Raw genomic sequence first — 144,179 nt, forward strand, 5'->3', positions numbered from 1 at the left:
GGGGTATAATAATTTATTTCATTATCTCTTTTTTCAAAAACATATCTGAAAACTAAAAGGGAAATGTTTCTGTGTGAACATGGTATGAAGGGAAGTCTCACATAATGGTTAAAAAAGATAATCCAAGCCCACTCACCTAAGAAATGCAGTGGTGCAATTTTTGCTATCATGAGAGGATCTCCATTTACCTTAACTAAAAAACAGGCAATAAATTACATCTTTTTACTCTGTGGAGAGTAAAAACAGGAAGAGAATTTCACAGTAAGAGAATAAAGTATTTGCAGAAAGATTGCTGCACAGCTTAAACATTACACGCCAGCCTTTTTGAATTCATATGATGCTTACAACCATACAGACCTGTTGGTAGTTTTAAGTTTAGCTCAGAAAAATATCCCAACGTAAAAGAAATAAGAATTTGGAGAAAAGAGCAAGTTCTGCAATACTGAGAAAAAAATACATCCATCACACAAAACGAAAAGTTTTGCCACAGTCACATCCTTTATGACACATTCAGTTTGACTCCTACGCCTTATTTACCTGCAGTAACATTAAAATCCTATCAGTAGCTGCAACTTTTACTGCAAGGCATCAAAGTACCACAGCTTACATTATTGTAATTCAGAGGCATTTCTTGGTTTTGGGCTAATGTCTCAACAAAAAAGTTTGACATTCATGCGCTTGGCAGAACTCACCCAGCAGGCCAGTCCATGCAAAACTAGAAAGTAAGAATCCACAGCTTCTGCAGGAAGTAAGAAATGCAGTCACAGGAAGGGAGACCTCAACCATGTGTTCAACCATGGGCATAGATTCAAGCAGTGACACAGAAACCCAAGGGCTGAGCACTTGAGAAAAATGTATTATTTTCATATTGCTGCAAAACATGGTGACGTCAAGAAAAACAGTAAGCTCGGGTACTCAGGAAACAGGGGAGGGCTTGTGCTTCAAGTCTTTGAAGTTCCATGAGGTAGAATATCATCAAGTTTCTTCTTTTCCAGAATATATTAAGCAGGACAAATCCAATTTAGTTTTTAATGCTGTTGAAAACTCTTTTGATAGTAGTTCATGAAGGGATACTCTATCATGAGAATACACCCAATTCCGTCCAGTCCAGTCATAGCGCTTGGGCCCACTAGAAAGCAAAACACATGGTGTAAGTACAGATTGAAATTTATGGGGAGCTGCTGGAAGCACGTATTTATATGTAACCCAGAAAGTGCCCAGGACAAGGAAAGAGAGTAGAGAAGGATTTGTGTGGGAAAGCGGAACAGCAAAGGCCAGACCTTCCTGAGCCATCTAACAGATGCATCTGAAAGGTGACAAGATGTCTCAGTTCTGACAAGCAGATACACGCTCCTTTCCTTCTTGCTTTTGGCACTCATCTCCCCATTTTCATGCCTTACCCCCCTTCTTCCCTCACCCACATAATCTTCTTGCACACAACTACTACAAAGCATATTTGTGTGAGGCTGAATTCATGCTGTTGATTAGCTGATACAGCAGAGTTACGTGAAGATATTCTAAATGCAGCAGAACACATACCACCAATCTCACTTTCTTTTTGAATGCAATAAACGAATTTACCATCTGAAAGCACATATATTGCCATGTGGGAGATTTACATGAAAATTCTGTTTTCCTCTGTGCTATCGTATAGTTTTGGGCTTGATTCTTCAGCCTTACATTAAACATCAGGAAATAACTTGAACACTTGGGTTGCATTACGGACCTTTGTATCCACCTAATTCTCCACATCTGAAACAGGAGCAATGACTGAAAGGTGCTCACTACTGTTAACATCAGCTACAGAAGCTAAGAAAAGAGAAAGGAATGAAATGTTCAGCAGGGATAAACAGGGATAAACATCACTCTTATCCTTGAACTTAAACTGATAGGACAAAATGCCTTGGAACTCAGATGACTGCATACAAGGTCTGCCAAGAAGACAGACTACATATACATGAGGACAATCTGCAGATTCTCTACAAACATAAACACTAACCTGAACGTCAAATACCCTGAATTGTTCACCATATTTAAATGACGAACTTTCAGACCACTAACCAAATTACGAGAAGTCACAGATGCAAACAGAAATAAGAGTGACTTCCACTGACGTCTCACTTGCTGTATGTGAACTGGGAACTATTCTCCAATGCTCCAGTCACTTTGCCATGCATTTCTCACTTGTCTTTGCAGATCAAGTATATGTTTATACTGCCCTACAGCCAGAGAGCAACAGAATGGGACACAGCCATTCATGAAAACCAAGCTAAGACAAACCATTCAATCAACAAAGGCAAAAAAAATAAATTGGTCATCTGAACTATTTTTAAATGTTACTTAGGAAGTATCAGTGATAAGGTTGACATATGAAATACCTCCACAGTTCTCTGACTCTTCAAAATTCTGTAGAAATATGATTTTTTCATTTACATTTAGCATTTAAGGATCTTTTGAGCACTAATAAATGCCTTCAAAGGCTAAGTATTAATTTATCTCTCAAGGGAAGTCTGCATACATTCTCCATTCACTGCACAAATTTCACTGTACATTCACTGTACAAATTTCGCAAATATAGTATCAACTGCAAAGTGATCACTAAGAGTAACACTTGCTTCTTTCCCCTCCTAGTACATTGCACTTCAGCAGTATGTCACTCCAGATCATACAGTATTTGCTGGAGTTGCAACATGTATTTTCAGAGGTTAGGAAATAAGTGAACGTGTGATCGTATTTCAGGAAACACTACTGTTTACTATATTACCAGTTAAGCAAGCACAAAATGGAATGCTTGTTGGTGAGTCATTTTTCACAATAGATGCCAAAAAACATCATCGGAGAATTTTCAAGTTTCTTGCATATATTTTTATTCACCACTTCAACACATAATCATTCACAGAATTCCCTATTCTGGTGTTTGTGTATCTTTACTCACAGAACTCTCTGAATTTTGGTTTTCAGAAATGGTTGAAAACTTCGTGTGGGACCTAAAAAACCCTACTGTCCTCTTAAGCAGAATCCAGATTCAGGAACTGTTTGTTGCAAAATATATGAAATGAATGAATGACACACAGCCTGCATTTGTCTGAATGATAAGCTTACTAGGCCAGTGCCTTAAAAAGTCACATACCTGTTAAATAAATTATTTTTAACAAAAAGCGATTCTGGGACTGGGGAGGAGGCTAGTAGTAGAGAAAAAATGACTAATAAAATGTGCACCAATCAGTACTTAATTAGCCTAAAGTGAAGTTAAAATTTTATTTAGGTGTTTTTTTTATCTATTAAAATTGATCCTCTTGAAATCTTAAATTCCCTTGAACTTCTCTTTTTTTTTTTTCTTTTTTCTTTTTTTTTGTTTCCATGCAAACCCTAATATGACATTCTATTACTGCAAAACCATTCCCGGTTTTGCAATTACTACATTCTTTATGAGCAACCTTCAAGAAGTATGCCTGCGTAATTACTGGGTGTGCTCATATTTTCCAGCTAGCTGGTTCCTTCACAGTGACTTGACTCCCTCAGTTCTCTCTTTGGGACAGTGGCAGGGGACACATTCTTCTGAAGGGGGAATCAGCCTCAATATTTCCCTTATTATCTGGCTGCCCCTACAGGTGAAACCAACCAGAAAGCCTACAATGGATCAAAACACAGCATTAGAGAAGGCAGAGGGCACACCCAGCCAAGGCTTCCATGAAGTGCAGGAGCTTGACAAAAACAACTAGTGGGTGAGCACATAAACATATAAAGCAGGAAATCCCACAAGCTTGAAGGGGAAGGAGCCACCCTGTTTAAATACAAAGAGTAGTTTAGATTATAACATCATCATTTCTTTTTCCAACAGAAGTTTTTGTTTTCCTTTTTAATCATGGCTGTGTTGTTTTTTTTTTTTATTATTATATATTTTTTCTGAGTAGCCTATATTCCTGTAGATAGTGGCTTTGGACTGGAACAGAGTATGAAAATTCTGTTAAGCATTTCCTGGATTTGGGCATATCAGTATATTATGCCATGCCACACAGCTCAGTAACAAAATCTTACTGAACATTTAGATTAAATCATGTTTTGAGTATATACTGGAGAAAAGGGCGATTTATGGCACTACATAATCCATGCAATGTTAAAAAAAAAAAAAAAAAAGTACATTTCTACTCAGTCTTCAGATGTTACGTACCTTACACATAACTTACCTAGTGGGTGAGGACAGCCAAATCTGCCGGTTTGGTGTTTGTTTATTGATTACATATGTTCCCATGTCTCCACCTAATTTAACTGTTAAAACTCCACTCTTAAATCACAAAGAAAATAGTAAAAAATTTAAGTTTGTATCCTGTTACTTGACAAGAGTTACATGATCTGCAGTTTGTAAACAGAAACTTACACATCTGTATCACATTCCCAACTATTTTCCAAACAGTAACAGCTTGGAAGAATGATTGTTATGAATCAGCAGCGAGTGACAATACCTCAGACAACCTGCACATCTTTGCGCCTGACCTAGACTTCAAAACTTCTGGTTAGTTTGATTTAGTATTTGCTCCATTCAAAACAGCACTACTTAAATAATACTCTTGAGCTTTGTCCTGTCATCTTGAAGCTCATAGTTTATTTTGCAGTGACTAAAACATCACTCAAACCCAACTTTTTCTACCCATGAACTGGTGTGGTTCCAAATCAAGAAGATTATCTGTTGAGACTACGTTCCTGATCCATCCGCTTTTACCTAACTTTTCTTCAAGTAACTGTAACAGTTTCCAAGTGAATAAACACAACTCTTTCTCCAATAATTCTGATGAAGTGCCTAGATCCTGAATCATACCTAAAAAATGTTCCACTTCTAAACTCCAGGTCTGTTTTGTTTTAGTTATGCCAGCTTCAGACCATTATCCTAGTAAGCATTTCTGTTCTCTATCTTACTCACATTTCTTAGTGACAACATGATTCATATTTCTCTGACATTTTCACAAGTGTGTTCTGAAAAGCAGCTGACAAAAATGTTTCTGTCCTAAGGAGCATAAAAGAGTAACAACATTTGGACCCGAGTTAACCTACAGATGATCTAAATTTATGCTGGTTAAAAATGGCATCCCTGCAGAACACAGTTTTATGATTCAGTTAATAGCCATATTTAATCTATAGTTCCTCAAATATATCACACCTTATAGCACAACAAAGCTTCTTTGGTGCGTCCATATTTTTCACACCTTAGAATATATTACCAGAGCTACTGTCACTGCTAAGGCTATTACCTATGTAAAAACACTTAATCGTGGGAAAAAAACATTTTCATTTGTGACTACCTACAAACTTACTTTGTAGCCCATCCAGCAGCTTAGAGCCCCCTTCTCTTACAAAGTAATTCCATGTTACTAATTTCTGACATATCTTGAGGTTCATCAGCACTGAAATAATACTCGCAAGGTTTGACTTTTCTTTACTCCAGTCTCCACGCTCTTATTTGTGCTACTAGATTATAGATTTACAGCTGTGAGCAATAAAATATAAATAAAGACATCCCTGGTTAATACTGCTGGCAGGTTGCCCTGCTGGTTATGTTAATTCAGAATTGGTTTAGAAGGGCAAGAAGAGCCTACTTCTCTGGTTGTGATCAGTTCAATCTTTTCTATGTATCTGCAGTCTTACATCTGTAGAGATAGAGCAGAGTAAGAGCACGTTGTGATGATTAGCCCTGAATATGGATATAAAGGTGTCGGTATTCTTCTGTGTGTTCCTTAGGGCCATGTTAAGTACTCAGCATTATGTTACACTGTGCTACAAAAGCACTGTAAATAAATTGGTTTCCAAAGAATTAACAAAATTTTATACCATTGCTTACATTATGTGTCAGCTGTGGCAGAGTACTATTGCTCTGTCATTGCAAATTAAGTAAAGGTTAACTTCTAGTGCTAGGTTTTTAAAACTTTTAACCCTACATTTGGCAGCACTTTTGAAATAATAGAAAAGACAACTTGAGCTGTTAGGAACTTTTTAAATGCAAGATACTTTGATCATATTTTAAGAAATTCTACTGCATATGTTTTTTACTATCATATGAATGTTTTAGAGCTCCTGGTAAAACGTATATATTCCTCAAAATAGATTTTTTTCTCCTTCTGAACACGAATATGTAAGTTGTGTGAAGAAATGAAGTTTATTAAGAACTCATAGGTATAAGACCTTCACCACGTTCGCCACCTTGTGGCTTGCTGCAGCACTAGCCTTGCTTGTCTGGAATTACCCTCGGTAAACCTGGCACTATTCAACCCTTATCTCTCAACAGAAACTTTCAAGGCAGTATTCATCGTACAGTCTGTGCAACAAAGGCGTACACGTAAAAGTTAGGATGGATGTACAAACAACTCTTTAGAGCCCCAGAGGGAGTGCATGTCAAGCGCAAAACACTCTGCAGTGCCTGGAGATAAGATTACGGCAGAAACCAATTCATAACCTTCAGATAACAAACTTTAAAATACTAAAGAGGTTAATGACAATGTTTTTGCTAATTTTTGTCTTAAGCTCTTTAATAGTTAAACAATTCATTGCTTTTCACCAGAAAAGTAATTAGACACAATGTTATTACACATTAATTAAAGCAAGGAATAATATGTGCTAAGCGCAAGAACAGAATCTAACTAACAATATGTTACTTTTTACCTTAGCTATGAAAAATAAATAATAAACATTATGATGACAGAAAGTTACACAGGAGCAGGTCTGAAAACTACAGTTGTGTTTTTGTTTGTTTGTTTGTTTCCCCCCCCACCTCTGTATAACCCAAACCATCTGGTTCAATGTCCTGAGCATAAAAACTTAACTGAGAGAGCTAGCAAAAAGCAATCTCCAAATGGTAAGATTGGAACCGGGAACAGTAGTTATGCAAAATAATAATTTAGAAAAAAATAAGCTTTATGGAAAGACCTGCGCTGCAGACAGCAGTGTAGGGAGAAATACGCTTTCCTCCTAGTCACGTATATGGTTTTAAGATACAACCCATTCCAGCAATTTTACATAAAACTAATAAACTCCTTAAAGAAACACAGTGGCCATTTCTGATCTGTCACCCTGTAAAGCAATATGAGTGGGTGACCTGCTAAAGGCTCCAACTATCAGGCTATCAGCCATGCAGTGTCTCATGTGACCAAAGCCTTCTCCCTGTGCATGCTCACTTCTCAGTTTTGCAACAACCTGTTGAGACATCCTCCGTTGCTCCTCTCCACCACAGGCTCAACCTTTATCAGAGCCAGATCAAACATAATCTGTCACAGCTGTTCAGGGCACATGCTCCCTCTCAGTACTCATGGCCATCAGTGAAACTGCTCTACCAGTAACGTGATTTACACATACTACACCACATAGGCCTGCCCTAGCATTTACCTTGAGGATTCGGGTTGCTGATGCCAGAAGTCAATGTAAATTTAGAAAGACATAGAAACTGATTTCTGATTCGACAGTGGTCTCTATCTCCTCTTAGGCTCAGTCATTATTCTATATTACGCCTTTCCCTACAGACTAAACATTTTAAATCGTCAAATCAGATAACCACATCACTTTTTACCAGAATAGTCTGTAAAAGAGGCATATTTTTAGCAGTAAAGCTGTAAAAGAAATACTTTTTAAGTTCTGTCCCTAAGGTGACTAGTTTAAAATTCTCTTTCAAAGAAAGAAATCTACAGTAATTAAAAGTGTTAACAGAATCTTTAAAACATACCCCTAAAGAGACATCGTAATCTTCTGGGGTAAAAGGCTTATCGGTTAGGTCCTCAAAGAAATCTGCTAAGGAGTCCAGTGTTTCTTCAGCCAGTTTTTCATAAGTGGTCTCATCTAAAGAGCTACAAACAACATAAAATCACATAATTAGGAGGGAAGACATGGAAGGCAGAATTTTCCATATAATGAAAAATACCAAGACCGTGGAGGGCACAGTAATCATGAAACAATCACATTAAACAAGCAGTCTTTTTTTTTTTTTTTTTTAAAGGTGATGTAGGTAGGTAACAACACACCTTATAAATGGAGGTGGAATTTTAAAATTTGTGTAGTAGAGAACTCCAATTAAAGACCATGTACTTCTTTTTTTAGATATAGTGACCTCTGAGTATTAGGAAGATAGAGTTAGGTGTTAAAATAAGGCATTTTCATAAAAGAACCTTCTGTAAGAACAAAGTAAGCCATAGTTAATGTTTGAAACTCTATGGATAGACACAAGACTCTCCCGTTTAGAAGCACAAGTAATTTGACTATATGGAACCAAACGTAGCTACAAGCAGAGATTTAGAAACATCAATGTCAAATGTCATGTCTACATGCAGCATTTGATTTCTCCCCTGGAATTACCAACTAGATATCATTTAAAATGCACACATGAAATAATGCTTTTACAATTAACTTCTTCTTCAGCTTCTCAAAGCACCCTTGTAGCCATTACATAAGGCTTACAACACTTACGAAACCGCTTCTGTTATCCTCTTTAAGTCTAGAAATGCTATCAAATCACCTAAGTTTTTCTATCTGTAGCAGTGTCAACTTTTAAAGATTGTTTTAAAGATTCTGTTAGTATCTCTACCAACAGACAATTTGGTGAAATCACTTGTTTTGCTAAGAGATACAGCAAAACAGGAGTTACTGTGATCTATGGGGACTCTGTATATTTCACCTGATGTAGAATGTACTCTTTAAAAACATTTCTTATTAGTCAATTACCAAAACACACACCACACCACTTACGTCAGGGATACCACAGAAATACCTACAGTTCCAGAGAACAGAAGGCCAGAGGATTAGGCAGGACTCACGTACTGATTCAGGATGCAATTCAGGTACCTAATGGTAAGCACCATTCTAGACATCTGCACATTATTTAACCGGGCCTCCAACTGCAGCATCATCCAGGGAGAAGTCTCTCACGGGTACCCTGTCACATCCTGCCTGTGAAAGGCATGATTTTCATGTTCCCTGACACATGTGAGATGGTGCCAGGCACCCACCTTTCGGTACAGGAGTTGTTCCCTGTGTAACCTCCCAAACTCACACAAAATGATTTTCCCTAGAACTGTACTTCTCCTGTGAATCATCGTATCAACATTATATTAATTTGATAGCTGCACCACATCTACAATTGTTTTAGAAGGCACAGGGAATATTTTCATATGAATAACATAGTCTGGGAATATTCTCAGAATAACATTTACCTTCTGTCACTCAGAGTTCCTGCGTTTCTTACACTCATAAACCGCACCGCCCTGCTCTTCAGCTCCGACGCACACTGTAACTGCTGTTGAAAATAAATGTCAGTAAAAGGGAATTAAAAGTTAAAACGCGAAGATCATGAATCATGTAGTGGTCACACAAACTGAACAGATTTGAAGACTTTGCCATCCTCAAGTAAAATATTTATATTCTGTATTACAGAGCTAATACCGGAAGAATTATGCAGCTTTAGTCCCTTGGATGACTGAGTCCATCAGTAATATCCTTGTTTTCTGTTACAAGCTAGTGAGAAAAAAAATATATATATGTATATATATATATATAGAGAGAGAGAGAGAGAGAATGGAGAGCTATTTTCTTTCGCTGTAACACAAAATTACAGAGGAGGCCCGAGCCACACTCGGGCTCCCCGGGCTCCAACCCCGCGGTGCCGGAGGAGCCCCCCCGGCTGCGGGGCAGGCCCGAGGCCGCCCCGCTCCTTCCCCGGCCCCCTCCCGGCCCCGCACTCACCGCCCGGCCGCGGACGGTGCCGGTGGCGGCGGCCGCGGCCCCGGCCCCCTCCAGCGGGGCGCCCCCGGGGCCAGCGCTCCGCCGCCGCGCCGCCGCCCGCCGAGCCGCCCGCACGGCGCCGGCCGCCCCCGGCCTCCACATGCCGCCGCCGCCGCTCGCTGAGGAAGCGGCCGGGGAGGAGCCTGCACTGCACAGCCCGGCCCGGCCCGGCCCGGCCCGGCCCGGCGGCAGCTAACGGGAGGCCGCGAGGCCGCTACCGCCCTCCGCCGGCGCCGCGGGGAGCAGCGCAGCGCGGCTCGGCCCCGGCGCCCCCAGGGGCTGCCCCGGCCCGGCGGGGCGGTGTGGAGCTAGGGAGCGGTGTGGGAAGCGTTACTTACACTAAATAAATAAATAAATAAATAAATAAAAAGTAAAAGACTCACCGTGGAGATAGATAAAAACTAACCCTGATGTGAAAGTTTATTACAAATAAATAAATCTGTGAGGACACGGAAAAATTGCACTTCGGATCCTTCCACAGGACTGTAAAACGCAACAGATTGCAAGTAAAATCATAAACACGTAAAATGTGCAAGCCCTACAGGAGCTTACTGTCTGATTACCGTGTGCTGCGTTTTTACACGTCTAAAACTCTCACTCGAGTAAACAGCGGGCACCTTGCGATGCTTCAGGAAATAGGGCGTCAGCTTTTTCAGCAAAACTCGGTGTGTTTCTTTGGTTGGTTGGTTTTTGTTTGTTTGTTAAAGCAAAACTTGGTGTGTTTTACGTTTGTTTGTTTGTTTTTCTTTCAGCCAAAAACCCAGAGAATTCAAGTAAGTTGTGCACATTTCAACTGAGACTTCTGATGTGTGTAGTTGAAAGTGGTTTTACCAAACCAGGTAACTTAGCTTCGCCACCCTGTCTCTTTCCAGCAGTGTCCTGAGTGCTGTTCAGTTGCCAGTGCCTTCTCTCGGACTGTATGCGTCCTTGTTGCAGTCTGCCACTGCAGTTTTTATATGTCATCTAGACACAAGATGCTCTCTTGTTCCTTGAAGACTGATCCCATATGCTTATCACTACTGGAAGAAACTAGTTGTGTTTTTGCAGCTACAGTGGTCTAAACGTTGAGATAAAGCTTGCAGGGAGAAATAACTTTTATCAGTTCAAAAAATATGTTAGTAAAGCAAACAGTTGTTTTTTCATACGTTAGTGAGGAGAGGGTAAAGCAGCTGGAAGAATGCTTTTGTTTGTTTGTTTTAGTTAAAAATAGTGCTTGCTTATACTTTGCCATTCCCATATAGCATCCTATCTAGTTTGCTGTTTCTATAAAACATTATATTTTCTGGTAGTTTCCAGGTAGTTTCAGTGATTTTTCTTTAATGGTCAAAGGTCACATGTAACTCTCAGTAGGAAACGTGCATCTCTTGTTTCTAAGTTAATAACAAGTCAATGAATTAGTGTAGATGGAGCATTTTCTTCATTGTTAGCATTCTTAGTCTTGAACCTCTCAAGAAATTGACAACAATGTTCACGGTAATGAATTTCACAGTGCATTACTACCAGAGATGATTGTTTCCACAACTTCGAAAGGGTACAAAGAATGTGATTTTTGCAATGATTCATTACGTTTTTTGTCATGATCCTTGTTCCTTAGATTAATGTTCATACCACAGCACGTTGCTATCCGTACCTTTTTAGGCTGGCATAAAATACCTGCCAAGCATTTCCAGACACAAAGTGGCTGCAAGCTCAGGCCTTGTGCCTTCAGTCTGTAAAGAGTCAGCATCTCTCTGTGAGCTACTGCATGCAGCGTGGCAAAAAGGGGTCAGCAAATGGCCTCTGTGTAGCACAGCTGGAGTGCATGACCTCTTTTATATGACCTTTATCACTGTCTAGCGTTCTGGGTTTGGGCAAGTAATATCGAGTTATATGAAATGAACTTACCTGCAGCATAAGCAAAGGCACCAGGAAAACAGATCTGGGGATAGGAGTTAGTGTTTTCAAACTGCTGGATTCTACTGCAAGGACACAAAGTACTCTTTTTTTTTTTTTTTTTTTTTTTTTTTTTTAAATAACTGAGGATGACTATTCAGTGCTATTAGTAAAGGCAAAGCTCAACCTCTCAATACTGTATGATTAAGTTACGGGGCCAAATACACATATCTGGAGTTATTCACAATGTATCAGTAAGCAGGCACCAACCTGTGCTTTTTCTTTCTGGGCAGTTTACAGGGCCAGAATATTCAGATACCACTGCACCACATTTGTGCCCTCATTCTTCAAATTTTGCTCCCCGTGGTGAGTTCCATCTGTTTAGACCTTGATAAATAGTCCAATATATCAATTTAATACCCCAGGGAGCTGACTATTTATGCCTATGCCTTCTGTACGTATTTTATTTTTACTTGACATGTATTGCCATATCCTCTTCGTAGATAAACATCTTTTAATTTTTATCAAAGTGCTACCAATGCAAAATGAAGAGAAACCAAATATCCAGGCATTAAACATACACGTCCTAAAAGCCCTTTATAATCTTTGGTGTTTAAAGTTTTACACTATTTCACGTGTTAGAGAAAGAAACAGATTCCAAGTTACTGATCATTAACATTGCTTAGCTGTAAACCCTCTTTCCCCTCAGTGCAACCATGGGGTTTTAAGTCTGTGTGCTTTGGAGAAGGTTTTCCCAGTAGGCTCTATAGTCTATACAGGATTTCTTTTTGCAAGTATTAAATTACTGTTTTCATTTATAAATGACTGTTAAAAGAGACTGTACACAAAGGGTAGCTCATGCTCTGAATCATTTAGTACAGGAATACAGACTTTCTGTTTTGGGTCAGAATGGTTGCATTTAAGCTGTATGTCCTTAGGAGTCTTCCAAAGGACAAGTGATTTGGACACTACAGCTTGCTAGATAATTGGGGAAAAAATGACATATATGTGCCTTCTGGAAGTTAGTCTGGTGCTTAAACTCAGCACTTCATTCTCCCTCCCCCCCCCAAATAAAACTGATCAGTACCTACTTCTGATTTCTGATTAAGTAGAATACCTACTTTTCACATGGATGCCTTTTAAATATACTATACACCGTGCATAGTTGAGCAGACACTTTATGTAGATGTACAATTTTTTTTTTTCCCATAGGGCATGCAGATTTGTCCCTTGCATTTCTAAGAGGAATGCTGCAGAATTATCTTGCTAAGATTAAGCAATCTAATTTTAAAGCCTGCAAAGGGTGTAACCATGGGACATAGGCTCTAGGTTAATCCAGAGACTCTACATATTTGGCAAAGAAAATCATTTGACCTCTAGGTTTCTGTGTTCTGTGCATGATAAAGGAGTAATACACTCCTCCCTGTTAAGGTTATGAGATAGTATGTAAAAGAAAAAAAAAAGTCCAACATCTTAAATTAAAAATTCTTCAGAGGTACAAAACATAATTCTAAGGATTGAAGTGCTGAATTCTGGTTTTGGCAATACATCAGGTTTAATAGTACTTATTCCTACAATAAATGTTATTATCAGTTACTTCCACAGTCTTTCAAAGTGACTGCTGTGTAGTTTTCTTTAAAAACACTACTCCATCAAGTCTTGGACTGATGATCGCCGGTGTTTGTGATTGTCTCTCAGCTGCTAGGGAAATTAAGGAAACCAGAACAGTGTTTATATTTATCTTGTAACAATCGCTTATACTGAAAAATATGAAAAACTGTTATGAAGCAATGCCTACTGAGTGCATTCCTTTGCTTTTTCTGCTTAATGTTAAGATTCCACTCTTCATTAAAGAGCTGGTAGGAGATAAATACAGCCGCCCTGTTACGGAGTGGTTGGTATACTTCTTGAGATCCCTCTCAAGCTGTCTCATCAAGGTAGAGACATGCCAGAACAGTAAGTCCTGTGCAGACCACGAGCATGTTGACAGTTGTGATAGTCTTGAGAACAAAATATTTTATTCATCAATTAAACTATACTTTACAGTAGTATTTACTAAATAAATTATATAATTTCTCTTTTACAAGAAATAAACTGAAGTTGAAAATATTCCAAAGACAATATATATACACAACATAAGGCCTTGTTATAAATAACATCTTTTCTTCTTTTCACCAACAGTGAAAATGTCTTTAGAGGTTCATTTTCTTCTAGTATGTGCAGAGTCTTACCCTAACCCTTGCATCAATTCCCATTTCCACTGACATGGATCTAAGTGATTACAACTGAAGGGTGAAAAACATGTGAAATTAATTATATTCACCACTGTGCTTATTTTTAAATAGGTAAAGCAGATAATATATTTTGCTTGTGCATAATTACAGAATGCATGCAAATGAAATCACTAAAGAGCTGATAAGAAAATATTACTTTCGAGTCCAAAAAAGGTGATTGGCAATACAGTAGAAAGCAGCTCGAATATGCAGGTCTTCACAGTTCAGCAAGCAACAGCAGATGATAGTGGAGTGTGGAATGTTTCACATCACTTTTGCCAAGTCCATCAATCCTTTCTATGGTTCAAAGATCCTGACATTTCTTAGAAAAAGTTCAGTTGATTATTATTCTTTGTCTATTAGGCTCAGCAAATTCCTCCTTCTTAAACAGGAGTGCAGAAAGTGCTCTTCATTAACCACGGTCACTTCTCTGTCCTGGTTTTATTCTTCATGTATTCTTTATTACTGGAAATACAGAAATAAGAAGCAAAATCAGGATCTGTGTTTATTTGCTTTCTTACAGAATTATAACTTGGTAACATTTCTATTCACCTAAAGAGCATACAGCACAGTTCAACAGTGATCCTGTATTTATGTTGCCCCCTAAAAAAAACTATTGGGTATCTTTTTTTTTGAAGACAATCCAAACTGAGGGCACTCAGCAGTTCCCAACAGCTTTTTTTACCTTGCAGAAGTGACTGGGGTTCAAAAGAAGTGTTAGGGGACAAAACTGCAGTTTTTGCGTGTCTTCTGTAAAAGTCCTGAGAGCTCCTGCTGGATAGTTTCCCAGTTGAAAAAACATACCTATCCAAAATCTGTCAAGAACAACTTACGTTCAAGATCAGAACAAACTTCTATTCACCATAAATAAATAAATAGTTAAATTAACTTGCTATTACTGTAGAAAACTAAAACACTATCTTCCACTGAAGCAGCTGTTAAATAATACAAATAGTTGATCACTTCTTAGTATCTCCATTGAGTCAGATTAATTGAGGAGAAGCTATTCTTTGATGAATGCCTTATTATTACTATTTAAGCTACGCATAAACTGACAACTGAACAAAATCTTGCAGCAAATTGAATGCATCTCAGCTAATGTATCCAACATGGAGGAGGACACAAAAGAAAACTGATGACAACTGCTGTGACCTCACTCTAAAACCTTCTAAAAACATAAAAAAGCTCTAAGTCCCCACTTACTAAGCAGATTTTCAAGGTCACCTTTATATTGTACTTTTACATACAAGGATTTAACTAACCTTCAAATAGTTCAGCAATAATCTAATCTTGTCTGGGAACAGCAACAACAAAAGCTCTGAAGGCATTTTGAAAGCTCATCTTAGAATATGAACACCAGTAGATTTAAATTAATATTTTGATATTGATATTATTTATTATCACTTCTGGCCTTAGACTTTGAACCTGGCAGAATGATACTAAAATGCTGCAAGCTTCAACCTGCCCCTGTATTGTGCACTACTGTTATGGTCAGTGTGTTCATAACCTCTGATGGTTAACAAAGTGCTATTTTCTCAAAGGGTATTCTCTATCTAGGAATTAAAGACTGTATGCTGCCATATATCTACCTAACTGCCTGCAAGTAGAAAAGTAGTCAGTCAGTCAGTAGGTACTTACTACTAGGATGCAGAGCAATTGAATATGCAAAGGGAAATTGTTGGACAAGTAAGTAAAATTAAGGTAAGAAGAGGATGATGTGAGGCTAACAAGAATTAAAAAAAATAAAATTAAGATCAGGTTGGAGAAAAAAGGTTGAGAAGCACAGGGTAAACAAAATAATCCTTTATGAAGCTGGCATAAATGACTGAAAATTTTCACTGGTTGCATCTAGTTTGTGTCTGAAAGTTCATATCTGAATGACAGCAAGTCCATTTCTGACAGATATAATGGTGATTCAGCACAACTTCAGACCCTCTGGCTTTATCACTGCTTTTTACTCTCTAAGGAGATCAGCAATATTGTTGATGCTAGCTTTTTGCTATTCCACTACTACACAGTTTTGACTATATTATTCTTGTTGCCTTACCTCTGATCCTTCCGAAGCATTTCAAAGAGATTAAGGATGCAAAAACTATCTGCAAAATTTCTATAACAGAATTGGAAAAGATTGCCCTGACAGAAACATACAGCAACTGCTAACTATGTGAGTCAGTCACAGAAACGCTGTGCATGTGGTGGGATTCAAATATTCATCTTTATGTCAAGTGCAATCCAGTTCTGTGCATATTATTGTGGCAAAACCTCTGTCTATTGCAGTGCACAGAACATGAACCTCTGAGAAACTCTTTCACCACTGCACACTGTATGGGTTACTTTAATCACTGATGTAAGAAACTGCACTTTCTGAAAGAGACAGTTTGGCCATAGCAGTTGGGTCTGAAATGATAGTTAACATACAAATGACTCTACCAGATGCATTCCTGTAATTACTGTCCGAGATGTCTTGCACTGGTTCTATAATGTATTTGCAATATTTTAGCCTTTCTCTGTTCCAATTCTCTTTTCACAGATAAGAGTAAATTGATTTCTTTATATGGTTGATTTTCTTCATTAAAATCCTCAGGGCTTGAGAACTTGTAGTATAGCAGCAATATACACTGTCATTTTAGCACTTGGAGTACTCAGGCAATGTATTAATAGTAATATGAAATGGTGTGTTTTTAATTTAATCAAGCACATAATTCCCGTATCTGATTTTCATGGAAGGGAGACTGGAGTGTTGCTTCCTGTGTAACACTGCCTCTGCAAACACCCCTGCCACACTATATTCTTGCTTGGTTGCTGTTTCACCTTACACCAGCCTTCAGTTTTATGAGAGACAGACTCTTTCCCTACTCTTGTCTAAGACAATATGTGGATGGATACAGGGATAAAATAGGTAAGATAGGAAAGGAACAGTTGCCTCACTGCATGGAACAACTAGGTTTTCCACTTTCAGCTTTAAATAAACTCTACTTTGAGGGATGACTGCTTGATTAGTTCCAGTATGTGCATGTAATATACTAAGGATTATTCTGCTCTCAGGGGATACTCCTTGTAAGTGTCTGTAAATGAGGAGGCCTAAATTCTCTTCTCACAGTCCCAGAATTAACGTTCAAGCTACCATGCTTTTTCATCAGTATCCTTAGTGGAGATGGGGAAGCAGAGAAACTGAAGGAACCAGAAAGACAGTACTAAATCTAAAATTGAGGTATGCATCACAGCGTGACTGTACACTTAGTAGCTTGTTCTTAGATATATCCTGCTTAGGAATTGCTTTAATTTTAGGCACAATTGTTACTGCTTCAAACAGCACTCTGAAGAAATCTGCAACATGATTGGAATCAAATTAAATTTTATGAAAGAGAAAATCAAAAAGTTCCTGAATGAAAAACAAATGCCTTGTTAAGAAATTATGGTAGAAGGACAATCCCATACTTGAAGTATCTGATGAGAATCATAGAAAGGCTTGGTTTGGAAGTGACCTTAAAGATCATCTAGCTCCAAACCCCCTTCACAGGACCTGGTTGCCCAAAGCCCCATGCAGCCTGACTCTGAACACCTCCAGGGATGGGGCATCCACAGTTTCTTTAGGCAACCTGTGCCAGTGTCTCACCAACCTCAGAATAAAGAATTTCTTCCTTATAGCTAATCCAAACCTACCCTCTTTAAGTGTAAAACCATTACTTCTTGTCCTATCTGTACACACCCTAAAGAAGAATCCCTCCTCATATTCCCTGTAAGCCCCTTTTAATAGCAGCAAGGCTTCTATTAAGGTCTGCCTGAGGCCTTCTCGACTCCAGGCTGAACGACCCCAGCTCCCTCAGCCTGTCTTCATAGGAGAGGTGCTCCAGCCCTCTCATCACCCTTGTGGTCTGGACTAGTTCTATCAGGTCTATGTCCCTCTTATGTCAGGGGTCTCAAAGCTGAAGGCAGTACTCCAGGTAGGAACCATCTTTCATTTCATCAGAGCCAGGTGGGAAAATTCTTCTCTACAACGAGTTTACACTAGAACAGAGCTAAGGGTGGTGAAGCAAAAACAGCTCAAGGGGTGAAAATATTTCTAAGAGACAATAATTGAGAAGATGACGAGTTAGATTGTAAACTGGCAGTTGGGAGGGTTTGAATATGAGCTAGGAAGTGCTCAACATACAAAATACATAGCTATGGGATTGAGAATAGAAGAACAGAGCACTGAGAAGTATGAAGAGGGAGACAGTTTTGCTAAGTTTCTAAACAGGTATTTTATAGACTAGTACTTGTAAATCTACTTAGTTATGCATCTACAGCAAGATTAAATATAAAATTGATGCTTAGCTATATTTTAAGACTTCAAAATCCTATAATAAAATTAGCATTTTGACATAGGTCACAACAAGAGTAATTATCAATATAATAATATTATCTATACAATTCATCTGACAAATCATAGCTACACCAGACTCCAAATATGCTGAGCTTGCTCATCACTATAGTTACTGTCTTTTTTCTCCCTTGAAGCACATATCAATTCTTTCCACTCGTATCTTCAGTGATAGTGACTTCTAAATCACACACAAATAACAGGAAGCAATGTTATGCTTCCACACAGCTATTTCAGTACTACCAAAGAAACTTTGATTATAGTTAAAAATGCAAGAATACTCTTTCAAGCAAAATAGTTCACTAATGAACTACTATAGGCAAGGCATTTATATATTTAATTATTTTCTGCATTTACCACTATTTGATTTAAGCTACACAGCACCACAACAGAGCAAACTTAAGTTTTTCGCTGTATTATTTACATGCATGTTTACATGTATGTTCTTATCCCATTATAAGTGTAAAGGAAATCAGGCCTACTTAAACTGAAACAATTATCCTAATTCTTAATCCGTACCACTCTGGTTTTACTGACACTGTAGTTTGTCAGAATAATGTCAGCTGCCTTTTTTTAATCAATAAATCATTTCAGAGGTAGGCTGAGAAAACACAGCAGAGTAGTTTATAACTGCACATTGCTGTTTCGGGGACAGAAAGCTTAAAGAAATTGGGACTTTACTGCAAGACAGAAGCCAAAAAGTGACTTTAACTTATTCCTTTCTTCCTAACTGCAATTAACACTTTCAAGGCCCCACCTAGGTACCAGACCTTAGTAACTGCACTAAGGTCTTCAGAATTGGTTGCTCTTTCTGATCTACCCTATGAAGCTTCTGCAGTACTGGATTTCTATTGTTTTAATAACAGAAGTCTACACGACACAGTAGACCTTTGTGTTCAAAAGCATTTACTCATGTTTAATGCTTTTCTGCTTTTTCAGGCTGGGAGATGAGTGGTTGGAAAGCTGCCAGGCAGAGAAGGACCTGGGAGTGATGGTTGATAGTCGGCTGAATATGAGCCAGCAGTGTGCTCAGGTGGCCAAGAAGGCCAATGGCATCCTGGCTTGTATCAGGAACAGCGTGACCAGCAGGGCTAGGGAGGTGATCGTCCCCCTGTACTCAGCTCTGGTGAGGCTGCACCTCGAGTACTGTGTTCAATTTTGGGCCCCTCGCTACAAGAAGGACGTCGAGGTGCTTGAGCGAGTCCAGAGAAGGGCGACGAAGCTGGTGAGGGGCCTGGAGCACAAGTCCTCTGAGGAGCTGCTGAGGGAGCTGGGCTTGTTCAGCCTGGAGAAGAGGAGGCTCAGGGGCGACCTTATCGCTCTCTACAGGTACCTTAAAGGAGGCTGTAGCAAGTTGGGGGTTAGTCTATTCTCCCACATGCCTGGTGACAGGACAAGGGGGAATGGGCTTAAGTTGAGCCAGGGGAGTTTTAGGTTGGATGTTAGGAAGAACTTCTTTACCGAAAGGGTTGTGAGGCATTGGAACAGGCTGCCCAGGGAAGTGGTGGAGTCACCATCCCTGGAGGTCTTTAAAAGACGTTTAGATGTAGAGCTTAGGGATATGGTTTAGTGGGGACTGTTAGTGTTAGGTCAGAGGTTGGACTCAATGATCTTGAGGTCTCTTCCAACCTAGAAATTCTGTGATTCTGTGATTTAAGTACCAGCTGAAGCTGCTTGAACTGACATAACGAATAGGGTTTCAGAGAAATTTTAAGACACCATGTATTTCTAAAGGAAGAAGGAAAAACTGTTTTAATGTTTTGCTTTGTGCATTTATATATCAAAATGCAAAGTACATGAGTGTTACCTTTCTCTGTTACTAGCATATGTACAGTGACACTTTCTATTTATTTCAGATGGCATCTTTTGCTCCTAAATATTACAGAATATCACATAATGGGGTTGGAAGGAATCTTAGAGCTAATTCCAACTGCCTTGCCATAGACCGGGATGCCACCCACTAGATCAGTTTGGCCAAGGCCTTGAACACCTCCAGGGATGGGGCATCCACAGCTTCTCTTGGCAACCTGTTCCAGTGCTTCACCACCCTCTGCGCGAAGAATTTGCTCCTAACCTCTTTTAGTTTAATACTATTTCCCCTTGTCCTATCATTACCTACCCAAGTAAACAGTCCTTCTCCATTCTTTTTACAAGACACCTTTAAGTATTGAAGAAATGTAGTAAGGTCTCCCTGGAGCCTTCTCTGCTCCAGAGAACATCCCCAGATCTCAGCCTTTCTTCATAGAAGAGGTGCTCCAGCCCACTAACCATCTTTGTATCCCTCCCAGGTGCAGCACCTTGCACTTGGACTTGTTGAACCTCATGTAGTTCACATGGGCCCACTTCTCCGGCCTGTCCAGGTCCCTTTGGATGGCATCCCTTCCTTCTGTTGTATCAACTGCACCACTCAGCTTGGTGTCATCTGCAAACTTGCTGAGGTGCAAGTCTATGTCATTGATGAAGATATTGAAAAGCACTAGTCCCAAGACAGACCCCTGAGGGACACTGCTTGTCACCAGCCTTCACCTGGACATGGAACCATTGACCTCTTTGGGTGTGGCCTTTGAGCCAATTCTTTATCCATGGGAATGGTCCACACTTCAAATCCGTATCTTTTCAATTTAGATATTAGAAGGTTGTGCGGGACTGTGTCTAAAGTCTTACAGAAGTCCAATATCTGTTCTACTACTGAATTACATATTTATCTAAGCAAGAACCCTTTATTATTTTTACTCTCTGTGGAATAAGATTTCAAATTCCTGTTTTATAAAATCTTTTCTTATCTTTCTGTAATCTTTAATTTAAAAAAAGTAACTGTTTTTATAGTGTTTTTCACTGTTTGGTATTAGAATATTTGGAAATAACTTAGACTGGCTTACACTTACTGCTCAGTGCCAATGATGTTTTAATCATATTTTATTAATAAAAACTAGAATGCTTCATTTAGGATATGGGCTATTATTGACAGCTGAGGAATTCTATGCCCAGACTTGCCTTTGAGTTGTGAACTCAAGATGTCTCTGTGTCCTAGAACAAAAATTCTTGCCACTCCCAGAAAAATTCTCAATTTTGACATCAGCTGCAGAGTGCAAGTCTGCATAGATTTCCCTTAACAATGGCTCACTGTCCAGGTGGAGATCAGTAATGAGTGGTGGTCCTCAGGGGTCAGTATTGGGACTGGAGCTGTTCAATGTCTTTGTTAGTGACATGGGCAGTGGGATCAAGTGCACCCTCAGCAAATTTGCCAATGAGAGCAAATTTTTTGCTCATGAAGCCCCACCTGGAGTGCTGCGTTCAGCTCTGAGGCCCCAAGCCCAAGAAGGACATGGACCTTATAGAGTAAGCCCAGAGGAGGTCCATGAGATTAGAGGGCTGGAGCGTCTCTCCTATGAAGACAGGCTGAGGGAGTTGGGGTTTTTCAGTCTGGAGAAGAGAAGGCTCCAGGGAGACCTCATTGTAGCCTTCCAGTACCCAAAAGGGGCCCACATGTAAGCAGGAAAGGGATTCTTTGTCAGGGGTTGCTATGATACCTCAAGGGGTAGTGACTTTAAACTAAAAAAGGGGAGATTTAGATTATATATTAGGAAGCAATTCTTCACTCAGAGGGTGGTGAGGCACTGGCACAGCTTTCCCAGACAAGCTGTGGATGCCCCATCCCCAGAGGTGTTCAAGACCAGGTTAGATGGGGCTTAGAGCAACCTGATCCAGTGGGAGGTGTCCCTGCTTGGGGGTTTGGAGCTTGATGATCTTTAATCATCTTTTCTACCCTTCCAATCCAAACCATTCTATGATAAACAAGACTGTTATAAACCAAAATCAAAAGTTTTAAACAACAAGTGGTTTCTCTGTTAAGTGGGGCCAAGAGGTTAGGCTGTACCTGATTACTTGTCCATTTCCTGAACATTTCAGCATTTATTGTCTCTCTTTACAGGCTATTCATACCAACATCATATCAACAACAGGCCCACAGGAATAGACTGGTTTAATGGTCTACTTGCTGTCAGAGTTAACTAAGTGGTTCTGTATCTAATTGGTTGCTTGTACCTGCTACTGTTGTTCCAGTGGAGGCAGGATAGACAAAAGCTTCTCCAAGCGTGTTAGGACTATTAAGCTAGTAGCTATTAAGTGGGTACTGTACATACTCAATGGTTGCTGGCTAAAATGAAAAATACATCAGAAGCACGGCCAACAGAGAGCAGAAGGGAGATCAGAAACAAACATGATTTATTTGGGATTTCATAAAAAAAAAAAAAAAGTCAGGAAATGTTAAAGACAGGACAATAAAGAATGCAGTGAACTTCATCTAGAAGGAAAGCAACTATGACTGTGTGAAATGCTTGCTAGAAGCTAGTTGAAAGTCTTTGCTTTTTTCCTTTACTCTCTAGTACTATTTTTGTCACAAAAGTCACAGACATTTTTTTTTCATGAAAATAGAAGTAAAACATGACCGAGATACCAGGATTGTTTAATTTGTGCTTGAGGAAAACAAACCTTCAGAAAAAAATGCCAAGCTTAAAACACTCGTTCTACATTTTTACTGAATTTTTCAAAAGGGCCTAAAAGAGCTAGATGCATGAAACTTCAGTCAAATATAACAGGCATGTTATATATAACAGGATGTCTAGTATCTTTATGTCTGGGGGAGAGTGAGTACACAGCTGTGTGGGGCTCAGTTGCCCACCAGGGTTAAACCACAACAGCTGCAGATAACAAAAAAGTTTAAATGCCATCACAGATGATATGAAGACAACCAAAGATTCAGACGTAAGCTTATTGCTTATCTTTCAGCAGTCAGATAGACTGCTCACTAGGAGCCAAAGCAGCAAAAAAAAAAAAAAAAAAAAAAAAAAAAAAGATCCTTTTCTAATCATATTCCAGACACTGCAACTGGAGAACCCTTCAGAACAGAAAGGGGAGCCATTATAGAATCATAGAATCATAGAATATCCTGAGTTGGAAGGGACCCTTAAGGATCATCAAGTCCAACTCTTGACACCGCACAGGTCTACCCAAAAGTTCAGACCATGTGCCTAAGTGCACAGTCCAATCTCTTCTTAAATTCAGACAGGCTCGGTGCAGTGACCACTTCCCTGGGGAGCCTGTTCCAGTGTGCAACCACCCTCTCTGTGAAGAACCCCCTCCTGACGTCCAGCCTAAATTTCCCCTGCCTCAGCTTAACCCCGTTCCCGCGGGTCCTGTCACTAGTGTTAATGGAGAAAAGGTCTCCTGCCTCTCGACACCCCCTTACGAGGAAGTTGTAGACTGACCATTAACTTACTTTATATTGAGCTCTACTTCACTGTCTTTAAATTCACTTATGTAAATATAGAACTTGTCTCCCTGGGAAAATTTACTCTCTCCATTGTGGAATATTCAATGTGAAGAAGATTTTTTTTTCCTCTTATAAGCATGAAAAACAAGTAGTATGCCATTCCCCGCGTAACATTAGAAAAAAACCCTTCATTATTAACACCATAATTAATAGGCACATAGATTCTGGAAGGATTTGCTTTGGCAAGGTACTTAAGCATGTGTCTCATTTAAGAAATACCTCAATGATCCTCTGGTTCTTTAAGTTCAGCATTTATTAAAGTCTCTTGCTGAGAGTCAGTCAGAGGAATTACAGAAAAAAGCCCACCAGAAACAGTTTGACAACTTACTAAGTAGACATCCAAAACTGAAGCATTATCATTTTCCGTCTCCAGTGTGCTCTGTTCTGAAGTCAAATAGATGGCACTGTCTTCTAAAGTATACGTTGAACTTGAAGGCAACCCTTTACTAGAAAGAGAAGGGAGACTACAGTTAACAAACAATACAAGCTGCAGACGAGCTCTGTCATGGCTGAAATTTTTAAATTTCTCTCTTAAACATACAAGCTTCAAATACTTGAAAAGAAGAAAAGTAAATCAACAAGTATAGGTACCTTGACAAAAGATAGTTAATGGGGGTCTCATAAATTACTAGCAAACAAACCACACAGTTTCTACTTCGGAATTAACTAAAATGTTATCAAGAAGTAATAGAGTTCCTAAACTCTATTGAAAGAATTAAACTATGCCACAGTCAGTGTGGGATAATTTCATTAATTTCAAAAGAAGCTACTTCCACATTTAGCAGTATTTTAAAATGGGGAGAAAAAAGAGATTCAGTAATTAAGCAAAGTAAGATTGGATTTTCTCGGGTAGGTAAGGGATCACCTGCAACCAGCAGTTCAGATATGAAAGTAGGAGATTCATGGAGCAGATACACTTCACAATCTCAATCACAGATATGATTTCTGTTCCCTACTATGGAGAAAGGATGTGAAACTAGAGATGGATCTGCACAGTAATCTTGTTTTGTTTTGTAAACACTGAGAACCACAAAGCTGAAATTGTCAAAGGTGTTTTAACAGAGTTAGGCACCCATTACCATTCATCTACAAGCTGCCAGAAAGTAATATACTCCAGGCCACCCTGAAAACCTGACTATCAGTTTTGCAGACCCATATTTCAAATGGTGTTCGTTACCTATTTACACATGAAATAAAACAAACAACTCAGCATTATAACTGCATATCAAAACATGGTTACAGCCATCAGTCCATAAATGAGGAAAGGAGAATTAGTTTTTCTCTCCCTTTGCAGTACTTCATACTTAAGATATGTTTCAGATTGAGCATAATTTCAGAAAGGATGAAGCTAGTATCCAAAGTAGAAAACAATCACAAGTGCTCAACAAAATAATGAATCATTAGTCGTCCTCACGTCATATTAGTATTCAGTGCACAGCACTACATTTACCACATCATAATGCTCCTTTTACTATATAGCATATTAAGCATCTTTTCAATAGTGAGACTATTTCATTTGTCCCAAAGGTGATCCAGCTCCCACTGACTCAGTACCAGTTTTCTAACACACTGTTTGTATTCTATTAACCAACATTTCAGTCACATTGGTCTTCTGCCAAGGCTCATTTTCCTGAAGGGGAAAGGACGGACAGGAAGGAAAAAATGGCTGTTGCCAAATGGTGACTATGTTTTATAATTTCCCACGAAATAAGTGCTATCATTAGACATACTATTCTTGGTAAAAGGAAGAAAAAAAAAAATAATCAAGAATCAGTTTTGCTTGCAGAATTTTGACACTCCATTCAGGCTTCAGGAGGTGCGAAGGCACCATATATGAAAACCACATGACAGAAGACAAATGTGCACAGAGCGACTACTACTGCTATAAATATATGCAAAGCCAATGGTCAACCATTCTTTCTGGGAAACAGTGTTCTGCATTACCAAGAACTAGTCAGGCAGGCTGCAGTGCATACCTGTCTTTCATTCCTGCATCATTTTAGGTTTAAAAGGAAAAAAACAGTTTAAATAGTTATTCACTTCATGTACATAGGCCACATCATACACATAGATCATACATCTTACATGATGTGTACATACATCATGTACATAGGCCCTCAGTAAGTTCGCAGATGACACCAAGTTAGGTGCGTGTGTCGATCTGCTTGAGGGTAGGAAAGCTCTGCAGGAGGATCTGGATAGGCTGCACCGATGGGCTGAGGTCAACTGCATGAAGTTCAACAAGGCCAAGTGCCGGGTCCTGCACCTGGGGCACAATAACCCCAAGCAGAGCTACAGACTGGGAGAGGAATGGTTGGAGAGCTGCCACGCAGAGAAGGACCTGGGAGTGATGGTGGATAGTCGGCTGAATATGAGCCAGCAGTGTGCTCAGGTGGCCAAGAAGGCCAATGGCATCCTGGCTTGTATCAGGAACAGCGTGACCAGCAGGGCTAGGGAGGTGATCGTCCCCCTGTACTCAGCTCTGGTGAGGCCGCACCTCGAGTACTGTGTTCAGTTTTGGGCCCCTCGCTACAAGAAGGACATCGAGGTGCTTGAGCGGGTCCAGAGAAGGGCGACGAAGCTGGTGAGGGGCCTGGAGAACAAGTCCTACGAGGAGTGGCTGAGGGAGCTGGGCTTGTTCAGCCTGGAGAAGAGGAGGCTCAGGGGCGACCTTATCGCTCTTTTTAGGTACCTCAAGGGAGGCTGTAGCGAGGTGGGGGTTGGCCTGTTCTCCCACGTGCCTGGTGACAGGACGAGGGGGAATGGGCTTAAGTTGAGCCAGGGGAGTTTTAGGTTAGATGTTAGGAAGAACTTCTTCACTGAAAGGGTTGTTAGACATTGGAACAGGCTGCCCAGGGAAGTGGTGGAGTCACCATCCCTGGAAGTCTTCAAAAGACATTTAGATGTAGAGCTTAGGGATATGGTTTAGTGGAGGGCTGTTAGCGTTAGGTTGGAGGTTGGACTCGATGACCTTGAGGTCTCTTCCAACCTAGAAATTCTGTGATTCTGTGATTCTGTGATCACTGCTACCTTTACTGCTGTTATACACGGAGTGGTAATTCGTGTCGAGAAAATGGTTGATACTAATAAAGAAGGGGGAGATTTGGGAATGTGGCCATGGGGGTTGGAAAGCCCCATGGTTGAAGATAACACCAGACTCTTAACGATGAGGCCATCAGGAATGTAAAAGAGTTTAGAGGGAACAAAGAAGGGTGATTCAGGGGACTCCATGCAGTCTCCTGTTGCTTGTTCTCCAGCCGTTAAGGCATGGAAGTTGCTGGGTGTTTGCTGTTGCTGTTATATGCAAAGTTGTTTGATCAATGAAAAGTTGTTTTGAAAAGAACTGCTGTGGGGAGAAGGGTATGAGAGGGGAGCCTGCCCTCAAGATAAAAAGAAAGGCAACACCATGTGATGAAGTTATGTCATCAATAAAGCAGCAGGAAAAAGGAGTGAAGAGGAACAGGCTGGTAGAATGGAGACCAGGACGGGAACAGGCACTTTGATCGCCTTATGAAGATAGGTTCGGCCAAACTCGGCAAACCGCTCAGAGAAGCTCATACAGAAAGTCGCTGGAAATAGGTGCACCAGAGCTGGGAAGCTCAAGCTGAGAGAAGCGGAGCCGCGCACACAACTGCCCCTCGCTGGTAAGCAGCTGCGCATTATGGGGAATCATGTGTCCTTAGGAACAAAGACTGTCCTGGTAACCTTACAGCTTATTCTCTTTATTAACAATCAGACAGTTTATGATCCTGACACATGGGACCAAACTGAGGTCAAGGTGTGGGACTCTGCAACTAAAACCGACAAGATTGCAGTGGGATTGCTCAGCACCTGGCGAGCAGTCTCTGAGGCCTTAAAGAGCCGTGTGGGACCACAGTCAGAAATGTGTGGTTTGCCCGACAGTGCGGGAGCTGCGGGCTCCTCTGCTGATCCGACTGCTACAGCCATTGAAGGCTTTTGCTGTTACGCCCCCTGCTGACCTGGACGTGCCTTTTGACCCAGGCCTATTGGCCTTGAAAAGGAGATGGGTATGTTTTCTTCGATCTGGGAAGAACGGGATACATAAGGCCTGAAGACCGAGTTGCTTCACAACTTAAAGCAAGACATATTGTTCAAAAGGAATGGAAAATAAAGACTGTTAAGTCATGGAACTTAAAGGATTGTTTGTTACCTTTTCTGATTGTAGAGGCATACTCGGGTTTCATATGTAAAAGCAATGTTCTGTATATTCAGAATGTTTGATTGTGTGTGTGTGTTGGTGGAGCACAGACTCTCTGCACACCCAGCGCTGTTTACTTGGCTTTTATACCTTTTATAGCTTTTATACCTTTTATAAGTATAAATATTACAAAATTCAGATTGAGTTGAGACTTCATTTATAACATGATCATCCACAAGTGTTCTCCACTCTGCTGTTGCCCTCAGAAAGAAAAAATAATGCCATCACAGCAGAATGGGGAAAGCCTTATTCTTCTTTCAACTACATATTACATGTTGCTTCAATCATAGTCAAATTTTCTTTCCCATGGGGATTCCCCCACTGTCTCAGTGCATCTGTTCATGAATTAAAGCTTTCAATTCTTTTTCCTCCACTTAGTTGCTTATTTACATTCAGTTTGCATGAATTTAATTATATTTTAATCAAACTCAAGCCATTTTTTTCTAAGCTTCAGAAGCTAAAGGTAGTGGGTGGACAGACAGAACATTTAAACATAACACAAAAATTTGCCTATATAGAAAAGCAGATGCATAAAAGGTGTGTATTTCTTACAGCAGGAAAGTTAATACTTACAAATCCCTTACAAAAACAGCAAAAGCTTTTAACTCTTGTTTTCTGAGCTGTTTTAGCAAGGATTATTTGATAAAATGTCAAGTCTTGGGATATATCAGTTCAAAGCTAGGGAGTTTCAGGAAGTTTTGATGATGTAAAAGAAAAAAAAAACAATCCCTTAAAGACTTACAAAATTTCCAGTGGTCTGCAATGAAAACAAACAAAAAAACCTGCAAAGTTGTTACTTGAAATTGAAATGCAGCAAAGTAGAGGAGAGAGAAGGCAGAGGTCCATTCTGCACCTTACATAAAGAAGGTACAGAATACATAAACAAGAATTATTATATTCTATATAGGTTATTTTCCTAGGCTTAAACACATCAGGTAATTCAGTAATCCTCCCTATATAAGCCACAGGTTCTTTGTGTAGGTGTACAGACATAGAGGCAACGTAACCCTTTATTGGGGTTTATTGCGATTTTATTCAGGTTTGTAACTGGAAGCTGTGAGACCTGCTGTAAGATAGACTGGAAGGAGAGTTTGTTGTTTTTTGAACAAAATGAAGCAAAAAAGAACTGTTTAAAACAAGTCTAGAAGCACCTGTAAAAGCATCAACCTTCTCCAGTTCTTTGCAATTATAAAAGCAATGTTAACTGAGACAACAGTCACAATGCTCAGGACATTCCTATTTATCACCTTTAATTTAATTCATCAGTAGTCACTATGAAAACTTTACCTTCAGACAAAAAAATACATCTGGTATCACTTCTGCCAGATATAATATGTAAGAAGTGCCTCTCCTAAAGTAAAGCAAATAAACTCTTTCAATTAAGGGTATTTAGACTCAAAATTGAATATATTTTCTTGTGGAAAACACATCTTTTAAATCTTTTAATTACTGAAATTGCTCCATGCCACATATAAATTTACTTGAGGTGGAGTGGAAAATCTTGAAAGCCTACATTTGCTGAATAACTTATATCACATGATGTTTGTTCACTTTCTCCTTTGTACTTCCCTATTGTAGATGAAGTTCTTTCTGTGCTGAAAAAATACAGCCATCTTCCCCCCCTCACTCCTTCTTTTGCCACTCCTTCACACTGCCAGGGTAACACCTGAAATCTCCTCTAACTCTTCAAGGACTGAGGAATAGCTTGGTGAAAAACAGTCAGCTGACAGTCTGGACAAACGCTCCTAATAAGCTATGTGTCTATGACTGCTGCTCAGTCTCCCCATTTTGCTGAAATCTCAAATCCCTAACCACTGCTCTGTATTATCTAACAACTGTGCTAGTTCTAATCCATACCAAATCAGGATTATATACATTCTCCTCACATGATAAAGCCTCAGAAGCCAACTCCAACTCGGCAAGTCACCAGTGGATAGCCACACTGGCAGCAGCTCCTCACTTAAACCACAAGTGCTAAGCACCTTCGAGGTGATAATGAGCTCCTTTCTTGGATAAAATGCCATGTGTCTCTCCTTGGAAAAAGATCAGATTCATGGCTGATAGAAACGGGGTAGTTCTGAAAAACTGAGGTTACAAATGTGTGTCTCAAGGTATTGAGATGTGTGCCTCAAGGTATTCAAAAGTATCATTGCTCTTTTTTAATGGGGCATACAACAGCATCCGTCTTCTCAATCGTATTGGCACACACTGCTTATCAGCATTAATGGCAGCCAAGGAGCCTTCCAGGCATTGTATTGTTACTACATGTGCAGGACAATTTCCTTTCACTATCATATAACAGAGATTTCTAAGTGGTTATGAGGAAATTCTTGTACTACCTACTTTGTGCTAGGACACTCTGAAGAAGGAGAAAAAACCCTGAAAAAGAAGACACCAAACTGTGATTCTATTGAAGAACTTAAAGTAGAATTTCATAGTCAATTACATATTTAAAGACAGCAGGATTACATTTGTAAACAAATCATTTATTCAGGCTTTGTTTCGAAGACTGCTACAGGCTTTATGGTTTAAACAGCAAAGTGATGAGTCCTGCAGCACAGCATTTTGTAATGCTCAGAAGAACTCTAGTGAGAAAAAACTAAGGCATCTAAAACTAGAGGCATCAATCTGGCTTTTTTTTTTGATTTATTTTCCTACCAGCTTTTCTTATTGTAGGACTGAAGTGCCTCCAATATATAATAAAAACAAACAAAACTTCAGCTGTACATATTTCTTAATATTCTAATATTTAAACTTTATTCTTAATATTTAACCTTTAAGCGTATTTCTTAAAGTTTGTGTAAAGACTTTTTGGGACAACCTATCATGTTCTGTAATTTAATAATTTTTTTAGACCCTAAACCATACCTCATTCCAATTTTTTTTTTTTTTTTTTTTTTTTAGCAAAACATCAGACCTATGGAAAATTTATTTAAGATTTATTTCAACTCAATGAAAATGGTACCTGCGAATATAATTTTGATCATACAATGCTGCAAGTCATTTTACTTCTTATACAAAAGCAATTAGTCAAGTTTTATTAGGGAAGGAAAATTCTACTGCTTCAAGATTACTTGTAAAATAACTTGATCTTTTTGAACAAAATGCAAAGTAAAGGACTACATTTCAGTACATAAGTAAGCTTACCAAATTTATATAGACACAGTGTAGTGCAGGATTCCAAATTACTACAAATAAATTCAAGATGCTTGATTTCACAGAAGATACCCTTCCTGACAAAAACAGATAAAGAAACATCTAGTCTGTGATACCACATATGGCAAATGATCTCTAATAAGCAGGCAAGACAGCACAACACAAAATTTCCTTTCAGACACACTTGGTAGATTACAGGTACACACAATCTCTGTTACTGGCATAACAACAGTATTGGGCAGACATGGCTACAAGGCATTCAAACACAACTCAGATCACCTCCAAGCTAGATCACAAGTGTCTACACTTTCCTTGAGATCTTCCTGTTTTCATCTGTCTTAAGTTAAAATTAGACAGGCTCTCATCACATCCATTGGAGAAGGTTCATAGAAATTCACTTCAGAAATGGTCACTTTGAAGGAATGTAAAGAAGATCATTCAGCACTCCACATTCAGAATAAATATCAACCTGAAAGCAATTCCCTTTTCCTAAGGCATCAAAGTTTTCCCCAGGTTTTTCAGGCTGCAGCCAAGTTACAAGTATTTCCTACCCTCATCTTAGTATACATTCATTTGTGAAACAGACTAAGGCCTAAGCAAGTTTTCAATGCCTAGTTTAGTTTTGCAACATGACAAAAAATTAAAGGTGTACTGTAATATTTATGCAGTATTTATGCATTCTATTTTGTGAGCTCAGTGCAAAATACTTAACAGGTCCTATGGCATAATGACACCCCTTCTTCACTGGTGATGGTCAATTCTGATCTAGAGATAGTCTCACATACTATGTTTTCTTTTGCAGAGCCTCCTCCCATTACATATGCTGTCAGACTTTAACCAGAACAGTGGGGAGTATTATTCCAAATATACAACCTTTACCTGCTAGAATAGAGCATAGGTTGATCACGTTGATAACGCTCATCTACATTCAATGAAGAAGAAGAAATTGTGGTTGCCAAAGAAGCTGCTTCAAACAGAGAAGGAGTGCTTGGCACTAGATCCGGTCGATGGCGCGAACTTAGTACTAAATTCACAAAAACAAAGAACAACATTAACAACTGTCATTTCAAACTGGATCCAAGAATCCTTATGCAAATGTACAGAGTCACCTGGTGCTCTCACCAGCTTCTTTAAGCTTCCTGACGTGTTTGATTTGATGAGATGATACTCATGTGCCCATACCCACACTCTCACACTACAGGGCAGATTACAGCTGCTAGCTAGTACACTCCTGCAGATGACAGAGCAAACCCATGGACTAATATTAAACACTGGTATGAATATGTGATGAGTTCATCTAAGTTCCAGAACTGGTCTCATGCTGTGAGGGCTCAATTTTCGTATGGGATTAGGTGGTTGGTTCTCCTTTGTGTCAGGCTGCAGATGCACTTTGAAAGGGGCATACTCTGTATCTCTTCAAAAAGATTCTGGGGAAAACAAACTGAGCTCTAAAACACTTCACGTGACACGTTCATTTAGAAATCACAGAAAAGAACAGTACAGGCTCTGGCCTTAATCTACTGCCTGTGTTGAACATACTGTTTTAGGATTCCCTGAAAATGAGGAAAATACTAAAATTATATTAAAACTGACTTCTGACTTCCTCTTGCTCCTGGAGGTGCATTCTGACAAACACAACTAACTGTTCTTCCCCTGTATTAACTAAATAACCCAAACCTCAAGTTTTTAAAGATCAGCCAAATTGGAGACCTTCTGGTTCAGGCCTATACTAAAATTGCTTTAAAAACACTGTTTAGGCTGTTGATTTGAAAGTCATTACCTTCCTCATCAAGGCTGGAGTAGCTTTGTCCTTCAGTAATGATGCCATGTTTCTCATCCTTCCAGTCCTGGCTAACAGCATACACTATTTCTTGCGACGTTGCCTTTAGGGCAGTGATGGAATTGCACCGTTTCTTGGAAGGTGAAGATCTTAAAGCTGCATTACCAAATGAACACAGGTGTTGAATGAAGTCATCTTAATCAACCTGCCTACCTTTAACAGCATACAGAAAGACAAGCCATCTATAAAGCTACAGTTTCTGGATAGAGACCAAGAATCCAGATAGACTGTATCCATTCAAATACAAAATCACTTATCAAATAGCTTAAACCAAGAGTCACAGGCATTGGCTATTCATCTACGATTGAAGAACGTTTGTTTTTTTTCTGAAGTTTCCTACTGACAAAAAACAGTCAAGTCAGTAAACCAATTGACATCAATAATGATACAAATCTCCTATGTAGCATCAACCTGTGTAATTAGACAGATTGACACAGAAGAAAACACAAGACAGGAAAACTGAAAAGTTTTGGAGTATTCTGAGAGGTTATGATCACTTTCTTGACCTGTGAACTACTGCTTTATAATGATGTATATGATACCGCAAAGTATCCGCTTTTTATCCACTTCAGTGACATGTTCAAATCCAATCTTCCTTGGGTAAAATAAACGCTTCCGATATATTGATGGCTTGTATACTTAGGCATGAGCATCCCTTTTATACATCTTAGAAGGAACTTTGTACTTACTTATGGGATTTTAGTGAATCTAGGATCTGACCATTATTACTGTTACTGGATCATGACCTCTGTTTGTAGTTCTCTTCCAGAAGGATACCAGCTAGTACATTTAGTGGTTTTTATTTTTTAGTTGCCAGCCACTGACCTCCATGCACTGGAGCAAAGTCGCTTCAGATGCGCTAAAACAGTTTATACTGTGCTACACTCCAAAATTCAAATTAAGAGCATCAACATCATTTGGCTAAGGACTTGCTTGGAAGAAGAGAATCAGATGCACAGCTCCAGAATATTGTAAAAAAAAAAAATAAAAAGTAGATCTGCTGAGCTGAATCTGAATCTACTTACTACATTTTAATAGTTATTTTTGGAGGCTTGGTCTCTGCACTAAAGGAAAAGCTTACATTCAGAACAAGAACTTAAACTGAAACATCTAATTCAAAGTTCAGAAGCAATGTTCCTGAAGACAAGAACACTCCTACTTTATTTTTGTGAAAGAATGATAATGTGTTTGAACTATTCATCTATATAAAAGTAGATTAATAGCCTTGAATGCAAATCAATAACAGTGGGATATTAGAACAGGTTAATAGTCTGGAAAAATGAGACAAATTAAGATCAGAGAGAAAATTAGCCATAGTGTCCTTAATTTTACATTGTAGTTTACAGAAAGGGTTGAATCTTGTGCATACATAAATCTAGAAGTAAAAAATAGAAAGAACTGAAAAAAATACTCAGATGTTCAGGAAATGTACATAGCTGCAAGATAAATTTAATTTGTTCAACAGAGAGAAGTATTGAGATCTGTACTGTTTATTCTCCATCAGTATGGAAGAATTCCAGGTAACAAGGCCTTTGGAATATATCTCAGATAACACAGCTCCCATCAGCTCTAGCAATATTATTGTATGGTTCAGGAGATCTCAGTCTCAGGAGCCTCCTTCTTCCTTTTATCTGAATTTTGCTTTGTTTTATTTCACATCAGCAAACAGTGGATTAATACCATAAAATTATCATAAAGTGGTAATTTTAAGTTAATATACTACATCATTTACCCATTCCAAAGGTTTTAGTATTTAACACCTTAAGTTGTTAGCTTGTACTACTATTTGCATTAATTCTCCTTTCACTTAAATCTCATTTAGTTCTATCCTTCGTTTGCATTTTGTTCTACTTCACTCCATGTGGGCTTCCTTCTCACCCAGACAACTATTAACGATGTTTAAAGAGACCATTCTCACACTGGTCACAAAAGTGTTTACAAAACACCTTTAATCAGTTTGACACAATGCCATAGCCTCAATACTCTTCCTGTGGCATTTGAGCCAACTGTCTGTTCCACGTATCAACGTTCATCTCCAAACCAAACACAAGATTATCATAATGCTAACCAGGATCTTTTCTTTAGTATATGCTTCTCTATCAACTCTATAGTTCTAGCCAATCAATTTGTATTTATTTGTTAGGAACTGTGCTGTGCTTTATAAAAAGCCATGAAACTTACAGAACAGTATTTCCTAGAAGATAAATGCCTTCTTTTACAAAAAACAAGTGTCAGCACCCCCACAGATTTAAAAGATAGTTTGGCAGTAAAGCAGTAAGTTAGTAATGGTTGATACCAACTGCTTTGTTTGTCTTATATATTACATTTTTTATACCACCTGCCATGATTGCTCAGATAACCAGGACAGCTTTTCCCCAAACTACAGCTTGGGACACAGTGAAACTCAAGCACTCATTTGTGCCTCGCTGGTATATTCATCATGTCTTGCCTACAACTTTCATCACTGCACAAACGCTGAGCACTTCTCAGCAGTCACCACCATTCTTCTCTGCATATTCAATACTTCAGATTGAACATCCTTCCAGTAGCATGACCTATTCTATTCACAGAAGAATTATCCATTGACTCATTAAAAAAAAGATTCTCCAAAAGTGTTATTTTCCTGAGTACTTGTTACAACGCAGCATGTATATGTAAAACCACTAGGGTTAATTCAAGTTCTCTTCTTCCTCTAAAACCCACTCACTCAAACTTTTTTTTTTTTTTTTTAAATTTAGCTTCTCTCAGCTTTCCCTTTTCTTCTTAAGTCCTTTTTCTCTTATTTAGTAATTTCACAAAGTACTTATCTACTGTTTTGATTTTTTGTTGTTCTTAGGGTCTGCAGAGGGTCACTTTCCCCTCCAACCCTAATGCTTAAGAGCATGGTCTACTTTAAGTTACATTAATAATTCATTTTATTTCTGAGAAGTTACAGTAATCAATAGTTAATTTTAATAGTAGATTGTTGCTGAAAAACTTAAACTGAAGTCTTTGGACAACTCTTGGTAGGTAGTGATGTCCTTTTGTTGTGAAGGTGGGTTTCTACTGGCATTCTCCCATTATTTTTTTTAACCCATACCTAATAACAGTAAAGTACTCTGTATAAATGTATAAAGTACTTAATAATGGTATGTAATTTACCCTTGAGAATGAATTAAAAGATTAAGGAAAGGAGAAATGGATAGAAAAAGAAGAAACAGGTAACAGTGACAAAGGTGAAAAACTATTAATAGTGAATTTCCCATTTTTTTCCTGACAAAGCACAGAAGAAATCCATATCAAAAGGAAGAATGGCTACACTCAAACATTCTAGAAATTGTATTTAATCAACTAATGCCAATTAAATTAAGTGAATGGGTCATTCCTCTGAATAGATGAAGGACTAGGCACATAATTAGCTCATGAAATTTATCTTGATATCAATACCAATATAAGGGAACCTGCTTCACCTTCAGATACCCCTGATAAGACAAAATACCTACCAAATAGTTCCCCATAATTCTATCATAGTAGGGTACGATCTCACTAGACCCAGTGAAGAAACTCAACTTCTGGTTGAGTTACCATGTGATCTTGAAGAGAGATTTATTCTATTGTCAAGACAAAAGTATTGTGAAGTAATAATCATAACAGTGTCTAGAAGAGCAAAACCAACTTTCTTACCTTGAACTTTCTTGAAAACTCTGGTACTCATAAATTTTAAAAATCTGTCTGCATAAAAACTTGGTCTGTGAACTGAAACCGTGTCCTATAAGATTGAAAAAGTTCTCAGTCACATTTTCCACATGAAAATCAAAATTAAATTGTCGAGAGAAAAGCTCTACAGCTCTGGTAAATTCTATCATATATTTCTGTCTTACTCAGAACAAGAAGACCCCAACATTTTTTTCCTTTAAGGAAACGTGGCTCAGACAAGTCTCAACTACATTAGACAATTTCATTTATTAAATTTTGCATTATGAATTATACAGCCACATTCTGCAATATCTTTCCAGAACTTGGAAATACTATTTTTTACCTTACATACTTTCTTCAGTGTCTTGCTATGTGACTATTGTCCTGAGTCAATAATAAGGGCAAGATCATATTATTTGCTTTTTGAAAGATCAACAAATAAAGTAAGAGCATTAATTGGGAAATGGATCTAAAAAATTTCAGCAACACTCTAGATGATGTTGTGGTGGCAGACTACAACTATGCCAGAGCTAGCTCTTCCCTGGTCAACAGAAGTCAGATTCCCATTACCTAAATATCAGCAATTAAAAAAATATATATTTACCCCATCATAAACAAGAGCTTTCCATGAGTGTTCCAGCTTCTTCATTAACCTAAGCACATAAAAACAAAGTCAGAATTGCTCTATAAATATTCCATACTTGTAAGCAATTTTAGAATATTTTATTCAATAAAAACATGAAATTCAACTGCCACTTACCTGTAAGACTGTAGAATATCAATAATACCCATAAATAGAAGCAGCTTTTCTCCTTTATGGCTTTTGGCTGGAATACCTCCCATTCTGACAAAAACAAAACAATGTAGTTAGATTATCTTTTAAGAGATCTCTGATTTTGTTGCTTAGCAGGTTAACTGTACCTACTTAAAAATCCAAAGAAATAACGCACAACTTTAAAGCCAGATGTCACAATGCAAAGTCAGTCAGATGTGGGTCCCTTAGCAAGCAATTTTAAATGGCAAACTTAAAGTACCTCAGATAAACAGGTTAATATCCATCATAAACACGGAATATTTTGGGATAACTTTTTGATAGGATTGGAAATCCATGGAAAGACCCAACTGCTCCTTTCACCAGTAATACTGCACTGCTCATGATCTGGGCAGCACCACGTTATCACTACTGTTAAATGATACCTGGTCTTCCATATATAATAACCATGGGGACTTTCTCAGATGACCTGTGTAATCAGTCTTGGCTTTTAATAAATAAAAAACAAAAACAAAACAAAAACAAAACACTCTCCCCACCCAACCCTGCCAGTGCAACACCTCTACCGCCATACAAGAGCATTCACAATGATCTGTGTGAACATTATACTGTAAAAACTTGTTGAAATTCAGCTCTAACTTCTATCCTAGACCTCTGAATATTTAGAAACTCTATTAACACTAAGTATCATAATTCTCCAATTTGTTTGCTCTAGGTTTGAACACACTTCTGTATCATCAGTTGTATTTACTAGAACAGCTCCCTTGAGAACCATGAGAAGAATAAATCCTTTGAATGTGAAATTAAATCCTTATAATGAAGAACTGACTACATAGAATGGAAATGATGATCATAATGCTTCCACTAATATGGAATGTATTTCAAAAGAAACAGGAGAATAATTACTGTCTATATATTTAAATTTTTGCACTTTTTGCTAGATAGAAAAAAATAGAAAAGCAGCAGTTTTTAATCTCAGGAAATATCATACATAGATATGACTGCACTACAGTGGTTAATTAATGATCCAGTACTACATATTGAGCATATTACTTTAAGATGAAAGTAAACACTGTAGAAACATTCATTTCAACGCTAATAAGCAGTTTTTGCTTGTGGGCTATCAGGCTGTTTCTAGTTTATACGATATCTAGGACTCCTGTAATGGCTGTCTTATAACATCTCTTTTATAAATGAATGCATTTATGAAAACTGCACCTAAGTCACCTTGAAATAACCAAATTTGCTTTCATGCATTTAAAGACAATCAGTCAACAATCGAGATCTTTATTTCTTGGTCTCCAGCAAATCTCAATGGTGTACCTTTGAAAAAGTTAAAACACACTGCCTTTCAATTCCTGAAATACAGTGGTCTCTTGAATGTTTTGCCAGTCAGTACCAAAGGGCACAGACTGAAGAAACAGTGTACAGATTTTTATAGCAACCTTTAGAGTGGGTTACGGCACTTACGTGTTTGTTGCCTCTGTGACAACAGAGTCCCCTGACTTCCCAGGCCCCTGTATAGACTCCATGGCTGTGGAATAGAGAACCTTCTGCCCTCCAGGACGTTTTGCATCTGTTGCATTCTGGGAAGTCTCACCCTCTTTTTCCTTCATTTGACTGTTCAATATGTGGATTCCCAGTAGAAGGCTGTAATCCATGATCTTGAAACTTTCTAGAACCTATCAACACAGAAGAACTGGATGTACTAAAACAAAAAGGGCTATATACAATGTCCATTACACAGAAGTATTTTGAGAACCTAAATAAAAATAGGCCTTAAAAACACACTTCTTTGATTAGGAAAATGTGCACAAGTCAAACGCCAGTTACCTATTTATCTCAACCTTCTTGTAACAAGTGAGGAAAGAAACAGATACATAGCTGAAATGTAACAAAATATCCAGAATTGTTTTTTTTTTTTTTTTATAGCTAATTATAAATTAATAGTTCCACTACATATTTATGAACTACTTTTTTGTTTTGTTTAAGTCACCTCTAATAATACTTTCCAGACTCCTTATTGAGTATTTTTGCCTAAACTAAACAAATTTCTGTATCTACACCTCCTGTTTATAACCAAAAGAGCATTCTTGGAGAATTTTCAAATGTCAAAAAAAACACATTTGCTATCACACTCATTTGTTTCTTCTTTCATGCTCATGTATCATGAGTTTCTAGCCACTTACATCAGCATTAAATATGGCATACCATTAAAAGTTCAAGTCAACATGTAAACCTGAAATAAAATAACCTGTAATCACATCTAGCAGTGTAATGAAAGCGTTAGCTGACACAGACTGAATTAAATGTCCTGTAAAATGGCAGTGAAGAGAAAAATTAACAGCAACCAGGAAAAGTAGGCTGTACCATTCAACTTTACTTCATGCATCTCAGAAATGCTTTCTGCTTTATTTGACACAAAATACCCAATGATAATGGTGTAAATTTTGGCACTGAACCAAGATGCAGTAGTACATCTTTTTGCTCAAAAAAGAACAAAATGTGACTTCATAGTGATAACAAATAAAGACCATTAACTCCAGGTACGTCAGTTGAATGAAGGTATTCAAAGCATAAATATTCTTAGACAGAACATCGAGCTGGTTTCTGAACTCTAGGACATATATTGCAAATCTAAAATGAGATTTCTTGATAATCACCAGGCAAGGTTTAATCACCTCTGAATTTGTATAAGGAAGTAAAGGTAGTCTACTATTTAACAGTCATCTTCAGAGATAATTTTAACTTTGATGACCAAATATATATGCAAAGAGGTAGGAAAGTTCTGTTCCACTCCATTTGTATTTCTTATACACTTGTCAAAGTAACTAGAAGCTGAGTTCTTTCCTGTCTCTGGCATTTATCTTCGATGAGGAACGCAGTGGATCAATTTTAGCACCACTGTTAGTATGTAAAGCAAAGAAAGCAAGTATAGAACAAAGCAACATAAGTGTGGAAAGGCATGGACTCATCCCAATTTCCAGAGACAAAGGAGACTAAAAACCACCATAGGTTTGATCTTGCTCTGAGTAATTCTGCACCGAGGTAGGATTAGAAAAAGGCTGCTACTTATGGCTGTCAATACTCCAGAGCATCCTTTGGTAACGGAACCCACCTAGGCTTTCAGGACACAATAAAAAAGCACATTCTAAATTATATGACAGTATAACGAAATGCTATTACTAATTGTGTGTTGGAGGCTAATAGCTTCCCGTTTTATGGTTGTGAATTGCAAGACTAGCACAGGTATTGTATATAAACGCAAATACACTAGTGTCAAATAAATTCTAAAACTTCCCTTACCATTTACTAATTACCAATCTTTACAAAGGCATTCTCAAAGACATTACATAATGCAGACACTAAAAATATGTAATCAGTGGATACCTGCCACCACATACTGAATTAGTTTCTGGGTTGGCTGAAAAAAAAAAAAAAAAACAAAAAACAAAAAAAGCATGCCCAGAACCCCAAAATCAGATCTCATCCTCTATAAAAATAATTAGTTCAACGAAACAGCTAATAACACTGTTTATGCAAAGCCAAATTTCAACAACTAGCCAACATAGAAAGAAGCTTAACCACTTTTATTTTACAGTTATAAATGTAATCTCTGGAAGTTCTGTGATCAACCTATTCCTTACTCTTATTTACATTAGATATGCTACAATTTAACTGCATTAATTAACTGCATGACCTACAGTTAAGATTATATCCAGCCTCATGGAAGGCTATGGTGTAATATGCTGGATCTTCTTCCCTAGGGACCTGTTTTGTGATAAAATGAATCTGACTACATCAGCTCACCACTGTCACTTAAATCCATAGTACTTATATAGTACAATGGACATAAAGTCTCTTTGACTATTTATTTCTTTGTTCTAAAATCAACAAAGAAAAACACCATAAAAACAAGAGGCCATTTTGTTATTCCAGTTCATTATGAAGTTGAAGCATGTGCACATCCAATGAATTACTGAAAAACCACAGTGTATGAACTCCCACCTTTGCTCCCCAGAAACTTTATCCATGGTCCTCTTAAGAGGCATGACTTAAGTCTTCAGGATATTGTAATATGATTCATCTCTTTGACTGTGAATGGGCTTGATACACATTTCTGATTAATCCCCCTTAAAAATTTGATAATCAAAATAGACACTCCTAATGCAAATATACATCTTTTGACCAGATCTATGCATACCTCATTGACCTGTCAGTGTCTAAGGAAAATGTTGATAAGAAATTATTACCCATAATAACAGGAAAGAATCTCAAATATCAGTGCTGAAGAAAAGAATAACATCAAATTCTACAGCCTGCATTAAGACAGAACTTTTACTTCAGTCAAGAGGATTTCCAAATGAAGGTAACTGAAGGGTTCTCACATACATATCATTAACAATATTTAGTCACAAATCATGGTTATTTGAAAATGTGTAAATAACATCTTGCAGACAAACCTGCACAAATGAAAAAAGTCTGAGAATGCAGTACATCAAACTATTTTTGAACATGCAGTATCTTAGGAAAACAAACAGGTATAAGCCTTTTCCTGTGTCAAGCGCTGCTTGCAAATAGTTCTGCTGATTTTAGATGAAAATGCATTGATAAATGGTATAAAGATTTTGCTGTAAGAGTACTGAAATGAGTTTCTAATCTATTGGGAAAAAAAAAAGAGATCAACAGTCAAAGAAATCAGTCCTATAAAGGCATATACGTATAGCAAAATGAGCAAGGTCTTTAAAATACCTTATATCATCCATGTGGGATCACTGGAAATTGACGTTAATGCTCAGAAATGTGAAATTTACCTTGTGTAGGTAAAGTGAGAGAAATTCAGTCTTTATTCTTATAACCCATCTGAAATGTACCTTGCAGCAAAATAGCACTAGGAAATTTCAGCAAGAACATTCTTGTTTGTTTCTACAGAGCATGATTAGGTGTATTTGATAACGACAATCATAAAATCATATATATACACACACACACACACACGTATTCAGCATTCAGCAGTGTTGTCACCTGGTCACCATGTGCTGCCTGCAGGGCTGGGTTTAGCTGCTGTGACAGCTTCCAGGCAGCATGCCTCACTCGTTCTGTTCTAGCCTTATGCATTCACTACTTTGCATTCACACTATATAAAAACCCCGTAAAGTGGCATCACAAAATACGTTGGTTTCTGAACAGGCAAAAATAACTCCCTGATTCAGATTTTCCCTTCTCTGTGCTAATCAGATGTTAAAGTGTTCTGTGAATCATCTTAGACATAGCCAAATTGAACAATCTCAGCCAATGACTAACAGAACAGAAGCATGTACTTCTGCCACATTTTCATTTTTATTGTAGATGCAGCCCAAAGTTGTGTACTGTCTGACAGTGAAATCTGCATTCATGCTGCTAACCACAAAAGGCAACTACATAAAATTGAGGAAAACACTACTCAAAAAAGGATAATTTCAAACATTCAAGAAATGCTAAAACTTAAGAGGATAACCATGTAGGGAAGCATTTCCACTCCTATACACATTTCAGAAAGGGACCATAGGAACTAATCTAGCAGAAACAAGATGAATTTAACACCTAATCAATAATCGCTCTCTAACATAAGAAAATATATTAAAATAAAATAGTAATATTGTCTCATAGATAAGCACTTAGAAAGAAGTGTGCAAATGTCAAATGCATAGTGATGGGACAGGTTTAGAAATAATCTATCCCAAGAAAATAAATCCCCAACCATTCCAAAGCATTATGTAGAATCCCTTCCCATTTCAGTAGAAATATCAGAATCACAGAACATCCTAGTGGAAGGGACCCACAAGGGTCATTGAATCTGACCCTCTGGGTGCAGAACCTTTCCCTAACCCCCAGCCTGACCCTTCCCTGTCCCAGCTCCATGCCGTTCCCTCGGGTCCTGTCACTGTCCCGAGAGCAGAGCTCAGCGCCTGCCCCTCCGCTCCCCTCCTGAGGGAGCTGCAGGCCGCCATGAGGCCTCCCCTCAGCCTGCTCTGCTGTGGGCTGAACAAACCAAGGGGCCTCAGCTGCGCATCATGCATCTTGCCCTCTAGACCCTTCACCATCTTTAGTCCTCTTTTGGATATGCTCTTACAGTTTCATGTCTTTCTTATATTGTGATGTGCCAAACTGCACACAGCACTTAAGGTGAGGCCACACCAGCACAGAGCAGGATAATCCCTTCCCTCAACCAGCTAGTAGTAATGTGCTCAATCCACCCCAGGATACAGTTGGCCATTTTGGCTGTGTTGATTCATGTTCAACTTGCCAAATCAAAACCTCCAAATCCCTTTCTATGGGGCTGCACTCCATCCTCTCATCCCCCAGTGTGTAGGTACAGCCAGGGTTGCCCTGTCCCAGGTGCAGAATCCAGCACTTGCTCTTGATAAGCACATTGCTGGTGATTGCCCAGCCCCCTAAATTGTCAAGATCTCTCTGCAAGGCCTCTCCATCCATGATGAAGTTGATTGCTCCTCCCAATTCAGCATCATCCACAAACTTACTCAGGATACTTTCAAGTCTTAAATCGTTGATGAGAACTGGCCCTAAAAGAGAGCTTTGTAGAACCCCACTGGTGACTTTCCATCAGCCTGATGTAGCACCATTTACCATAACTCTTAGAGGCCAACCTGTCAGACAATTGTTCACCCATTCTATTATGCATTTGTCTAGCTGTATGCTAAACTTTTGGTCCAGAAGGATACTGTGAGAAAGTGTATCAAAAGCTTTGCTGAAATCCATAAAGATTACATCAACTGGCCTCCCTTGGTCAACTAGGTGGGTGACCTTGTCATAAAAAGCTATTATGTTCATTAAGCGGGACCTTCCCTTCATGAACCTTTTTTGGCTGTGACTGATGACTCCATTGTCCTCCAGGTGTTTTTCAGTAACTCCCAGAACAACTTTCTCCATAATTTTACCAACTACTGAAATGAGACTGACAGGCCTGTAATTACCAGGGTCCTTCTTGCCCTTCTTGAAAATTGGAACAATGTTTGCTAGCTTTCAATCAACTGGGACCTCTCCAGATTCACAAGACTGCTAAAAAAATAATTGAGATAGGTCTCAATAATGAGATCAGCCAGCTCTCTGAGTATCTTGTGACGAATCCCAACAAGCTCCATAGACATGCATGCATCGAGCTAGAGCTGCAAATCCTGCACAAGTTTGAGGTTGTCTGGGAGTTAATCATTCCTGCAGTCATGGAATGCAGGGTAACAACTCAGGGCATCTGGGGTCCTAGAACCCACCATTTTGAACCATCTCAGGGTATCTGGGGTCCCAGAACACATCATTTGTTGAAGACTGAGCCAAAGAAGGTACTAAACATCCCTGTTTTGTTTATGTCCATATTTGTGAGGTGACAATCCTCATCAAGTAACAGCGTAATATTTTCTCTGGCCTGCTTTTGCTGTTAACATATTTAGAAAAACTCTTTATTATCCCTCACAGTACTGGCCAGCTTCAACTCTAATTGCACTTAGGCTGCACAAATTTTCTCCCTACAAAGGCAAACAGCATCTCTGTAATCCTCCCATGTCATCCAACCTTACTTTCAGTGACCAGCCACTTTCATTTTTCACCTAACCTCTAGAAGATCCCTACTCAGCCAAGCCAACCTTGACTGCCCCATCTGCTTGAGTTCTGACATTTTGGAACTGCCTGTTCCTGTGCTCTTAAGAGGTGGTACTTAAAAACTGCCTGGCACTGATGGAACCCAATGCCTTCAAAAACAGTTTTCCAAGGGACCTTATCAACTAATTTCCTGAGTGGTCTGGAGTCTTCTGTTCCCAAATTCAGGACTGAAGTTTTGGTAGCACTTTTCCTCATGTCACCAAGAATTTTAAACTTGACTACTTCAGGGCCACAATTGCCAAGATGGCCACCAATCGCAACTTCACATATGAGACTCTTTGTTCACAAACAACAGATCTAGGAGAGCACTTTCCTAGTCAGTTCCCTTATTAGTACCTGTAACAAGAAGTCATCATCAAGGTGTCTTAGGAATCTCCTGGACCTGTTTGTATCAGCTGTGTCATATTCTCAGTTCATTTCTGGGAATTTGAAGTCATGCATAAAAACAAAGGCAGCTGATTTACAGGTATCTCTTAGTTGTTTTAAGAATATTACATCAGTGCCATTATCCCAGCCAGGTGGTTTGTAGTAGACTCCCACAATGACATCTCCTTTATTTGCTTGTCCCTTAACCTTTATCTTGTAACATATCACTAGCTAATACTTCTAAAAATTACAGTCTGGTTTCTGATATTCAAAGTAGAAGCAAAGAGGAAAATTGAGGCTTCAACTTATACTGTATGTGAGATAATATATAAAGACACAAGAGATCTGTAGTATCAGATCTCTACACACATGCTCCTCAAAATATCATTTCTGCCCAAGAGGTCCTTTATCAAAGATTAACAGGTCTTCCACCTCCATGCCATGACATCTGTATTTGCATAACTGCTCTTTGCTGCATTTTAGTCCTTTAAGTAGCATTACTCGTTGAAAGGACTTGCTGTAAAATGGGTGACTGAAATGATTTGGGTTAAAGAATAATCTGCATAAACCCTTTGGGATATAAAAAAAAAAAGACAAGAAAATCAATGACAGCTACAGAAACAACAAGCAAAAATAAGGGTTTTGAAAACTCCTGTGAACAAATTTGATCATACAAGGTCTCTTATAGTTGCTCCAGAACAAAAGAAGTGTGAATTTATTAATTAAATGAATTAAAAGCTTCAGATTTTTGCAGCAACTCATTAAAACTGCAGTGATAAAAGTAATAGCTGGATCAGAAACTTAAGAGGTAAGACCCTCCTTGTCCCTCAACTCTCAATTTCCTTGTCTTTATATGCTTCTTTGTTAGGTTACTAATAGGGGATGGTTGGACCAGATGATCTTGGAGGTCTTTTCCAACCTTAATGTTTCTATATTTGTTGTTTATGTGATAAAGGAAATATGTAGACTTTAAAAAGCCATTCAACTGTCACTAGCAAAAACCTTTTGAAATATTTTTCTGAAATTAAAAGCCACAAGAACACAACTGGAATAACTGTCACTGTTTCTGTAGATGATTTTTTTTACAATGCAGGTATTAATATATTAATTAATCTAATATTAACTTACAAATGAAAAATAGGTAATCACATATTTGTTTAGAACATTCTCTAAAACTTGCATAAAATTTTTATCAATGTAGAGAGCATCCCTAAAAAACTATGCCTGTTGCTTTTCCAGCAATCAGATCATTTCCGACCATTGTTACTGAATGTTTGAAGGAAAAAAAAGAAAAACAAACAGAAACACAATGGTGTTACATCACACCACAAAAATATTTTTGGTAAAAGGCAATTTTGGAATAAGTAGGCTCAATTTCCACTTAAAATTATCAGAAGAGAAAGTTATTATAAAAAGCTGCACTCAGTCATTTGGTTTGCAATTCTACTTTAAAGTCTTGGCAGTAATGCATTTTGACCCTTATGTCTTGAAAAATATTAGGCAATGAGAAAGAAAGATGACTTGAACCTTTATTGCTACCATCCAAAAATGGCATTCAGAAAATCTAGTTTTCCAGATAGCATGGTGATACTAGCTAAATAATATTCACATAACTCCTATTAGGCACTTAGTTATTATCTTTTAAAAAAATATGCAAAAATATGGTATAGAAATTAAGGACTATTCCACAGAGGGAACACTGTCTCAATCTTCATATGTCAGAAAAGGTTTTTGTTTCCTCATCTGTAGTACGACTTCTTAAAGAGAGGAGTGAAGAAGGTAAAGATGACTTGAATCTCACTCTTAATATACCTAATTTACAGAGGGAAAAAAGAAAGTTATTCTTCCAGCCTCATGAATTTGGAAGAGCTATCCCCAGTGAAAAATAATAAAATATGAAATATCACATAATTTGCCTACTCATAAGTCATTAAGCACTTCAATTGATAACTTGAAAAAGTTTCTTCCTGCTGAAACAGAACATCTAATCACCTAATGCCACACAAAACTCCTTAGTCTTACAGTGAGCTGGCTTATCTATTTGTGCAAAATAACTTTTGTCAATGTAGCTATGAATGTGATAGGTGTCCTTAACCTCTAAGGTCTGAGAGAAGACCAAAGTTTGAGTTCATAGGCATTGAGTTTACAGCATATAGCATATCATGCAATATGCTTCATTAAGAAAAAAAAGTCCTTAACAAATGAAGATCACTAATGCTCTTATAAATTGTCTCACTCTCCCCCCCCCCCTTTTTTCTTTTAGTAATTGGAAAATAAATCTTAACTTCAGTTTTCAGAATATCATGTATTTGCAATTTCTCCGGGGAATTATATCCCAGACCTTAGAATAAATAAACACAGATCAATTTGTATAGATGCTATTTCCATCTCCAATATTTATATACATCAAAAAGTGTTATGCAAGAGGAAGGAGAAATACAGGGAACAGCATACTTTCTGATGAAAAGAGGTTTTCAGAGTGCATACAGATAAACATCTTACTGAGCAGACATTAACAGCAAAGTAAAGAGGAAGAGGAATACTATTTGTAAGATTTTTTTAAAATTTGTCCAGTTACTACAGCAGACTACATTTACATAAACCCTTACTAGTCCTTTTCAATTTTATTTTCTCTTGGATTCAGCAGTAGATGGAAAGGGAAAATGCCACCAGGCTATTTTTAATAGAATACCCCAAATTCCTGCATGTGAGCAGTTGACATTCAAGAACATGCTTCACATGCTCGCATATATACAACAAAGATTTACAAGAAGAAAATCCTGTAAACACCTGTTCTCCTAACATTGATGTTTACTGTTTAAAGTTACACTAATGTGCTTTGTTAGGTTACTATATGAGTTTGTAAAAGAATCTCTGCATAATCATGACACTGCCAGTTTTTAAAGCTGCTTCCTTCTTTTTTCCTTTTGATGAACAGTTACTAGTTCTATAGTTTTTCTGCATTTTAAGGGTCTACAGGGAAGAAACTAAGGGTGGACCAAATCCTAATGAGATGTTCTAGCGAACCTTTCCTACAGTAATTTTGGCATGTATAACACTCCTAATTTTTATACGTGAACATCAAAAGACTACCTTTGTTATTTGTGTTTGGACTGTGAATTCCCTGTACTAAAGGACAGTCCTGGTGTCTTCTCCTATGATTTCTGTCCAGAATAGAGGTAATTGGTATTTATGAAATTGCTTAAGAGCTCTAGCAAAGATCAAGCACACAATAATGGATGCCTTCAATTTGGTAACACTTATGAAAAATAAAATACTAGTATTAATTCACTTCTAACCTTTCTCATACAAACCAAGTCATGCTCGTGTTACTTTTACCTAAAAGTACAGTTAGTAACATAGCTTAGCTTTTATCCATATTTAAGTATTACTACACACAGAAAGAATTTCTGTGGGATTAGGTGTTTATAAGAAAACACAAGAGAAGTAAATTCAACGTGGAGTTGAATTTTCTGTACCTTTAAAAACTAAAAATGCACTGTAAACTGTCTTTGATACCTTTATTGACTTTAGATTTGCTTAGTATTCACTTATGAGTGATAAAGCTTTTCTTTCGTTCATCAGTGGAACAGCTTCTGTTATTGTTTGTAAAACTAGAATTTTACTTGGAAATTGGAGAATCTGCCTTTTTTTTTTTTAAATAATGTTACACAATGATCAGATTAACTACAACAGTATTGCTGAAATAAAATACAGATTAATAGTAGAATAGTTAGAAAGGTAGTTTAAATCACTGCCTTTCAATGCTCTGTTTGCCATTGTACAAAATACAGGCACATTGGCTTTAAAGCACTCTGAAGTGGATAAGGCTTTAAATATAACATTTGCAATAAAGGTGTTCAAGCCAGTAAAACATTTGTTACTAATACCACTTGGCTGCCCTGCCCCCAGTAGGTATGATAGTGCCTGCTCACAAGAATACGATAGCTATACGAAGTTTCCATGATAGTCTGAAATTTGAAAGTGAGTTCAAATTTTCAGTTGTATGAATTGTATTTTATGATAAACTGAAGAATGTTACATCCTTATGAACACTAAAATGTTGTAATTCTTCATTTAGATATGCTGCAAATAGTGCAAAAAAGTATGTGAGTGAAGCTTTCAGATCCTACCACCTTGAGTGTGAACATGACAAGCAGAGGATGCAGGAGCTGGATGGAGAACACTGTCAACCTGTACTTATCCCAAAGTAGAGAATCTGGAGTGGATGCTGGAAGCAGCAGCCGGTGGCGGATCACTACAAGCTCCATCCTCTAAGTGGACAGGTCACACATCGCCTCAAAAAAGGTACAGAGCTGTGACACATGACAGCTAATACTCAGCCATGTCCCACCAGTCCCTTATCTGCTTGTGCAATCTCAGGGTACTGAGCTCAGGGTCTTCCAGCAGCCCAGCTGAGGAGATGTGTCGTGAGGCCAGCCTGGCTAAGCAAGGAAACCACAGCATGACTTGAATGTGAAAACGTAGTACACAGGATGGGGAAAATGGATAGGCTACAAAGGAGGAATTGAGATATACTGCCTGGGCTTGTAGGTTCAGCAAGTATTGTCAGTGAAACCAAAAATCAGCTAGAAGGGAGACATGCAAGGGGTATCAGGGAAAGCAAGAAGAGCTTCTAGTGCTCCATCAGCACTAAAAGGCTGACCAAGGAGAATGCAGGCTTGTTGCAGCATGGGGTGGGTGATACAGTGCCAGCAGACCCTCATCACCTTTTTTTGTTGCCACCAGAAAGGTCTGCCAGGACTCCTGCTTAGTGATTGAGCACAAGGAGAAAAGGAGTTACCAGCTGGGGATGTTTATATTAAAGAAGCAAGAATAAAAAGCATTGCTTACTTATTCTGATTGTAAATTTGAATGTGAAAATACAGCCTAAACTTAAGCAACAGAGAAGATGATGACTGAGTGCTGAAATACTGGAAAGATCAATAATTTCTTCCCTTTAATGAATTTTTAATTCTAGTGTTTACACTAACTTTCTTACTTTGAAGTACAAGCAAAAGGAGAGATTGCTTAAAATTTTGAAGCTATGAAAAACTAGGTCAGTTATAACTTGTGCTAAATAGCCATCCAAATATCATGCAGGCAGAAAAAAGCAGTGGCAAGACTTTTATTGAAATGGACAGAGTGCTTCTAAACTTGCTAAAGACAGCAGTACAAGGCAGGCAGGTAGATCCAACCCCATTTGTTAAGCAAATTTAGCTACATAAAATATGCTCCCTTTGTTTTATAATACAGAGTAGGGCTTCTTAAATAGAAAATAGAAGTTGGATTAACTTACATATATATATAAAACATTCAGTATATATGCACACACACATGCTATATATAGCATATATATGTATGTATTCATGCATACACACTATTTAAAGATAATTTTCTTTCCTTTTATAACAGTAACATTTAGTTGGGCCTTTAAGAACCCCAGGCTAACTTTTGAGTTAAGACTGCACACAGTGAAAAAGCTGATGCTTAGTTCAGCACTCTAACACATGGCAAGATTTCACAAATACTTTCTAACAAAGAAGCTGTAAGAGTCCTCCTTTATATGCAACAGTTAAATGATTGATTCTTGCTTGTACTTTTCAATCACATTCCCTCTTTTAGATTCTTTATTTTCCACACAATAGATTACCTCCCATGCTTTCAGTCCATAAGTAACATTTGACAAGTTGGGGAGAATGGGCAAACGGGTGTCCAAATCCCCAGATGTGAACTACTGATGCACTCTGCATTATCACCTGTGGCAGGAGCTTAGGAAGTGCTCACTGCAAGAGGCTGCAGATAGAACAACACCTGATGTTATTAGATAAATGCTGAATATGCAGTTGAATGTTAGGTCGCCCAGCTTTACAAACCAAGCACAAGACATTGCAGACTTCTGTATTAATTAAGCAAAAAGTACTACTCATGCAAAAATGCTTCCCATCTTACACCACAGGTGGCAGTGAACAACAAACTGATGTTCAGGATGCTCCTTCAGTGTAATTAGTTCAATCTACCCATTCTGCTGTTTTATCACCAAAATATGCTGTTAGGATTCACTTAGAGCTGGATTTTCTTTCCACATGCCCCTTTAAATCTTGTGAATCCCTGAGAGACCTGGATATCTCCCCCTTTTTCTTACCTTGTATTTTATTACCTTTGCTACAGGAAAAAAAACAAACGCAATTTTAAAAACTATTCTCTGTCTACAAGAGATACTGATTTAATTCACCGAGGTCCTCCCAAAGGATAATAGCAGATGTCCTCTTGTGCCTCAAAAAGCCTATGTAGACATCAAGCACTACCTTTCAACTTGGGAAGAAATTACTTTGCTCTAGAACTAAGACTGCTGACACAAGACAACCCTTCCCCATTCAGTTTGCTAGATCCTATCCACTAACAAAGAGACAGGCTTACCAAAGCAGTACAGAGCTTGTAGCTCTAAATACACTTCTATCATACATCACAACAGTTCTACTGTTGTTGTGCATCAGAAAAAAAATAATCATTAAAATCTCCAAATTAATGGAAAACAACAACAATAATAAGAGTTATACAGAACTACTTCCCCAGATTAATCTGTATTTCCATGAATAGATTTTAGATGATAAATTTAAGTAAAATACAGTCTTGATTACTGTTTTGACAGCCATAATTTTCCTAGTTAAATTGCATGGAAAGGGGCTTGGAGGTTAAACAGCACAGAGAGCCATGTCTAGTTCCTTGTTTTGCTGAAGTAAGTCTAGAACAGATGTGAGCACAAAAATTTAAATACTTAATATTTTTACTCACTCGACAATCCCGCTGTAGCGTTTTCATTAATGCGCTGTGAGTTTCAGAGTCAAAATACAACCCTTCATGCATGTCTTGCAAGAAATCCAAGTCTTTGAACGTTGGGTTGGACTTCTCTCTCTCTTTTCTTGATGCTCTCCTTTTATACGTGGAGCCTTTCAAGTCATATGTGAAATGCATTTTCAAGGCTCGCGGCAAAACATTGTTCATTACAACAATTCGAATATTAATGCCTCCTGACTGAACGCAGTACAGCCCATAAAATTTGGGTAGGAGAGTCCTTGGATTCTGGTTCAGATTCTAGAACAGAAGAGATATTGTTAAGTATGTTTACTTTAAAGAAACTTACATGCTTGAGAATGTAATTTTTATGCCAAAGGACATTAACAAATAGCAAGAAAAAAAAGCATGTTTCCCTATTCAGTATAGTTCCTTTGACCAATTTATTTTCTTTGTGGGCCCAAATTTCAGAAAGCTAGTATAAACACAAGAAAGTAACTACTCTGAATTGAAACTGAAAGAGAGGTCTATCGCAGATCAAATCTACTGTGAAGCCCAGAGCACCACATACTCAGGCTGTCTTTTTCAGTGTGAATCACAGAATCGTCTAGGTTGGAAGAGACCTCCAAGATCACCAAGTCCAACCTCTGACTTAACACTAACCACTCCTCCACTAAAGCATATCATTAAGCTCTACATCTAAACATCTTTTAAAGACCAGGGATGGTGACCCAACCACTTCCCTGGGCAGCCCATTCCAATGCCTCACAACCCTTTCAGTAAAGAAGTTCTTCCTAATATCCAACCTAAACCTCCCCTGGTGCAACTTTAGCCCATTCCCCCTCGTCCTGTCACCAGGCATCATGTGGGAGAATAGACCAACCCCACCTCGCTACAGCCTCCTTTAAGGTACCTATAGAGAGCTTAGGTGAAGCTCTCTAGCTTCTAGGTGAAGGGTAAATAGAAGTCTTGCAGGAAAAGAAAGGATTCTGATACTACTTCACACTGTTTCTTGCCAGGTGGTTCCAATCTACTGTAAACTGCTACAATCATACTCCCTGCCATGCACTGTCCTGAAAAATGACTGAATCTCTGATTCTGTTTGTATGCCAGATTTTACTTTTCCATGTCCCACGAAAGCACAGACTGGGCAAAACCTAAACGTATCCCAAAGATTTAATTTATTATTCTGACCTGAACAACTTTTGCATCCACCTGCTGGAAGAAGTTTAGGTCAAGTAAAGCTCTCATTGCTTTGACCTGGATTCTGAAAAACAGAAACCCTGTCTCCATACTTTTCACAATGAGGGTGAGTGCCAAATGACCAGGTTGTCTCCACATGAGTCTGAGGTCATAACAGAATCATGACTGACCATCAGAATAGAAGGTGTGAAATTACCCAAATTCCACAACAAGTTAAAAAATAACTAGAAGATGGCAAGAGAGATATCTGAGAGCAAAAACCCATCCTTCTGAACGTAACTACTCTCAGTTTTTGGCATGAAAACCAAGAAAGGGGAAAAACTACTTCAGGTTGTGCATTATTACTAAGTCACAACATACAGCTACAGGAACAAAGTACAGTCATAGGAAACAATCTCAGTGATTAAGCTTTTACCCTTTGGAAACCCCTGCATATGTTAACATTGAGAATAAAGATCTTAAGAAAAAAAGTGGTCTTACATTTACTTGTAATAATGATCAATTCAACCTTATGCTGAGATGATTATTGTGATTATGAACAACAAAAGTACCTACCATCTTTTTTCTTTTTCATGCTGTCAGTGCATTAAATTTTTTAAATGAACACTGAATCCAACTTACATTACTGTAGTAATGATATTCCTCATTTTTAGTGCAAGTGAGAGGGTAACTTTTCAAGTGTTTACTTAAGAAAGTATAGAAAGTAAAGAAAATCAGGCCAACAGTAAAAAGCCTAATACTTCAAAGTCCTGTCTACTGTCCAGAAGAATCTCTGTTTACATGTACATTGAGTGGCCTTATTTAAAAAAGAAGAACTTAGTTACATTTATTTGGGAGTTATGGTCTCCCTTTCTGATACCTGATGCACATAAACCAAGACAATCAACTTAGCATTAGCCCTCAAAAAAGCTCTACTTTAAAATTAAGTTCTGAACAACTTATATTGATAAGAATATTTTTAACATCACTGGTTTAATACATGAGAAATGGAAGCAGTCTGGAAACAAAAGTGAAACTGACCGGTCTAGTTTCTTTGTCCACTCTGAGTGAAATGCAGAGGGTAGACAAACACAAAACGGAGAAAAAAGTTGAATTAGAAGTTTAGGAAACTTTTTTTGATTACTAACTTATTATAAGCAAAGTTTGGTATCAAGTCAGACGATGATATTCTGCTTCATCTTGAATGCTAAAGAACAACTGTAATCTTAAATTTATTCTTGATTTATATCTATTCTTTCTGATGGATGAGGGAGTACAAAGTCAAAAGGTAAGAGTGTCAAAAATACATGAAAAATATGGATAAAGTTACTGAAAGGTTAGAAGACATCAAATGAAAGTGAATCTTTAGAAGTGTGAAGTGAAACTGGAAAAGTTCAGGTAATGATTTATAAAGATGGAAAAAGTCTTCAATTACTTACCATATAATAACCTGGCAAAAGCTTCTGAAGAAACTCAGCCTCTTTGTGTTGAACTGTTTTGATGATGAACTCGTCATCACTAGTTACAAAAAATAAGGACCCACTGGCACCTGGATTGGATAATTCAATTAAAGGCTCACTGCAGATTGAATACTGGAAGAAATAAAAAATGGTTTTTCATTGCCAATGCATGCACTACTTATACGCAAGCTTAATACAAATAATTGCAGGTGTAAATACACATGGGATAATTGGGGAGCTCTATCCTTTGGGCTTCAACTGCAACAAACCCACTGTACAGCAGGCTGGGTCACAGTAATTTGTTTGAGGACATGCTGCACAGCTGTGGAAGAAGCAGCTGTAAGCTAAGCATACAGTCCCTTTCCATGTCTCACTGCACCAGATTAATTCTTACAGGAGTGAAGTGAGCGAGTGAGGCGGAAACAATCCATCCCCACGCCATTAGCACTGCAAATGCAGAAGCCCTAAGATGACATTTTCTTTAAAACCATTTATGTTTCACATCTGTTTATGAAACACGTGTGGGAAGTACATTACAAAAAGCCACAGGAAGTACAGGTATTGAACTTAATGAAAGTAGGCAAGTCCTCTTCTGTGCAGCTAGGGCTGACACCATTAACATAATAATCTCAGTAAAACTGAGAATGTAGTTTTCTGATTACTTGCCTGCTTGAAACAGGAAAACTAGATGTCAGCAAGTACAAAAAATTGCTTTTTGGAGGACCATTACTTTGGATGTTTAGACAGGCTCTCTTCTACAGGGAGACAGTAATATTTATGATCCCATTAAGGAGGAAAAAGTAACTGAGGACTGTTCTTTCCTAGTAGACCCAGACCTCACACAGAGGCTCATGTTCATTTATTAGATCTCCATTAATTCACACTTCACGTTCCGTTCAAGCTAAGTGGAAAAGATATATTTAGCTCCAAAACCATAGAAAAATCTGTTTATATTAAACTTCAGAGTTTATTTAAAATATAACATTAAAGTTTGATTCACACAATCTTTTCCTCTGTTACATATCAGCAGCTTTACACACTTGGAGATTTAGCACACAGTCCAGTAATTTAAGATTTCAGTCTCTGAAAGAAACAAAATTACACAGGCCCTGTTGTGAGCAATGTAAGCACCAGGTAATTATTCTTTGCAGAGCAGTACATCTCCTGTTCTTATCAGAACAAAACGAGTAACTGTTTCAGTAAAGAATACCTGGTGTATTGAGTCAGTGCCTGAGATGAGTTGAGCAATTCCATGGGAAAAAAACAACTTACTAACCAGTTCTGTTCGCTGAAAATGGCTTTCATTAAATTTAACCCAGAATCTGTCCTGTGATTTCCGATAGTTGTGATAGCAAAGACAATTGACCCACAAAAAAGTAACAAGCATGTGTTAACATGCTTGCTTAAAACACAACACAACCTTGATCTACGGAAGCACGCTTTCTATCTACTCAAAGTACTACTTTATGCATTTTCTTATAGTGGCTCTGGCTGAGTCTTTTCCCACGCTTGGGATTTTTAAAACTTTTGCATGCAATAATTTTTTTTGCCAGTTCCTCTCTCTGCTTCTGTAGTTCATAGTGCCAGTTCATAATAGAGATCTTTCCTATTTATCCTAGCATTGCAGGAATCTAAGGATAGAACAGCGTTACTGGTCCACACTGCCACAAGCTTTCAGAGAAAAACAGCAATTGCATAACAATCTGAGTTTTTCTTGCCAAGATATAAAATGCTTCTTTAACAACTTTCATTGTTGCATGCATTTGAAACCAATTATCTTAAACATTAAAGCTCAACAACACAGTTTAGCATAGGCAAGAATTACTAACCTATACTGTCCGCTGGTCATTTTATGGTTTAGTTCATTCCTATAAAATTAAAATCTACACACCAAACAAAGAGCCCACCTAGCTTTGCAACTGGAAGTGCTGGAGAGTAAATGAAATTAAAAATGAATAGTAACAAAATCCTTCAAACCACAGCACGTAGGGACTTCATAATCAAAAAGTTCCTTTATAAAATGTCAGTGCTCTACAAAGTTTCCAACTCAAGGTCTCTATTTCCTTCTGTAAGTTGTTCTAATGCATTGATTTTTGCCATTCAGTCTGATTCTTACAGTGCATTAGAGCTCAACCTCTTTGTCAAAGTTAAAATTGTAAATCTTTGAGTTCTGTCATTCCAAATTAACCATGTAAAGCTTCTTCTACTTGCTGTAATTTATCCTCTGCCTTATTTAACTTTACTTTCTCATCACCCCCAGTTGGACAATCAGTTTGCATATTATTACTGTAAAGTTAGAGACAAGATTTTAGATACTGAAAGCTAATTGTGGTCACTGCATGACAGACAGATCCAGTTTTCACTAAAACAAGTGGGATTGTTCAGCCAGGATCCTGACACGTGCTTCTGGGAGCAATACTGTAGTCACAATCAATAGGGAAAAGGGTTCCAAACCAAAAATAGTTTTATTATTTTTTTGATTTATGACTTGGTTTTATGATTATGATGACTCCTCTGATCACATATGCCTCTGGACTACAAAGGACTGAAACCTGCTCTGATTGCAGTATGATGCCCATTTAGTCAGAAACAAAAATGAATTCTAACTTGGTGTCAGAGCAAGTATAAACATAACAGCAAACCTGCATCAGTTACAACAGACTAAAATTCCAACTATATTTCAAAAAATACATGTTTGTTGAAAAAAATATGCCTCTGTATTTTAAATAAAAAGATGGCACTTAATATTGAAACTGCTTAACTCTCCAGAGTACTGCACTCAGCTTTTCCTTAACCTAGGTAGGAAAAGGGGAACATACAGCAATAGTAGAAGTGTCCCAGACACATTGACCCAAGTACACTGTGCCCACACTGTGGTACAGAGAAATTTAAATCTCATCTCTTACCAAAAATCAAAAATACTTCCTAAAGTTTCTTAACAGCTGCCAAAATTGAATGCCAGTTCAGAAGTAAATAATAATTTCAAAATGCCCTTCTACGCTGTGTGCATGGAGACAGGAGGATAGCTTCATTCAACTTTTGACCACTGAAAAATATGCTTTCTCCATTTCTACCTCTCCTGAAAAAGTTGCTCCTTCTCTTTGGAAACAGATCAAGGTGACAAGCTGTGCAGACAGCAAAAGGACTCTAAAACAAGTTAGAAATTTCCATCAGGAATTACTTATTTTGTAGCTAAGCAGAGTGGCACAAATTTATATCAATACCAAGTATGGTCTTCCTGTAATCTTTAATTTATACTACTGCAAAGAGTTCTTTAGGTGTAGTAGAAGTTGCAGGTGACAGAAGCTTTACTCTACTAAGTGCAGTCCTTTTGAGCAGTTGGCAACACAGCCTGAATACTTGGTCTTTCCCCAGATCCATAAAAGAAAATGTGTTACACCTTTATAAAACTCCAACCCAACATTTCCTAGCAACTAAAATCTGTAATTCAAAGGAATGATCTGCTTTTACATGTAAGTACTGCTCTAAGGGCTAGTAATACAAAATCCATACATGATGCTATAGAATTAAAATCAGACGCCCACATTCAACCTAAATAAAAGCAAAAGCAACTACACTTTGCTTTTATGTTCATTGTCCACAAAGGGGAAAGAAAATAAAGAAAAAACGTTATAATGTAATCAAACGCACTGAAGTCAGTGAAGTAATATGTTAAGTGGTATTTCAGCATCATTTAATCCTTTTTTTTTTTAATGCATTTCTTTCAAATTCCTTTGGTTTAAAGAAACTCATTTATGATTAATACCAAAAATATTTAAAAACACATTCTGAAGTAGTAAATAAAATAAAATAAAATAAAACTGATGCACAAAACTGCTAACGTATATGGGGACTCTGATTTGTTGCATGGACTAGTGTGAGACAAACTGGACATGAGACAAACATCTAGAAAACAATCCAGCTGTCCCCTTTAACCATACCCTTTGAAAAGCAGAAATACGGGAGAAGCAACGTAAGTGGATCCTTGTCTCTGGCAGTGCACAATCCGATGCCACCAACTAAAGCCTGCTCTTATGACAACACTAAATACTTAATATTTTTCTCATGTAAGCAGCTGAACAGCAAGGAGGAATAAGTCTTCAAAGTATACCGATACTGGAAAAAAGAAAACACTAGAATATTTCTTTTTCAGGCCCCCATCACACTTTTCTCAAGGCTAGATGGGAATGTTTGCAGACAAGCATGTATTTAATGGAGTGAATAAGTTAAATAACAGAAGAGCACTTGCACACAAGTACTGATTATAACTTCTCCAGAAACAGTGACCTAAATGAACAGTATTACTCAAGTTACTCTAGTCAATTAACAAGGCCTTTTTTTTCTTCTCCAGGAATCTTCTCAAAGAAGAAGAATTAAGACTTTTGTAAATCTCTAAAAATGTTCACTAATTATTAAACACTACACACAGAATCTATACCTATTTATGCACCATTAAAGCATCCTCCTCCTGTCAGTACAAAATGAGTATACATTATAATTATTCATAACTCATAGGAAAACTGCAAGCTCTTACCAAATAATCATCAGGCTTGATACCAAAAAGTTCTCTGAAATATCGGAAAGCAAGAGGTGCGTATGTCTTAAATCTGAAGTCAGGATAATGATGAGCAGGGGTGAGATTGCTCCCTTCACTGAAAATGAAAATAAAACAAACCCAGTTATTATTTATCAATTTATAGCAACATTCTGTAAATCTCATCCTTAAACGTAAAGCTATCTCAATCATTGACCTTGCTAGACAAGAGTCATGAACAGACAAATGTGCATTTATGTATCACCACTCAATGTAATACAAACAGCCACAAGAGGCGAAGTATTGCCAGCAAATTCCTTTTTCTCTCCTTCAAGTCATTAGTCTTTTCACCATCATTTCCACATTCACAAAGATCATGTTTAAGCTACTGCTACAACTTCACACATCCCTCCAGGGTAAGCCAGTCCAATAGCTTACTAACACAGAAAGGGTCACCCCATTTCATGTAAGGCCTTCCAAAAAGCTTGGAAGTTAACCCAGAAAAACATAACTTCACACTAGCTTGGTGACCTGAACTGGTTCACAGGAGAGTCATACAGATACTGAAGACACTGAAAATGCAAAACAGATGAAAAGATACTAAAAATGAGACAGTACAAAAGAATACTAAATCACAACAAAGAGGACAACACTGTGTTGCCAGAGCAGTGCTAAGGAAGCAGGTCTACCTGTCTTGTTTTGGTGCCAGAAGGCTTTGACTGGCTCAGCCTTATTTATGAATCTCCATTCGCAGCATTAATTTCTTCTGCAGGTTAATTACAGTTATGGTACCTCTCTCTTCCTTGCTAGTGCAATACAAGATTGGAAATACATACTTAAGTTGGTAACCTTGAAGTGTGTTTTTTTTTTTATTATTTTTTATTTGCCTGTGACATCGCATTTTTTTTCTTGCCTCAGTCTAAACCACCACTAGCTTACATGTTCAGTTAAATTAGAACACAGGTTGTGCACATTGTGGGGAATTCTGGAAAATGGCATGCAGTTACACACAAGATACAGATTCAAGCTAGACGAGGCATAGAGAAAGACTACTGTGGTGACCAATCTGGCAGACAGTCTTTCTTAAAGAAGCACATGAGAAGAATGTAGCCCTCTTAGATCTTTTCCTTGTTTTATACTACACTTTCACTGTGTGTTTAGGTTGCAGTTGTATGATTCTTTAGATGAACACTATGCTATCTAAGCTGAAGAAAAAAGCAGGAAGATGTTGCCAGAAGGAAAAAAAAATTAAAAACTGCCTGTGGATTTCTTAATGCAGGACATTTTAAAAAGGCTTTAAACAGAGGAATAATATTCTATATTATGATTTCAACGCAAGCAAGAACAGAATTAAGATATAGCTTGGTCACTCTGCACAAGTTTATAAATAATTGAGAATAAAATCCATAATACTGGACATGGTGGCCAAAATAAGCTCCTCTGACAATACTTTATCCATTTCATTTACCCTAATTAAATTATTCAGAGATGCATTATGTACCTATATGCTTAGCATCAGGAATATACAACGAATTCAAAGGAAAAAGACTCCAGGAATTCACATAAATGTGAAGAGGAATGAACTCAGTAAATGTCCTACAAAGACTAACTTATGTATCATGAACTTACTATACACGTAGGACAAGCCTTGATTGTACAGAACCAAAACTTTTAAATATGTTAAAAAGCTTTGGTTCTGTACAATCAAGGCTTGTCCTACGAACTTGTCTCCTGTTATCACGTTGTTACCTGGTAGAAGTTTACCCCAACCCATTTAGCTGCCCCTGCGTGCGTAACACCAAAATCTACCAGAACTGAACTGCTGCCAACTAAAGGGTTTTAACTGGACAGGAAGCTTTCTCAGGCTCCAGAAATGCACTTTTAGATTTTTGAATAGGAGACAGATGAAGAAAAAAAATTTGATTTCTGGCTGGAAATCGCATGTCAAAAGATGGCCATGGCTGAACAAAAATGCATACAAAGACATTATAATGGTATTTCTTTGATTGCAAAACCACATGGTTGAGAGCTGGCAAAGGCTGCCTAGTCCTAATGAACTCATTTGCACGTTTTATAGTCTAACATATAACAACTCTAAGGTATTAAAATCAAATCCACTTATATTTTATAGTTCCATTATATATTTAAAAAGAGAAATCAATAAGCTACTAGGCTGAATGGGATATTTTTCCTTACAGTTAAGACTGGCTAATGCTTTTTCTTACTTTTTGCTTACTTTCAGTATGCCACTCTTGCCTGACATGAAGCTTTGATTGACACTGAATTTTTATGTAATATTGGGAGGACAAAGGATAAATATAGTCATACTGAGAACTTGGGGCTACATTTGTAAATGTAGTAGATTGTTTTGAGATGCAGACAAGAAGAGAACAAAGTGTTCTTTGATGAAAAATCACATCCTTGTCACAAAAGATTTATCATCTCAACTTTATAATAAACCTCCTACCTTTTAGAACGTACCTTTATAAATCTGCTTCTTGTAGCAATAACTCTTGTGTAAGTGTGGCAATAAATATATTACATGTCCTTGCTCTACTAGAACATGCCCGTCCCATCGTTGAAACTTCACTAGGGTAGCAATAAAGATAGGATGTTCTCTATGCTAATATCATGGGCCCAAGTCATTTCTTACACACAGTATAAAGAAAAATGACCACAAGTAAAAAAAAGGTTCTTAATAGCTCCAGAGATGGACTTTAATGCATAGTACATGGAAATTTATTTCAGAAAAAATAGAAAACAGCAGTTATTTTTGTACAGCACTGACACAAAGAACAATTCCACGTACCTAACACCATAAGCTTACTTTATTACAGATGTGGTAGTCATTTCACTAAGCAGATCAGTTCCTTTATTCTTTGTAAAATTACTAAAAATTCTTTTTTACCAAGGATCTGCAGGGTTTGTTAACATACCCTACAGTTTCTGCTGATCATATTGATTAATTTCGGTTTCATTGCCTAATAGAATAGATTAGAAGATGCCAATAGTAAGCTTGTCTCTAATGTAAGAAACAAGCTTGACAAAAACGTAAGATTTCTTGGTTAGCTTTCTGGATGAATGTTGCTTTTAACAGAACAGAAGAAGCACCCTGACTTCAAGTAGTTTCCTACAATAATGAAAACTTTTGAAATCCTTGTGGCTAGGTATGTCCTTGCTCTCACCTGCAAAAGGACATTTTCCACTGACAGTTCAATACTGTCCTGTTCACTCTTGATGTAAATACATCTTTACCTTACTTTGACATGAAATTGTTCACAGTGTATCCTCTACCTATCCAAAAATCACTTGTAATAGATAAGGATGCTATGCACACTATTTGCAGGCAAAAGCAAGCCTCCAGGTAGGTGCATTAACTCAACCCACCATAAAAGTTGCAATAATAAAATAAGATTCCTTTGTTTTCTCTCAAATAAAATATACCTCCCACTCTATTAGTTCCCAGGATGATTTATTCTGTGCTTTCTCCTTGCATTTTGCTGGGGAATTCACTCATTTATTCATGTGCATTTCACTCTGGCTGGATAAAAGAATACGTGCAAAGCATTTCATATTATAATTTCTAATCAGGCTAGGTAGTTCCCAGGGTATGGCTATGTCTGTATAGCACATCAAGAAGAGTACCTGAGATTTGCTGACAAAAAATCTAATCTACAAAATGGAGCTTTGGAAATAAAAGAAATGCACTCCATAAAGAAAGAAGGCAATCACATAAATTTCCTCTCGTGTAGATTAGAGCATGCATCTACCAAGAAATAGAAATTACTTTTAATACTAGCTTTGATTCCTGCAACCTTGGGGGAGTCTAGTCTCTGTACATGAGCTATGACAAATAACAGACTTTGGAAAGTTTATGAATCAATTGCAACTTATGAGGTAATTTAATAATCTTTCCTGAAGACCACATGAAAGTAGAAGACTGGTAGTTAGAACAAAAAGGAGAGATTAATGCTAATCTATGCAAGTCAGATTTTAATATCTAGAATAAAAAAATAAAATAAGCATTTTCCAGAAGGAAACAGGAGAGCTGGTCACCTGGGATATGGAGAAGGCTGAGGAACTCAATGACTATTTTGCCTTGGTCTTCACCAACAAGAGCTCCAGCCACATGGACAAGGCTCCAAAAGGCAAAGGCTGGGACTGGGAGAATGAAGAACCACCCTGTATAGGAGATGATCAGGTTCAAGACCATTTAAGGAACCTGAAGGTGCACAAGTCCATGGGACCTGATGAGATGCATTTGTGGGTCCTAAAGGCAGATGTAGTTGCTACATTTGTTGCCATTCTCTGTCATACTTGAGAAGTTGTGGTAGTCCAGTGAAGTTCCCACTGACTGGAAGAAGGGAAACATAATGCCCATTTTTAAAAAGGAAAACCTGGGGAATTACAGGCCAGTCAGGCAGTCTCACCTCTGTGCCTGGCAAGATCATGGAGCAGATCCTCCTCAAAACTATCCTAAGGAACATGGAAAATAAGGAGAGGATTGGTGACAGGCAACATGGCTTCACTAAAGGTAGATCATGCCCAACAAACCTGGTGGCCTTCTGTGACAGGATTACAGCATTGGTGGAGAGGAAAAGAGCAACTGACATCATCTACCTGGACTTCTGTAAAGCATTTAACACTGCCCCCCATGACATCCTTGTCTCTAAATTGGAGAGACATGAATTTGATGGATGGACCACTCGGTGGGTAAGGAATTGGCTGGATGGCTGCACTCTGAGTTGTGGTCAATGTCCAAGTGCAGATCAGTAGCCAGTGGTGTTCTTCAGGGGTCAGTGTTGAGACTGGCATGGTTTAATGTCTTTGTCAGTGACATGGACAGGGGGATCAAGGGCACCCTCACTAAGTTTGCTGATGGCACAAAGCTGTGTGGTGAAGAGAGACGGGATGCCATCCAGAGGGACCTGGACAGGCTTGTGTGAACCTCATGAAGTTCAATAAGACCAAGTGCAAGGTCCTGCATCTGGGACGAGGCAATCCCAAACTCAAATACAGGCTGGGCTAAGAATGGATTGAGAGCAGGACTTGGATTAAGGACTAAGAATGGATTGAGAGGAGGACTTGGAGATACTGGTGGATAAGAAGCTCAACATGAGGCAGCAACATGCACTTGTAGCCCAGAAAGCCAACTATATCACATCAAAAGCAGTGTGGGCTGCAGGGCAATGGAGACGATTCTCCCCCTCTGCTCTGCTTTTGTGAGACCCCACCTGGAGCACTGCCTTTAGCTGTGGGGTCCCCAGCACAAGAAGGACATGGACCTGTTGGAGCGAGTCCAGAGGAAGCCACAAGATGATCAAAGGGCTGGAGCACCTCTCCTACAAAGACAGGCTGAGGGAGTTGTGGTTTTTCAGCCTGGAGAAAAGAAGGACCTGGGGAGACCTTATTGCAGACTTCAAGTATGTAAAAGGGAAGATGGGATGGGACTCTGACAGGGAGTGTAGTGATAGGACAAGGGATAAGGGATTTAAACCTAAAAAGGGTAGGTTTAAGTTAGATGTAAGGAATACATTCTTCACTCAGAGGGTGGTGAGGCACTGGAACAGGTTGGCCAGAGAAGCTGTGGAACACCTCCAGGGATGGGGCATCAAGACCAGGCTGGATGGGGCTTTGGGCAACCTGGTTTTTGGGAGGTGTCCCTGCCCATGGCAGGGAGGTTAGAACTAAATGATCTTTAAGGTCCTTTCCAAACCCAAACAATTTATGACTCTATGAAATATATGTATTTTTAAATAACAGTATGTGCATCTTAACTTTTCTTCTAGTAAATGATGTGGGTTGATTTAAATATAGGTGGTGCAACATCAAACTAAAAGTGAACTAACACCAATTATATTTTCAATGGCTAACCCTGTGGCTTGCAAAAATTCTGCTAAACAGGACACCCACATGTGTTCCTTGGCAGCTTTTCTTTTCTGTGGCCTCACCCTGGTGGGAAGTGCCCATGAGATAGCACATTTATCTGAAGGTGCAGGGAAGATGAGCTGCATCTCTTGATAACAAGCATTCAGCAAAGAGCAGTGTTAATATTCTGTGATGTAACTGTTTACAAAGTAAGTAGTCATAGTATAGTTGTGGATCCACACATAACCTTCTTGTATATAAAAAAGGTAAAGAGAAGGAACAAAAGAAGAGAAGAATATCAGTTCTCTCATGTTACAGCAGCTTTTTTCAAGTCTGAAAATCACAATAAAACATCTAACATTAAATGCTCCCAGCATTAAAAACTAGCAAAGAGTATCCAATCTCAGTGCTACTGTTCTTGGAAAAAGCTGCTCATTTATAACCCATCAAGATGTATGCAAGTGCTACTAACTGTATACAAAAAATACACTCATAGACCAGTGCTAATGTAGTTCAGGCACAGCTTTGGCATATTTGTTTCCTACATATTATTTCAGGAAAACAATTGTTTCCCATATGGTAGAAATAAGTATTATGGCTACCTGTACAAATAGGTGTGTATTTGCTTTTTTTCACATTGTGGGATAAAGTCCAGTGGTAATATCCTTGCTTCTCACTGTATTTGCTATATTTTTGGTTACTATTTACCCTATGCTAAGCAGTCCCCTGCAGAGGCAGCTGTAAAGTAGACCTGTGAATTGCAAATAACTTCAAAACAAGCCAGTGGTATCTGTGGAACAGCTGAATACAAAGACATTTTCTTATGATGATATGACTGTTTAACAAACAATTGGAGATGCATTTAATACAAGGGATCTCTGAGTCCTTCATGAATAGGTAAGTATGCCTACAAGGTCATGTAACCACACAAGTATCCAGAGTATCTCAGGTTTACCAAGAATTTGATACTAATGTAAGTGGGCAAGACCAGTAGTTCATAATGAATGTGGGTTTTGCTTTTGTTGCCACAGTATCACCATTTCAAATACTATTTGTTTTGAAACAGGAAACTAACTGCTTCCTCCTGTTTTTGCTGTCACTCTACTCACAAACCATGAAAAAAAGTTTCTTAACTTGGGTTACCCAAGTTATCCATCCTGCATATCTCTGTGACTGAAGCACTAAAAAAAAAAAAAAAAAAAAAAAAAAAGACTATTTCTTTATAAAAGGTGTCAGGCAACCTTCTTAGCTGTCTGTTGAAACTGCCCAATTGGAAACAGATATGCTCACATAAACTACACAACAACTAAGTGTTGATACGAATATTTGAATCTATTCACATGTAATTTTCAAAGTATTTTATGCTTCTTCAATTAAAAAGACACTGTTTGGTCCATCACAAAACCTATGATACCTGTTTGGTACAAAGACATTCCCAAGGCCAAGTGTCATACCAGAAGACAGTACACTTCAGTCTCTGAGGTAAGGTAAAACCCAGACAAACCCTAAACTTTGCCCAAACTTTTACTTTTCTTAGTAATTTCCACTGCTGATTTGGGCTGTCATTCACATGCTACCTTACCACAGTATTAAGCTTTGGATATTAAATAACAGAAAGCACTGAATAATCTTTCGTTAGCATCAGAAGAAAGCAATTTGCAATTGAACAAGTTCCTTGTACAAATGTCTGTAGCTGCAGGGCACATTCAGGTCAAAAACATGTAACAGACTTAATATTTTAATTAGAAACCACAAGTGTTCATAACATACAGGGTCTAGATCCTGTAAATACAGCATATTAGTGAGGGAAGTGCACAAGACTTATTAACAGCTTGCTGCAAAAAGGTCAAAGACAACTGTGCTTAGCAGTGGCCTGTATCCGAGAAAACAAGAAGACATGAAGCCTGAAACATACTGCTTTTCTCCAAATGCTCTGTATTTCTGAAGCTGCATACTACTGACTAGCCAAAGTTGGCAGACAGTATGGAGTGGCTTGTCAAACCACTGCAGAAAATGTGCCTACCTAATAAGTGTCTGCTGGAATTGCTTAGCAAGCTGCCCACATTCTCAGTTCACAGGCAGCTAGCTGCACAGCCACATGGCCCAGCAACCAGCTTGAGCCAACAGTGCCAGACACAGCTGGGCTGGTTAGCTTTGCACCAAGGCTTTCCAACCATGGCCACGCTACCTGGAGCTTAGCTCTGAATTTAAATTAGATAGCTGTCAAAATACTACCGTAACCACATTGCACAAGTGATTGATTTGGGAACAAAATGTCACACCAAGAGATGAACTGATTCCAACTGACGCCAGAGGCACTGAGCATAATGCAGGAAGACCAGAAAAAGCCCTACACAGCTGAAATATGGGACAGAGGAGGGAGGAAAGATAGAGAGCAGCCAGGATGCATGACTTTCCCACTGAATCCTCCAGCTATTGCTGCTGTAGATAAGCACCAGATAAGCAACTCCCTGTTGTATTTTCAAAGCAGTGTTTAAAAGCAGTTTCTCTTGTGGTTTCAGCCTATGCAGGGAGTTAGGCTGAGACTTCAGATGTCCTATCTTCAGAATCAACTGGGTCACTGCAAACTGCATTTGTTTTTTTAGCACAAAGGGCACATTTGCACAGTGCCATTTAAACTCAGTCTGGACTGTAGTTCTAAATACACCCTTTTATAGCAACCCCTATTAACACCTCACTTAACTCCCAAAAGCAACACAGTATAAACTCCCTATTAAAAAAAAAGGAAAGTCACAAAAGGGACAATGTAAAGTAGAAAGTACCAAAGGCACTTTCCCACCTCCTCAATTGCCACAATGTACAAATGAAACCAAGCAACTTTGCAATTCAAATCCACTCACTCTGCTAAGATACCCATACTTCACTGAGAGTCACTTCCTGAAACAAACACCTAAATGAATCTGGGATAACCTATAACCCAATTAAACCCAGTTACAAAGTAACTCTGAGCCAGGCAAACCTGCAATCTGTGGGTTAATCCTGATTTACAACAGCTCCCACAGTAAATAGTGCAAGTATGTTCAATTCTGAACTGACCATTTTTCCCTGCCTCTTTCCTCCCTCCTTCACTAACTGTGAATTGTGCTGAAAGTGTTTTCCTGTGGATACCAAAGCTGGGCTACAGAAAGTACTGAGGTTTACTTCAGGGGCTGAGGGAGATGCAGAGACTATTGCTCTTTGGTCACTTACTGAGTTTATAAAACAACTGTTAGTTTGTTAGCTATTTGTCCCTAAAACATCTCAGATGATACTGTTTTGCTCACTGGAACACAGCCTGTTGTTTTGCTGCATTTCTACTAGCTCAGGCTTATTTTATCACAGGCACTATGACAATGCTCATCTTGCTGTTAAAAGAACAGGTGTGCCTGCGACTGTGCAAAACAACTGTTCTCACTTCTCTTTCCAAATCACACCTGCCAGATCTGGATGTCACTGGGGAATATCAGCTAATACCCTGCTTGGAGTTGCAGCTAAATTATGTATACCCCAAGCAAGAGGAAAAGTGTTGCTTCTTGCTTGGTAAGTAACAACGTTCTGCACCATGCTTGATGCACTGCCTTGACAGGTTCTCTTCCAGCTGTAGGTATTGGGTGAAAGGATTACTTCATCTCAGCTTGCTCATCACCTCCCAAAAGTAGTCAGCCCACTGCATCTGCTGGTGTAACTAATTTGAACTTATGTCTTTCAATCCTGACCAGTCCAAGCCAAAAAAAAAGAGGACATGCAATCTTATCTTTTCACCTCCAGCTATGGTAATGAAGCCAGCTACAGATATGAGTCAGGAATTACCCATATAATGCCACCGTTAAAGACTCAAAATGCCGGTACCCTTGGCCATCAGGAAAGAAGCCTGTACCACTACATGTAATACTAAATTATGATTTATGCAAATTAATACCACCTTGGATCAAAAATACTTTAGATGAATGTACATGTTATGTGAAGACAAGAGAAAGACTTTAAATTTGAGATTTGTTTGTTAGTTTAAGAAATGAAGTGTCATGATTGTTTTTAAGAGACTGCTATGGACAGCCAATTCTTAGTTTCAGAGAAAGTATTACCAGCTAGGGCTATGTGTAGAAAGGCTCTTTGTTACAGACAAGACGAGTTACTATATTATGTACTCCTGCTTACTAGAGAGCTATTCAAAACCAACAAGTCAGACTACTTGCTGATCCAGCCATTTCTTTCGTTCATATCCTTTTCCTTTTTTTTTTTTTTTTGGTATCTGTCTACAAAGGTGCTACTACAGCTTTTATGATAAATTTCATGTTACTGCAAACAGGCTATTACTTCAGTCTTTGTTCTCTTTCTCAGTCAGATGGGATCACTCCTAGTTCTCCCCTAAAACCAGTACCAAACAACCAAGGAAATTCTTTTTCAAGTGTACAAGCATGGAAGTTTCATAGGTGACTACAAATCATTTTATCTTACTTGGCTTTTGGAACAATGTTAAAAAAGATACAGATAAGCCTTTTTTTTCCCCAAAAAAGCTTGGCTATATAATAAAACAGTTTTGTCACGTATATCTCATTGTATTTCATGAACAACGAAGTCAGTATCACAGCCAAACAAACAACTACAGAATCCTGCACAGCTGTCACAGTTGCAAAGTTTACAAATATGATGGCTCATTCCATTTTTCAGAACAAAGAATACACTTATTTACATGATATGCAAATGTCTCAGTTTAACAAAGAAAAAAATGAGGTTACAGTGTATGAAAACACATGCACATAGGCAACATATAAATGTTTATCTAATCCCCAAGAGAAAGACTACAAAGTTGTGTACAGACATTAGTTAACAACAGAACACAGGATATGGGATACCCTTGATTCCTACAAATGTAATGTAAATGCTTCTTTTCACATAAGAAATACCTCTACTCCTTAAAAGATACCTCATTTCAGAGGAAATCAGAAGTTGAAACTAGAAAATTTACTTCAGCAAAGGTCAACTTCAACCTACTACAATTATTTCATTCATGGTCAGTTTAAATTCCTGTTTAGTGACATTAATAATCTCTGAACATTATTAGAAACAGTTTATGAAGTAATATTCAAATTGCAAATGAACCGAACTTAAAAAAAAAAGACTTTAAATATTTCCAAATTCAGGAATTACTGCATAGGTAGCATCTCCTTAAAAAATAATGGACACTACTAGTACTTAGTAATTCTGGAAGTCCAGACAACACTAAATAGAATACATCCTCCTGGCTTTGAAATATGTTTCTTATTTTCCTATACCTGCTTTATTTGTTCATACCATAAGTAACTTTGAAGTTACGTGACACTGTACATCAGCTTCTGAACCAACAAATGAAGATGACCTTGATTTCTCTCATCAGTGTACCTGTATTATTACAGATTCTGCATCATCATTGCCAAATGCAAGGCAGTAATGGTGCACAACTTGCAGTATGCTATTAAGAGCCAAACCTAGTCACAGGCTAAAATCCTGGCTAGAATGCTATATTAAAGCTAGCATCTTACGTTACTCTTAACCCTGTGGGACTGGAATTTGCATTGATTTTGATAAAACCTCAACAAAATTGCAAGTACTATCCTCAGTTTTCAGAGCCCAAACTACATTTGTGAACGCTGGGTGTAATACTTGCTATATAGATCCATCAATCACTTTCAACTGTAGTTAACAACTCATTTAACTGAAAGTGTCACAATTATTTTCCTTCTCTAGATAAGACATGCCTCAACTCTTCAGTTGAAGTGTGATCTTCCCAGATTTCTCCCTACCTTCATTTTCAATGACAACTTGAAGACGGGAGCATTTTCAAGTTCTCCTACCTCAAGCTTACTCTAACCCCATTTTGTCAGAATCGTAAACCAATCCTTATTTGAAGTATTTAGGTGGAGTTCCATTATGAAATTCTGCAAGAAAGTATTTTGAATAGGCTGGTCCTTACCTGGGTAGGAAGACGCTTTCCACTACATAGAAGTCTTGCATAAGAACATCTCTGTCTGGTTTTGATGTGAGGTTTCCTACTGTGTATCCTATTCCCAGCTGGATAGCACCTTTAATAGCTGAGGATGCAGTCTGCATAGGAAGTAAGAATTCAAGCATCAGTTTGCTACAAACAGATTTCTTTATCAGTAATATAATACACTAAACACGTAATCGTTATCAGAATAACAATGTTACATCATCTTTACCTCCTTGCCTTCAAGAGCAGAGAACATTTATCCAGAGATGATTTTTTTTTTCAATTACAAGATTTAAAGAAATACTATGCTGTAGCAAAAGCCACAAAAAAAATACTCTTATTGTACAGACTGAGAGCTTTAAAACTGTCTAAAGAATGTAGACATCAGGTTCTAACTTGGACACTTCCAATATAATTAGACATCCAAACCCCTTCCCGAGTCTGAAACTGCATGCATTCTCTTCTGGGAAAAAAAAAAGTTACAAATTCCATAGGAATGTACTCGCATGCCAATGTGTAAGTCACTATGCTAGCTGCTGTTCTACATACAAATTCTGGGTACAAATTTATTTACTAAATTCTGGTTAGCAGTCAGTACAAGAGGTGTACTCACTGGGGGGAATCCAGAGAGAAACCAAAGTGATGAGGAACAAAAAATCTCTATAAAAATCTATGCACAGAGAGTGAAAAGACTTAAGTGACTTAGATTCAAGTAACAAGGTTTGCAGGGGACAGAAGGGTTCAAATGGGCAGTGCCAGATTGTTTTAGACACCATATATGCAAATTGAGCTCATCTCTGATATTTTCTCATGCTGACTAGACAATCCTGCTTTGATGGATAAAAAAAATGGTAGAAGTGAGTCAAGATAAGAAATTGCCCAAGAAAGGAACTCTGAAGAAAATATGGAAAGAGTGACTAATGGAAATGATTTGGAAGGCAAAGAAGGTTGTCAGGAAGGAAATATCTTCCCTTAGCATGGTATATTTTCTCTAAATTGAAGACACTATTTTGATGCCTGTTTTCAGGTTTTGTCTCCCATCGACCAAACCAGAGATTGTATCAGCAAAGCAAAAAACACCAGAAGCTCCATGATCAGAACTATTGCAGCACTCAAACAAAAACATTTCAGAAGTGAGTGGGAATTACATAAGAAAGAGTTAATGTATACAAAACTTTTTTTTTTTTAGTTCTCAGAACAGCTTATGCCAAAGTCACTGCTTATTTTTAGAAAAGAAAATATGGAGATGTGTAGTTCCTCATTAATTAAGACTGCACACCAAGCAAAACTTGCACTTTTATAACAGTTCTGAACAGGCAATTTGGTGGGAACAAACATTGCCACCGTTCTTAGACTGATACTTTGACTAGTAAAAAGATTTGGCTTGTGTTGTAAGATGATTCACATTTTTCTTTCCTAAAAAGGCCTCTATTCATGAATGATTAATGCCCAACAAAAGCAGTAATTATGTAACTTCGATCAAACCAATACACATACAAAAAGAGTCTGTGCTTCATAGCTGGACCCCTATCCTGTTCACTGCCACAGTGTGGGACTATGTCTGAAAACACACCACAGATAACCCAGTACTCTATTTTACTGAGACAGGACATTCAAAAAACAAATAAAAAGGCAGGTAACCCAGTAATGTGATTCCAAGAGGACAGTACTGGATCACCATTCTGGCATGTAAAAAAAATTCTGTAGGATTTCTGCAAATACAGACCTTATCTACAAGGTTATTTTCTTGTGAATTTCCACTCCTATTCAGGGGTGACATTAGTAATCACCCATAATCACAGCAATGGGTTTAACAGAAAATCAATGTTATTAATTATTCAGGATATTTTAAAAACTGTTTTCAAACAAATTGATAGCAGTTACAGCATGCTGAAGGCAATTGCTGACCCAGGTCAATTGCTTATGAACTACTGTCATGAGTTAACAACCCTCACAAAGGCTGGTCAACCAAGACTCCCTCCTCCAAGGCTATTTTTTGTTTCCACAAGCCTTAAACTGAAAACAAAAATCTTGGAATTTATCTCAATACAAATGCTTGTTTTGGTCTATTGTTTATTATTATTGTTTTGTGGTTAAGAATGGAATCCAAGGAGGAGAAAAGGAGCTGCTCCTCAGGCCTTAGGGAAAATGTTCTTGATTCATCCATTTCACTGCTGAACTGCTAAAATATATATTTGTTTGTTTATATATATTTATTGGAAGTCAGTGTCGACCAATGCAAATGGCAAATATCCACTCTCAGCGTTCATTTTTCCTTACTCAGGCACCTCTTCCAATGCTTATAAAAGCAGCAAAGTCTAGTTTCAAACCTAAAACCCTCATATCTTTCAATTCCTCTTAAATACTCCCTACTGTAGAAAAAGCAATAAAGTTTAGCAATCTTCTGTGCCAAGAATTCTCCCTTAGTAGAGACTGAAGTATTTTTATATATATTTATAGTGGTCTCATGCAGATGTTCACAAAATTGCCTTGGGCCCATGTATCAGCTGTAACTGTGCAGCAACTCTTGGATCATTTACCAGGTTACCATCACCTTCTGAAGCTCTAAGAAATCAAAGAATGAGAATAATCAGGAAGATGAACAACTTCAGTTCATGAATTATATACCCTGGAACTAACTGGATTCATAGCAAATAATGTATGCCCTGACAACTGTCTTTGCTACCTAAAGTGGAATAACAAAACAAATGCCTATCATCCTCCTTTTACTGATTAGGTTATTCCTACTTACTGCACAGGTGTGCTCAGTGTTATGTTTTGTACTGACAGTGGGACAGAAACCCATGAAAATGTTGCCAGTTTCATACTGGACTATCTTTTACTGACCCTAGTACTGCAAATCCTAATGTGTCAGGCCTGAAATTGTCCACCTCTGAAACATTAACAGCATAAACTTGAATGGGCATAAGCACACATCCTTATTTTTCTCAGATCAACTCAAATCCTAAGTGTTATTGACTTAAAACAATACCTACTTCTAATGCTGCTATTGAAAAAGATTTGCTGTCCACTCTCCAGCCCACAAAATATATGCAAGCTACCCATCACACTGTGCCAACAGCAACATCTATGTGGCCAGACAAAGTACAAAAGAGCTGATACAAGAGCAAGTTTTCAGCAGGATCAGTTCCCTGATTCATATAAACAGTTATGTCAGCTGCCTAGCTGAATGCAAGTATCACACCATCACAGGCTAAAGCAAATTTCATGCTGTTTAAGGTTGTCCTTCTACTGGCTGAGGGAGTGTAAGTGAAATCTGAACTAGCAAAAAGCCTGCCTATTCAAAATTAACATATTATCACTTCCTGAATATATCCTAATAGACACTGAATGGCACGCTAGCTCAGTGCTTTGTCATATGGCAATCACATTCTTGACTAGGTAGTGGGACCCCTGGGCTTCTTTTCAATCCACAGTCAACAAGGGGTATAGTTTCTCCCCAGCCTAGTTTTTCAACAAAAGTTGTTTCAGGAGAGAAAATGTTTTCACATAAATTCAGGTTAAATGTAGATACTAAGACATAAGGCATGCAAGTATATCATTAAGGATAACTACAATTCCTGCTGCCATAGAAATCGAGAAATTACCCATTTCTTCTGCCCTTACCTCCTCCACCTATCTCTCCAGAATGCCAGTATTTTAAAGCAGGTAGGGACAGTTCTCTTCCACCTGCCACCAATTGCCTGTCAAATGGGAACAGTTCAGCAAAGGAAAAAGAGATACATTTCAGGAAGAGGTACAATGGTGATAAAGAGCTCCAGGATCCTCCCAGACAGAATTCACCAGTCCCATTTAAATTGAACACAAGTGGGGTCACCCTATCTGGATTACTCTATGTAGAACCACAGGCTTCTAGAATGGTTTGGACTGGAAGGGACCTTAAAGGCCATCTAATTCCAACCCACTGCCATAGACAGGGACACCTCCCACTAGACCAGGTTGCCCAAAGCCCCATGCAGCCTGACCTTGAATACCTCCAGGGATAGGGCATCCACAGCTTCTCTGGGCAGCCTGTGCCACTGATTCACCACCCTCTGAGTAAAGAATTTCTTCTTTATATCTAATTTAAACCCTAATTTAAAATTTTAACTTTGTAAGTTTAAAGCCATTACCCTTTGTCCTGTCAGTCCACTCCCTGGTAAAGAGTCCCACCCCATCTTTCTTGTAGGCCCCTTTAACATTCTTGAAGTCTGCAATAAAGTCTCCCTCTCTACTCTGATCATTTCTGTGGCCCTCCTCTGGACTTTCTGGTCCATGTCTCTCTTGTGCTGGGGACCCCAGAGCTGAACACAGTGCTCCAGGTGGGGTCTCACAAGAGCAGAGCAGCGGGGGAGAATCACCTCCCTTTGAACAAGCCAAAATAATGGATTAACAAATAATAGTGGAACTTATTGTAATGCCTTTTTTTTCTCCTCAGTCAAGAAAATATCTTCATTATGTCTCATAACGCTTAGAGAATTCTACCTTTAGTATTCCTATACTTTTTATTTTAGACATCTGCCTGGCTGTCCATGATACGAACATATTGAAAATGAAACTTTACTCTTCCACCACTGCCTATGGCCTCTCCACAGTTTTATCCCTGCATGTAAGAGATTAAAGTCTTCATTCTGATGAAATGTTATTTTTGCCCCTTTTTGTCACAACTAACTGTATCTTTTCTCTGTGTTTGTCCTATATCTTTGCTAAAAGGCCCATAGAGATGAGATTTGATATGCAGAGTTAAAAAGTATAGTGAAAGGCTTAAGGGCAATAAAATATACTACAGTACACAGTTCAGAATACAGAATATCTGCATCAGAAATAAATATTTTAGCATAAATTGTACTGTTACATGAAGTATTGTTCTGTACAGATGGGTCTTCTACTCTCTCTACATGACTCCAAGATGAAATTGTTTCAGACCAGGAAAATAAATGAAAACTTAAATCCTTTCAAATCAGGTATAAAGTTTGTGCATGATCCAATAAGCAGAACTTTTATATTTCCTACAAATATTCTTTTTCAAGCTAGTTCTCCAAAACTTGTATTTGTTATTTTCATTAAAAAAGCATTAACCAGATAGATATAACATGTGTAAAGGCCATTTACGTTCAGGTAACAACAACAAAAATGAACTGAAGCTATTTAACAACTGGGTACAGGGCTATTGAAAAGACTATGAAAATATGTCCTTTAAAAACAGGGAAAAGAATTCAAGGATGACAGTAATACAGGTACTACAGTTACTAGCAAGAATATTACATGTTGCCAGATAACTATTTCCATTACAATTTGAAGGTCATTGCAGCTTCCATGTAAATGTCTAGCAAACCTAACTAGCCACTGATTTGAATGGCTGGCAAACTTAACAAGCCACTGTGTTCACAGTGAACAAAGACTTTGGATATGGTAAACATGTTTAAGAGAAATGTTTTAAAGTATGAACAAGTTCTCTGTATCTGAATGGGGCTATTGCTGTCAACAAACAAATTATTTAAAAACAAACAAACCATGAACAGAGAAGAACGGTGTGAAACGTAGGCTTCATTTAATTTATAGTTGTTCCCTCTACTCTTATTCACAAAGCTATTTTCCCATTCTTCTCCCACAAGGAGCTCATGAATAATGTAATTCCACATTTTTGCTTTCTTTAAAAGTAGACATCCTAGGAATGTCATATAGAACTGCATGAATATAAACTTTGTCCTTGCTTATCTGTTAGCCCTTTTTATGACTCATTTTATTGCAGCTGAAGCTTAGCCTATGAACTTTCTGGGTCAAAGATGGTGATGCCTGGCTTATTGCAGGTGCTATAAAGCAGCTGCTATAATGGTCATACTCTTTGTCTCAGAAATTTCACCTCATTATCATTCTGGAAGGCAAGATGATATTTGCTTTCTTCCACCCTCTGTACTACTGTAAGTCAAATAAATACAGGTAAAACAATACAGGTTTTTAAACTCTGCTTAATGAAATGATAGAGATGCCTTTTTATGCCACTTCTGTGAATGAGGCAGTGAGCAGACAGCATCTGAAGTGAAACCACCATTGATTAACACTGTTCTACAGCTATGCTTCCCACACAGTGGCTATTAGTTCGTTTCTTTCTACATCCATGGAGAAAAGATTGCTCTTATCTCTTTCGCCAGCTCACTCTGCTGCTTAGAGGGACTAGATCAATGAACCAATCATGAGGTGGTCTACCTCATGCTACCATGTTAAAATACTAGCTGGTACTCATCTTCATTTAGTTGGAAAACTTAGCTCATAAAAGAGGTCACACTCCTCCCCATGCTTAAGATTCTAGAGCTTGAATAGACTTTAATTCTTTAACACCAGTTATTTCGTAACACCCTAAGAATGCATTTTCACTTTGAACCTTATAAATTTATTACACTAATCTGAAACCACAGTGAGAGGCATAAAGAAGCTGAGGTTGGCAGTACAGGAAAAAATTCTGATGAAAGATATTCCTTGACTCGTTGTTTAAACTAAGACACAATGCACACACTTCAAATTGTCAATCACTTAGATTGCTGAGACCATAAACATTGCTCCCATGTTCCAGGGGACTGGTGTAAAGTAACTGCATATAGAAGCCCTCCTGCAAGCAGCATACGCAGTGAAGTAAAATAAATAAATAAATCAATCCACAGGGCTTCACTTCATCAAAATGATTATAGCTGTGTGGATTTGGACAGATCTGAATTGTCTACTGTAAGAAAGCATTTGTTCTCCAGTTATACTGGTTACCATAAGTACCAGAAATCTACACATACTACAACTTCTACGTAAACATGGTTTTTAAAGACCCCTGAAAAGAAACTAAGCCTCCAAAAATAGCGTCAACACTTAAGCCAAACCACCTGAGGAGGGTGCCTGTTGAAAAACAGGATGTCTTCTTCAAGCAACATGCAAAAAAAACTTTTTAGCATTAAGAAATTGCCATTTGATCCAGGATGCATCCAGTAATCATACAGTCCAATGCTTTTGTAGTAGAGCTTTCTTGTCTTTGGGTGCCTCTTGTACTTAAAGTCCCATTGACAACACTTCTTACATCTGCTTCTGTTGATGCTTCTGTAAGTGGCTACCATATCTCAGCATGCTCTCTGAAGCTGCCACATTTGAGCTATCAGTTTCCTTTTATGTTAAATCACAGACACTAAAATAGGACTACTAGAAAACTAGTGACTGAACTGTTTTTCCTGTTTCTCCACAACTTGGAGTAACATGGTACCCCTTCACTCACCCTTAAGGTTACGCTACCTCTCTGACAGCTGCTTGCCCAGCTGCTGCAGGTCACATTTCATCAAAATGGACTGCTGTCCATCCCCCTCACCTCTGGATCTTGGTGCTGGGGGCAGAGGTTAATGCCCATTCCTAAGCTGTTCTTCCTACAGAAGAAGTTACCTTGTGCTGCTAGTCGGCTTTGCAAGAAGCAGCTGGGTCGTCCAGATGAAAGCTCTGCACAATGTTTTTGTTACAATAAGGCAATTCATAACTCAAAATAAACAGAAAATCAGACATCCAGATGTAAGCAGAAGTAGCATCACAGACCTAGCAAAATAAAAGGCTGCAGCAAAGGGTAAAAATATCCAGAGTATATTTACTCTTCCAAAAAACTATTCATTATACTGGTCTATGCCATGTTCTTTGGCCATTTTTTTTCTTTGCACTGTAGAGCTGTGCCAGAGACCAAAGTAATGCAGCACTACATGCTGCTCTACAGTGTTGGCTGTGCTTTCTATATTAAACATATCAATAGCTATGATCCTAAAATATAAATAATAGACCACACCCTTATCTAGTTACTGTTCAAAATTGGCAAAAGCTGTTTTCTTGTATTTTTTTTTTTTTTTTTAATAATGTTAATAATTTTGCTGGGATGTTCTCCCAGAAGAGAAAACACATCCATGTTAGATTCTTTCACTTCCAGCTCAGTTACTATCAGAAAGATTTTATCACCCAAGTTGAATATGATCTTCTTTCATATTTAAAAATTGGATTCAGCTGACTTCATGGTTTTCATTTCAGTTAGTTATTTCTCTATTTCAGAACACTTATGCCAAAGCTTCAGAAGTAGCCATGAATCCAAGTACTTTAGTTCCCCCACCCCAGGCAAGAACATAAAATTGAGTATGGTAAATCTGGTAGTAGCCACTGCCACAAGCAAAACCATTTAAACCAATTTTGTCAATATCTTTACAAATGTACAAAGCACTCAGAAGTATGCCATTGAAAATATACATTCCAGTGCAGCACAAACTCCAGGAGGGAAGTTTCATTGTCTACAATAGCAAGTATTCTATCTGTACACATCAGACTCAGGACATAATCCAATGCCATCAGTGATCCAGCAATGCTACTTGTACATGTTTGCAAGCTCTAACAATAAGGAGCTGATTTCCTGTATTCAGATAAATTCCCTTTGCTCCTGGGCAAAGTGACTTACACATGATATGCAGTTTTGAACAGGTTATGTAAGATGCTTGCTGTAATACACTAGAAAGTAGAACTGTAAAATATTTAACAACAGAAAACAAAGTCATGCCACGCATATATGCATGTGCGGCGGCATTCAGATTACAAACAGATTTTGGTAAACCAGTAGCAGGTTTCCACAAAAAGAGCACTATGTATTCTGGTGTGATTTTCTTATACACACTTAACATGCCCTGACAGACCTGTCTGCACCTCATTCTTGCTACCAGCATATTAAGTTTCAAAATACTACTGAAATCTTATTTGTCAGAAAGCAGATTAAGGAACAACCATGTGATTGAAGACTTTGAAATGCAAAAGCTGCATTGCACGTCAGCAGATTCTCACAACTGAGTCTGCAAAATATCAGGAGGAAAATAAAAAAAGTCGCTGTTGCATACTTGAGATTTCAGTAACAAAATTGTGACTGATATCCACAAGAAGCTAGTCTGGTGACTCCATTTTGCTGCCAGGTCTACCTTCTACTTCGCTTAAGATCCTCAGGCATCAAATGACGCAAAAAATCTCAGCTTCTCAATGATTTCTCATTTTCTTTCAAAACAAAACAAAACACAACAAGATCCAGTGAAACCAACTAACCAACCCTCTCCACCATACCCAAAGTACCTTCAGAGTTTGCATACTTTGAGATTTCTTTGATCTCTAAATTATTTCAATCCTGTACCTTAAAAGCTGCATTGAACACACAACTGTGAAGCTTCTCTTCTTTTAAATGCATTCTTTGATTAGACTGATTGAAATGTTTTTATGGTATTCACAATGTAAACTTCATGAAATTTATGGATGGAGAGAAAACCCAGGAGAAATCCCAGAGATACGCTTGTAGAAAACGTCTACAGTTGAACAGACCTACAGATGCATTTTGAATAACACCATTTTAAACAGAAGATACTCAAGAGAAGGTTGTGGTTTTCAAAAGGAAAAAAAAAACAAAACATAAAGTTGTGTCATCTTTCAAGGACCTTTACTAAATATTAGACAATTAAAAGGTAGAAAAGCTTCTATGTCAGACTGAGGTGGCAGAAAAAATATATTTAAAATATCACCTAAATGAGTAAGAATTATTCAAAACAAACTGTCCCATTGTCTTCATCTAGTTATGGATTTCAGAATCTGTACAGTTAGGATGTTTTAATCAATGCTTGTGCAAGGCCCTAATGTTTTAGTAAACTAAGACTTTTTTTGAGCTCAGAAGTGTTCACATTCATGCAGCTGGCAAGGCACATTTTCTTCTACCAGGGATGTGGGCCAAAACATTAGTGTTATAGGAAACTGAAGAAAAACATCTTCATGAATTCAGATAAGGACGTTACCTACCTCTATTTTAGCTGAGCTAAACAAAATCAAAAAGGAAATACTTGAAGAATCTGACATCCCAGAAATACAACTGACAGGTCTACAGGCTACTTATCCTTACAGAAAGCTTTACCCTAGATAGAGTCAGCGACAATCTGCCAGAGAAAGATTCTTTTACCTGACTGAGCCAAACTTAAAAAATAAGTATAATTATTACCAATGTTTGTAATAGCTCTTATAAACTAATCTACATAGATTGAAGACACATTTGGAACATACTGGCACTACACAACAAAGACACTACAGAAACAAACATTTTTGTTATTAACAAGATTCCTTCAGCACTGGTTTTGGCTGGGAGAGAGTTAATTTTCCTCCTAGTAGCAGACATGATGCTGTGTTTTGGGTTTAGGATGAGAATAATGCTGGTAACACACATGCTGGTTTTAGTTGCTGCAGAGCAGTGCTCACACAGAGCCGCCCTGCCAGCGAGGAGGCTGGGGGCGCACCCAGAAGGGAACAAAACCAGGACAGCTGGCCCAGGCTAGTCAAAGGGAAGTCCCACACTCATGCTCAAAGCTGGTGGTAGAGAATAAGTGGGTGGGAGGGGATGTTTGGAGTGATGGCATTTGTCTTCCCAGGAACTTGTCACATGTGCTGAGCCCTGCTTTCCTGGAAGTGGCTGATCATCTGCCTGCTGGTGGGAAGTGGCAAATAGATTCCTGGTTTGGTTTTGCTTACATGTGCAGCTTTTGCTTAATATAGTAAATTGCCTTTAGCTCAACCCATGAGTTTTCTCAGTTTTACCTTTGTGATTCTCTCCCCCATTCAGCTGCAGGGGAATGAGTGAGTGGCTCCCCACCAGGGTTAAAGCACACCACCTTCTTCCCCCAGGATGAACAGGCTAGTAATCCTTTTGTGAACTCTACTGAGGCCAAACAATACCATAAAGAGTTACAGTGCACCAAAGTATACTGATGTACATACACATAGAAAGGACTATCACTTTTTGAAGTGTTCCCATTTTCACCCAGTGAATGATTCAGATGCTTCTTAAAGAACTACAAACTAATTTATCACTGTTAACCAGTCCTCTAAACACTAGATGAGAAGATAACCCACAGCAGTGCGCAGCCTGACTGTGTGAACAGGATGCAAAAGGCAGAGTTACAGAAAGGAGATGAAACAACAGAAAACAAAGCAGATTAGTCTTTAGGTTCAACTCATCCTAGAGCTGCTGCAGCAGTTGAGTCCCACATTACTAGATACAACTGCAGCTGTATAGCCCACTCACACTTCAGTCAGTCCAGTTGCTGCTTAAGGCAATATCTACATCACCTCCAGAGACTTCAGAAGGTTAGGTAATCCACAAGGAAAAGGTAGTGAAGGTTTTCTACATGCCCCAGCAGAAAGTTGTTTTTCGTCAAACAGTGATTAGAAATAATTTGTTCTCTGATGGAAATGTGTTTTAGTAAACCATCATTCATCTCAGCGGCAATGAGAGTGACTGTATTGCACTAAGGAAAGCAGTGCAATTTACATTAGAAGCAAGCTACCTTTATCTCCAAGATAAAATAATGATATTTAAAACTTACATAAAACAGGTCAAACCAAAAGTCAACTATTTGCAATTATTTTCTCTAATTTTCCTTCATGTTTTACTTATGATTGTAAGGAATATCTATGTTTTCAAATCAAGTAATGAAAACACTGTTTAATATGTATTGATTAGTTAGGTTTATTTCTCATTGGATCTGGCGAATGGAAAATACCTCTAAAGCTATGACATTTATTTAATTTTCTCTTATGGGTCATTGAATTTTACATCAGACATTTTCCATGCATTATGTTTTCCATTTGTATGCACTTATGTATAAATATATACATATTATGCATTTATATATATATGATGAAAGTTGCACAGACATAATCCTTGCATGCTATTATGAAAAACAGACACAAGATATAATCAATCAATATATAATTAAACAAAATGTAAAATGGTTTAAAGCAAAGTCAGTTTGTTTTTTAGATGATATTAAGAAATGTCCCCTCTCCCCAGCCAACAAGCAAGGAAAACATAATCTTTCAGTAAGGCAGTATCAGCACGTTACTTATCCCTACAGATAAGTACATCCCTACATCCCACCTTATCCCTACAGCATTACAGCCATTCCAACATATAGTTGAATATCATGTTTGTTTGTTTTTGCCACAGAGAAGCAAGCTCCTTTACAATTGCTGGGACAGAGAGGCTGATGAAGCACACTGGGACATTTTGCTCTGTGAGAAAATGAAGAGTTCAAGGAAGACTTTAAAGTTAAGACCAAACCACACAGTTCATGAAAGAGTTGCTGCTGAGTTCTCACGTGGAACCATGTAGCCAGGAAGGCCAACAGCATCCTGGCTGGTATCAGGAATAGCGTAGCCAGCAAGACCAGGGAGGTGATCGTTCCCCTGTACTGTGCTCTGGTAAGGCTGCACTTTGGGGACTGTTCAGTTTTGGGTCCCACATTACAAGACAAACACCGAGTCCCTGGAGTGTGTCTAGAGAAGGGCTACAAAACTGGACACAAGTCTTGTGAGGAGTGGCTGAGGGAGCTTGGGTTGCTTGGTTTGGAGAAGAGAGGGCTCCGGGGAGACCTTATTGATTTCTACAGCTACCTGAAAGAAAGGTGTGGGGAGCTGGGGGCTGGCATTGTCTCATAGGTAACTAATGATTGGACTGGAGGGAATGGCCTCAAGTTGCACCAGGGGAGGTTCAGGTTGGAAATGAGGAGACATTTCTTCTCAGAAAGAGCAGTCAGGCATTGCAACAGGTTGCCCAGGCAGGTGGTGGAGTCACCATCCCCGAAGGTGTTCAAAGAAAGGTCAGACGTGGTGCTTAGGGACATGGTTTAGTGGGTTATACTGGTGGTAGGGGGACAGTTGGATCAGATGATCTTGGAGGTCTTTTCAAACCTCAATGATTCTATGAACCTAAGCAGTGCAGCCCACATCAGGTGATGTGGGAGAATGATATTGACTCTTCCTTCATTACGCTCTCTGCTTTGGAAGCACAACCTTTTACCTGGGGTAGTGTTGAGACTGAAATTGTCAGCACATTTCAGGATGGTTATCTCCTAGTATTAACACTAGAAATCCCTTCAATCCCTTCAAGATTGAAATCTTGGCATTACAACACTTTTCTTATGTCAGTGTTTCTGAACTACCTGCTAGTTATCTATTCTGCCTCCAGTTATTCTATTGGTCTGTGAACCCCCTATACTTGCATCTAATGATACGACTTCTTTGGCTACCAGACCAATTACTGCACTGTCTTTAGTGGAACACTTCAGTGGTACAAATACTCAAGGTCAAAGACATACATCCAGGTCTAACATGACACAGCCCTTTATAAGCTTACTCAATCCCATTTTAACAGGAGATACACAGCTACCTCTTGACATTAGAGGTCAAAGCAGGGCAGATCTAAAGCCCAAACTGTCACAATTCAAGCCAAAAACTGTATTTTGCCCATTTTAAGATGAAGAGCATATGCTTCTTCAGCTTTAATATGTTTTAAAAAAATATGGAAGGGAGGCCTCTGAGAATGTGTTAACAAGCATGGTCTGACCTCAGAACTACAGGATTATCTTGCCTAAGCATTCCCACTGCTGTCAAGTGCAGTGGTAGACAGAAACAGGAACTGCCCAAGTAGCTGAAAAAGCATCAGCTGAGGAAACAATCTCATCCCCAGCCCAGATTTCTGGAGGAAGTGGCACAGGAAGTCACAGGTCAGAATGGCAAGAATTTTCCAGCCAAAAAAGTGGCACGAAATGCCTCTGTCAACTGCACGTCCTGCCAGCCTCATCTCACAAATAACCTTCTAGACAAATGCAGTTGATTTATCTGGACTTCTGTAAAAAGTATGCAACATAGGATATCTGAAGAAGGTGAGAATTAAGAGAAAAGTGCAATGTTTGTAAAGAATTTGGCTTATGAGGAAAGATATACTATCAAAGCAAAAGCATAATGCAAAGACACGCTACCATGCAGCTCTTTGTGCATTAATTATTGGGTCACACTTTGTTTTTTATTAACATTGGCACAAAAAGCAGAAGCATAATCACAACATTTGGTGATAACACTGAACCACAGGGTATCCACAAAACAGGATGTTGAGCAGAGAACAACGGGATGTGTGGATATCACTAGAGGAATTAAACTGCCGTAAGAGGCAAATACAGGAGTTCAGGGGAAAGGACAGAATTTGGAGATGACAGACTGTGATCTCCTGGTATTGTTTTGTCAGAGATGCATTTCTAGTAAAAACAAAGAATTGTTGCCATGTCATGAAATCTTTATAAGGCTTACTCTGGAGTATTTTGAATTTAGAATTGAATGGGAAAAAAGTAGGGCATGTAGGATGACTAGGAGAAATGGCAATTCTCCCTTGCTGGGATTACCAGGTTTTGTATTGTCTAGTCTAACATTATAAAACCGTGTAAATGTCCACCTTGGGCTCAAGAAGAGCTTCTTTTTCTTCCCAGTACCAAAATGTCAAGAGCAATTTAGACTGCGATATTTTACAGTTATAAGCAAAGGGACCAAACAAAACCTGTATCTAAAGAAAAAAAAAAAAAAGCATTTTCTCAAACATTATTTTCTTTCATTTCTGAGAAAATTACCAGAATGTTAAGGCCAGATAGATACTTAAAATGCAGCTGACAACAAAAGGACTGGGAAAAGAAATATAGCTTAATATTCTCCTTAATTTTACCAGCAGTACTGTAGGCAACATTCAGAAGGAAAAAAAAAACAACAACAAAAAAATACACCCTACCCTATGGTATATACTCTACAAGCATGTAGATCTCAGTGCTACATTATAAGAAAAAAAATCACCACTTCAAGATAATCTGTCAGGAAAATAATCAAATCCAGCAGCTAACAATTGGCTTATGTAAATATGTACACATACATATGTACATATATCTTTATTTACCAACATTTCTAGGTGGACATAAATAACGTTGCTCTCAGAGAACCAGTGAGAGAAAATCAAAACCAAAACCAATACCACTCACCATTACAACATCTAAATACTCTTACTGTTGATGCATAATACTACATTAATTATAACATCTCTTAACATCTCTTTTTTAAGAAAGAAGTCAAACAAAAAGAGTACTCTTTGGAAAAGCACTTGGAGGTGGTAAGGCAAGTATACAGTTCAGACATATGGCATAGATGTTCTAAGCATTAGCCAACTCACCGTACTACATTTCTGACAACTGTCCATGTGCCCAGAGTTGTCTATGTTGCTAAGAGCAAAGAATTTCCACCAATCTAGCAAGAGTATGTATTTTAAAACCTTATTGAACTAGCTTTCAAACAGTCAGCTCAGTAGGTAGAAATGTTTTACAGTTTCACAAAAGGAGTAAAATACTTTCAAATAATCCACGGAACATGCTTTGTTTGTTCTTGTATTTAGTTCTGAAGCATAGTTCACTCACAGTAGGCTTAAGTTCTCAATATGAAAGGAAAAGCACGTAATGAAAAGGTTATAAATCTTACTTACCTTTTTGTATGTTTTCTCTTCATTCGGCTTTCCAGCAGTAACATCTCCATTTTCAGTAACAGACGACATCTAATAACACAAGCTTAAGTTATAAATAAAATACTTGCTTAAGAAAGCATTCAGAAAAGATCATGCAATCTGTTGTCAAATTCTTGCTAATATCAAACTTTTTAGAGGATGGCAAGTCACCAAATTACTGACAGTCCATGAGGATTCTTTTCTTCTCATGTTAACTTAACCTTCCGTTTTTTTCTGGTCACTTGCTCAAAACAACATCCAGAGTTGTAAAAAGTAAGTATTTTAGTTAGGATCACCTCTTTCCCTCTTTATAGGGGGAGCTGAAACTTCACTGGCATAGCCTATTCGCCCTACTGCAACTAAAATTTACTCTTCATTTCAATTATTGAACTAATTGTTAATTCACTCATTTTGTTTTACACTATTTTACATCTTTCTCTTTGAATAAGCAATATTCTTTTAAGCATATCACCTATATTCCTTGCCTTATTTGTTCCTGATTAATTATTGTTCTGCCACTTTTATGCACTTCTCTAAAACTTCTCAGCTGTAAGCCAGTGGGTCCAAGACTTTGTCAGTTAAGTAATGCCATCGGCAGCAAAATGACATCCCAGCTGTGAGCAGGCCACTATCACATTCAGCTGGAGCCACACCTACCAGTTTCATCCTCTCTTTACCAAAAGGGTAAATATTTTTGCTGTGCAACTACTGTACAACTCTCAGCTACTCTGTGGCCCTCCTTTAAATAAACCTTCACTTCCTCAGAAGCAAACATCCCAATGTACCTTGCCATCCAGGTGTGTGCACTCTACTCTCACCTGACCTCTCCCAGCCCCGCCTATGATCTGACCCAGAGACAAAGCAACTGTGGCTTCCCACATCAAGGGGTTATCAGATGCCAGGAACAACAGCTCAAGCATTAGATATGCTCACATCAACCCATTCACCAGCTGCCTCTCATTGGCAGGGCTGGGACTGCTTTTATTGCTGCCATGGCTACTGCCACCAGCACGATCCTCTGCCACTGACTGGTAGACACTGCACTGGGTCTTTCATGGTACATGCAACACCTATTCATTTAGATCCATCAGTGAATTCAATTACTGTCATGGCAATGTTATCTTTTAGATTATTAAATAAATACTAACTAACACAGGGACTGACAGTAACATTACAAGTAATAGGACAAGCTATCGTTTTTCACCAACTCTTTTCTGTGAGTTCTTGACTTCACTTCTGAACTGCAGCAGGTGTAGTTTAAGTCAACTTTCCATTAAATTGTCTTAGTTTCTAAATTGCTTGACTGGTAAATTCTTTAGAGAAGAGTGATGTCTATTTATTAGATACCAGAAGTTGGCAACCAAAAAGAGGAGCTCCTAGACATTCTGTGATGAAAAAGGATAGGGTTTGGTGGACTGACCAGATGCAACATTTACTGGAACTCAGTGGAATTTTACTTTCTACATTTTTTTCTAAGTTATGTCAATAATGCAATCCTCTCCCAATGCAAATGTACTTTTTCCTTCTGTTTCCCACAGTTTGGTCACTGTACAGTTTTGATAAAATCAATATGTTGATTACATTCATACTGCCTTTGAAATTCTCATTTTGAGCCAGATCTTTAAAATTCTGATTTTCAGAGACAACATTTTTTCATGACTCTCCTCAAAAATCACATACATAAGAGAGGCAAAATTTCTTCTCTGCTGAGCTGCTATGCAAGCACCTTACATATCTGCTGTGCAAAACCAGTACTCAGAAGGATCCCTTTGGGAATGATTTTCCAGGCAGAAAAGGACAACATTCCCTCAGGCCCATGTCTGGCACATGACTGATTCAACATGAACGTCTTTTTCTCCACACCAGTGTTCAGCTGCACAGGAAGACTCCCCAGCAGATTGTATGGGATGAGCTTGAAAGGTACAATGATGGACAAAACTAAGAGGCATGTGAGCTACATTTTCAGAGGCACATCTCAGAGACTCCAGGTCTTTGGCTGTACTGACACTGTATCTCCCCCAAAGAGCACAGAAGTTTTTGACATTGCACCTTGTCATGGTTGTAGAGCAACATTAGAGCAAGAATAAATAAGTAAGTTAGAGATCACCTGGGTCAGACGGTCAGACACTCAAAGTGTGATGGTGAAGTTAAAATAAAACTTAATAAGAAAAAAAAAAAAAAAAAGCACACACGTACACAAAAACAGCACAAAAAGCTACAAGAAAATGTTTTAAAATCACCCTAGATTTCACTAACACTTTCACAACGTAAGTATACATACCCTTATAAACACCAGGGAAAGTCATCTGGAGCTGAAAGCAATAATCAAGGCATTCATCGGCGTTGTTGATGTTTTCCAGAATCTATTAAAAGAAAAATCTGTTACCATCTGCCTGCCATTACAAATGTACACCTCACAGAATAGCGTTCAACTTCCTTCTTCCATTCTTCAGACGAAGTAAGGATCTAGCTAGGAGCAATGCTTTTCAAGAACTGTCTCAAATAGTTTGGTCACTAATATCTCAATAATGTACTTAGGACGCTAGCAATGTTACAAAGAATAAAATCATTGCAGTTCAACTTGCCTCTGCCCTAGAGATGTCACTACTATGGCACAAGCATCCCTACTATGAAATTTATATTGAAGAGTTGACACATATGCTGTGAAGTGTTGTGAAATTACAAGCTGTCTTTCATGAAGAGTTTCAAAATTAAATACTAATCTGTATCATCCTCTTTCCCTGGGGATAGCCCAAATTCCACAAAAAAGATAAGCAATGAGAGTGATGGTTTGCAGGACTGGATTCTGAATAGTTGTAGATAACAAGTAAAACCATTTTGGAAGTTTTTCACAATGGTAGCTGCTGTCAGCATAATTTCTGAGAACGATGTCGAGGTAAGCAATTTCATATTTAAAATGATTTGAATAAACATGAGACATATTTAATAGTCAAATATTATTCAATACGTCTTTGGAATGAGCTCATCCTCCCATATTCTACATCTGTTTTAAGCTACATCAGTAAAGCTAGTCCTCAATTTAATTTCTCAGCCACATCGGAAGAAAACAAATCTCATTTGCCCTTAATCAGTACAAACTGCATCTTGTATGTAACTAAAAATTGATTAAAAAAAATCCACAGCCCTTTGTTCACTGAATTTAATTTTCCAATAATCTGAAAAGTACCCATAACACCACTAGAAAGCCTTTTCATAAAAGACTTCAAAAGAGTATTTACCTCCCCTTCAGTGATGCAGAATAAAAATTGCACTTGAGATTAAAAACAAAAACAATAAATGAAGGGACAACACAGAAACATAGATGGCTGGATTCTCTGAGAATAAAGGCTTCCTTAGAAACATGTTATGTAAGGTCACATACTAGTATTTTCCTATTTCAGTTAGCTACATTGTTCTTTTTAGCCTTCAAGCAAAAAATGTATCTCAATCAATAATTTCTTTACTTGGATAGGGACTGCCACCATGGTACACATGAAACTTCTACTTAAAGTCAACTCAGTCCTGATAACTATTAAAACGTTCTGTAGTTTATCTAGCTTATCTATCTGTATTTATAAATTTTATGTCATTAACTGATCCGTGTTTATAACTCTATCAGTACACAAACACAGACATCAAGAACATCTATTAATACAACTTCTGTAGGAGGAGGAAGACTCTTTATTATACTGATCCCTGGGTAGAACTCTATCTAAATCACTGTCCTCCACACACACACAAGATTATCAATACAGTATCTTCTACTATTCCAAATCACTTCCTAAAATATGATCACACATACTCAGCAAAAGCTAAACACAAATGCAGCACGGAAACTTTCTTTCAGTAAGACGCTGGCTGAAGAAAACACTCATGCCGGATATGGAAGTGTAGTGGGTTTACGTGGCAAGGTTTTGGTAGCAGGGAGCCATAGGGGTGGTTTCTGTGAGAAAGATCTAGAAGCTGCCCCATGTTTAGGAAGGGCCCCATTGTTTTCCAGATCTGAGCCAATAAGCGATGTTGTTTGCGCCTCTGTGAGAGCATATTTAAGACAGGGAAAAAAAACGCTGCGCCACACAGCAGCCGGGAGTGAGAAACAGCCTGCAGGTGCCAAGGTCAGTGTAGAAGGAGGGAAAGAGGTGCTCCAGGCGCCGGAGCAGAAGTCCCCTGCGGCCTGTGATGAGGACCATGGTGAAGCAGGATGTCCCCCTGCAGCCCATGGAGTACCACGGTGGAGCAGGGTTCCACGCTGCAGCCCGTGGAGGAGACCACGGTGGAGCAGGTGGCCCTGCACCGACGGAGGCTGCCGCCTGTGGAAGACCCCTGCCGGAGCAGATTCCGGGCCGGACCTGTAGCCCGTGGAGAGGAGACCACGCAGGAGCAGGTGACCTGGCAGGAGCTGCTGCCCGTAGAGGAGCCAGGTTGGAGCAGTTTTCTCCTGAGGGATGGACCCCGTGGTACGGACCCATATCTGGAGCAGTTCTGGAAGAGCTGCTGCCTGTGGGAAGCCCACGCCGGATCAGTTCATCAAGGACTGTATCCTGTGGGTGGGACCCCACAGCACAGGGGACGAGAGTGACCGAGAAGGAGCGGCAGAGAAGAAGCGCTGTAGACTGACCATAACCCCCATTCCCCGTTCCCCTGCGCCGCTCGGGGGGAGGAGGTGGAAGAGGGTGGGTGGGGGGGGAAGGTGCTTTTGGTTTGCTTTTTTTTTCTTTGTTTTCTCACTTCTCTCGCTTGTTAGTAATAGGCAATAAATCTTACTATCTCCTTATGCCAAGTCTGTTTTGCCCGTTACAATAATTATTGCGTGATTTTCTCGTCCTTATCTCAATCCTTGAGCCCTTTTCACATATTTTCTCCCCATCCCTCTTTGAGGAGGGGGAGTGAGAGAGCGGCTGTGGTGGAGCTCGGCTGCCCACTTGAGCGGAACCACGACAAAAGCTTGTTTTTCCCCAGTACAGCCAGATAAATTATTTAAGAGTGCCTCATCCATGTGAAAATACACAGCTGTAATACTAACAAAGATAGGAAAACAGACAGTGAGATCCCAGCTGAAGCAACTACCAAATACAAAAATTCACACACCATGAATAAAGTGAAGTTTTTCTACCTATGCTGGTTATTTCATTCCTAGAGGGAACTAGAATTATTTCAGTTCATAGTCTTTCAGAAAACAGATCACACAGTTCTGACTTAATTGGCATTGTGCTAAATACCTTTCAAGATCTTCACACTTGGACAATGATCTCATACTTCCTACAAATAATCTTTGGAAAAGGCAGTGTAACTTAGAGTGTTTTCTCCCTGCTCTGCAGCAACTCTTTGTGTGCTCTACGCTGTGTGTATCAAGAGCTACTGTTTCAGTACTGCTGAGCTTTAGCAGTACAAAGACGGGCCAAAACTTACGGTTTTGGAACCCACTTCCAGGTTGAACTATTGATTGATTGATTGATTAATTACAACAGCACGGAACTGCCATAACTAAAGCATCAGGTCTCTGCATGCAGCTGACAAAGGGCAGGCTCACAATGAAGTATGGCTGGGCTGAGGATGGAGGAGGAAAACACATAGTCGGAAAAATAAAGTGGGCGTTCAGAGAATGACTGGGCTGTGCAGATCTGTTGTTGAATTTTTCAGACATCACACATCCTATGTCATGACATAAAACAGAAACATTAAAATCCAGTAGAAATTTAAAGGGCATGAAAGAGCATAGAAATACAAACCGCTGAATCCTCCACTTACTAACGCTATTTGGTTCTCTGTATTTCAGATAATCTGCTTATTAGAGGTAAATACTTACTAATTCTTACAAAGTTATCTTCCAGAAAGACAAAACTCACATCCTGGGAGTGATGGTGGATAGTCGGCTGAATATGAGCCAGCAGTGTGCTCAGGTGGCCAAGAAGGCCAACGGCATCCTGGCTTGTATCAGGAACAGCGTGACCAGCAGGGCGAGGGAGGTGATTGTCCCCCTGTACTCAGCTCTGGTGAGGCCGCACCTCGAGTACTGTGTTCAGTTTTGGGCCCCTCGCTACAAGAAGGACATCGAGGTGCTTGAGCGGGTGCAGAGAAGGGCGACGAAGCTGGTGAGGGGCCTGGAGAACAAGTCCTACGAGGAGCGGCTGAGGGAGCTGGGCTTGTTCAGCCTGGAGAAGAGGAGGCTCAGGGGCGACCTTATCGCTCTTTTTAGGTACCTCAAGGGAGGCTGTAGCGAGGTGGGGGTTGGCCTGTTCTCCCACGTGCCTGGTGACAGGACGAGGGGGAATGGGCTTAAGTTGAGCCAGGGGAGTTTTAGGTTAGATGTTAGGAAGAACTTCTTCACTGAAAGGGTTGTGAGGCACTGGAACAGGCTGCCCAGGGAAGTGGTGGAGTCACCATCCCTGGAAGTCTTCAAAAGACGTTTAGATGTAGAGCTTAGGGATATGGTTTAGTGGAGGGCTGTTAGCGTTAGGTTGGAGGTTGGACTCGATGACCTTGAGGTCTCTTCCAACCTAGAAATTCTGTGATTCTGTGATTCTGTGAAAAAATCCCCAGAATGGGGAAGTTCACTCCTTGAAATAATGTATATAATTTTGTATTGTATTCATTACAAAGATACTAAGTCAACATCAGACCAAAAATGGAGATAAGAATCATTGTTTTATTCACCCTTAGCAACTGCAAGTTTTTAACTTAAGATTGCATTTTTGACAATGGCAGCTTGCCAAAACAATGTATAAAGATTTTGTCAGGCACGTCTACATCTGTAAGCAGCATTTGTAGTGAATTCTATTAAGGAGAGTAATCATTACCACAGTTAATACTTTGCTAGCTTTCATCCCTCTTCTACTATGGCTTTAAGGCAGCATCTCTTAACACAATTAGGAATATCACAACCATTTCATTTACCACAAAACTCACTTTTACTCGTAACATTTGCCCAGTCATACTTTTTCTCGTGGTGGTAGCTGTGAAGCAGCTTGTCAAGTCCAGTCCTCAATTCAATAAAGACTTGCATATCTATCTGGAAAAATACTTCAAGCCACATGGGGCAGAGTCAAAATGCTGCCAGGTTTCAGGTACAGTGTGAAACTGGAAATCTTTGTCATGCAATGATGTAGGAAGCAGAAAAATTTCCAAACCAAAAGTGCTCCACAGAGGAGGAAATCCACCAAGACTTACTCATTAATGAAAAGCTACTGTCTTTTTAGGTGCTTTCCTCTTGAGATGCACTGATTACCTCTCTCACTGCCCCTGGCAAACAGACAGCAAACAGCACTGTACCATACTCCTGTCTCCTCATACTGCACTTTCCACTTTCAAACCTTTTTCACTCTTCTTTTCCTTTACCAAACCCTCTTGAGTTTTTAAAAGTAAGATTAATTGACCAGACAACAGGCATAATATATGCAGCTGCCTAAAGCTTTTTCATTCCTCTATTATCTCTCTGTTTCAGAAACTGACATCTAGTAGGCAGTGTGATCACAGCTTGGAAGTTTAGAAAGATAGCAGAACCTGGATAAAAGACTTTCATTAACTACCATATTCTCACACCACCACAAGAAACAAAAAAAAAATGAAAAAAAGAGGAAACTCCAAGAGCAAACAACACTAATAAAGCTAACTCTCTTAGCTTGGGACTAGGGGTGACTAAGACTGGAGCCCATGCCTTATTTAGCGCTGAACAACCTACTCCCACAAATAATGCAATTACAAAGCCTCCCTCCTGTCTGGATTCTCTCGTAACTAATACAGTATGTACATCAGTAGCAGTATTCCCTGTTAGGTGTCATCTCAACTTGCCTATTTTTCCATGAAACTTGCTGCAATGCTGTGCCACTGTAAGATTTTGTTGCTGGTCAATTAAAGCTGACAACAGCTTTCCCCTTCCCTCTGCAGTAGAATTTGAAGACTAAGATTATTTTTAAGATTATTTGTAAAGGAAGAGACTCAGGACGCATAAAACATCCTCTGACACACGTACAACTTTCATGCATACATCTTGTTTCCATAGGAATTTAAGTTAAAAATATCAGTGTGCTTCAGGATGTCCCTGGGAACAGGAATTGAAGAGGGGACCTCGGAGGTTTTCCATGTTGTGCTATTTTCAGAACACTCAGGAGGTAGCTGAATATTTAAAATGAGGTGAAAAGTGTTACCTAAATTGTTAGAACTTGTCAAAATTAATACAATTCCCAGGAAGAAATTACATGCTACCTCCTTTCCAGAGTTTTTCTTCAAGCTTTATGATACTGCTAACTATAATTTTCATGATTTAATTGCCTCTGTTCCAAGGTGAATGGACAATTCATGGTAGTGCAAGAACTGGCAAGCAATGCTAGCATTGTGCCAATAAGCAGATGTAAATAAGAGAAAGGAAGCATAATTTGGTGTCATGTAGAGAATAAGAGAAGAGGTAATAAAAGAAACATACTATAGTTTTCTCAAGGGTCATAACAAGTTAACCTCATCTCCAAGACAGTCTTATTTTAATTTCAGTTAACATTATTTGCACATGAACAGCAGGACAGTTGCATAGCTCTTAAGGAAAAAAATAGGTTGTTCATGTGGTCACTTCGATATAAAATATATAAAAATAATATTTGTTTGTTTGTTTGTTTCTCTCTTTTTTTCTTTTGTTTTATTTTGACAGTATCCCAGACAGTAGTCTGTGAATTGGACTCAATTCCTTATAGCCTTCTTAGCTTCATTATAGCTTATGGTTACATTCATGTAGCCATCTAAGATCAAACATTCGTGCATGTCCACATACCTGACATATACCAAAGCTGGTATTTACAAACCAATATATCCTGAGAATTAAGTCAGTGTTTACACACTTCAATGCACATGACAATCATTAGAAGTTCTGATGTTTTAATTCTGAAAAGCTCTATTTTCCTCTTTCAGTTATCAGATTCAGAACTTCAGTCATAGTTGCACACTTATCTGATCCTAAAGCCTGTTTTTAATCTCTATTGCCAGCTGCCATGACTTCAGCTCTTCCCAGAAGCACTGAAGAATCTTTTGTCTTTCCAGACACCAGCCGTGAAAGTAGACGGAAATTTTTACTGCATCATATATACCACTGATATACCCTGCTAAACATGTGTCAGAAAAATATATTGTATGAATTGTGAAAGAGGGTAGGAAAGGAGCTAAAAAACAATGGTTAGGTCTTATCCTGGCAAGTCTACCTCCTAGTGCTAGACTGGTTATGGCACTTTTAAGTGTGATTAGAAGTCAAAACTTTGGGGTGAAATTTGTGATAGTACTGTAAAGGTTTGTGCATTAGTGAAAACTGGAAAAGGTTTCCCTTTTCATAAAAAACAAACAAACAAACAAAAAAAAAACACGAAAAATTCTTCCTACACCCCTCCTTCAACCCAAAAATGGAATTATTCCTAAAACAACCTAGCTTATTTTCTGCAGTTTCAAGCCCTGGCTAACCTATAAATCTTTCTAATTACTTTTTCTATCTTGCCTGAAAAAATTAGAGGGACACACATATAACACAAAAAGCAAAGGTTAAATGCGTATCTGAAGTAAAAGGGGAAAAAAAAATGTTTCTTCTCATGGTCTGCATAATAATGAGAGGGCAGCACAAAGGCTACAGAGAAAAACACAAGCAAAAAGCATCATAACCCTGCGATTCAGATAGTTTAACTATGTGAACAATCTCACCTGTTCACGCCACCTTTGTTTACGTAGTTTAATACCACACACTAATTTCAATGGCCTGTCAGATTTTTAGGCTCACAGTAACTAACCCATGCACAGTGCTGAGATTCTGATACCATTTGATTCTCTTGGCAACCCCCATTTCCAGGAATATAGGATAGCATTCGAATTAAAGCAGACAGGAAAGAAAAATGTAGCAAATAGGACAATCAATCTTAGTTTGCAGGCTGAATTTGAGATTTATCTGAGTAATTTGAGTTTTAAAGCTATATACATGTATGTTTCTATTGTAGTTCTTTGATTCACTGTAAGAAGTATCACATCAACTATCCCCCTGTAGCTTTCAGAAAGGGAACACACATTAAAAGGTGTTTATCAGCAAATATCACCCCATCCAAGTTTACAAATACTCATAATAGAGTTTAATTATCTGGGAGATTTGACAGTTTACAAAAGCCTGGCCCTCATGCACTTAAGGTGGTACTAATTGCACATTAAGCTGTTCTCTGGTGCAAAACAGCCTACAAGTGCAATAACCACAGAATCACAGACCACAACATCACAGGTTATAGCTGCATATTCTGTTTTTTCACAACAAATCACATTATTCGTTCTGAAAATAATCTGCTGCGGTTTTTCATGGAAACTTGCTTAAAAGAATGGAAATAAAACTTCAAATTTGTGAAAGTAAACACAGTTTACAAATCCTTAGAAAAAGCTTACAGTGCTCCTACAACAAAGCATGCCTCTTTCCATTTGTAACTTGTTTGAAATTCTGCATCTCATGGATAACGTGAAAACCCTCTAGAAAGTATTATTTTTTTTCTCCACAAATTATCATATTCAGATCTTCATTCTAAGTCTTAAATCCATTTCATTCCCCCGACGCCATGTCTTCACTCTTCCCAGAAGCACTGAAGTATCTCTTATATCTTTCCAAACATGACCTGTAAAAGCAGAGCAAACTTTCTACAGCATAGTAAGTGGTGTTCATGCATTAAGAACTATGGGACTTTTCCAAATCACTGATACTAGACCAGCAATCAGAAAGAACAAACATTTGATCCCTAATATAACTGACGTCACACTGTGTATTTTGCAGAAATTGCTAACAAGGCCCCCTTTTAGAGTGGAATGGCCTCATTAATTTCTCATTATTTTGTAACAGACCAAAAGCACACAAAATAGAAAGGCGTATTTGTACATTGCCAAAGAAGGGTTCCCAATTTGTACTCATGTTTCAATAATTGAGATTTCATATTCCAACAATAACATTTAGGAGATTAGCAGCCTTTTTAACAGCCAAGTGCAGTGTCAAGGTAGAAGGATCTCAAAGCCTAGAGTCAGAGCTCTGCTCCATTATTTTGGGAACTTCAATATGACAATGGTCCTAATGCTATTAGCACATAACTGACACTGCATTATTTTGAAATAACATTACCACGTAAGTGCATACTCTCCAACTAATTACTCCAGGATGCTAGGACAAGTGATTGATTAACAAAGCAAAGAACACAATCAGAGAAAAAATTCTTCTACATTTGACATTGGCAGTACATGGAAAATTGAATGGCAGGGATCGCATGCTTGTGGCTGTGATGTTTGGAGGGAAAGCAAGTCAAGCAGTATCACTCAAATAATTGGGAAGTGAGATCCAACAGGAATGATGTCGCATTCAAGGGAAAAAGGAGATCAGTTGAAGCATTACTTATTTTCTAAAGGAATGACACAAGCACCCATGCAAGCAATCCCAGCTTGCTGGGTGGAAAATATCTGTGAAAGAGGAGTTCGGTCGAGCCATCCACCTTCGTGACCTCAAACTCCAGAAGGAGTTGTACAAAAAATGGAGAACAGGTCAAATACCTAAGGATAAACATACACAGCGTAGAGTGAAGGCAGAAGACCAAAGGCAAAAAGCATGGAATGAGACACAGACAACCAGAAATGAAAGAAGAAATAAATAAATGCAGCCAATAATTTTTGAGACACAAGACAGAGTTTTTCTCAAAAAGTCAGCTATCACTGACGCCACTGGACTTCAAAATACACAGTATGCCTTTGTAAATACTTCACAGACTTTGGGCATGGTAAATGGTTGCAAGCTATCAGAAACCACAATGGGGTAAGTACTCATGCTAGAGATGCCACAGGAACTTTCAAGTTTTAACAAGGAAGTCCCAGAAACAGAGGAGACACATTGAAGAGCAGCTGATAACTAACAAACATGGGGAGAACCAGAACAAATTGAGTACAACGCTGCCTCCTTCTCTTTCAAGTTATCATGCAGAGTGTTCAGTGGATCTGAAGTGTAGGCAACAATAAGGCTTCAGTCACGTTTTCAACAGTATCTCACGAAACATTCTCAAAGCTTGCTAGAAAAGGTGGTCAAGGTGAAGCTCTTCCACAGCACCAGTAAGGTTCAGCTGGAATACTGTGCCCAGTTTTAAGTACTGTGTTTTAGGAAAGCTAGAGTAAATTGGAGATCATCAAGGTAAGAATGAAAATGGCTAGAGATTTAGAAAATGAACTATGTAGGAAGGTGTAAAAGAACTGGAATTCAGTCTAAACAGGAAAGAAAAAAGACTGAGGAGAGACATGATAGCTAATCACAAGTTGATGAAAGAGGAAGGGAACAATCCTTTTCTCAGGACCAATAACAAATCACTATAATGAGAAACATGCATAAAAGAACGAGAAATTCATGTCAGTTGTAATGCTCTATTTCAAGACGTTTATCTCTTCTCCACTCACCCTGACCTCAGCAAAATGTCATTCGTAACATTTTTCTTCACCAACTCAAAATTACTGTGCAAACATAACCACATACAGAAACATATAATGAAGAAAGGTAATAGAAATTAATTGCTTATCTATCACGAACATTCCCAAAAAGATTGTTGGCAGACAACATGTAAAAGCCGTGGTTAAAAAAATTAGCATGCGGTAATACAGGCTGCATAATTTGTTCATCAGTTTTCCACAGGTTAGTCACAACTTGAAAGTGAAATGCCTCTGGGAATTACTCAGTCTTTTAGCACATTACCACATAATCAATCCTAATAATTTGCAGAAGTAAATGCTGTGGAAACCTGGTATTGATGTTGAAGTGCATTATTGTGATCTTCAAGTCACCTACGTATTCTCACCTGGTTCCTGCAAGCATATCTTTTTTTTTATATACATCTTTAACTGAGTGTTAGCTAAGCTTAGCTTTTCGGAAGCCACATTATCTAAGAAATGCAAGTCTTTATCCTGTTTTAATCTCTATATGAGGGTGCATGCATACAGCTGCAAAAGACAGTTGAAATATGGAACAGATTGCCTTGGAGGATGCAGTGGTAGTGTTTGAAATTTTAGAATGGATTAGACAAATATTTTAAATGTAGTTGGTACTGCCGAAGGAAGGGAAAGGTCTTAATACCTTTTCATGGTCCCTCCTAGCATCACCACATAACATTTAGGCTGTAGATCTGTAACAGTCACATTTGGTGTTCCTACCTTCCTGCCCTCCCAATGTGCATTTACTAGCTTCCTTATTATAGCACCAGTGCTCCCCAGGCCTCAGAAAAACTCACCTAGAAAATTAAAGTAACAAGAATGTAAGCTATCAGAGAACAATAATCATAATGGAACTCCTTACAATTGCAAGCACAGTTCTCACATGAACTCCCATAAGATAAGAAGAAACTGGGAAAATGATGAGGAATGTGATGCAACAGGTCACATGCTCTTGGTCCATGCTGAACAAGAGATCCATTGTCTCAATTATTTCAATCACTTACATACTTTAATACAATCTCATAACTGCACTTCCACTTGTGACAAAACTGGGAAGAAAGCCTGGGATAGATGAAAGTAGTGCTAAAATCAGCATTCAAGAGGCTGCACGGCAGCACCACAACAAAGGTAAAAATTAATTTAGAGGAAAGATCTGCAATAACACATCTAAGCTTAGGTTCCTGAACGTATTTACACAGGTGTCTAGCCTGCCTGAAACCCAGAGTTGTTCAAGAATGGATATAGAAGACTGATGTAAGTGCCAAGTTTGAAAATTACATCTAAATTCAGATGAGAGACACTCATCGTTAAGTTACTCTGTGGAATAATACATTTCATTATGACTAATTAAAAAACCACTGTTTTCTCTCAGGAAATTTATGACTGAATTAGCAGAAATTTCCCCTGACTCCCCAATTTAATTTTAGTTAGAAATTAAAAGAAAGCTGACTATATTCTCAGAAAACAGTAAAAAATAATAATAATTAAAAAAAAAAAAATCCAGCCTCTTGTACCATTCTCAGTACAGAACAACTGCTACATCACTGAAATTCCTTTGATTAGATCAAGTGTTCTCAGTTTCCTATGGAGCAGAAGTTGCTCAGAGACCATTCAGAAACATATGCAAACATACGGAAAGGGAGAAGATAGATCCTATTTTATGAAATAATTTATAAAATATAAAGCTGGAGCCTTTTTCTTTTAAATGGGCCTTCTTGAGCATTTCATTTTAAACTACAGAGAAAACTTCAAGGGAGAAAAAAATAATCTGAGAAGCTGCCTCAGGTAAGAGGCAACAATAATAATAAAATGAGTAATCAAAAAATCAGTAAAATCAAATCCTGAAAACAATTAAAGAAAGAATTACTCAGCATACATGGAAATAGCTGCTATTTTTCATGGCTGCTGTCTAGTTGTCATCAAACTGAGACTCAAGTTTTACATCCATTGGAGCAGATCTACACCATTAAGTGCAGAAAAACAACTGCTTTTTTTTTTTTTTTTAATGTTATGCCACACACTGACCACATAACTGCTTTAAATGTAAAGGTTACTACTATCTACTACCTATTAATACTTACGGATGCTTAAGATATAACAGCACTATAAGGAACTGTGTACTTTTGTTCTCTTAGTCAGTCTGACTTACATTGGCAGACCAGAAAGAGCAACTGACTACATTTTTCCTGACAGCCGCCTGACAGTATGCTGAGATTTGGCACTCCTCTGAAATTACAAATACACTTGTAATGTACTTTAAGAAACAATAACACATTAGTGTACATATGCAACCTACTGACGTTAAGAAACATGGTATACTTTGGCAAGAAATACACAGAGCTCTTTTAAGGTATGGAAACACAGCCACAGAATTTTTATATGGCAATACAAACATTTTCAAATAAACATTTTAAATAGTTATTTACAGCCAAGTGATATAAGGGGACTGTTTTCCAACAGTCCTTCGCTTGCCAAATGTTGTGGCTTAACCCCGCAGGCAGCTCAGCACCACAAAGCCATTTACTCACTCCCTGCTCCCCCAAAGTAAGATGGGGGAGAGAATAAGAAACAAAAAAAGGTAAAAACTTGTGGGTTGAGATAAAGGCAGTTTAACAGCACAGAAAAGGGAGGGATGATAATAATAACAACAATAATAATAATAATAATAATAAACATTAATAATATAAAGAATGTACAAAGCAAGTGAGGCACAATGCAATTGCTCACCACACACTGCTCACCAGTGCCCAGCCTGTCCTCGAGCAGCGTGTCCTCTCCCCTCTCCAGCCAGCCCAATTTATTGTTCAGCCTGACATCATATGCTATGGGACATCACTTTGGTCCATCTGGGCCAGCTGTCCTGGCTGTGTCCCCCCCCATCTCCTGAAGCACCCCCAGGCTCCTCACTGGCAGGGCAGCATGAGGAGCTGAAAAGGCCTTGGCTCTGCGTGAGCACTGCTTTGCAGCAACTAAAGCATCTGTGTGTTACCAGCATTATTCTCATCCTAAACCCAAAACACAGCACCATACCAGCTACTACGAGGAAAATTAACTCTATCCCAGACAAAACCAGGACACCAACCCAAACTGAAAATCCTGACTCTGAACATTTTTGTCAGCAAGAATATGAAGTCAAGTTATTACCCTACAATAATTACACTAATATGAGCATTTTTGTATAAGAAAAAAAAAGTTCATAAATGTTATGTAAGACACCACCATCATCTCCTTTCCTGCAACTGCCTAGCTGCATTGTTGCATTTTTTCATATTATGGGAAAATTCAAAATCTTAAACTATAACAATTAGCAAAGGACACATCTTCACATAAATTAGTATTTTAATAGCACATGGGAGATAGCAAAAACAGGGAGAGTGGGATTTAATACAAAAATGAGACAGCTCTCCAGTGGCCACATGTGCAAGTGGTACAAGCACTTTGTAGCCTGACACTACTGAATTTTAACAAGATCAGGCCAGAACCTGTCAGATTTTCCTAAGGAGAATGTGTACAAATTTTCCCACAAATGAAAGAGGTCTCTGACTTCTTGAGAGGTCTGAATAAGATTTTTTTTTGCTTTACACAGAAGCCCTCTGAAGAACTAATTGCACCTCTCAATGCATCATTATGAATAGGTAAGAAAAGACATACACTGCTATCTGTAAGTCAGTTAATAACCCTCACCACAGCTTTCAAAAGGTAAAAATAGATCTTTCAGCATTTAGAAAGAAAAAAAAAGCATCAATCACACTATCAGAACTCCATCCCTTTTTGCCTGATCCATATCCTTTTAAGAATCATTAACTAAAAAGAGATCGAAATCCCAGCAAGATAAAATATAGTCACTGGCTATGAACATTTATGATTTCCATAAAGTGGAAAAAAAAAAAAGATCAACCAAATCAATTGGTTCTTCATAGGTACAAAGTGATCTTATGATCTCATTAATACAATACTCCAGTTTCTGGTATGTCTTACTTGACATTATCAGCTGGAATGCCTGATTAAATAAATTAAATACCAATTTTAAGCATAGAATTTGTTACTGGATTGTTATTTTTTTTTAGTTCAAGGTGATATAAATCAATATGCTGAGCAGTTTTGCATGTATTTATAGAAAATTGACTCTTAATAGTAGCTGTTGCCAGTGTGCACTTACTACCCCCTAAACCTCTGATATTTGTGTCCTGTTCATAGGGGGAAGCAGCCTGATAAGCTAGGTAAGTGGAAAGGGATGGTCATTAGTATCTGTCTCATTAGTCTAGCTAAGCTTTTGCAACTTAAGAGGTTGGATTTCAGTTTGCTTGCACTTTTTTAAGATCGTTGTACTGCAGACCTGAACAACTTGCTAAGGACCACCAAACTGGGGAATAAAGAAAATGGAGACAAATAAAAGCATACCAGATGACATTACATGCTTAACCCTGCCCACCATTCTGGCAGCAAGAATGGGCATAAAACAGACAGCAATGGCCCCTCACTGCAGAAGCAGGCACAGCAGGTTACAAAAATGGTGATGGCAGTGTGAACAGTTTTCCTGCAAAGCACAGGGTTATCCAAACGTTTGTTAAAAAAATATATAAAAAAGCCATTAGTTCAAGAGATTGGCTAAAACTCTTTACTGAAGATTTATCTGGTGTGTTTGTGCGTGTGTGCAAGTTAGTATATGCACATGTGAAAGTGACACATGGAGAGAAAGGCAAGACACTAAGAGGCCTCACAAAACCATACTGAAAGTGCTAGACCACAAAAAAGCTGCTGTTAACTAGCAGCGTCATCACTGGTCTGGTATAGAAGCCAGAAAAACTTGACACTATCCATACCTCCCTTCAAAGCAAATAGCTTTCAGCAGAAAGCACTGGTTTAGAGAGACATGAATTCATTTAGAGACACAGAACCAAGCTTACATTTTGGTTTAAGGATGAAAAAGTTGCTGGAGAGATGCTAAGTGAGGCTAGGAAGGACAGAGACACACAGCCTTAGCCCAGCAGCTGATGGCAAACCCCTGTCCCCTCACAGACAGACAGAAGCACTGCATGCTTTTCAGTTGATTCTACACTTGGAAGTTTATTTATTACTTCCACAATTTGGGTAAAGTAATGAGCTTGTCTAATTAAATAACCTATGATTACTTGCTCTACTAAACAATTTGCCTCTGTCGGTACACCTGCCTGCGCGTGAACAGCCTCTTGCACCACAGGGGCAGGCAGCTCCAGATGAAGGTACAGAAGGAGCTCCTTCTACACCTCCCAAGGGTTGTGGAGCACAAAGACACTGCTCAACAAAGAGCTTCCAAGCTTCCTAGAGCTGACATGTGTCAGGGTGGGTGGATGGCAGAGGAACTGATACAGGTATTTCATACCTGTATGTGATTTATCTTAACAAGGGAGTCAACCATCCACCCTTCTTTGCTCAGAAAGCAACCAAGGCTACTGAAACTCTGTTGTTCCGTGCCTGCCTTCACCTTACTCATTTCCTGTGCTGTGTTCGTGTCCTCATAGCATGAAGAAGACGAAAAAAAAAAAAAAAAAAAAAAAAACCAGCTGAGGAACCTACTTTGTTTCATTTTGAAGATTCCAAGCAAAGGACAGACAAGAAGGATGCAAGTCAACAATGAGCAATTTGGGATAGGGAACAAGAAAGGAAAAAAAGAGAAAAAAAAAAAAAAAAGGTGAAAAGGGCAGGGCAATACTCAGTAAGAGACTCTGCAATGTTGAACTGGGAGTAAAAGAGGAATGGGAAGGAAAGATGGCTGAAGTGCAAGAAAGCCAGAGTAGAAGAGAAATACACATGGATGTCTTCCTATCCACGCTGTGGATATGAAATACACAGATAGGAAAGGCTTTCTACTTTGCTCTACTATAAGCAGACATGCAGTGCCATTAACTTTGTGTAGTCAGAAAGAATACTCAGGGGAGGAGAAAAAAAGAAAAAATCAGTAAGTATCTTTTAGCACAGAGTTATGGTGCAGGGAAAACAGCAAAGAAAATTTGATTTTATTCCCATGATGATACAGGTATTTTTGTCGCAACATGCATAAAGTTCAGTTCATTGTGAAGCACAGATATATACAATTAGCTCACAGAATAGGCTTTGAGATGCTCAGTCCTATCTGGTTTGCCTGTTGTCAGGTGATTACTATCGCTACAAAACGGCTTTGATCCACAGTCAAGACGAAAGAGGCAGAACAAAACAAAACAACCAACCAAGCTCAAAATGCAGTAGTTTTGCAGAAGAAACTGCTCCAACTCACTCCTGAGTTGCAGAAAAGCTTGCAGAAGCCTATTTGCAGAGGGCCATTGGAGAAGCCTGTGCAAAAGCACCAGCATCAGCTTGTGCAAAAGCCTGTTACTGCTCAGCAGACATGAGCAGTGTGCTATATTAGATCTCTTCTGCTCATACTGAGCTACTGTGAAAGGATTGTGCCTCCTTGGCTTCATCTCATTCAAATATTAACTAAACTGTTATTAGGTGGACCACAAACTGCAGAGAGAAATTTAGCCTTCACATTCAGCAAAAAGTCACACACACATGCACTTTTTTTTTCCTTCATTTCCTCTACGACTTGGTAACCTGCAGCTGGTATACCTGTGTCAGATGTGATGTTTGTAACCTTTAATAGTGCACATTGGTGCATGACATTGTGTTCTCAAACTCTTCAACAGGATTTTTCATTTCAGGCACAGTTTCTGTTTTTTAAAAATGGCTGCAGTTTCAAACAGCCAAGTCAGAGAAAATCAGAGTTTTACACACCTCTCCTGAAAAGTCACAAGTCTTTACTAATGTTTCACATCCCTGCTGGTTATCAAGCTTTCTCATCTTCCTCTGGTAGACACCTGAGCATAACTGGCTTGAAGACAAACACTTACCCTTTCTTGCTGTCATTTCTTCATTAATAGTAATACATTTATATATATGTGAGCCACTGCAATGTCTGAAGTATCTCAGTGAGGAACATGTCAAGTAGAGATCTATTTGCAGATGGATCAATATAAACTATTATCCACATGTATAATTTTGGCTAAGACAGAAGCAATCATAAGAAGAATTCTGGCACCATGCAATCAGAGCAAAAGAGTGCTTTAATTCTCTAGGTTGTCAGCCAGATGTAAGCTTTACAAAAAGAAATAAATGTATGCAAGAGTTCAGCAAGATATTAAACACTATTTCTACTTTTTACAGTGCATACTGTCAATAGAGGACAACACTGCACTGTTATTTCAAATGCATTAGTGTCTAATAGAAGATGCAGGTAATGTGTGCTTTAAAAGCTTGTACCACACAGTTTCTTTACTGCCCACATTTGTGATGGCCTTCCAAATGATGTTTTGCCATGCAAAACACAAAGAACTGGACGTCAGTTTGCACAATGTGCTATAGCAGAAAGTAACATCTGTATGCAGAGGAGAGTCTTCACTTGCATATTCTCAGTGCAGGATAATTTGTTGGTTACAAAAGGAACCTCTGAGCTAAAGGGAGCAGTGAAAGGAGCAAGAGGTAAACCTGACATGCTTGAACCCGTATTTGTTTTGCAAAAGTTCTGTGCTATGCTGTACTTGCAAACTAGCTATAAATACATCATTCATCAGGCTCATTACTTCATGTGTTTGCTGAAATTGTTAAAAGGCTATTTTTCGTAATACCATTTCCTATTCAAAATCTGGACTTTATTGTCATTTCAACTGAGCTACACTCCTACTAGAAAATTTCTGGTTTGAAGGGTATTGACTACCTACTCTCACAAAAACAATCTCTAGATAGCACCACCAAACAGTCTTAATGCTCTCAGAATAACTTGAAACACATTTCTTTTTCCTATTTCGTACCTAGTTGTTATAATTCTTACCAGGAGAACATATATTTGATAAGAAGAGGAAAAATCCATCATGATTTTCTTTGCCATCCCAAACACTGTGTGTCAAATTAAATTTGTTAATATTTTTGAACTTGAAGATAGTCCATAAATATACTCTGAGTATGCTTTTTACAGAATGCACCATTTTATCGGTGTTATATTTGAGATATGAGTTAAAGAACTGTCCAAGTCCAAGTTAAAACAACATCATTTTAACTGTAGTGTGTGTGATCTTCTATCAGCAAGCTTCACCACTACATTCTTACACTCAACTTTGTCACTGCACACTGCCTCAATATAGTTTTCTCCTATCACTTGGCACCATGCAACATTATTTCCACAGGCCTGTAATATCAGTAAAGGTGCAATGACTTATGCCAAGACTGACTAAGTGAATGATGAGCTGTTCACACCCACTCCTTTGAGGTGTCTCTCTGGACAATGTTTATAAAATAATTAGGAGCAAGGTTAAGCATCGCAAGAGGTGGATCAAACATAAGAGGATATTGTTTCTGAAGTATGGCTTCCCTAATTCCTGCATCACTCTGGTCTTAGTTTGGATTACTTGCATCAACATCAACACAGAGTGTTTCGTTGTATGAAATCACAGGACGAGACAAACAATGGTGAAGGAGCCAGTCAAACTGCAGCCATTTTACTCAGCTTTGATTTATAAAATCATGAAAATAAAATTACTCCTATGCCTAGCAGCTTGCAGAAGTAGGCCTATTAAAAATAAATAAATAAATAAATAAACAAACAAATAAATAAAAAGCAAGTGGAGGTACCTATGTCACAACCTGAACAAAGATGTCACCTTAACTGCAACAGCTGCAGAAGTATCCACATAGAATGTGATCAGCAAGACCTATCCTAAGGCAACAAGAGGAAACCACCACCCTCCTGGCACTTCACAGTTCAGAGGTGTCTAACAGGAAACTACTCAAATGCTTAAATTAGTTGTAAATGTAAAGATAGTCTTACACATGACACTTCACATCAGAAAGATATTCTCACCTACTAGGTCATCAACACTTGCATCTTCAGCTAAGAAACAGGTCCATCTCCTATGGGAAGAGATTCTTCATTTTAGTCAGATAGTCAGGAACTCACAGGACAAAAAGATCCCTCTAATCATGGAACTGCAGATTCTCTGACATCCTTACTTCCTCTACAGAAATATAATACTCCTGCCACTTTCCTTATCCCCCAACTCCAAAACCAAAATTACACATGAACCACACTGCTGCAAGGATCAGCTGTTTAAAAGCTAAGTTTTAAGATTTAAAAGCACCATTACAGTTGCTATTGCTTGTTTTGACTTTGTTTTGGAAGAAATTGGAGTGCCAAAAATAGGGTGCATTCTCAACTATTCAGAACCACTTGAATTTACAGATGACAGCTGATTGAATCACCCTGTTTTGTACCGGGACTTTGCAGAATTGCGATTTCTCTCCTTCAGACTCTTGTAAACATTTGTGTAATAGAGAATGGTTCCAAAAATACTATCAGAAACTCTTCCCGCTACTGTATGTGTATTTGTTAACTCTGCTGGGTAAGTATGAGAACAGGTACCTTACCAGTTCTTCCCTCTTATCCTGATTTTTCAAATATCCATTTCTACCTCATCAGCTCTTAGGATGTGAGGCTCAGTTGGGTTACTACTTCTCATGCAGTAGATAAGAGCAGCAATGAAGAGACCAGCAAAACTTTCCTATTATGGAGTTTATGAGATGAGTGTTGCAGAAGAGGTTTTATTTATTTTTTTATATTAAGATCTAATGGTCCATAAAACCTTTAATGCGTACTCATGCATTATTTTTTTCTAGGTGGAAAAATCATGCAATATATACAGGATACCTTTAATCTGATTTTCCAATTTCAAGAATTTTGTAATAGTTATGTACTTAGAATGAACCCCAAACAGTGAGACAGGTAGTTAAGAATCATACACTGTTAAAATGATAGAAACCACGTAGCATGTGACAGCTTACTGTTGCCCATTAGCTAGCAGTGTGATTTTTGAGATTCGTTTAGAACACAGAATGACCTGTAATAATAATATTCACCTGAAAAAAAAATTGTTGTGATCAGGAAGAAAGAATAGTTACAGCAAGCTTATGGCATAAAAAATGCTTGAATTCAGAAAAATTAGGAGGAGAGCAGTAGTAACAGCATTAGAAGTGTGCTGGAAGAAGAAGGCCTAAATCATGAACAAATAGAAAAAAATAGTTTTTGAGCTTTCTTTACAACTAAAAACATGGTTACAATACCATGTAGTAGCTAATTGTAGACTGCCTACAACAATATTTACATTTTATCAGGATGTCTGTTAAAAGAAAAGAGAGAAAGTTTGAAGTTGTGAACTTTTCACAAGCTTGGTTATTTTTCTCCCCATGATATATCACTTTGTAGATAAATGCACATCTCAGTTTTGTTTCACTAGTTATTAAGAACACATTAAGGTAATATCAATTCAGTGTCTTCTGGTTTGACAAAATTTGGGCCTCATTATTGTTTTTAAAAGTTAATGTTATCATTAGCATTTTTTCTTTGCAGGTAGATGGCAAGGATCAACTGCCAGTCTTCTCCATGCATTGGCAACACAATTTGCAGATCAGTCAGCAGAGAAACAGACAAGCATATCTAGCACCTGTTCATTGCCTTTGTTGGTAAGAGAGAGAAGGGGGCAAAACCACCTTGCAAACAACTCCACCCACATACCCCACTGAGAATCCATCCTCCAACTCATGATCTAGAGGTGTACTATTTCAGAAAAGTTGCGGATTGTTAAGCAAATTGCACTTGACACAGGACATAAGTCCATTGTAGACTTTCAACACCCAAAAAAAAAAAAAAAAAAAAAAAGACTAGAAACGAAAACCCTGACATGCTTTAACCTTCCCACCTCTGCTTTGAAGAACAAATTTTCATCAAACGTCAGCAGGAAACAAATTTCTATTGGTTTTGGTTTCTCACCATTCTGCTGGACACTGACTAAAGGTAGCAGAAAGCCTAATTCTGCACATTTGCAAATGCTATAGTGGAGTACACTGCTCTTTCTGCACAGTTCACACTTAGCCAGCAAGATAAGTGAAACACTTTCCCTTCCCCTTTTTCCCTAGCATGAACTCTGTTGGCCAAGCAACTCAAGGTTTAAGCATCAATGTTCGCAAGCACTGAGGGTACAGCTTTGCCCACTTTACTTGATAGCCAAGAACATCTCAGAAGAGGATGCTTATTGGCTTCATGACAGCATAGCGAAGCTCTCTTTAGTGCTTCAAAAGTGACTTAAAACAGTATTTTTCAATTCCAGTGTCTCAGTTGCCCAACAAATAAATACAGTGTGCAGTTCACAAGCTGTTTCCAAGCTCTCTCAAGTTACAACATCAAGAAGGTCCTATGCACTTTAAAGATTATCCTCTAAGTTTCCTTCCAGCAATAGGATGAGCAGCAAGAGACAGAGTCACTCCTGTGGACAACAACAGACACCTACAGCATAAGCAACTTGTTAAGCATCTACATTCAAAGCTTAAATCATGCAAGATGTATCCAAATTCTTACAGTCATCATAAGACTGTGGAAGAAAAAAGCCTGCTTAATCATTCTTACATTTTGAAAGAAAATGCTACTTAAACAGGCTTCTTTAACAACCGCCATTTCCTACCATAACACAATTCAAGACTCAAAAAGCTATACCGCAAGTATTCACAAACTTACTGTCATCACTTCCATTTTACTAGAAACCAACTTGACTTTAAGAATACTGCTACTTAGAGCAGACTTGAAAACAAAGGAAAAGAGCATATGCTTTTTATCCCTGTAAAAGTATCTATTTAAACCATACGCAGGCATATTAGGCTGAAAGGAAATATAAAAAGTGTAAATCCTACCCAATTCCAGAAAGACCCTGCAGAAGTAAACTGAAGAATGTTTTTTTATATATGCACAGTTTATACACACATATATATTTACATTATCATATATACCGCCTACATTATATATTCCATGTTTTTGACTTTATGTTGTACTATAAAGATGTTATACATACTAAGACTATACATACACAAACACACACACAGATGTAACATTATGAAATACAGTCACTAACATGCAGTGATAAACTGCAAAATATCCTCAACAGAACATGTCACATCAGAACTGAAAAATGGAGAAGTAATTTGTTCCTACATAACTTTTATATTAGAAGATTATTAGTTGGTAGAAAAGAAAATTAAAATGCTAGGAAATTAACATTAAGTAACAAATATGTAAACACATGTTCTTACAATATCTGAACTACAATGAATATCAAAGCAAATATTTGGCCATGTTTATAAGGAACATAGAATCTTAAAGGTTGGAAAAGACCTCCAAGTTCACCTGGTCCAACCAACCCCCTACCACCAATGTCACCCACTAAACCATGTCACTAAGCACCACGTCCAACCTTTCCCTGAACACCCCCAGGGAAGGTGACTCCACCACTTGCCTGGGCAACCCGTTGCAATGCCTGACTGCTCTTTCTGAGAAGAAATGTCTCCTCATTTCCAACCTGAACATCCCTTAGCACAACTTGAGGCCATTCCCTCTAGTCCTATCACTACTTATCTGTGAGAAGAGGCTGACCCCCAGCTCCCCACAGCTTCCTTTCAGGTACCTGTAGAGAGCAATAAGGTCTTCCCTGATCCTCCTCTTCCCCAGACTAAACACCCCCAGTTCCCTCAGCCACTCCTCACAGGACTTGTGTTCCAGGCCCTTCACCGGCTTCATAGCCCTCCTCTGCACACCTCCCAGGGCCTCCATGTCTTTCCTGTAATGAGGGGCCCAAAACTGAACACAGTACTTTAGGTGCAGCCTCACCAGAACAGAGTACAGGGGGACAATCAGTGCAGCCCTGCTGGCTGCACTGTTTCTGATACAAGCCAGGATGCTGTTGGCCTTCTTGGCCACCTGCGCACACTGCCAGCTCATGTTCAGGCAATCATCGACCAGCACCCCCAGATCCTTTTCCTTTGCACAACCTTTGAGCCATTCTGCCCCAAGCCTGTAGCACTGCATGTGTTTGTTATGGCCAAAGTGCAGGACCTGTCACTTAGCCATCCCATTGGCCTCTGCCCATCAACCCAACCTGTCCAGGTCCCTCTGCAGGGCCTTCCTACCCTCCTGCAAATCAACACTTTCCCCCAGCTTGGTGTTGTCTGCAAACTTACTGAGGGTACACTAAATTTTCTGAGTGCACTTTGAATGCACATATATTTGAATACACTTACTGAGGGTGCACTCAAAAAAGCATCACATAATATGAATCACAAGTTAACAAATAACAGATCCTCTTTCCAATACTATAATGGATGTTATCAGCTTTTCTTCATATTAAAGAATTGGTATCAACAAAATTTTACACAGCATTTTAAATCAGGTACAATTTTAATGTGTGGCACTGCGACACGGTAATAGAGCTGAGTGACCCATAGCTTTTAAATCTCTGTTGTGTTTTTTTTTTGTTTTTTTTTTAAGCAACTAAACAGACAAACGTCTTGGTGCTGCATTTGTATACATCCGTGTTTAACTGAACTTGCCATCAATGACTGGCATTCTTAGGCTGTATTGTTATACAAAAATAAAAGAATTTGCAAGAATATGGAGGGTTTCATAAGCAAATTACCATGCTTCCTTTAGACAGGTAGAAGTATTTCATTCCCTAGAGAAGGATCACTGATACTAGAAAATTAGGACATTGTCAATAAGAGGTACAGGAGGCTGCTCTGCCAACCACATTCATGGACCATATCCAAATCAATCTTATTCTGACTGAGCAGGAATGGTAATTTCTCCTCCCAGTGAAACACAAGATATCTGGGGATACAGTTTGTATACAGATTTACAAAGAAGACCTTATTAATCATATTTTGCATTGATTTAGCACAATGCAGCAGAGTGGGGACAAAATCTCACATGTACCATTTCCCAGGCTAACTCTACTCCTTGCAAATTGGCTTTTGCTACTGTCATCATTCCTTTATGTTACTTGCTATCAGCTAGCACAACAAAGTTAAAACTGCAACAAATGGTGTTACTTTTTCTCTCCCTACACCTAATAGCCATTGCATTTGAATATCTGAAATGATAGTTCACTGCAGTACCTATTTTCAATGCAGAGAGCCCTATGCTCTTGAACATAATGTAAATGAACAGATGGAAGGACCAAGAATGACCTTACAAGCTCCCACCCACTGCAGGCTTGGCTAATTATTCAGTAATTGCTAAGTATGATTCTCAGACCCCATGCATCAAAAGAACAGACACAGCACACTAAAACATATTACTTTATAGGGATAAATAAGAAGTCACCTAATAGAATATACAGCATAAAATACGTCGACAAGGTCCATTAGATAGCGCAAATTCTTCACAGCAACAAATTTAACTCTGTGCTGCTGGAGTTTGACACACAACCTACAGCAGAAGCAGGTGCACAGCCAGCATTTGCCTACCATGCACACAGAGAGGTACCACTGAGCATCCAGCCCCACTTACAACGTCAAGCTCAAGGGAACAGCCATGCAGACAGACAGACAGCAGCATTCACTGTAAGGTGGTACCCTTTCCTATATTCAGGATGCTGTATTTATTTCTTATTTTTTTTTTTTTTTCCGGTAGCCCTTAAAGGTACATCTCTTACAACTTTTGTCACTTAGTCCTTAAGAGTCTCTCAAATAAAGGGGTGAACCCTTGTGCCCCTCATTTCCACTCTAAGAAACAGGTCCCAAGGGGTGAGCCCTGGTTTTATTCTTGTATCCCAGGCTTTAAACTGCAGCTTGTTATGCAGAGTACAGAGTTGAACATTACAATATAAGTACAGGCTTTCAACAGTAAATGAAAACTTATTTTTGATTAAGCCTAGGCCATGTTAATGCACTTTATGAAATGCTTTTACATTCAGTGCCTTATAGAATAAACCTACACGGAGGTTACAAGAACCATTGCAGCTTGCTCTGCTCCTCGTTCCCATGTACCAACTAGCTTTAATTCTTCAATAAAATGTGAAATTGCATGAGGTGTGCCCTACAAAAATTGTGTTTGTAAACTTCACATATATTTATGGCCAAAACACCATATCTAGCAGACCTGATAGAAGCTATAAGTAAAACATCAAATAAATAGATTTATCTCCCTTCCAAGTCTGGGGGTACTCCTGCAAAACCCACTTCCATTATCACCATAATACCATCCTCACTTTGCACATGCACACTTTTACCCAGTATTTCTCAGTTTGCAAAACACTTTGTAACTACAGCTGATAGGTGGAAGAAACAAATTCACAGAATTAATATTTATACTGAAAACTTCTGAGGTCCCACAGAACAACTGTGATCCTCCTTCTTTCTACGTCAACAACTGCCTCTTGTTTCACTTAGCAGAAATTCAAAACACCTAAATTCAAATTGTTTGCTCTGAAACTTTTCAGCTTTCCTGACTCTAAATACAATAGTCCCCACTGTTTCAAACGTATTCTGCATAAAAACTTAAGAGAAACAATACTATGTAAGCGCTGCAAGCAAACACAGACATTTTTGCTACTGCAAGAAAGTTTTAATCCAATTATTGAATTTGTATCAGAGGTTCTTGCCTTTCATAAATAATTTGCTAGACTTCAATGCAAGTGGAAGAGTTAAGTATCAGTTTTCACTATTCCTACGTACTTAATATCGCTGAAAATACTTCATAAAAAAATTATATTTCTAGTAATTTTTATATAGTTTGTGATGCTTTACCACAGTATTGCAATGTTGCAAACACTGTGAAAAATGTTCACCTTTCAACAAAAAAAGACAGAATTCCAAAAGAAACCTCCTATCCCTGTCGCGACAGTTTTAAGTTAAACTCTATTAAACGGTCTGTGTAAAAATCAAGACATTGCTCAATAGCAGCCGCCAGAAGTATCCTAAGGCATCTTTTGCTTTTAACTCAATTTTTGAGGCACACTCCTTCAACTCAAGGAAAGAAAGATGGTATTCCCATCATGTCCTTTACCATCATTTGCAGGTATACCAAACCAGAGCTAATGTATTCTACTAACATCACTTTCTGACAAAAATCAACTTATGAATGGTTTCCCACCATAGTCTGTTACTACACCACTAGCTTCAGCTGAAGGCAAGTGGAAGGTATGAAGATGCCAGTGTAGCTGGCATCTTCAGCTACAGTTTAACTATTCTGGACGGAGAATGTGCATGTATGGTTTCATGTTCATTGCAGCTAATGATGCTATCCTGACAACACACATTAAACTGGCGTTTACTGGACATTAAAAAGATGGATTAAAAAAGACTGGACATCAAAGCAAATAAGCCCACACGGACATATAGAGTAAAAGATTTGAGGGAATTTCAGATCTCATTTTAGTTACATAAATTACTTTTAAATGAAAGTTCCATAAAATCTGAATGTACAACATACGAATAGACCAGTTAATGTTCAATTAAAATAAATGGAACACCCCAATATTAAATTCAGGCTCTTCCCTGAGTCCCACACAACCAAGGGGAAATCCCTCTGAGTTTTGCAAAGTCTTATGAACTGTTTGATATTATTGCCTTCGGTTGACGCCTCTTATCAAGTCAGTCTGGCACAGGGATGCAGTCATAAATAGGCAAGAATCAACTCAAATAAGAGCTAGTACAGTGTCATGCATGAAAAACAGATTTAAAGAGATTTTATCATAATTGCTGTGGTTTGTATTTCTGAAATAAACCACTATGGTGTTTTATTTCGAGTAGTGTGCCCCAGGGTAGGAAAAAAAGAATAAAAACAGATTAGTCTGCAATACCTCCCTTTTGAAAGGCCCATATACAATCGAGGCTGGAATATGACCTAGCAATATAAGTTATTATTCAAAGTAATGAAGTTAAGCAATTTTGCTTCCAGTATACAATTAGTACAGAAGTTTGTATTATCCCTACAGTTCTCAGTAAATGCCTTTATTTAATAAAAAGATGTTTATTAGCCATTTTTTTCAAACTGAACTTTTAATTACTCAAACACAAACCTTAGAAGAATGAAATATGCGAAGCCATACTTCGTTACACAGTAATACCACATCGTGACCAAAGAGATCCCAGTCCTCCAAATGTGGGTGACTTCGACAATGCAATTCCAAGCCAAACACAGACCCAAATCAGCTGGAGATCAGGCAGGTGCACCAGTCCTTTACGGCAACATGTGACATACCCCGACACATCTTCCCCTGCTGCCACTCATCAGCATCAAGACAGGGCTGGTGTCTCACCTCCGCCAGTGGGTCCCGGAATGCAGTTGCCCACGGCGCTACACTAGTCACAATGTCCAGTCATGGTCACAACACTCAGCTATGGCCACCACCTACACAGGCGACATGCCAACACGTGCGGAAAAGCTGTGTCCGGGTAGGAGCTCGACTCCCCACAAGGCACGCATCTAGAAATGGCTTGCTAGCAGAAACATGCGGACTTGCATCCTACCTCCCCAGCACCTGCCTGTGCTACGGGGAGAGCAAGGGATGAGCCACCTGTGAGGCAACGGGAGCAGCATGACAGCATGGAAGGGTTAGGTTTCAACAGCCTGTGTTCACATATGGTCCCTTCATACCAAGCTGGAGCTGTGACCGAAGTGGTGAGATGCAAAGGGCGCTCCTGAGTAACAGGCAGTCTCTGTAATGTGTGCGCACAGCCTGGGAGGAGTCAAGGTGAGTGCTAAAGGTGACTGCACTTAGTAATTGTACAGATGTTCACGACTACCTACCAGTTAATGATTGACCTCCAGGTAAGGTCAAGCATCTGTTTGCAAATTCTCATTCTTAAATCACAGATAAATTCTAGCAACAAAAACATAAGGTTGGGCACTGATGATGCACAACTGCTTAGGGGCTGCACTGAAGCCACAGTTGAATCATAAATGTGCTTAAACTATGGTGATGTTTCTTGAGCAGGTTCAAAGATGAGTTCTGTGGCACACAGCTGCTGTAGGGATCCTTACACAACCTTTCTTCTGGAGAAACTAAGGCAAACTGGGTATTGCTCTCTAAGAAGAGGTTGGCATATCAATCTTCAGATACATTTTCCACCCATTAGAGTTCCTGCCACCGCCTCGCATAAAGCACATGAAGCAGAAAGAAGCTGGGTAGAGCCAAACATTGAGAAGACTTGTCAAAATAAACTCGGAGGTGCGAAACATGCAATGCTGTTTGAGCTTTAGTACAACAGAGTTCAGATCCCAGAGAAGTACAGCTAATTCTACAAATTGGAGTCCTCAAAGACAGAGCAGACCACGACTCCTTCTTCCTTCTAAACCAGATTTCTAATGCTTCATGTAGTTAGAAAATACCATTAATGTTCACTCTGAAAACTTCAAGGTAACAATTGCCTCTCTTCGTTTTGCAAGGTAAAGTTATGTGGCAACCCATTCAACCTTTCTAAGGCAAGCACAGTACATCTTAAGAGCAAGACAAGTGAACATTAGTACCACCTCCTCCCTTCCCAAATTTATACAGAAAAGGGAAAAAGTGAGAGTACTAATTAGCAATGGAATAATGATCTACTGGATTGCTATTGGGACAATGAAAGTAAGATCAGCTCAGCTGCTAACAGAAGATAATAATCCCAATTTGAGCTGCAGCATGAAGAATCAGTACCTGTGAAGAGTTGTTTGAAATGCTCCTTTTTTTACACTGATGCTTTGGATGCCAGCTCTTCAAGAACTAATACCAAGAACCAGTAACTCAGAATTTGAAAGTCAAAGCTTTTACACTGAAGCTTTGCATACTAGCTCTTAGTCAATACAAGCAGAACAGGAGGGCTTGTGCTCACTTAATAATAACCTAGTTAGCTGAAGCAAGGAGACATTAATGAGGACAACACTGCTTTCATTGCAGGCTATATAGGCTGCACAGGACTGAAAGTATTCATTCACTACTCAAAACCTCAGGTTTTGCTCATCTGCTACAAACGGATAGTCAAATAAGGTAGACAATGCTAGGTGGGGTCCGTCTGTCTGCAGAAACATTTCAGGCTCCAGTGTAAGTGTATACAAAGTACATGACAAAAGTAATATAGAGGTGCACACCAACACGCAACAAGAATTGTTATGCTCTCTAGCACTATTGTAACCAAAAGGAGCAGAAGGGATCTTGTAAACCCTAAAGACATCGGACAGCCTTACAAAATATCCAGCCTAGCTAAGCAATGGTATGTTTCTTGGCTCTTTTGCATGAGAACACTACAGTATGCTAAATCTCCTCTTTAACATATGCAAACAATTAAAATGTTGCTCCACAGCTCAAAATTAGTCGCCTGTGTTCTACATAATTCCAGGCAGAGCGCTTGGGACTCAGAATAGATGACAGTTTACAGTGCTCCAAGACTTAATTAACATTTTGAGCTAACAAGTAGGACGCTTCTCTGACTGTTGGAGTTTCCTTTTACAAACACTGAGGCATAAGAGTTTGAATAAAACATCCTTAAGAGTACATTTCAGATGTGAAACAATGCATGAACCATCTTAACCTAAATATTTATAGTTACAAACTACTTGTTCTTTAAGTTCCAGCTTTGAAACTCCATGTTTGAATTAAGAGATAAATAGTGAACTTCATAATGAACATTTTAACAGGTATTCCTACATAAACGAAACAAAAGCCATTTATTATTTATATTCCTATTTAAGACGTTCTGCTGAATTAGGATGAATTATTTTATTGAAGAGGTCTGAAAATTTTGGTAAGCTTTTTGTAAAATTAGTTAAATTTTTGGTAAATATTATCAGTAAAGCTTCAGCTAACTTCACTGTTTTATCCAATTACAACAGAATTTTAAAAGGTATCAAAGTTACACAGGCATTTGTGCTTTCATTTGGGGTATTTTTAGTATCTCATAGTTGAATTCCACTATCTGCACACCCAGCAACAATATTTTCTGTGTTCTTCTGCCTCGACATGACTGAAGTAGTCCCAGCAGCACCACATCTCTGTAAGACATGACCACCACACATTTCAGCAGAAGTACAACAACCTGAGAAAAAGTGATCGTGAAAGAGAACGATCCTTACTCATCCGCACTCCTGGATGAGTCCAACTATTTGTTGTATGAAGATGTGTAAAGCCCTGAAGCAAAGTAAGGTTTCAACTCAGATTTCTATTGCTACTCAGAAATATGTAGCAATATCATTTGCTAATAATTCAGTGTCCTACTGTAGTGATCTATGAATAGCTGGCAAAGGCTTTACAGTGTAAACAAAACCCAGTAACATAAAATGTACAAGTATCATTATTTAATAAGATGACCTGTTACATCATCATGTTTGTATTAAAAACAAAACCAGAAGCTGTGGACACCCATGAAAGGGTTTTCTGTTTCCTAGCCAAAAACGTCTTCATAATACTTCTTTGTTTCTGTGTTGAACAGAGTGACTGAACTTCATGGGTGTCTCTCCACCCTTCCAGGATCTTCCACTACCACTCTAAATGCGAAGTTGGGTGGGGAATAAAGGGCAAAAGTACCAGTCCTTCAAAGGTTTTTGTGTGTGACTGTCCTCTTGTACCGCAATGTACCTTACACAATTAACCATACTGACTTTCACATGAGTTAAAACCAAGGAGAGACACTAGCCCTGGCAGAACCTGGGTGCCCAAGTTTGACCTAAAGGTGTGCTCCTCAATGAAAGGTAAGACGCACTCCATTTTCTTTCCAGACTACTCACCCAGAGCACGAACAACACCCTCAGAGCCACAGAAGTACAATTTTACCTCTGCAGAGCTGGGTGGACTCTGTAGAAGACCCCCACACTCCACAACTCAGAACCAACCCCTCTTCTCTCAGACTCACGTAAAATATACCACAAAGCAAGCAAAGAAGGTCCTAAGCAGTACCCAAAGGTGTGGATCTGCTGGTTATACTTTTTACTATGAAGAGAGTAAGGTGCAGTCATCCCTAACTTCAGTCATGAGCCAAAAAGACTACACTGCACGGAAACCTCTCCAACAGCTGCAAAAATAAATTTCCAAATCTCTTCTAATATGAGAAGCAGACACCCTGGGGGAAAAAAGCTTCCCTAATGAATCACTGAATAGGATTATTTATTGCCTTAGTGACGATTTTTTAGGATTATGCAGCAAAAAAATATTCAAACAAACCAGTACACCAGCCCTCTCGAATCTGTGAGCCATTAGAACAAGTAAGGTCTTACTGAAGCCTGAAGTTCGTGACACACTTGACCCATTTCTTACTTGAATTCTGGATGCCAGAACTAACACTGAAGTAACTTTAAATGATAAAGCAATCCAAAAAACTTAGCTCCAATAACAAAACACTGGCAATAAAGTTCAGTGTTCCTACCTGAGATTGTTTTGGTCCTTTCATAGAAGTTTAAAAACATCCCTGTCTTTCTATTGTCAAATTCTGGCAGATAAAGTGCATACCGCTGAACCCACACCTCTCTACTGAGAAGGAAGCACCAACAAGCTACGTAGCGCAAACTGACATGCTATAAACCTGGGCATGGTCTCATACAAAGATTACATTGCTCTCAGGCAAAAACACCTGATGCATGACACATCAAAAACAAGACAGAACTCTAATTAGGTACAAAGGAAAAGAACATCTGCAGAACCTTTCAATGTATGAATCCACAGAATCCTACAATCTTTCTATTTAATTCTATCATCCTCTAAAGATTTTTGTATAAAGCCATACCAGAAAGCACATACAATTCTAAATTCCTCTTTTAAAACCCTACACATTTACAGCTTGGATTAGGGAAGGTACATAAACATGAAAATTCTCATATTGACACCCCCCTAAATGTATTCATTAATCTTCTAATTGGAGATTGGCAGTAGTGGTGGCTGCATGGGATTTTTATGCTATCCAAATAAGAAGCTGGCTGCTCCCTGTTTCTCTGGGTCTTGAACGCTTAGGATAGTTTACCAATAACTGAGTTTGCTGGGAATGAAAAAAAAAAGGAAAGCAAACAATGAAAACCCATTTCTCAAATGTTGTAAACCAACAGATTGCAAACAGTCCTCCAAAACACTTAGAGACCAGCAAAAACTTTTAGTGAGCTAAAAAAATATAAAATAAAACCATTTGACATGCAGCCTGTGACCCTACTGCTGCCTTAAAAATCAGCAGTAATTAGCACAGCACAGTTTGAGACATGCAATTGATCCTAATCATTAGCTAAAAAAAAAAAAAAAACCCAAACCACCAACTTTAGATCTGAGGAAAAAAAAGCAGTTTGTAACTAAGCCAAGAGGACCACTCTTGTGGTCCATGTGGCTAATGGCAGGAGACTTCATGAGTTATGGGAATGTTGTTCCAGCACTGGGAAAACAGTCAGCAGCAGCAGCAGCAAAGCAGCACAGGCCAGAGCCTAGCACAGGGCCCCAGCCCCAGTGCAGGGCAGATGCCCCCACCAGTTCAGCACCTTCTGCACCACCCTGCTCCCCCAGCTGCCAGGGCTAGCTGGGCTGAGACCCGAGGAGCGATAGGCACACCCCTGCTACAATTAGGCTGTCATTTAGCTGGCATTCAGCTGACTCACATGGGTACCCTGGCCAAGAACTTCTCGTGAAAACAAACCAGGCAGGAGAAATAAGCAAATGACTTTCCCGGATAGAGAGGGACGGGAAGTTCTGTGCACACAGCAGCCCAGGAGAATCCAGCCCGTCCACTCCCCTGCAGACACAACTCCTGGGGCCTTTGCTACGGTACAGCTGCTGGCAGAGAAAGCCCCAGCGGGTGCACAAAGCAAGACCTGGACCGTGATGCAGGCTGGGCACCCGGTGTGGGCAGCAGCTGCTGCAACCAAGCACATTGCCTTCTCTTGACTGGATTACAGGAGTTCTGACAGCAACCTCACATGAAGTTTTCTCAGGAGCTAAAGAAGCTGAAAGGTCTCTACCTGTTAATTCAACGTCTCTACCACGTCCCCACTGCTGTTTGCACACCCCCCAGTTCATAGTGCAACCCTGCAAGTGGCCATACCAGCAAACTGCACTGCTGAAAGAGCTAGCTGAAAAATAGCTTTCCTCCACATCAACTTCTTTTGTTCCTGCAATTATTCTTCACTCAGATCAGCTCAGTGATCTGATATTATCACAAAGCCTCACCAACAGTTGTGCAACCACAGCCAAAAAAGTGGCAAACTGCCATAACAGCTGCAGTGTTTTATGTCAGCTTTAGTGCTGAAGGCAACATCCCATTACTGCTCATCAAACTATAAACTTAAATGCTAGCAGTTTTCTCCAGTTCAGATGACATTGCCTTGTTTCTGGAGATGTAAATAAGATTTAACATTTGCTTTTGTAAATTACAGCAATATTTCTATTGCTGAATGGTATTCAATTTTTTAACTATTGATGTAATCAAATGATCTGTGTATTTGCATCCATTATACTTAATATAATTGTGATCATATTCTAAACCTCCATCAAAGGACACTTAGTTAGGCCTTCTAAATTATAGTTTCAAGTGCAGGAAACCTGCAACTCAGTAATTCTGTACAGTGACAAAATCGGTCAAGTGGAACCAAAGTCTGGATCCCCAGGATTTTTTTCATAGGATGAGTTCTATGATTGATAGTGAAGTGGTCACCACTAAGAGTGGACAAAAATCTTCTTATTAACACTGGGATGGGATCTGCAGACACACACTTCTTACACAGCACTGGTTGAACATGGGGCTTCAGCTATCAGCCTCTGTGCTTATAATAAAGATATTCCTCAGCCCCAAAGAGACACTTTAAACAGTGTATCAATACAATTCTGTCTACAGAATTTCAAATACTTCAGTAACAGAGAGGACATCAAAAACAAAGGGTGCCAAACACAGGGGGGATGGATGGATGGTATGCAGTCAAATAACACGTGGATATTGAGAACAAAACTAACAATAAAAATGAGCAGCGAATAAAATGGCCATCATCCAGCACTTGCTTTACTTGACAGAACTGCCCTGTCTGTGCATGCACAGAGCACCATGCAGTCAGTTCTACAAATAACTTCCTTCTTGACTATGATACAGATCATAACCATGTCACACTGAAAAAAAAAAAAAAAAAACCACAAAACAAAACAAAACAAAAAAAACACACCAACGCTAACTTACCATTACCTTCAACTGCAAAAAATCTAATATTTCAAATCAAAAAAAAAAAGCATGTCTGGACAATGGTGAAAATACACAAGGCACATGCAACATCTTCAACTTCCCCCTACTTTGCTGATTACAAATAAAACAGTTTTACAGCAAGGAGGAGATAACAGTAAAAACGGTAGACATTGTACCTTGCAACAGGGTGATATAGTTTTTTAGTTCACAACTCGAGAATGAAGAGGGAAGATAAAAGATAGTGTTTCCAGCTCCCTGAAGGAGGACTTGAAGTTTCTTTCCCCAAAGAAGGAGTAAACGCTCTTTCTGGACCGTACGAACGTGAAGAATAAGACAAGACGCATGACCTCATAACCACAGCAGGAATCTGCGATGACACATCGGACACTTGATCTATTTAGGGAAAATAAAATCCAGAGTATCAGTGGTGTGGGCCCACAACAAGCAAGTACAGTACAAGAGGGATTCAAGCACAAATGATACCTAGAGGATGACGAATGGCCTGATCTGTAACTTAGACCAGATGGCAGGGAAGGTACGAGGAGCCCTCTTCCCAAGCCCTGCCTAGCACTGTCAGTGATCCCTGTGGGTCCCTTCCAACCCAGGATATTTCAGTGACTCTATGATTTAGAAAATCATTTCACTGCATTTAACTCATGCTGACTCTGCTATTCAGTTCTAAGCTATCAGGGGCTTTGAATAGTACAACATCTACCCATCTGTATGCTTGTAAGTGCACATGTCGTCTGGCCTGATCTGTGAAGTTTGCACTTTAGCTTCTGCCGTATATAAATTTCCACTACAGCACCATGTAACCACCAGCCGTAACCAAAGGCTCACATTGCAGCAGCAATCAGTACACGTTCTGCAAGAAGACAAATGCCTTCAGTTACAGCCCAACACCATGTCCTGCAGGATGCTGAAAACTGCACAGAAACTGCACCATCTCTCATCTCCCCTCAAAACCCAGCAGAAGAGTTGGGGGAAGAAGGGGAGGCAGCCCCTTGCGAGCAGCTGACCCTGGCCTAAGGAAAGGCTGCTGCCAGCTTCTGTCCTGTAGCCTCTGAGAATGCCAAGGCACTTGACATGCCTTGGTTACAGGAACTGTAAACACACAGAGCACACGCTGTATACATGAAGCTGCAAGAATCAATAGGTACTTTTTCAACAATATATGGACCACATTGTACAAGCTGCAAAGAAAGTATTTTTACAGTTTCTATCCCATTCCGCTGGTGTCAAAGCACAAAAATTTCCTTAGCTACCTACAGACTTGGTATGAAAGAATAAAGAAAAATAATCAATACCACTCCACAAACACACAAACACGTTACAGCAAACCATGTAAGCATATGCTTATTCTTAAACGCTGTGGTTTGGTTCTTCTGATACCAGGAAGGCCTGCCTACATAATTAAGACTACGAACAGTTGGTGCCCTAAACTAGCACCAACTGAAGTCCGTGAAAGAAACACCCCACTGTTTTTAACAGCTTAAGGATCAATTCCTAAACTTAGAACATGATTTTCCACTCCGTGCTTTATCTAACTGGGGGCGGGGAAGAATCCAGGAAAGAGAGATTAAATATGTTAAATAAGAAGAGGGGAAAGAACATTTTTGCATGCACACTTCATTTTTACCAAGATATATTAATTATCTTCTGATAACTGAATTTTAGAAACAAAATAGATTTGAATATTTGTTCTCAATTTTTTCATCATCAATTCTGAAATAGCTGCAAGGCAAAAGAGTACATTAAGAATGGGGAAACTATCTCAGTGGAGGAAGAGAAGTTAAAGCTATTTATTTTCTTTTAAAGTGCTGGAAGAGTCAGAGTAGCAAGTACACCAGGCATTCGTCAGACCGTGTATTCTCCGCTTTGAAGATCAAAGAATTTTGAGAGACCATTTAACGAACTTTATTACAAAGCATCTCTACCAGAACCACGGGACAAACAGCCTATAAATTTACACTGAGACTTAGAAAATATAGCTTCTACCATTTACATTTGCTAACTCCCAAACTGCCAATGCTCCTTAGATAAGGTTCAACTTGGGAAGAGTTTCTGTATTTTCTCTTTAGATCCGAGCCCTCCTCTACCTTACATCACCCAAATGCTGGCTCAAAACATTTACATAAATACATAATTCTCTATCAAACCAGAAGAACTGTTCCCTCACCTCAAGCAGTATCCTTTTAGGAGCAACATGAAACAAGTATATTTACATTTCCTCCGGGAGAGCCAACGCAGCACTGCACGCAGTTCTCCTAAAGCAACAGCATGTACCAACCAGGAGCTCAGTTTCAAAGCAGCACCACTGGAGAGGAGGAAAAACACACGATCGCCTAGGCAGGGCACTGGAAGCGCTGCCACCAGAGCAAAGCCAACCTCACGGTGCTAAGGGGTGAGTTTACCGTTTTAAGCAGCTGCCGCCAGGAAAGCCAGCATCTCGGGAAGGTCTCGGTCCACCCGCACACGCCGAGGGCTCCCTCGGCGGCCGCCAGCAGGGCTGAAGGCACGGGGACGGCCCCGGCCGAGCAGCGCCCGCCGCACCCGCACCGAGCCCGCGGGGACCCCGCCGGCTGCGACCCCCCTGGGACCCCCGCCCCGCGAACGGGGGGCGCTCGCTGCGGGCCGGGGCCCGCTTCAGCACCACGGCCGGGCTCGGCGGTGCCACAGAGACACAGCCGGGGCTGAGCGGTTCAAGCAAATGAAAACGAAAGGAGAGGGACGAGCAAAAGAAAGAAAGAAAGAAAGAAGCAGGCGCCCCAGTGCGCCGCGGGGGTCGGGGCGAGGAGGGGACGGCAGGGGAGGAAGGGAAAGGAAGGCAAGGGAAGGGGAAGGCTCCCGCCCGCCCGCCTCCCGCAGCCAGCCCCAGCCCGGCCGCCCCCGAGCCCCCCGAGCCGCCCCGCAGCGCCCTCACCTCCAGCTCCGGTGCACGGCGGCGGGCGGCGGGCACGGCACCGGCAACGGCACCGGCGACGGGCACCGGCACAGGCCCCGGCCCCGCCCGCGGGCCGGCTCCTCCCGCCCGCTCCGCCGCCGGGGGCCGGGGCGGCATGGACGGGCCGCCCGCTGCTCGCCCGGCGCCCCGAGGGCGGGCGGAGCGCCCTCCCCGGCCGCCCCTCGAGCCCCGGCTGCAGGAGGCGCCGCGGGGCGGTGTGGCGAGGTGTGGGGCGGTGTGGGGCAGCGGCTGTGAGCGGCCCGGCAGGGCTGCGTGGCACCTCCATGCCGGGGATGAGGCCGAGGGAAGGGGGTGTCCTGCTGCAGGGTGCAGGCACAACGCTCCTGCGGGCCGGCCTGCCGTCTGGGGCCAAGCCTCTCAGGCTGGGGTGAAAAGCTGGTGGGTTCAGCAGTGCTGGCGGTCCTGACATCGTTCTCCGGCCGCTTGCCTGTCCCGGAGTTCTGCCTCGCACCTAACGCTGCTTTAGGGCAGGCCACCACGGAGCCTGTGCACCCCGAGTGGGACTGCACCAGAAAAGTTACTACAAAGTCATCCTACAGGGTGATAGAAGTCCAGGTTGTTGATCCCCATGGCATCATGTACTTGCCACATTTATATTTTGCAGACCTGACAGCTGCATACGTGAGGAGGATGGTCAGGAAGGCTGTAAATGTGTAGATCGTGTTTAATCAGTGTAGATGAAAGGATGTGAAAAGAAGGCTGGGAGAATGAACGCACAAACAACAGTATTGGGATGACCACGGCCTTAACACTGCTGCTTTCAGGGAAGCATTTCTGATGGCTGGCTTTCCTTCCTACTGGTCAAGGATGGCAACAAAGCCTTAGCATCTGCTTAGGACCTTTCCATTCCTGGTAGAGTAGACTACTCCCAAGCTACACAAGCTGAATGCGTAATAGCTGTGCATTTATAGCTGTAATTACTGATATCGGATAGGCTGACTCATGTGCATTGAATTCCAACTGCAGAAGGAACTATTGTATGTGTGCACATTGAAGAAAAAAATCACAGCATTTCAAGGTGCTACTTCCATTTTGCTCATGATTCTTACTTCACTCTGGTTTTTATCTGCTATGGTATTTATAACAAATGATAACAGAGCAATTACCTTGTATGTTTACTCAAACCAACATCCAATATTCACACCAATTAGATGACAACGGCTTCTCTAAGTAAGAGCAGCAAGAGAGGTTTCTGGTAGTCTCATTCCCTGATGCTTCGTTTTCTACTTTTCACACAAGTAGCACGGTGGCTCATAGACACCGCAGTCAGATGTGCCATCTGGCTCAGCTCTGAGCTTTCGGAGTGAATGACACTTTCTTAATGTATGCAAAATCTGCAGCACTTGACTAGCTTGTGGTGATATGAGTGTTTGGAAGACTAAGGGTGAATAATCTAATACTGTCAGGGCCTCTCAAAATTTCCATCTGGTCTTTAAGGTGGACTGCATTCAGCAGCAACACTGGTTATATATGGAGAACAGGAAACAAGAAGACCCAAGCCCAAGAAAAAAAGCAGACAGAAGTCCTAACTCCTCTTCATGCAAGAAGACATCTTAATGTAGGAGGGACTTTCTTCCTTCTTACTGCTTGGGGCTGAACCAAAGAGGTATGTGAATGTTTTTCTCCATCTGTGTGTGTACCCAGTCACAGTGTTATATTATGTACAAAAAACATCAGTAAATGACAAGTTATGAATGGCAACGACCGTGTTCTTCTCACACTGCCAGGGTGGTGGCTAAGTGCCCTGGGGTCTGAGTGTAGAATTCTGCACAGGTATACAAAAATCAGCCTTGTTACGGGTTGCCACCAGCTATGGTAGTAAAGAGCTCCTTATGATCCAGTGGTCTGCAGTTCTAATTTCAGCATATTGCCCTGCACCAAGTTCTGTGCTTACAGTATATGCAACATTATGCTGCTTACCTTATGTAAGCTAGCTAGGTAGCTGCAGAAAATCTGCAACCATACATGGTAGCCCAGAACATTTTCCTTAATCATACAATCACATTTGGATGGTATTGATGGTGATATTTTTGTAGAGGACTTATGGCTTTGAAATATTAAAACATGTCACAGTTTATTTATTTCTTCTGCAAAATACCTGAGATAAGAGAAATACCATTATTTTGTTTTGTAAACGGATGACTGAAGATGTGTATTGACAACACACTAGTCACTTTTAATATTCATAGTTCTAGATCAAAAGTATTGTGCAGAGTGATGATCTAGCATAAACTCACACAGATGGCTCAGACTCCTTCAGACAAGCACCATGCACAGATATGGTTTTAGGCCCATGTTAGTAACTTCATTTATAAGTTCCTTTTGGCATTCCATACCCAGTAACCATAGACTAATTCTTGAAGAAAAGTCACAGAGAGAAAGATTTTCCTCTCAACATTCAGAAAAAAGAAGCTAAGAAAGGATGCCTCGAAATATGAGAATTTAGTAATGGGCAGCTTGGGCCCTTCTGAGAAGCAATGGGTAACAAATTGTTTTGCATCAAAAGCTTTCATTCAGATTGTGATCTATATGGGGGTTAAAACGCAAAGTGCTTCAAGACTGACAATTCCATGATATGTTAATTTGGAAAAGGTTTGTTTGTTTGTTTGTTTTCCTTCTCCTATAAATGTATAGAACTACAAAGACATCTATTTCTTCTCTATTAAAATAAGCAATTTTCTTCCCTCTACCATGTTTCTCTCCTGCTATATCTTTGAAGATTCTGCAAAGGTTATATTTAAAGAAAACAACACTATTTTCCAATTATACTGATCTGATCAGTTTATGAAAATAATTGCAAGGACTATATATTAAAATAACACTAAGCATGTTCATTAAGGACGCACTTTCCAGGAAATTAAAATTTATCAGTCTTTTTTATTTGTCTAAGCATTCAAGGGTGTTTCCTCCATTCTGTCTGGTAACTGCAGATATCAATAACTTCTTACATACTTATACACTACCAAGGAGATGTGAGCTCTGGCATACCAGCTTGTCAGCTTTAAGCCTGAATTTTTGTACACTGGAGACAGCTGGAGAGAAGGCCTTATCAGAGGCCCATTAATACTTTTACAAAAGCAGACCTTGTGCAGTAAGAATTACCTAGTTTGCTCATGAATTGCCTTCAGAAGAGCAGAAGTCTTTGGTAGCTAAGAACTAATTGCTTGTTTTCCTAATTGTTTTGATGCTACAGGAACAACTGAGGTAACTGAGCAGAACTAAGCAGTCAACTGTGCTCTAGAAATGAGAGTTCCTCATACAGGTATTTATATGAGCCACTGCAACTCAGACAGCATCTGTCTACAGGTTGACAAATCAGTCATCTTTATGCCTTCCTTAGAAAAAAACATTGATATTTGTACCATTGAAACTATTATTCTGAATAGAACAAGCACACTTTTATGGACCTAATGCTATAGGAAACTAACTCCTGCTTGAATCACTTTCTGTAATCCAGACAAGCTTTCAAATAAATTCATTTTTCAGGGGATTTTTCATCTAAGACTCTCTCCTCTTAGCCATCTGCATATCCTTACCTTTGTCCTTGTTAGTGAGCCATTCTGCTACAAGCTGGGTTTCTTTGGTCTTTCTATGAGGCTGCAGACCATGCGTATGAGGTGTTGACAACACGTAGACAGGACTTCCAGGCTGAGTGTTGGCCATTGTTTTACTACTGTTTGAAGACAACCATATACTCTAGGCCAAGTCCATAGGGGAAAATGTGTATAAGAGAAAAGAGTTGTAAGAACTTTTTAAAAAGTGAAAGGGGGAGAAGCATCTGTGTGATTCAAAATGCAAGCACTGCCAAACAGAAAACATTCAAAGTCCTGGCATTCGTTGATTAAATGTCATTTTGCCACATGTGCACTTGAAAACAGAGCTCTCCTAGCTGTCAAAAACCAGGTGACATTGATTCTGTTTCCCAAGTTCGGAAAATGTGTCTCAAGTGGTTGAATCCCTAGGAAGAAGAGTCATGGAGAAAATCCAAAACAGTATTTTCTTTTCATGTGGATTTTACTGTTCAGGGAATATAGATGCAAACTGAATATAATCTTCAGTGAAGGGGAATAAATTAATAAAATACTAGAGTAAATGTCTAAGCTTTTTTATTCACTAGTGTTCTGGTTTCATGCTTTTTAAAATAACACTGAAATTAATGAATATATGTGATTTTAGGTGAAGGGATTATTTGAATTCAACATTTTAAAGATCCTGCAGATTCAAACTGAGATTGCATAAATAAAGATTTTATGTGTTCAGTAATGACACATTCATTAATTTACAATAGTCTATGTTATTGGGTTATAAAAATCCTACTTCAAGTGTGAAGCAACCTGACAAATGAAAAATTAATTTGAACACAAACTGTTATAAGTTTGCACCTTTATATTCTAACAAAGCAGTAGTTACACAGAACAAATAATGCAGGTACCAGCCTGTACCATGCACCATGCTGTCTCCTACTGCTCTCTGTGGCTTTCTCCTTTATAGACCTATATCTTCTCTTTGAGATACAGAATCTAAGTATATTCTTGCGTGAGTGCATGCCTCAGGTGTCTCTGATGGCAGAGTATAAATCTCTGTTTATTTTGACTGTTTGAAAAAGATCGTCTGTCAGGGAAAGCTAATGCCCATGTGCCATCTTCCACATTGAGAGATGCCTTCTCTCATATTTAGGATTCTACTGCACATGGGCATTCTACTTCTATACTGGATGGAAGTAGAAATCTAGCCCATGCATATTTTCCATTCACATTCTTTTATAATTTATAATTGCACAGAAACAGAGCTCCAACATACTTCACTTTCTATTATTCTATAATACAATCATATGGAAAAGCAAATGCTGGTAAATACTTTTCTTCTGCTAAGGCTAGCTCCTATGACCTATATGACACAGTACGGTGCTATGCAAATATCCGAAAGCAAACTCTGGCACCAGATATGATAGAGTCACATTAGCAACTTTATTAGCCCAGACAAAGGGCCATACTAACATAGTTACACAGCTAGGGTTCCAAGAGCAATGTCTTCCAGCACTGTCTCCAAATGGTGATAATCAGGCAGACTGTGATTTTGTAACACCGCACAAAGTGCTGCATTAGTCTATGTGTGAGCAATCAAGCAAATGTTCTGTATACTTAACAAGCTTCTTATAAACCTGACATGAGTAAGCAAGCAATACTGTGAATTTTCTATTAGTGGAAAATGCTAAAAAAAGTATTAGTAATTGTCTCCAGTCACACACAGACAGAGAGACACAAACACACACACAAGAACAAAATAATGAGCATAACAGAGAACAAACAAAAGCAGGAACACACAAAACAAGCTTGTTCAGTGTTCCTTCTTATCATCCACCCTTAAAATTCAACATATTCAGGAGAGTTTCTGCCAGAGTGTCTGAATCTTCTTGTGACTCCAATCAGTGAAACAGGGTACCTGGAATACTTTAAACTGCAAAGAAACACATCTGTCATGATCCTTCAAAGGTTTTTATAAGGGCTGTGTCCCTCAGATAGCTCTCTGCATTCGGATCTTGATATCTGAACAAGAACATGGTCAAAGGTAACGAGACACTGTGCTGAAGAAACGATGTCTCTGAGTAGAGGTCATCAATGAGCTGTTGATTATTCATCTGTGTTACTGAGCTCCTGAGTTGCATGTATGACATACCTGCTAACATTTCACATACTTCTGGATAGGATATCTCCTGAGAACACTGCTATATAGGATTATGCTGAGATAAAAATGTATCTTTAATCCACTACTTTTACTATAGATAATGGCATCATTTCTGCCTCAACATCTGTGCTGAGCTTCTCTTCTATCTATCACTGCATATCAGGATTCAGGTATGATTTAGGTCCAACGTTGACACCAAAACCAAGTAATTGTTTTAAGATTGCATGGAGATGTGGAGAAAGTTTCCAACCTGGTTTCCCTGGTTTTTACAAGTAGATGACTTTGAAGAACGGGTTTCCTCTTTCCTGAAGAAACAGGAAAGCTTTATAGGGAATAGGTGTGCATGTCTGTAAGAGCTGATGCCTTTGACTTAAAAACACCTGGGTCTTAAGGAACCAGCATCTCTTACATCTATTGCAGAGTTGGAAGAGAAAAAGCAATGGGCTCATATTCTTGTTAGTGCATGTGTTTTCCAATTTTCATTTGGGTTTTTCTTTATGCATTATAAAAGAAAAGCTGTGCATTTTATGTGTGTTACTTGATTAGGAGTAAATAGAAACCAGGGCAATAAGAGACAGTCATTTAAAATAAACTTGAAACAGAACAGAAAATCTGTTTCTTTAACCTATATGTATGCATAAGGTGCCTAGCTTTCTTAACCTACACAGAATTAAAATAAGCTCTTACTTGCAATTGAATTGGTTATAGTAAGTAATTTATTTTTTTTTGGGGGGGGGGGAGGGGGGTGCATTAAGTTTTTTACCTTTCCATTCATTATTTCCTGTTAATTAACCTACAGCCTCAACCCCCTTATAGCTGAGGTACTCATGCTAGCGCAGGGCAAGGTTTTTTTACCCCAGAAATTCTTTACTAACAAAGTGGCTGGTAACAATGAAAAGACCATTTTCTGCTTCATTCTAATGTATGATGAGCAAAGCTGTTCCGTATGGTTGACTTCTGGTCTGTTTATACAGCCCCACAAACTTGGTATGGGCTTCTCATGGAGAGAAGATGAATCCCCCTGCATGGGCTTGCAGGAATGTTTCAAACAGTGTTTATAGCTGCCCCTGAGGAATACAGTTGTCATTATGATCAAATACTTGAGACTTATTAATAATAGTAATCTTGCACGATCAAGATCCGCCAAGACTTTGCTACTGGGCTAGGGAGGATTATGTTGCAAAAGCCTAAACTTGCTAGAATTTATGTCTGTGAATGATTTTAAAGATAGCCTTTTCTATTTGGACTGAAGTCAAAAGTGGACAGAAAAGGAGAGAAGTACACTTAAATTGCAGACATTATCTCAGCACAGAGCCTGGTTTATCACAGAATCATAGCATCATAGAATGGCTTGGGTTGGAAGGGACCTCAAAGATCAACCAATTCCAACCCCTCTGCCATAGGCAGGGAAGCCACCTACTGTGTGATTCTGTGATTCTATATCATATTACTCAGGGCCTCATCTAACCTAGTCTTGAACACTTCCAGGGATGGGGTATCCACAACCTCTCTGGGCAACCTGTTCCAGTGCCTTATCACTCTCTGAGTGAAGAATTTGCTTCTAATTTCTAATCTAAATCTCCCCTCTTTTAGTTTAAAACTATTCCTGCTTATCCTGTCATTATCTGATTGAGCAAAAAGTCACTCTCCATCTTTTTTATAAGTCCCATTTAAGTACTGAAAGGTCACGACTAGATCACCCTGGAGCCTTCTCTTCTGTAGGCTGAACAACCCCAGCTCTCTCAGCATTTCTTTGTAGGAGAGGTGCTCCAGCCCCTTGATCTTTGTGGCCCTCCTCTGAATCACAGAATCACACAATGGCTGAGTTTGGAAGGGACCTCTAAAGATCATTTAGTCCAACCCCCCTTCCAAGCAGGTTCACCTAGAGCACATTGCACAGGATGGCATCCAGGTGGGTTTTGAATATCTCCAGTGATGAAGATTCCACAGCTTCTCTGGGCAACCTGTTCCAGTGCTCTGCCACCCTCACTATAAAGAAGTGCCCCCTCATATTCAGCCAGAACATCCTGTGCTTCAGTTTGTGCCCGTTGCCTCTTGTCCTGTCACTGGGCACATCTGAAAAGAGACCAGCTCCATCCTTTCAACACCTTCCCCTCTGATATTTAGATACATTGATGAGGTCTCCCCTCAGTGTTCTCTTTTTCAGTCTAAACAGGCCCAGTTCTTTCAGCCTGTCCTCATATGACATGTGCTCCAGTCCTCTAATCATTTTAGTAGCCCTCCTCTGAACTCGCTCCAGGAGCTTCATGTCGTTCTTTTACTGGGGAGCCCAGAACTGAATCACAGAATCACAGAACTGGACACAGTACTCCAGGTGTGGCCTCACCAGGACTGAGTAGAGGGGGAGGATCACCTCCCTTGACCTGCTGGCAACACTCTTCCGAACGCACCCCAGAATACTGTTGGCCTTCTTGGCCACAAGGACACATTGCTGTCTCATAGTCAGCCTGCTGTCCACCAGGTCCCTCTCTGCAGAGCTGCCCTCATGCAGGTCGCCCCCCAGCATCTTCTGGTGCTTGTGGTTATTCCTCCTTAGGTGCGGGACTCTGCACTTGCCCTTGTTGAACTTCATGAGGTTCATCTCAGCCCAGCCCTCCAGCCTGTCTAGCTCCCTCTGAATGGCAGCACAGCCCTGTGGGGTATCAGCCACTCCTGCCAGCTTTGTGTCATCAGCAAACTTGCTGAGGGTGCACTCTGTTACATCATCCACATCACTGATGAACAAGTTGAACAACACTGGAGCTGCTCAAACAGATCAACACCCTTCTTGTGCTGGGGGCTCCAGTCCTAGACACAGTACTCCAAGTGAGACCTCACAAAGGCAGAGAAGAGGGGCACAACACCCTCCCTCCACCAGCTGGCCACTCCTCTTTTGATGCAGTCCAGGATGCAGCTGGCCTTCTGGGCTGCAAGCACGCACTGCTGGTTCATGTTGAGCTTTTTGTCTGCCAGAACCCCCAAGTTGTTCTCCGCAGGGGTGCTCTCAGTGAGCTTTTCTCCCAGTCTGTGCTCATGTCTGGGATTGCCCCGACCCAAGTACAGCACCTTGCACTTCACAAAATCACAGAATTTCTAGGTTGGAAGAGACCTCAAGATCATCGAGTCCAACCTCTGACCTAACGCTAACAGTCCCCACTAAACCATATCCCTAAGCTCTACATCTAAACGTCTTTTAAAGACTTCCAGGGATGGTGACTCCACCACTTCCCTGGGCAGCCTGTTCCAATGCCTAACAACCCTTTCGGTAAAGAAGTTCTTCCTAATATCCAACCTAAAACACCCCTGCTGCAACTTAAGCCCATTCCCCCTTGTCCTGTCACCAGGCATGTGGGAGAACAGGCCAACCCCCACCTCGTACAGCCTCCTTTGAGGTACCTGTAGAGAACAATAAGGTCGCCCCTGAGCCTCCTTTTCTCCAGGCTGAACAAACCCAGCTCCCTCAGCCGCTCCTCGTAGGACTTGTTCTCCAGGCCCCTCACCAGCTTCGTCGCCCTTCTCTGCACCCGCTCAAGCACCTCGATGTCCTTCTTGTAGCGAGGGGCCCAAAACTGAACACAGTACTCGAGGTGCGGCCTCACCAGATCTGAGTACAGGGGGACAATCACCTCCCTAGCCCTGCTGGACACACTGTTTCTTATACAAGCCAGGATGCTGTTGGCCTTCTTGGCCACCTGAGCACACTGCTGGCTCATATTCAGCCCACTATCAACCATCACTCCCAGGTCCTTCTCTGCCTGGCAGCTCTCCAACCACTCATCTCCCAGCCTGTAGCTCTGCTTGGGGTTGTTGCGCCCCAGGTGCAGGACCCGGCACTTGGCCTTGTTAAACTTCATGCAGTCAGGCACTTGGACTCGTTGAACCTCACTAGGGCACAGTTCTCAAGCTTGTCCAGGGCCCTTTGAATGGCATTTCATCCTTCTTTGGTATCAACCACACCACTCAGTTTGGTGTCATCTGCAAACTTGCTGAGGGTGCACTCAATCCCACTATGTGTGTCATTGATAACGATATTAAACAGTACTGGTACCAGAACAGACCCCTGAGGGACACCACTCATCACCAGCCTCCACTTGGACATAGAGCCAACGACTACCACTGGCAGGGTGTGGTCTGCAAGCCAACTGCCAGTCTGGAGACCAGGATGTCATGTGGGATCGTGTCAAAGGCCTTGCAGAAATCCAGGTAGATGTCATCAGTCGGTCTTCCTTTGTCAACTGATGCAGTCACTCCACTGTAGAAAGCCACCAGATTGGTCAGGCATGTTTTAGCTTTGTGAAGCTATGCTGGTTGTCTTGGATCATCTCTTTGTCTTCCATGTGCCTCAACATTTCTTCCAAGAGATCTGTTCCATGATCTTGCCAAGCACAGAGGTGAGGCTCACTGGTCTGTAGTCCCCTGGGTCCTCCTTTCTACCCTTTTAAAAAATGGGAGTGATGTTTCCCTTTTTCCAGTCACCAGGACTTAGTTTGACTGCTATGACTTTTCAAATATGATGGAGAGAGGCTTGGCAACTACATCCGCCAATTCCTTCAGGACCCTGGGATGCATATCATCAGGCCCCATAAACTTGTGCTTGTTTAGTTTCATAAGGTGGTCTCAAACCGTCTCTTTGCTTACAGCATAAGGGCCTTTGCTCCCCCAGCCTCCATCTATGAGCTGAGGGAAATGAAAGACTGGGGAAGCCTTACTGTCAGTGAAGACTGAGGCAAAGAAGTTTTTGAGTACCTCAGCCTTCTCTATGTCTGTCATTACCAGTTCGCCCTTCTCATCCATCAGAGGGGTACACTCTCCAACCATTTGCTTGGATAAACCACAGTGAATATACTACCTGTGTTCAGTGAAATAATGTTGAACTTCTCACCACTTATGCCTACAGACTCTTGAAGTTTCTCTTTTAAATGAAACTGCTTTTATGAAACAGAAAACAGATTAATCTTTGTGGTTGCTGCAAATGGAAGTCTTGAAGCAAAACCACAATCCTAATCACACATACACAGCCCTTGACACTTAATTTTTATTAGAAATACTTACAGAGGTGTACATAAAACCGTGTTAAACATATATAATTGTGTTTTATTATTATTATTTTATTATTGTATTATTCATTAGTATTTAAGTTTTTGCAGTGAATTCCATTTTCATTCTTTTTTTTTTTGTCTTCCTCTTCTTAATGTTTTTTTTTTTTCATTATTATTTTTCATTATTTTCTTTTTCAATTGATTCCTTATTTCTCCTCATGTTGTCCTTGCAGGGAATTTTTAACAGTAAATATTTCAGGTTTAGTTTTAGTTTGAGGAAATACAGTCTCTCAAAGCTGGGTATTGTGGTTTCCCTCAGCTTTTGCCTATTCCTCTTCAGAGTTCTCTAGAGAGAGTTCTCTTCTCTAGTTAAAGGTGTGCAAGTATTTTGCTAAAACTTCATAAACCTTGTTGGCTTTCTGGGTGGAGCTAGAATCAACAGTAAAATGGGAGCTAGCCAGGGATTTGTTCATAGTGACTCCCTTCTTTAAATGTTGCACTTAGAAACACTTCCTGTCAATATTTCACTTTCTTACTTAAACTAACAACCAGAAGTCAACATACTAATTACTCTTACTATTAAGTAGAGCTCACCAACTTCCACCTAACATAAGACATATAGCACATGTCCTAAAATTCCCCATTGCTCAATGCCAGGCACCATGTGAAAGCAAGAATTCATGCAAACGGAGGAATTCCTTGCACAGACAGCTGCAAACTCAAGTGGCAGAAGTGTAGCATGCCTGTTCTTCCCAAAGGCAAAGAGCCCCTGCCATGAATTGTTACTTGAAGGGTCATGATCTGAAGCTGAACAGCATGCAGCTTTCCATATATAGGATTGCTAAATCTATTGTAGTATGTATATACCAAGATCTCACTGAATTTTTTTGTTTTCACTGTACAATCACCCTTTTGTTCTGTGTTTATTCAAATGGATCAGTGAATACAAACTCATCATTTAACCTTTGGGGATGTGCTTAACATTATGTTAGGTTCTTCAGTATTGCTTTTTGTGTTGGAGCTTTTGTTTCTCTGTCTCTTTTTTTTTTTTTTAATTATTTTTTTTTCCCTAACAAAGTTAGAAGTTCATTTAATGCTTTTATTTCAGTGTTACTATGTATTTAAATTCCACATTTATAAATTACTCCTAAGTTACTAACCATTTAGTACTAAGTCGGGTATATCAGGGAAGGGACGAGGTATTTTACTCTCAGCTCTTTAGTGACAAAAACAACAGGAATTTAGTCTTGACTGTGGTCTACAAACTTACTACAGTGTACTTCAAAACCCAAAGTTTTGTTTTGTTTTGTTTTTTAATATTTTCAGATTATTCCAAATTATAATTTAAATTTACATTTCTCAAGATAACACTGACCTCGTTGCCCTGATGACTTCATGTCTGCTGTCATTAGGATGATATTCATTCCCATGACAAATGAAAACGTTAAAGGTAAGTTATAGAAAATTATCACAAAGTACCTGTAATTCTTGCTAATATGAACCTAGGTAGTAAATATTTAACCTGTTAGTATCCTCCAAGAAACATGTTTAGGAAGTTTATTTGATTAAACACAATCATTCCTTAAATATTTTTATGGTAGTCCTTTAGCAAAATAATTCAATAAAACCTTACCATAAATAAACGTTACCATTAACTGAAAAACAATACCCAGAGTCAGAGTACTGTCATAAAGTTTTATTAATGAGCACTTGCGTTTCAAAAGCAATTGCTGAAGTAAGCAATGGCTTAAGTGCTTTAGATCGTTGTTTTGACCTTGTTAGAAGTTACTTCACTTTCACAGTGATTGTGAAATTCCTGTTATCATTTGTAAACTACCCTTGTTAACTGTATTTGAATTGCATCACCATGTTAAATAAAAACATTATTTTAGTGTACCCACAGTGTAATCTAACATATTTTGAGTCAGCAATTTGGTGGATGGAACCTTTTTGGTGACAGTTCATATTTGGCACACTGACAAATTCTTTTAGACCCTGGCTCAACAAAACCCGTGTTTTCCATTTTTTTTTGGCAAATGTCTAAGGGCTGGAACAATGTTATGTGCTGCAGCATATGCTCAAAACCAGAAATAACATATTAAAAAAAAAAAAGTCAGATTTGAGAAACTGGAAAATTTCTTATTCTCCTGGGAGAGAGCCCATTCAGGACCTTAAGGTTTGGGTCAAGATGCTGTTGGAATTGATAGCAAAAATCCTAAATTATATTCAGAGGGTCAAAACAAATGAATAAACAAAACAAAACCCAAAAAAGTTCTCTGAAGCTACTAAAATAATAACATAAATGAAGCAAATATAAGCTATGATCAATTTCTTTTTTTTTTTTTTTCCTGGTTGGTAGCTGAGCACCCTGCATGTGGTTTTATGTATCTTTAAGACAAACCAGAGACTCAAATGCAAAACCTTATATAGCCTTATTACAGAATTTGTCACAGTTGTATGTCTTGAATACAGAAATAAGGGCACTGATTACTACAGTCTGTACATGTATTTTCTTCCATTCCCCAGACATCTTTTGTGAGAGATATTAGTCATCAAACAAGTCTTTGAGGGCTGAATTTACAAGATTGCAATCTAAGTACTCAGTAAGTTTCCATTTGATAAAATTTCAGAAATATGGTAGGCCAGAGTTGTTACTATTTGTTTTTTAGAACTGAAAGTACCTGCTGGCTTTATGCAAACAGTCATAGGTAGAACTTTTTATCTATTCAGGAAAAAATGATCTATTTATGCTCTGATAGTCAGAGCATCATGTACCAGTATTGTTCTATCTTAGCGGCATGACCACTGAGGATTTAAGGACTGTGTTAAATGAATCAAACTTTTAGGCTGGGCAAAGGACGAGGAGTCTGTCAAACAGCATCTCTACAACAAGAACCAGAATCAGGGTGGCTAGCACCCATTCATGCAGTAGCCAAAAGCTGTCATTCATTTATGAATGAATTTGAACTACTGACCTAGAAAGAAATTCTGTCCCATTACTAACCCTATGACCTCATTAATTCCCAAGATTTCTGATCATTGGAATTAAGAGGAATGAGGTCAAGGGAATTTCACATGATGTGTGCATGTTGGAAGGAAAGACTTTTTTTACAATTAGGTTAAGAAAAGAGCACATACAGAAAACTATATCAGTACACACATAGTACTGAGAAAGCCCTGAGAAAGTATGCAGACAATGCTATAGTCTTTAGTTTGGGGAAATTTTCACATTGATTAAATTGTAGTTATGAAGCCCTAGGCTGCACATATGAAGGAGAATAATGCTTGCAACTGCTTTTTCTAAATAAATTGTCACCAGTAGCACAGTTTTCAAGACACAACCTTCATCTGAGCACCCAGAGTATACAGAAGTATGAATATAGTTAGGAAGTACAGAAACAACATCATCCCTATATTACCTTCACAGAGTGCAGAAATGACAGTCCACACACAGCAAGCAGAAAACAAGCCAAGAACTTACTATATGCAGCCACTGTTCTTGCAGAATGTTGGTTTCTTTTCAGGATAAATGCATTGTCTGTTTTTAAAGAAAATACTAAAGAACCAATGAGCATTTTTTCAATGTAGACAACTATACTACCAAAGCTGCCAAAAAAAAAAGAAAAAAAAAGGCTCTGAGTGAATATCCTTAGCAGTCTCCTTCCCAACAAGCTTTTTGCCAGGTCCTCAACTGCACAAATTGCCTTAATAATCACTTGGGAAGAAAGATGGAGCACATCCTACCTTCATTAAGTGTCTGACTCAAAGCAGACAGTTAAATCTTCTGACACGTCAAAGTACCAAAATAAGTGAGCTCAGGCCAACCTGTTGTTCTGCAGGAAGCCCAGTTCCCTGTCATATGTTCTCTCACCTGTCTGCTAGAGTGTTATATGAAATAGACAGAAGGAAATCTTGTCATAGGACAACTTAAAAGCTCACTCACATATGGAAAATCTTTCAAAAAGCAAATCCCTTAGGCATTTTTTTGGAATGTGTACACATTTTTGCTTCTTTTCCTTTGATCTTTTATTGCTGCTTTGTCATCTTAGAAAAAGTGTGAAAATGGAAGAATTTTTCATGGTGTTATTTAAAATAGAATGAGAGCAGCCATTTGTCTGAGTGTCAGTTATACCCTATTCTATTGTTAACACACAGTTTGTGGTACTTGCCATGAATATTAGATACAACTGTGTTATAGACAAAATGGAAATTTATTGGGTGGGGGGTAGGCAAATAAATAAGACAAAAACAGTGTTATATAAAGTGAGAATGGAATTAGAACAGACTGAGAAATAGAAAGAAAATGATACATTAACAGGGAAAAATAAAAGCAGAAACAGCACATCTTTGCACTTGCCATCCTTGGTGTAGTGCATCTATCCCACAACTCCTCAAATGCAGAGAAGGAGGAAAGATTTCAGCCAACTATTTCATATCTCCACTGCTTGGCAGGTATTATTATTAAGTTTAAATTAGCATGACAAAGGAAAAACAAAACAAAGCAAACCACAAATCTTTATTTCTAAATGTCCAGGCCTTTCATAGGACAGATGCAGTAGATATATATGCAAATAAATTAAGAAAATTAAAATGAACTAGAAAGGCTGGAATGATTGCTGCCAGCAATCTGATTTAAGGCTTGAAACTACTCATCTTGTACATGTAAACTTGTATCTTGACTCATTTTGAAACCTGTCTACATTTAAAAGTTATACAATTATATTATTAGCCGGAGTCTTGATAGTGCTTTTGCTGTGTGCTCTGTAGTACAGTGTGAATTTCATTCCAGTTGCATTTGGACAGCAGGGGAATGCACCTAAATCCCAAAGTCAGACCTTGCAGGCAAAGAAGTACACTCTTTATAATGCCATTGAAAAATTTCAAACAAAGTTTAAAAATAGAGGAAGTAATTCAAAAGCCTATCTGTTTCTCTGATAAAACAAATCTATTTCTCTGCTAAACCATTGGAAGGATATCAAAGAGGGTTTTTCCATACTTTTATGTACTTATTTATTTATTTATTAAGATACACATTTTTTTGTTGCTTAGGTGGCAGTTGCTCTTAATGGCTTGGATGTGCAGCCCTGAGTCTTGTTTTCAGATGTGTTATGCATTTTACGGTATCATGTAAACTTTCAGACTCTCTGGCTAACATACAAGCCAAAACAAATGATTTTGAGAGTGATTTGTTAGGAATGCAAGATTTTCATATTTTATATGCTCATGGCACTCCCAGTGGAGTAGAGAGAAATTATGTATTTACATCTGAGGACATAACCTCAGAAAATGTATTCCTCCCTCTGCTTATCAATAGCACCAAAATTAACTCATCTCAAACTTATGCCCTTTTAGTCAGAGTGGTATTTCACTGTCACACATTAAGATAAATACATAATCTCAAGTTTGCCATTTAGAGAAGCATGTGAAGGGGGTTGAAAGAAGCTAAAATTATCATAGTTTTAGTGATAGAGCTTGTAAGTCACAGTATCTTGGTATCCAAGGAAACAACTCTAGGCTGTATCTTGTGTCTTTTCCCTTCCTGCTTTTGGGGCTGTAAACTGCATGGAAGATGGTTGTGAAAATCGCTTGTTTGAATGAGGTGGTCTTTACATCCATCCTTCTTTCCATGGGTGCATGGGAGTACCTAGAAGGCAATCTAGCATGTCTGAAGAGAACTACCTGAACAGAGTTATGAAAACAAAGTGAGCTTTGAGAAACCCAAAGCTTGTGTTTCTTATTCCTCCTCTCCCCTTTCCCCATTTTTTTTTCTCTTTCCCCCTGGTCTTGGGTACAAATTTCAGAAGCATCCAAGGCCATGTTACATTTCCAAGATGCTCAACAAATACAATCGCCATGGAATAAGTTTACTAACTGATACATATCATAATGTTCCTGAAATATTCTGTCTACCACATTTAACAATAAAATTCACAGTTGTCATATATTAATAAGCAAGGTACTGAATGTCACAACAGAGAATAGCAACTTGCTGTCAGAGCAAAGCTTTGGCAGAGAGGAGAGCATATTTCTGATATGGACAGGAAATATAGCTGTGAAATGAGGAGAAGAAAAATCCACTGTTACTCCTAATATTAGTATAATTTAATGTCCTCTACAAAAGAACCAGACTCTGTTATCCCAGTCATCAGGTGCAATTTACCAGCAGAGGCTGCCCTACTGGCAGGGTGACATAGTTTTAGATAATTTGAAAGTATTAATATGCTTGTAGTCAACATTTCTGGAATAGCACTCATGTAGCCTGGTTACCTGGAGGTAGAAGGGACTACTTATGAAACCACCAAGCTCAGTGCTGTGTGGTAAGGTGTGAACTTCTTGATTTCTAAATGTGCTTCTTAAAAATCCAGTTAAAGGTCAAAATGCGCTGTAATTAGTTACCGCAGGCCCTTGAGCAACACCTGGGTTATGAAGGTGGTGGTTCTGTAGTGTTGCCTAATGCAGAGTTCCCTGGACAGTGAGAGCACCACGTGGGTGACTGCAAACACCATGATGCTGCACCTATGCTCCCAAGTGCTGCTGGTCTGTTGGTCCTCTGCAGAGACACAGCATGGCCACCAGATCCTCTCATGCACCCACCACAGACTTCCACCTGCCTCAGCACTGCTCCTGTGGGCAGCCCACTATGTAGCCCACCCAGCCCCTGTTCTGCTACTGGAAGCAAACCTTTTGGCCGTGCTACTGGTGCAGATGTTTAAGAGAGGGAAGGATGGCAATTTTTAGGACAGGGATTCATTTCATTTTTCTCTGTGCCTGAGGTGACAGATTTGTTATTATTATTTTCCATGGGTCCCCAAGTGTGTAAGAATGAAATTTGTACAGTAAATTATAGGGATAAACTGCACGGGAAGTTCTGCGTGGTGTGCACTGAAGCTCCATGAGCAGAGCAATGGGTGTTCTCTGCACATGCACAGCCAGCACATAATCCCACAGCAGGTTTGTGTTATGTGGCTCTCTACAAAGAGGCTAGGGACAGGTCCGCAGGGGAAGTGAGGGATGGGAGACATGAGGATGCTACACTTTGTGCATGATGAGAAGATTGTTCTTGCTGGGACCAAGGCTGATGTAGAAGGTTTGGACTGTGACTAGGTGCAGCCAGGATTTCTAAAGTGGCTGCAGTGGAGTGCTAGCTGCAGCCTCTCTCTGCTGGGGGATGCAGAGGGCTGCTCATCAGCCCAAACCCCAGCTGTGGAGGGGGCAAACCATCACTGTGCTGAGCCCAGGCTGATACTGCCTCTGGAGACATGAGGCTTTCATGGCTAACAAGATAAGCAGAAGACATTTATGTCTGCAAGAAACACAGGGGACATGCATTTGTACTTTTACCTTGATGTTTACAGTGGGGCATCAGTGTAATTCCAGCAAAGCATGCTTCCCAAATAGCACTGCCATTCTGTCAGCAGTGCTGAGGTAACGGAGAGCCTGTGGCACGACAGAAACAGGTAGACTGTGTTAGGATTTACCAAAGGATGACCCAGCTGGCCTGCAATCTGCAAAGCAGTTGTAATCCTTACAGTTTATACCTCCCTCCAAGAATGTGATGCACAGTTACCCCTCTCTCTTGGAGT

The 144,179-nt window shown here is 39.1% G+C and overlaps 2 protein-coding genes across 3 annotated transcripts; both read right to left on the minus strand.

The window, feature by feature from the left end:
* Nucleotides 1–836: 836 nt before the first annotated feature.
* FXN (frataxin) lies at nucleotides 837–9,855 on the minus strand (the record flags this gene model as incomplete). Of its 2 annotated transcripts, none has more annotated exons than XM_084305234.1 (5): nucleotides 837–1,129; nucleotides 4,188–4,285; nucleotides 7,706–7,826; nucleotides 9,186–9,268; nucleotides 9,715–9,855. In XM_084305234.1, 5 exons carry the CDS (start codon nucleotides 9,853–9,855, stop codon nucleotides 976–978), a joined length of 597 nt encoding a protein of 198 aa, XP_084161360.1. In that variant the 3' UTR covers nucleotides 837–975. The 2 variants fall into 2 exon arrangements, with proteins under 2 accessions (XP_084161360.1, XP_084161361.1); XM_084305235.1 differs by having other exon boundaries at nucleotides 9,186–9,265; nucleotides 9,715–9,831.
* Nucleotides 9,856–14,104: 4,249 nt separating this feature from the next.
* Nucleotides 14,105–88,828, minus strand: PIP5K1B (phosphatidylinositol-4-phosphate 5-kinase type 1 beta). The gene is made up of 14 exons (XM_084304739.1): nucleotides 88,745–88,828; nucleotides 86,446–86,514; nucleotides 71,064–71,194; nucleotides 59,246–59,363; nucleotides 54,691–54,843; nucleotides 52,070–52,369; nucleotides 38,726–38,937; nucleotides 37,244–37,327; nucleotides 37,088–37,136; nucleotides 36,472–36,556; nucleotides 32,749–32,904; nucleotides 31,848–31,992; nucleotides 23,922–24,039; nucleotides 14,105–14,363 (listed from the first exon to the last, which is right to left on the minus strand). The coding sequence occupies exons 2-14, from the start codon at nucleotides 86,512–86,514 to the stop codon at nucleotides 14,361–14,363; spliced, it is 1,623 nt and encodes a 540-aa protein (XP_084160865.1). The 5' UTR covers nucleotides 88,745–88,828; the 3' UTR covers nucleotides 14,105–14,360.
* Between the last annotated feature and the right edge of the window lie 55,351 nt (nucleotides 88,829–144,179).

Source organism: Netta rufina (genome assembly GCF_964035555.1).
Source record: "Netta rufina genome assembly, chromosome: Z".
Taxonomy (NCBI): Eukaryota; Metazoa; Chordata; class Aves; order Anseriformes; family Anatidae; genus Netta; species Netta rufina.

Bases quoted from the DNA above. Each gene is read 5' to 3' on its own strand.
- PIP5K1B (XM_084304739.1), bottom strand. From the start codon at position 86,514: ATGTCGTCTGTTACTGAAAATGGAGATGTTACTGCTGGAAAGCCGAAT. The intron at 36,557-37,087 runs GTAAATATATAT...TCAATCTTATAG, and splicing joins AAGCTCTTGTTTATGATGGG to GACACGGTTTCAGTTCACAG. The intron at 32,905-36,471 runs GTAAGAAAGTTG...TTGGTAATGCAG, and splicing joins AGTTTTCAAGAAAGTTCAAG to CTTTAAGATCTTCACCTTCC.